The sequence below is a fragment of the Eleginops maclovinus genome, chromosome 20 (assembly GCF_036324505.1).
Source record: "Eleginops maclovinus isolate JMC-PN-2008 ecotype Puerto Natales chromosome 20, JC_Emac_rtc_rv5, whole genome shotgun sequence".
In the NCBI taxonomy this organism is placed as follows: Eukaryota; Metazoa; Chordata; class Actinopteri; order Perciformes; family Eleginopidae; genus Eleginops; species Eleginops maclovinus.
This window is the reverse complement of record NC_086368.1, coordinates 21,386,643-21,505,503: the sequence shown is the minus strand read 5'-3', so window position 1 is coordinate 21,505,503 and position 118,861 is coordinate 21,386,643. Positions and strand designations below refer to the sequence as shown.

The window sequence follows — 118,861 nt, the reverse complement described above, 5'->3', positions numbered from 1 at the left end:
TTGCCTTTCAGTTTGTGATGGTTAGATTGAAGGAAAGCTTTCTATGGTCTCCTTTACTTAACTACTTTACTTATTACTTATAGCACATCGTGTTTGATCTGCATTCAAGTTTGGAAGACCTAGGCTTTTGTGTGAGGAAGGGACAGCACAGTCCATAGTATTGACCTGACAATGTGGCAAATAACGAAACAATGTTCAAATGTTAAAAATATTCTGGAGATTTAAATTTAGTATTCCAATATATTGCTTTTAAGATAGTTGGTACACAAATTCAAGACTTAGTCATTTTAACAACTGAATATTTATATAGCATTTTCCCAAATTGGTGAAACTGGAAGGAACCTACGTTGACAACACAAAGCTTATTTCAGATAAAAACAACTTGTCAGACACAACTTTTTCCTGGCAGTCAGAAATTAAATCATGTAAACGACTGAATTCAAGTCACACAAAAGGCCTTCAGGTGCTAACGATGCAATTCACCCCACTAAAACAGAGTTGGGGGTGGGGGGCATTGACAGCAACCAGGGAACAGACTATTGACACCCCTGAGCCATTTTCCTTGCTGAGAGTCATCCCCAGCTGGCAAACACAACAGACAAACAAAAGGCCTGCCATCAAGAGAAAGCTCTTGCCAAGATAGAGAGAGAATAGTGGTCATCAGGCTTTTTCAATTCAAAGCCCCAGGCTGCATTTCTGGGTCACAGTGGGTGATGATTGCAGCGGCCAAAGCTATGCGACTGCACTAGTTTAACATAGCTAATTAGGTAAGGGAAGTTAGATTTGCTTAGCAATTGGATGTGACCGAACAAGTGCAGGATAGGTAAGGCAAGTCAGGATGGACTTTTTGTCTGGATGTGTACTTCTAGTGTGAAATCCTAAAGAGTGTCTATGTGAATAAGTCATGAACTAAGAGGCCTCTTTGTTTTTGAAAACTGGCTTCAAATGAGACAGAGGAGTCTGTATATACATGTAATCCACACAATGTGTCCTCTTAATGCAAAACAGGACAGGGCTGAATGTTGTTTTATGAGTATGCCTTTTCATTGTATGCATAGTGTACTCCAATGTATTGTATTTTGGGTTGAAATGTAATCACTGTTGCCCCCTAGAGGTCAGAAATGAAACATTTGAAGATGTTAGTGTCCAGGCTGAAAAGGGGAGGGGTCACTATCAAGCAGTCTCAGTATTGTTGTAGTGCTGGGCAGTTGTTGCCTGGCATGAGCATCAAAATGTTAGACCTGTATTACGTGTGGTGCTGCGGCTACGCTTCACTTTATTTTCATTGTTGAACTCTGCTGCTGAGATTTAAATACAGTATGTCAGATGAATGTAAAACGGTGTATTCATCTTTGGCTTTGCCTTCTTCCGTACAAAATAAAACATAAAAAACAAGCAGCATTTAATAAATGATGAAAACACAAAGACTAATGTATGTAATGCTTTAATTAAATATATTTTCTTGGAATAAAAAAAAGTGCAGGTACTTTGAATGACGTTCAATAAGGGGGGAAAAAAAATCATGGAACGTATATTCATTTAGAAGAGTGATTCGAGGCAAAATAAATCAAAAGACTTATAGAAACATAGTATAAAAATAACAGCGAGACCCTTATGAAAAATACCATAATTTTATCCTGCATGCTCAGCCTGCTGCATTACTTGAATAAAAGCCCTACATTAATTTAAGATGTATGAGTTGAATGCTAAGTGAGGTTAATAAAAGCACTTAAAGAAGCTATTTAACAACCAGATGGACCAAGTCCTGACTGAGATATTTACGAATCTGAATTTACAGCACAAACATGAAAAAAAGTAAATAGGGATTTTTAAAAAGCGTTGAACAAAAAATAAAAATCAGCATTATTGTGGCCGCTGACGTTCTGATTAAAATAGAGACCCTCATGATAAGTCATCGTTTTCTTGTGACGTGCTTTCATTTAAAACAATTGATAAAACTAAACCTCATAGATCTTTTAAAATCTTTGACACAAGAACATTTTGGAGGACACACACAAGTGCTAATTATTAGGAAATATATAAATAACCCTTAAAATCTGAAAGTCAACTTCATCATACCAAAAATATTCATAATTATCAGATCTAAATGGATTTTTATACAAAACAAAAGGATGAGTAAATTAAACAAATAAATACAAGGAAGACATACATAGGTGAGAGTTTGTAGTGTGTGTAATTGCAGTGAACATAATGTGCGCAGTGTGTGTGTGTGTGTGTGTTGTGTGTTTGTGATGGCCACAGGGCGGTGTTGTGCAAAGCTACAAGATGGCCTATGATCTGGGAAGAGAGGAGGACGATGAGAGACAGAAGAGCATTAATGTTTGCCTTCTGTCCACTTAATAAATCTTATAGCCAAGATAGAGGAACGTTTAAAACAGTCTTCATATAGATTCATTAGGATATAATTGTCATTATAACAATACCTTCATTAACAATTTTATGATATCAAGAGTAGGAACAAGAAATGACAAAATCAGCTGAGGTTTTCAATGGCAGCCTCAAATGAGGAGTCACGCGCTTCAAAGTCTGTCGAGTCTAGTAATTTTCCTTTTCTTTATGTTATAAGAGCTTGAAGCCACCAGGACCAGCCTATAACTGTATAAGTATGTGTCAAAAATGCCCAAATCCAACCCCCCCACCCCCGAATCTCTGGGAATTTCATCTCTCCTCTCCACACCTCCATCCATATTTACTCAGAGTAGCTCAGGTGCATTGCAAAAGTTTCCTCCCATTTTTCCAGGTTTTTCAGCGACTTATCTGTCCTTTGATCCGACCAAAATTGCTATCTCAGTCTCTCTCAGAGGCGAGTCTGAGCCTCAGGGACATAGATTTCGATGCTGTCCGCACTCTCTGTTGCGGAGTTCTGGCGAAACGAGGCAGCCTTTTTTGCAGCCAGTAGACGCTTGCGAGCCTCGTGTCTCTGCTTCTCTGCAGAAGCCGAAGAAGAGATGGACGCAGAGTCTGCGCTCTTCTCACGGCCCAGCGATGGTCGTCCCTTACCTGGCTTCTTTGAAGCCGGAGCGGTCTCCTTCTCCTCGTCCTGTAGTGTTGGGAGTAATGAAACACGACAGACAAAGGAGGAGAAAGAGGCAGAGAGAGAGAGAGAGCAAAGTACGAAACAAGGAGAGAAAAAGACAGTGAGTGATTGTAATGTGGAAACTGTCTTAAACAGCTTCAATTAGCCTGGGCAGGTTTGGCAGACAGGACTTTGACAAGGACAATGCTTATCTTTTTCATTAAGGCTTGAAATAAAATGCAGTGGTTTCAGGTTTCAAACAGAAAAACACAAAAGACACCTGATAAAAACAGGGAAATATCTGAGAAAAAACAGTCATTAACGTGACAATTTTTGAAGACATGAAATGGTAACATGAATTAATGGCCACATTGGATCAAACTAAAAGCACAATTAAGGGGGTCACAAGACACACAGTCAATGCACTTGCATTGCAAAACAACATAAAGCAAGAGCAACACTACGAATCCATGAACCAACACTCACATAAACATATAAAGACAATCACAGACAAGAGAGAGAGAGCGCGAGAGAGAGAGAGAGAAAGAGAAACAAGGACAGTCACACAAACACAAACCAAGACATTTAAACAGAGAAGAAGCAAAGACTGCATTCTGTCACATGAGCCAGTACATCTTAGCCATGCTCCACTGCAACCAGCATACCAGTAAGTGATGCATGCATGCTCAAAGCAGGGCTTTACATTTAAAAACACACCAACGACAGCCCTCTTTGAGATATATTTTTCCATGCATGCCTAAAGGGATCTCTCTGGCCCCTTTGTGTTATAGTGGGCGCCCTGTTAGAGTTCATCCCACGCAGGGGGTAGGAAGTAAAAAAAGAGTGGGAGAAATGGTGGTGGTGGTGGGAGGAGAGAGGCCGGTATCGGCGGCTTTCCTACCCCAGCCAGCGCACTGGGCAGCAGGGGTGGGAAGTACCTTCCGCTCAGGGGGCAACTGGGCAGCTGCAGACGGCACGGGCTGCCAGTCATTGGACTTGAGATGGTAGAGCTCATCAAACTTGAGGCTGATATCCTCGATGGAGAGCTGCAGCAGGTCCCAGAAACCTGCCAGATCCTGGGCTGTCGGCCGTGGATTGGCATTCACATTCTGTTGACACAGTCAATGTTGCAGTGGAGAATATATGTAAGAGTGTAGAGTAAACAGCATCACAGTTAATTCAAGAGCAAAACTAATCTCACACAGGCCAGTAGGTAGTGAAAACCAATGTCTCATCTTTGAAAGTGAGCTGTAAAATACTTGTCCTGTCTATTTAACTGCTTTTTTTGGGCTGCACTGTTTGCATACTGTATTGGAGTAAAAACAACATTTGACACTCAGCATATTTAATGGCTGTTTGGCCCTGAGGTACCAGAAAAACAAAACACTCTACTTTCAATGCATCCAAGGTCATCGCGAGCCGGAACAGATCAGCAACGTCATGAAAAGAGCTATCATTAAAAAACATTTTTGTTGAGAATATTTAGCTAGTAAAAACTAGGCCATATCTCCAAAAATACTTTGTCCTAGATGTGTCCATAAAGTAAGAATGGAGGCGGGGGGTGGGGTATCCATGGGGAAGCTTTTGTGGGTCACCAAAACCAACCATCCAAAATTTCTCTGATCCTGTTTTGAAAAACATCATTTTTTATCATCCATTTTGCAGCTAGGGCTATGTGAAGAGGCTAGTGCCACCACAGAAAGAGAAGCCAACACCAAGCCAACAGAGAAAAACCTAAATTAGTAACTGATTTAATCTAAAGGTAAATTAATTGCAACAAAATGTCATCCTATTACTGTACGTTATGTCTGCACTTTATCACCTACATGCTGTATATGTCATCAAGTGTTTCCCTTTGTCACCACCAGAGGAAGCTATTGCACAGCTCTTTTGTCCATGTCAGGATCAAAAAAAGGATGACAACAGAGCTGTGTCCTTTTTGGTAAAGTAAGCCTGCACTTAAAGGCAGAGTAATTATAAAGGGACATTAAGTATTTTATAATGTCAGCATAAAGAAATGCACCCAGTGTCCTGTAAAGATATAAACAGATTAAACCCCTTGTTTACGAACATCTGTTTGTAAATCGTGCAGTTTATAATGCTATTACTATTCATACTCTTTCTTATTCATGATGCTGCATTCACGGCTGTGATGTCCAGTTTTTAATTCAGAAAAACTCAAATGTACAACGTTACTATCATGCAAACAACCCTGTGAAGTTACTAAAATGGTAGAGCAATTATACATTTTATATTGCTCGTTGCAAATCAGCAAATACAATTCCATATTGACACAAGTAAAAGGAGACTGCATACTGGGCAGAAATACTCATTATATAAATATTGTTGTGTTACTAATGCTAAAGATGGTCTTGCACTATTTCATTGTTATTCTGTTATTTCTTTCACTATTTTTATTGATTTTATATTCTCTCTCTCTCTATATGAATATAAAACTCTGTACATACTGTATATTTATATATTTATGTTGCATTGTTGGAGGAGCCTATGTTTTTCATTGCCATATCTACACTGCAGCTTCTGTGCATATGACAATAAATCCTTTGAATTGAATTTGAAATAATTTCTTCGCAGTAAAACTAACAGTTATTGTTTCATGCACTGCTGGTTGGCTACAATTGGTATTAGGCCACTTCCAGTAAAACACATCACACCAGAGAAATTGCTTAGTGGCTTATTATAAGCTCCTTGTATTTTGTGCTTGTGGGGCACAATTACTTGTTCGGTGTAGGCGTCATACGTTGTGAATCACTGCTTTTCCCACACTTTGTTTTGTGTTAAAGCCTTACCGTGAATCAGGGAAAGCATTTTTAACAGAAGACATTGCGTTTGGTCAAAGAAAGGCTATATACGCACCAAGTTTTGTTCACACAGTCCCCGGAACTGCTGGAACTTCTGGGAAATAAGGAGCTGGGCACATCCTACTGCACTGCGAACCTTCCCCAGCACTGACAAGAGAACCAGAAGATACACACATTTTGATTCAGGAATTTGTGATGATTATTTATCTCCTATGGATGATACATAAACCCAGTCTTTTCAGCTGGAGTCAGGGTCAGAAATTAAGTTTTCTACACTGATTTTGCAGGTCACAGAACACTTACGTACTCTGTCTGTCAATACAGAAATCAATGCAAAAATATATGAATCGCTATATTTTTAACCATGACTAATTTTTACTCATAAATTGCTTTCAAAAAGGGTATTTCTTAATATAAGGTACACCTATATTCACCTACCTGGTAACGGATGACCTGACGTTTTTACCTGCTACACACAACATTAACGGTGGCACAAGCTAATTTATTGCCCTGGCTATAGTGGTGTACAAACAAAAAACATGTCGATATCAACAGTCCAGCAACAGCCTCAACTATTCCATCCTGCAAATGGCTGTGATGTGGTGCTAAGCAAAAGATTACTGTAGGTGTTTAGACAGTTAGATGTACCTTGGAATGTAATGCCTAACTAACTCCACAGGGTGGCAAGAAGAGGATTACAGTGTATTGGATAATGTTATCCTCTTTAAAAAGGCATCTAAGCTTCTATTTATACACTGTCTGTCAGCATTCAGCGCTTGTCTGTTCCTGTATCAAATATAGGCCAAACAGCTGCCCAGACAAAATTGGGACTCTGAACTGATCACTGGATTGTAAAGTTTTGGCTATAGGATTATACTGTGGTGAGACCCAGCTCTGCAGGACAGATTTGCATACATGTTTTAATACCGACAACTTTACGTAAAAAAAACCAAACACATATGGGCTCCCAAAGACACACAGAGCCTTTTTCCTACAGTGATGGGCCTCTGATAAGAACTGAGCATCAAAAGCCTTACTGCTGTTTATTTGTTTGTGTACATACAGTGTATATGTGCTTGTTGCTGAGGCAGAAGCACTAATCTAATCTGGAGGTTTAATCAGTTCCAGAGTAGATTTGTGTAATGCTGGGGATTACAGGCATGCTTGTGTGTGGTAACCCCAGGTATTACTGCCTCATCCCCTCCATGCTGAGTATGTCTGATAGAGTGATTGTAGGCGGAACTCAAAAAGAGAGCAGGGCTCTATAACTGAGCTCTGAACCGCATGGTGGGGTCAGACAGCTAAAGACCTCTGGAAGGAGGCTCAGGATGCAGGGTTCATTCAGAGGGTTTGACAGCATTGCTTTTCTTTTTTTTCTGGGCCAAATAACTCAACTCAATTTGGAAGATGGACTGTTGATGCCATTCATTTTTTGTACCTCTTACAGCTAATGAAACATATTATTGTAATGCGATATCAGTTATCATATTATTGAAAAATCACCCTGGCATGAGTTTTTGTTAAGGGAACAAAGAGGATTTGTTTGTGCAATTGTCCCCTTTGTGTGCAAACTGGTCAGGTGAACTTGTAAAGATGCCTATTTCATTGCACAGTCTGGAGATAGAAACTAGGAGGCAATTTAAGGTGACATTGACAATGACTGCTTTAACTTTGTCATTACAAAGTTAGTGTTGATTGAATTACGTATATGCTATAGAATAATGACACCATCAGTGTTTGATTTGTCTTCCTATAAAAGCCTTTCACAAAAAGATTCTGTCTGCTATCAGATAAAACCTCCCAGAAAAAGAAGTGCTGATGTGTGGCACAAATTTCATTTCCAAGAAAGTAGCTGGAAGCACTAGCCCTAAGACACTCAACAATAATACCATTTGGAAACGTTAGCGGGTAAAAGTAGTCTCTTTCAACCTACACTTTAAAATACCTGTGGTGTACCCTGGCAGCCTTACCCTCCTCTGAGAGCTGGTTGTCTTTGGTCTCCTGCTCCATCTGATGGCACCAGCCTTCCATGCGTCCCGTCTCGGCCTGCAGCAGCTTCAGGAACCAGTGGCCATCTCTCCGACACAGCGTTCCTGCTCCTCCGCTCTGGGGAACGCTGCTGCTACTCCCATTCCCACTCTCCAGCCAGGGGTCAGGAGGTGGTAGAGATGAGGGGTCCAGCGCTGGGTCCAGACTTTCTGAGAAGGAGGAAGAGCTACTTCGTGTGGTGGAGCGCTTGAGGATCTGTCTTGGCGGTGGAGGGGAAGAGATAGTAGTGTCTCCGTTGTCTAAATGGTCCTGTCCAGGAGGGGAGCTCATGGATTGGCTGGCACTGTTGACCATGACCTTCTTTTCAAAATATTTGGCGTTATTGATTTGGGAGATGACAGGGATGTCCTGTGTGTCTGAGTCTGTGTCTTGTTTTGAGGCCATGCTACTGGTGCGACTGAGCCTGAAACAGAGGGTGAGACAAATTGTTACAGTGCCTTTATAACAGAACAATTTCGCTAATTTCGTTTTGTTGGCTCACTGTTATGCGCATAACAGTGGACCAATGCCTCCATTACTGGAAAAACATGAAATGTTTCGACACTGAGTCACTTCTGCTGCTCCATATAGATATAAATAAATAGGATCGATCTGAGACTGGGCTTTAATAGTGCACTGTGACTGATATACACTGATCTATTATCAGAGGGAAACTAGCTTCCTAATTTCATTGCAAATGGAAGAATAAACTCAACATGAACATTATTTCCATGTCTGGTGGTGATTTAGTCAGATAATAAAATATTAGGAGTGCTTGACAATATTTATAACCAAAATCAAAGGAGGAAAAGAAGAGCTAAAGACTGGAAAATACAGCGCAAGCAGCTGAGAGTTTGTCACATAACACAAATGAGTGTACAACATCTATAAAAACACAAAGGACAAAAAAATTAAACAGAGGGACTAGGCTGGTAAAAAAACCAAAACGTTAATTTATAAAAAGCTGCTTCAATCGAAACACTAAATGCTTTCAAAGTAAGTACACATAGAAGCCAAGAAGTAAATCCTGGCTTTGTAAACAAGAGGAGCACAGAATGAAAGCTCCTACGAAATAAGCTATAAATTGATCTCAACAGTATGCAGCAAGTGCATATACAGTAAGTTCAAATAGTAACAGCTCATGCCCGGAATTTATTTTAAAGTCCACCAACACAACACACAAGGATAGTTTTCAGACAAAACACATTCACATTGCTTTCACATCCACAGAGATTCTGGAAAGGGAACAACAGAAGAACAGTGTGTGTGGCTATAATATAAATTCCTCACGTTGTTACAAGGACAGGAAGAGGACTTACTGCCACCCGTCCTCCACCTGTACTCCGATTGACTGAAATTTGGCCAGGGGTGGCGGGGTCTCCTCCTGTGGAACTTCCTGAATACAGTCGACCTGAGAGCATATAACAGTGGACCAAATAAAAGAATCAAAGAGAGTTAAAAATTAAATTAACTAAGTTTATGTCATGAATTAGTGTATAGAATCCTTAAGTGCAGTTTGGTAGAGTTTGTTTATTTTCAGGGAACAATTCAGAGGAAACCTGTATGTTTTTGCTCTTGGCTTTCAATGAAATACTGTCACAATTATACCCTGACTAAGCTCTGTTAATGTGAAGGGCCTGCAAAACAGAGAAAGAAGCTGTTACAGAACAAGAGTTATGGTAGAGGGGAACGCAAATATGCATTTTCTGCCTGCCCTAATGATAGAGGGAAGTTCATCCTAATGAGACCTTTGGTTTAAAAGCACATTTCTGGGCTTGAGTAGAAACACTCACACATAGCCATGCACAACAGTGAATGACTGTTAAAATACCTTTTCCTTGGATTCAAGCTCCACAAGCGGAAAAAGCTACACTTAGTAAAACGCTGCAAGTAAGGCTCCTTGTTGACAGTATGCCCTCATATGTGGTAACGGCACTGATTCAACTGTACCCTACAGCGTGCAGCAGACCCGTTGCCTACCTGTATACCAATGGAGGACAGTTTCCGCCTGGGTACTGGTGCCACTAGGGGCTCCTCTGCCACAAGATTCCCTCTGTTTAATCCTGATCTCAATAATTCATGCTGGACGACTGCGTCACTTGTCTCAGTGGAAGCGTTACTTCTGGTGGGGGCGATTGGATCTCTGGGGATGGCGATGGGAGTGGGGATGATGTGTGGTGGGCGGGGAATACCCCGGGCCAGGCTGTTGGCACGGGTGCTGTCGAGGCTGTCAGAGGAGTTGCTGTGAGCGTGGCTTGACTGGCTGGTGACCTCTGACCTCCGGTCCTGCTGGTCCAGGTAGTTGTCCTGGGCCGACTCTGTGCTGCTCTGCACTGTCACGGAGATGTAGGGCTTGGAGGTTGTACGGGGTGGCACTGGCGGAGGAGCGACCTTCTTACAGGTGGTGATGCATGTGGAGACTGGAGGAGAAACAAAAGGAGGGGGGTGCCAGGGCGAGAAAGAAATAACAACGAGGAGAAAGAGTGAATAAAAACACAGAGGTAAAGATGCTTTGGGAACATTTGAAGGCCATATCACGTCTAGGAAGTGAACTCAGAACAAGAAGGAACATATTACTGGAGATATATTTGGTACTGTGAACAGCTTCAAGCCTGTTTATCATCATTATATAATAAGAGTAACCATATTTTTTCAGCATATCCATGTCATACTGTACATGAATACACAGGGATATTGTTGCTTTAAAGCTGGAACATTGGGGAACTTCCCCGTGAAAGGGGAAGATCAAATCAAGTAGGACATTGAACAAACATACCATTCATCACAGGTGACTGAATAAAATCACATACCACTCTTCAAAGCCTCGATCATGAGACAGGAGATTATGTCAGTAAAGCAATTTATAGAACATCTGACTCTCAAGACTGAATATGGGTGAGAAAATGGAGGAAATGTATCTGTTCCATTCTGCACCCAAATCTGCCCTTCAGCTATAGGAAAATAAAAGAAAGGTACATTAACCATATAGATGGAGCAGGGAAAACCACTCAGACAAATCTGAATGAGATGTTCACACCCATCCTCTCAGTGGTGTAACCATTATTATCAACATTACTCCAATGAAAGGAGACGTTTTTCTGCACAAACACATCTCCAACTTCTCTCCTCAACATCTGCCTTTCTGACTTCATTATTTCACTAGTAGAGCCACTTATTCACTTATCAAATCCATCAGCTAAATCAATTGTCCATGAGGCGGTCAATGGATGCATTCAGTGAGAGCAGATATAAATGGCCCATCTGTGAGCAAGACTTCACCCAGTGACATTTAAACAGTGAATCTGAAGAGACAGAGTTTACGGGCTATTGATAATAAAAATGAAAGAAGTCTCCGTTTGTAGTTTAGGTTGATTAACAGACTTATGTAGATGGTTTCCAATTGCTTATACAAAGCAACAGACATAATTATAATGCAGTAACCCAAAAGACCGTTTTGTTGCCTTTATGGAAATTCAAAAAGTCTCCGATACCTTCAATTAAGAGACCACCGAAATCTCATGCTACATGCAGAGTCGAGGCAGAGTGTGACGCTGGACCGCCAGAACCTATAATCTAAACAGGGAATTTTTTCTTGTAACATTATGAACCCTGTGGCTACTATATGATCCTTTAAACAGACGCTTTATTTTAACACCACACTGGAAAAAACTGGATTCAAGACGCTAGACAGATGATATTTTTAGGCTAAACAGAGAGAAATAACTGTTATTTAACTAAAGCAATAAAAGCTTCTTCATCATCCATTTACTAAATATATTTAACGGCTGGCTTTGGTAGTTTTTGCTTACAAACATCAGTTTATTGTGCAAACCCAACCATACAAAATCAGGAGGACAGTTAATGCCTTTATAGCCGTATAACAATGATGAAAATGTGGCAGAAGCGCTTCTACAGACGCTGTCGAATGTGGAGTTGAACACTGGCCATATTATTGAATATTCTAAGTGAGCCAAGTTCTCTAAATATCAGCTGTTGAGGACTTAAAACTGTTGCACTCAAAGCCCTCAACAGACACAATACAACCACCAGATTTGAGGTAGTAAGATAGTAGCCAAACACTCATAAAAACTGAGATTGCCATTAATATCCACACCTTCCTGCTGTGACTTTCAAAAGGAACAACATGTCATTATTTGATGCGAGGCACGGCATGAAGCAAACTCTGTTTCTGCATTGTGTTGTGTTGCTGCACTGAATGCTGTGGTCATCAAGGATTATGAAAAACCCTTGCAGCAAACATGTGAGCTGACGAGAAAACACTCAAACAAAAGGCTTCGTTGTTCATTGTAATCCTCTTTTGAGATTTATCTCTAATGTAATGCAACCTCAACTCAAATCATAAAACTTACATGACCTCACACAACAGTTGAGGTGCCAAACTGCTGTCAGTCTGCTAGAGAATTGTATCAGCTTGGAGTAAATAAAATAACTCCAATGTCCCTCTGGTCCTCCTCTCAGAGCTTCTTTAAGAGTAACTAGAGCTTTAAAGGGTTTGCTACCCTATTATTTAAAAATGCATGCTATGGCGTTTGCAGTCTGTTATGGGCTCATATTTTACCAAAAGATCACGCAGTCTGTGTCGGCTGTCTTTAATGAAAAGTTATGGTAGCTTAGCATAGTTCAGGCTTTCCCTTTGGAAATTGTGCTTGTTTAAACAAACTATTAAAAACATCTTTATCAGCATGAATGTTGTTTTACAGCAGATCCAATTGCAGTGTGGCTCTGCTGTGTCAAATCCTCTGATATTTTTTATCTTGTCTTAACTCTTCAGCATACCTGATTTTCAATCCCCTTCCCCTGACTTATTTTCAGAATAGAGCTCTGATTAGTAAATGATGGCCCCGGTTTCAGCAAGAACACACCAGAAAACAAAAATGATGTGTAATCAACAGAAGTTACACCCAAACCACACCTAAATAAGACAATCTCTAGGCCTTACATGTGCCTTTATACCACACATATGAACATCATGAAAAGAGACCGGAAACACCCTTTAGGATGACCAGCCCTCAATATAAACAGTAGGCAGACAACACAAACACAACCTGCTCACTGTGATGCTTTGATTGTTGGAACACAGCCTCAGCTTCAACTCAGCCAAAAAGTTACCCCTAACATCCGAAAGATAGATATAGATAGATGTAACCATAGCAACATTGAGATTTCCAGAGCCGTCATCATTTACACGCAGATCTCCTACTCTTGGTATGTTGCAAGACAGAGATGCAGTATAATAAATCTTGTTTAAACCTGCATTTTAGAATCCATCCTGTCGAAACACTACACATGCCACCTGCCATGAATTTTCCAGCAGCTTCTGACCATCCTCCATGCCTGAGGGAAACCTGCTGAGACAGCTTTTCACTGTCCATGTTCCCTCTTATGACAGGGATAGATTCTAGGCAGAATAGGGTTGTCACTGTTGTGGCAGCTATGTGATGCACCGGCTCCTAGTCTGCAGGATAGCTGTCACTAACTGGGTCTAAAATGGTGTGTGTGTGTGTGTGTGTGTGTGTGTGTGTGTGTGTGTGTGTGTGTGTGTGTGTGTGTGTGTGTGTGTGTGTGTGTGTGTGTGTGTGTGTGTGTGTGTGTGTGTGTGTGTGTGTGTGTGTGTTTGGATACCTGCCCTGCAGTTCCCTGAGTGTCACATCATGTTTTCGTCATTCTGAACAGAATTTCTCCTTAATTCTTAATGCTACAGAATCTGCTTTGCCCACCAAAAACAAGCCGTAAAATCATAACTGACAGCTGCCTCTGAGATTAGAGGGGAGATAAAGTAGTAGAGCTGGATGAAATAAATAGGCCAGGCCAATATTATCGGCTGAGTTTAGCTAATGGCAAATCATGTTTATCAGTGTAATATAGTTCACAAAAAACTGCATTTCAGAAATAGTAGGTAGATCGCCTGATAGAACCCCGTGTACCAAGGCTGAGACTTACCACAGCTGCATAGGTTTGAAAAAAGGCATGAGAATAGCATTATTATAGATTCAGTTTGTCTCCCATTGCCGTCAGAGCTGCAACAATTAAATGATAACTATTTTGATAATCATCACATAAAAGTAGCAATGGTTTAAGTTGTGTTATGCACTAATTCTACCAGACAAAGCTTAACAATGGCATGCACATTAAAACCACATAGGTGACCAGACCAACAAGTTTGGAGTTTAACCACACTGCACTGTTCACACGGTATTCTGGCTGCTGCGATAGGATTTTCAATTCTCATTAGTAGAACTGGTGAGGAAAATGTGTAAAGGAATGGTAAAAAAAGAAAGAACGGACGGCTGTAAAAAAACAGCATTTTATAATGCAGCAAATTGATTACAGTGTAAGAAAACCGAAACCAGCTGAGTCCTTATAAATGCCTGTTTAAACGAGGGAATGCACCCATGGCGGAAAGTTCCCACAGACAGATGGATATTAAGTGACACAGCCCATTTCATGCGTATTTTACTCGGCCATACAAACATACCCAGCTGTGCAAGCATAAAACACATTGAATGTTAACCAGTAACTGGCACCAGAACCAGTGCTGACAAAGCCCTTCCTTGAACTAAACACTGCACTGAAGGCAGATATACAACTGGACACGAAACCAAACACTGTATCTCCTAAAAAAGCTGGATTTACGTAAAGGAGCTGCTCAGAAGAACTTACTGTTGCTCTACAGAAGGGAATTTAGCAACAGACACAAGCAGAGGCTGTGTGCCAAAGGTTTTGAGTGGAATCTGGAGTGGGCACTAAGCTCTGCCGTTTTCATGCCATCTGGACAGTGGTTCTGTTGTCCACTGTGAGCCGTGGTTCAAGATGTGATTTTCAAAGCTGGAAAACAATTAGGTGCATGAAGCTAGAGCAGCAGAAAAATGTTTCCACCAGCACCATGACTGCTTCCACCTCTCACCAGTGTAAGCAATTCACAACATACTGATAGATTATGTCTTAGCTTAATACTCCACACAAAAACCCATCAAAATAGGTATATTTGGTAAAACTGTATGTGCTACAACCCACACAGTCATTTCCTTGCTGTTAATAACAGTGTGCTGCGAACACTATAATTAACCAATCACCGTTTCCATTGTGACTCACTGAGGGTAGCACAGCATCTGTTTAGACCTTAAAATATTTGTGCCCAATTATAAGAGAATTTCTATTTGACATTGATAAGAATGTGGTGAATTATCAAACGTGGCCACAACGATGTCATCTTTGTCCATTTTATGGATTTATTTATCTATTTGTCAACAACAGAATGCATGATTTCATTGACAAACCCTGATCACATGTGCCTTTTGTCATATTTATGTAACCAAAGCTGTTCATCTGAATGAATGTATTTATTTAGACAAGGACTATGCATACAAATACAATCTGTTCTGTCTGCTGCCGTCTGGCAGACGGTACCGCAGCATCCGGACCAAGACCACCAGACTCAGAGACAGTTTCATACCACAGGCTATAAGACTACTGAACTCCTGAGCTGTGTGAATGTCTACTCACATCTGTTTATAGTACACACATATATATATATATTATACACATCTGCCATACATATCTGTTTATAGTACACATATCTATATATTATACATATCTGTTTATAGTACACATATCTATATATTATACATATCTGTTTATAGTACACATATCTATATATTATACATATCTGTTTATAGTACACATATCTATATATTATACATATCTGCCATATACATCTGTTATACATAATATATGCATCTGTCCATACCTCCTCATTCAACAGTGTAAAGTATTTAAATACTCTCAATGTATTCCACATATATATATTTCACCTCCTCAAATCTGTATTGTTGATATTGTAAATATTCTTCTCTCTTTTTGCACTATTTTATTTATCTTTTGCACCATGTATGTTGAGTTGTTGGAGGAGCACGCGACATAAGATTTTCATTGCCAACATATACGCTGTATCTGCTGTGCATATGACAAATAAAAAACCTTGAACCTTGAACCTTGAAATACAATAATCTCAGAAAAGAGAAGAGATGATTCATGCCAGATTTGAGCAAATAGCTAATCTCAGTAACTGTGGGGCATATTAGACACTTTTTCAAGTGTTTTAATGTCTGTTATTTTATTCCCCAGGAACAATATACATTTTAAGCTGATTGGTTAAGGTGGTGCTGTTATGTGGTTGGTTGGAGCCGGACAAGAACCAGGAACAATGAAAGACAAAGGGTGAATTTTGATGCTCTATTGAACAGTTTAGTATTGCTTGCCAAGTTGCCTGCTGCCTGCCAGTTGAGTTGACCCAACTGTGTTGTTTAATCAATTTAAAAAGGCACAAAGATGGACAACCTTGCCTGAACCTATCACCGCTCCTTTGTGACCCAAAGCCATTATTCCAACAAACTATCACATTAAATGCTTTCAACAACAACACAGCTACAAAACTGTAAACCCCCTATGTTTAAGGGCACCTCAAAAGGGGATCTAATCCATGATGAAGTCATGACCCCATGTGAGACCAAAGTGGGGCAGCCCTCAAATAATCCCCAGTGAAGGCCAATTTTCCATTTCAGCAACCAGAACAGAAGCAGCTTTCTAAAAATCTAGGCAGCAATAGGTCCATCTAAAACACATGGTAGGAAATACTCAATAATTAATAAAGTAAAAAGAGCTTTATACAGAGCCACTCGAAGAGTAGATTTTAAACATTTTAATAATGGAGGCAGTTATGGAGACAAACATATTCATTTTTTAGAACTGAATGAGAGTTCTCCTACTGTCCTATACATTTCTTTAGCTTTGCTTAATGATCTACATATGTACATCGTACACTTAATGAAATCTGTTAGACAAATGAGCAATTCCCGTTAAATCAAGCTTCAGCAGGGGAACAAATTAAAAACTGTTTAAACAAATGAAGTACTTTCGAGATTACTTTCGTCAATACGAGACAAGAAGAATTTACGCACCCATAAAAACCACCTGCTGAAGTTTAATAGACTGAGTAATTGTCAACATCACGCCCACACAGTGATAAAAACTTGTCTTAGAGGACATTTATGTTGGATAATGGTTCCTTGAAGAGATAAAATGACAATAAATTAACGTTAGCGAAAGCTGATTTAACCTACGATACAAGTGTTGGTTGTCACCGGTTAAATAGCGTCTATTCACCAAACAAGCCAGAATATTTGCAAAAAAAACCCACACTCAAGCAGAATAAACATTACACTGATAAAACACTTACCCTGCGGTCAGACGCAGATAAACATAAAGCACAGCGGTGATTTGAGTTCAGACTTAGATATTTTCAGTGCAGCTGCAGCCGGAGAAGACATTCGCTGTCTCTGTAAAGGCTGAATAAGAAAAGCCGGCTTGGTTTTGTTGCCTTTGTTTGTGTCTCTGAGGGAGGCGTGGTGTCGATGCCTCCAGGGGCGCCTCGGAAATTCAAACTCCACAGTTTGATTATTGCAAATAAGAGTGATTATGTTGCTTCTTATAGGCAATTGAATAACACCGTTGATACTGGTGTAGAGTTAGTTTTGGGGATGTGTTTTTCTTTATATGTGGGGGCAAAGTTTTATAACAGGTTTAAAGTAAAATGAAAAATCTCTATGTTTAATATGCTTTGATATTAAACCGCAACAACCAAATGCAGCACTAATAATGTAGCCACAACACAAAATCTGACTCACACAAAAAGTAGGACCTATGTTTTCCAGCTTTATGTTGAAAAACGTTTAATTCCCCCAAAAAGAACAGAAAGAAAAACTCCATTTAAGTTTTCTAGATTCAGTAAACAAGATGAACACAGCATGTGCTTCCAGTAGAAGACTACGGGAAATAGCGCCACACGGTGGATAAACTCTGGTAGTAATAACTCAAGCAGATGCACACATAAGTATTTTCAACTTGGGGAGCATTCAGATGACACAACCAGTACAAAGCATCTTGTAGGTCATCACACACATTCACAATTCCTCTGCTATAGCTAATTTAAACTCAAAGTAACAACCAGATCAGTTTGCTTCTTTTTTTGTGCTGGTGTGTCCATGACAACCGAAGCTCCACTGACCAAAAACGTCTCTTTTCCCCTCAGTTTTTCTTCATATTGAGTTTTTTCTTATTTTTTGAAGATCTTGAAGTGTGACATTGATAACATCGTTTTGAGGGGAGAGGAGCTGGTTTTCATTTGTTACCTTTGTGTGGTAGGATGCGTTGTCTGTCTGTCCCCAAACGCTGAAGAAAAATTGCAAGCTGTTTCTCCTTTGGGGCTTTGTCCAAGCCAGTGGCTATCAGGTAAGAGCCAAACTGTTCTTTCCATGTCTTCCACTGTGCAGAAAGGTCGTCTAGCATGGGCAAAAGAGGCTGCATTTAAGCTAATGATGCTAGTGTGTGCATGTATGATGGAAAACTAGTGTCCCAACCAGGATCAACGCTATCAGTTGCATTAGTTTATGTTATGTTATGGGAAGTACAAGTAATTAATATCTGGGTCGCTCTGCAAAAGGGGTCAAAACTGAGTAAAAATCATCAAAACAAATAACCAAAACATATATTCACTATGGGTATCATGATTGGTTTAAAGAAAGCGTTCAGATCTCAGTTTGGCAACACATAACACTGCATCTGGGTAATAACTCAGTTCATTTGCAGCAGATGTATCATTTGTGACTCACCAGTGCTGCTGCTGTAGGTGCGTACAGTAGTGTCAATTGGGGGCGGTGAGCAGCCTGAGTCCATGGATGCTGTGTCATCATCTTGTGAACAGCCAGCCTGGATGGCTCTCAGGTAGCTGTGGCTGCGGGATCGGAAGCATGTTGGCATGGGCAAGTCTAGAGGCTCTGGGTTGTCCTGAGATTGGGAACGAGAATCTCTGAATGTGGACTCGGAGCTGCGGTCCTCATAATGTTGACTCATTTCTAGGTCCCGTAGCTGGAGAGAGGAAAGGGCAAGATTAGCAGTAAGATAGAGAGGAGAGCAGTACTGCAAGAGTGGGTTCACGTTGATTAGAGAAGCAGTTCCTGGCGCTGGAGGTGACCACTAACTGCCCCAAAAGTGACTGTTTCTGTAAAGGGGATTCTTCAATAGTGAGACTCATCTGATGGGATACAATTAAATGGAACCACAAGGGTCACAAGTTTAAGTGTGTGGAAATTAGGTCCAATAGCTATAATTATTTCAAAGTAGTGCAGAGAACAGTGCTTCTTAACTTCAGTGAAACCAGTGGGACTCTGCCAGCGTTCCTTTAGGCTGGGTTTCTGGACTGGATGTAAAATGCATTCACATCTTTTTTTACATTTCTAAAATGCTCACAGCCATATCATAACGGTCAATTATAAAACACAAAAGAAATGCCAAGGCAAAAGACACTACTTTGAAAAGTTTTATACTGCATGCTCTTTCTGAGGCTTCTTTTGAAGAGTAAGGACGAGCCTTGCGGATGATGGGTTTCACATTCTGTTGATTGACACAGACAGCCTGAGTATGAGTCGAAAATGTGTTTGGAGCAAAGTTATTTTGGTGTTTCGCAGAATGGTTACTGATGCATATAAGTGGTAGAGTGTAGAAGAAGCAGTATAACTAAAACAAAATTTTTCACCTACACACATTTTGGAATTGTGTTAAATTATTTCCACTACTCTGATTAAGCTCTGAATGAATTTTGTATGGAAAATGCTCTAAATTACACATCTTGACCTCAACAAGTATACATTATAATGCAAATTAAATGCTTCAGCATGCTGGTATGGATGCAAATTAGAGTAGTGAATTCACACATTGGAGACATTTATAGTAATGTAGTGACCTGTCAAGATAGTGGGTATAAATCCTGTAGTATTAGCCTGCACTGCCTCCTTTGACTTGTTCATTGAAAAAGATCAGAACCTCTCCACGTAGTTGTTCATCTTGTCTTTGACCTTGTCAGTGGGATGTTAATAGCTCTTATGTAAGTAGATAAATTAGACTAAAAATCACCAATTTCGTTCATTTGGCTTTTAGGTTCATAACATTAATATGAGATACATTTGGAAAAGAGGGATTCTTTGTTCACAGGAAGCTCATTTTATTACTGTCATTCAAGCTGAATCTGTGAAAATTATACTACGGAAATGAGTGTTAGTAGCTCAAAGCACACAAAGGGGTCTTTGAAACTGACTGCTGATTTCAAAATAGAGAGTTTGCTTGAAGCTAAGTCATTTACATTTCCAGCAAATGTATTCTCATTAGAAATAAATATGCTAAGCTAATATGATAAGAAGAGAAACAAACAGACAAATCAGATTTACCATTTGACCTCTGATAACTCACTTTTAATACTCTCCCTGCACTGACCTGTCCCAAGCAGCTACGTCTGCCCAAGGTGCTGCAGGCCTGGCTGAAGTCATCATCATCCCAGGGGGGCAAAGAGGAGACTGTACCCCCAATGCAGTCTAAGTTGTCCAAGCTGCGATTATTGGAGAGCTCTCTGAGAGATGGAAGACAGCTGAAAAGAGCAGGAAAAAACAAGACAAAAGAGATGTGTTAAGGACATTTAAATATAAGGAGAAAAACTAAAGCCAGGAGTGCATGAGTACATTTTCAAGGAAAAGATGGGAAAAAAACGTCATTTTAATGTACGATGATAGGGAGCCAGAAGGGAAATAAGCATGATGAGCAAAACCAGGAATAGAAAGAGAGATAAAAGGAGGATAAGGTTGTTGTATTCAAGTTCCCCCTTTCATATCCACTTCAATTTATGAGCCATTTACTTCCTGACTCTCTTCCACTTTCATCTAATTTTGGCATCAGTCGTAGTAGCATCTGAGCATGCAAAGCAAATGATGTCGGGCGACACATGTACACACTGCTCCGTGTGCCATCATGGTGCCAAAGACAAAGAACTGGTTCAAGTTTAAACACAAAGCAGCTCTAAAGTCATGTTTTCACATATTCTTTGTTGGCACACAGTGATAGTAACATGACAGCAAGTTGCCATGACATGATCCATGGACACAGATGTCCCCCCATTTGAAAAGTGTCAAACTCAGCTACTTTTCACCTAAAAGCACTGGGCAGATGGTATTTACAAGCTTAAGGGAGGTTGGCAGTTGTTGGCGGCAGGGTATGAATTTGGCATTTTGAGTTGCCGCTGACTTTACAGGCGTCTGAGGTGGGCAGTGCAAAGTCATTGAATTTAAATGATCCAATCGGACAAAAGCGTTTTTGCACCACACTCCTGAGACGCAGCTAATAGACCTATCACTGACCTGCTCATTGACCTGCCCAGCTGGTGCAGAGAGGACACACTGTGGAGAGGAGACCACAGGGCATCCAGCTCCCCTTGCAACAAGGTGTAATCCAGGGTTCTGCTGCTCACGCCAATCAAGGTGGAGCAGACCGGAGGAGAGTGAGGTTGGATGGTCAGGGATTGGCAGGGGGAGTAGGGTTAGTCATTCAGGCACGCTTTAGGGAAGAACTTTCTAAACATAGACTAAAGGGATTTGAAATCTTTGTAAATGCTGAGGTGTGTATGTTGGTAAGCCTGTTGCTGTTTCTCAGGATGATCAGCCTCTTGTTTGGGTTCAATGGACACTCCGACCCTTATCCAACAGGAAGTATGTCCACAATTAAGTGTATATAGTATGCCACTTACACTGCAAAATCCATATTTTAGGACAACAACAAAAAAAGCTGTTTTACTGAAGGTGTTATCACAAGCTTCCTTTGTGAATATCAGAAGTCAATTAACACATTTGTGCTTATGAAATTTAAAATTAGTTTTGTTTGCTTGATCATAAAGATGAATCCATCAATATGATCTCCTATATTAATAATAGGTCACAAATGCCTTGAGCAAATTCCTGCAGACTATTTAAAACAACAAAGAAACATAGAAACCTTTTAGTGTTGGACAGCAAAGGCAACTACTGTCAAATCCTTTGAGCAACTTGTGGGCATTGTGATTGTTACTCTGTACGTGCAACAATTTCAGCTCTGAAAACTGACAAGACATCACCAAACAATTTTGCTTGCATAAAAATAAAAATGGGGGTGCATTTTCTGTCATTTAATGAAAAGGCACAGTCGACTCAGCTATGTCCCACTGTGCCTGCACCACATATTGTGCAATATATATGCTTCATAAAGCATGTCATCTAAAGACAAGTGAGGCACAATGCCAGCCAGTCGGAGAGATGAGGCTGATTTGTGGTCATTTACTGGTTGAGTAGAAACAAGAGTCAATGTCATATTATGTAAACTACACTAATGTTGTCTGTATCATCGTAGCTAGACAGATGCAACTGTAGGAAGGTAAATCACAGATGAGATGTGATAATAAGGCTGGCATGTGGGGGGACCACAGGGAGTCTGATACCACTGTATTCTATGTGCGAATAAGCGCAGCGTGTGTTTACTGTGCATGTTGTATGCATTCGTTTTTTCTTGTAAATGGTTATGGTGAGGCTGGGCGTGGTAGCTTTCTATATGCCCAGAAGAAAGTGCCTTTTTTTCTTTTCTTTGATTGTTGAGAGGTTGTGCCAATCAGTATTCATAACTCAGTGTCTCGGTGGGCTCTAAAAATGAAGAGTAATTGTAGCTACAGATTTTAAAGTTTCTCTTTAATCCAAGTACATTCATCTACAAGTTATAGGATATAAGCTAAACAGGACTTTACGTTATACTTAGAAACAGAGAAACTGATATAAGTAGACTTTTAAGACAATCCAGAAACAATATTAATAATTTTCTGTCTATGAATTAAAAACCTGTATCTGGCAGAAAGTATGTGGTGTTTTCATATCATCGCTGTGGGGCTACTTTGGATTACGTTTAACTCATGGTTTGTAACTTTAACTTAGGTTGTGTCCCTTGCAGTTTAATACTAATATGTACTGCGTAACAAAAGGCCCATCTCTATGTCTCAGTCATCGTCTTACTTGCGTGGGGGCAGCTGGTCGCTCAGAGACTGCTGCGTAGCCCTGAGGTAGCTCTGTCGACGAGCGGCAGATTTTGGGGACGGTTTAGGACTTCCCTCCGAGTCGTCGCTGTCTTCCATGTCTCCCATGGCCTTCACATAGCTACCGCTGCGCATCCGTCGACATGGTATTTCATTGGCACCCCCAAGGCGACCTAAAGTGCTACTCCAATCACCCTACAGACAGAAAGTGGATACAATTAGTCGTTTATTTTTTCAATTTCATCACTAATTACGTATCATAGCTCTTTCAAGTAACAATAATGTGTTTTTTAAACCTGCAGCTGGAAATCTTTTATCCAGCACTACATTCACTTTAGGCCTACTCACCCTTCGTCCAACCTGCAGGTAGTTGCAGGTCATTTCAGGTTGGCAGGATCTGGACTTGAGCATGGATCTATCCAGAGTAGCAGAGCCTTTCTGGATCACCTGTCTCGGCTGGCCCATGGTCAGAGTGGACCAGGACCCGCCTTTCATGTAGTCATTATCATTTATTGCCATTCTTCCTACTCCACCATGTCCACCTTGTCCACCACCTTGTCCACCACCTCCTCCTCCTCCTCCTCCTCCTCCTCCTCCTCCTCCTCCTCCTCCTCCTCCTCCGCCCCCAGGCCCAGAATGTGCCTGGTACTTCATGTCATTGCTGCTTTTAGAGGAGCTGATAGTGTTGTATCCACTTTGGATGTATCTGGACTGGCCCCCATGACTGTCATGTCCAGCAGGACGCCCCAGTGTCATCATGGCCATGGTGTTATGGTAGCTGCTCAAGTCACTGCTGTCCAAATCATCCGAGCTCCAATAGCCTGACATGTTGGAGCGTGGTCTACGTTTGGCCTCTGATTTTGTACCCCGATCTTTACTTTTAGCTCTTCGATTCTGCTTCCCTCCGTCTTCAGTGCTAGATGAGCCTCCACCGCTGCCAGTGGAGCGTCCATTGACATTTCCTTTCATGTTTTGGCTCTCCAGTGACTGGGACTTTGCAAAGAGCTTCTGCACTGAGTGCAGCATGTAACGGATGCGACCAGGGCTGTCTGTTTGCTGCTTGGCAGCAGCAACCGCTGACGTTCGGTGAAACTGCAACGTGCTGAACCCATCACGACCTCCAGGTAGCTGCTTATCAAACTCCATCAAACTGGATGGTGCCTGATTTTTGGTCATATGATGTGATATGGTTGCTGAACCGCTTGTAATCATAGGTGTTCGTCCACTGAGCCCTGCCATACCGATGCCCATACCCGGTCCCAATGACATAGAGGTGCCCATGGTCCCTGTGCTAATCCCCCCGATGCTGTCTCCAGGTGGGGAGAAGTCAGACTGGTCGTAGGAGTTGTAGTGAATCCTTGGGAAGGTGCTGCTGTTGGACAGCTGGTTGTTAAGGGGCAGCATGCACTCTGGTGGAAGGGAGCCTTGGTTGGCTGAAGGATAGATGTGAGGGTCCATGGTGCTGTAGTGGTCCATTGTGGGGCTCAGCAGGTAAGGGCTGCGTGGGATGGTGCAGGTCTTGTGAGAGTAGAGGGCCTCCTGGTGGCCTGAGGGAGGTTCACAGGATTCGGACAGGTGTCTGTTACGGTTGGTCCCCAACCCTTTCATAGTGGCGAGGAGGTCCGACCTTCTAAAAGACCCCCAGGCCAACTAAAGATGACTGATAACCTTGAAGGTGATTCCTAGAAATAGAGAAGCACAGGACAACAGACGGAAAAGGTTTAAAAATGGCTAGAATAGAAGTGTTCAAAACACAGACGTAACTCCACAGCTCCTATCAGCTCAGTCTAACAAGCATGCCCACTTATGTGCAAAACCAGAATGCCAACAGGCTAGCTGTGAGGGAAACACTATGCAGTGATTGAGCCAGCTTTCCACTGCCTCCCACAGAGAACATCTGTGTTAAAATGTTGGAGATGGATGAAAAAACAATGCGTGGAACAATGACAAGCTGTAGCCAGTGAGCCAGGGCATAAATTACAGGAAAAAGAACAATTCCTGGCTGTCAGTAAAATCCACACCTCCACAGTTATGTTGGACTACATGCCAGCCTTCCATAAACAAATATCTCTTTTAGGTCTGATTATATTCTAAAAAAAGAAGATTCAAATAATATGTATTCAAACAGCCCAACAATTCCACTTTTGCAGGAATCAACTCACTTAAGGTTATTGGGTGCCCTTTTTTAAGAAAAGAAAAAAAATCCAAAATCAACTTTTCTATTCTAGAATAAAGTCTAAGCATTAAACCTGCTGCCAGTCAGTACACCCCACAGGTTAGTTGTGATACAAAGCAGCCACATATTTGGGAGAACCCTTTCTATCGGAAAATATTTCTCTGCCCATTATTCCATCTGTTTTTCTCTCTTCCTCCACTCTTCATTCACTCTCCTCTCCCACCTCCAGTATGTATCCCTGGCACTGGTCACTCAGCTCCGGTCCTATGTTTGCATGGTGAGCCAAGGACGGCGGGCAGGCTGTCATAGTGAAACCAGTAAAGAGGATTTGACCAGCAGGAGGTAGGTTGCAGAAGTTGGCAGCGATACCTCTTTGTAGTACTAGTCAAGCTGTGCCAATGCCCTGCCTGGCAAGCTGCCAAGGAGGGTACTTCATGCATGGAAATGATAGAGGATGAAAGCAAAGGTGAGAGAGACTACTGTGGTATTTATACATTGACAGGTATAATTACGAGTGGCTCCTTATCCATTTTGGGATAATTAGCAACAGACAATCTCATTCGTCTCTATAAGAATGCCAGGGAGCTGCCATTTAATTATTTGTTTTGCTTTTATCATTCCTCTTGCACTCCAGGAGCCCCGTTAGTCGCATTTCCAGCTCAACAGTATTAATGTTGGTGGTGTTTAGTAAATGCCGAGTAAAAGATAACTGTTCTGCTTTTGGTCTTGTTACTACAGCATGTGGACCTCTAAGGAATAATGTAGGGCCCTTTATTGCTTTTCTTAGCACTCACCAATGTTTCTTAAATCCATTTGTCATGTAATATGGGTCTTGGCAGCAGCAACTGAATGACAAGTTTACTTTAGCTCTGATCATAACTCAAATGTCTTTTATTCAGATTCATCGCATAATTTGTTGGATATTTAATATAGTTAAACCACACTTTTCTATCGAATTACATTTCGTCAAGATTGATAAATGTGTTTGTAGTGCGTGATAGCATAAAGTAGGCCTGTATTAGATTTAGATTGGACAGGAAAGAAAGATGAATGATATATTTTGTCATTACAGTCCCTGCAGAGCTCCAGCAGATGTGAAGAAAACTAATAAAGTGGTTAAAAACTCAATCCTAGCCTCAGCACGCTACATTTCTTAGCAATTCACCAAGAGGAAGTCAGCTAGGCAGGCCAATGACATCTTAATTGTAAAGCTGTATAGCTGCTTCACCCACCTTTACTGTTTGTTTGGTGTCCTGTGGTCCTGGAGTCTAGCCAGGTATATACTACCACTGCAAAAATGAACCAAAAAGATGAATTACAGATCAACAGAAACCGCTTTTGAGGAAAAAGTGCGGTATTGCCAATTTGTTTTCCTAAATAAGGTTTTCCCTGTAGAGAAAAGTCATTTGAACTGTCAAATTTGTCGTCAATGGCTTTCAAAAAGTTTCAAGTCAAATTTAAAACTCCAGACCCCAAAGACTGTAATATCTCACCCGTGATCTAATAAAGTAAAAACAAAGTCTGGATCGTTCACCTTGAAAAGCCTTTGAATGTACAAAAAATAAATAAATACTGATTTGTTAACAGGATGGACCTTTGCTTGATATCTCAGTGCCCACCTTTAGAAAATGAGTTAATTGCACGTGTCTGTGTCCTGCCAGACAAACGATAAGTGATGTGATGTTGAAAAGCAGCTCACTTACAAGATTACACTTAATTCCCAGCATAATGAAGGTTTACTGTGATCCACTGTTTCAGAGAAGGCAGTGAAATGAAGTGTGTGGTACCTAGCCTTGACATAATGTGCACACACACATTACTTTATCACACTTCTAACAATTTACACACAAAAAAAAAACTCCATATAATTTACAAGCTTGGCTTTCATGCCACCATTATTAGCACGCTGCAGGCACAGACTCATTTAGTGTCATTAACAGAGCCTCTCTGAGTGCCATCTCTGCTGATAGGGTCAAATCCTCTAAATCCTTTTACACCACATTAGCTAACCGCCTCATATCCTGTCATGACACGCCACTCAGCTGAGCTTAGCATACCCTCCTCAATGTGTCAACCAGTACGCCTCGAATGACAGTGATAGCCGTATTATTGAGAGAGGCAGGGTGGTAAACTATACACTGCCACTCAAAAAGTTTTGAACACTTAGGATACTTGGGTTAATGCTCAATAATTGTAGATAATTACACTCTCAAAAGAGAAAAACACAAGACGCAGGTATAAAGGAAATGACAAATATGTTATGACCCACACATGGCCTGGATTTCAATCCCTCTAATTACATATTTGTAGCAGAAAATATACTTGTTCTATGTTTCTTTTCCATATCATATAAGTGCACTCTCTTTAATAAATCACTATGAACTAAATAATACGCTCTAGTCTATGTAATTTTACCAAATTACCCTAAAATCCTTATATAATGGAAAAGATGCAGCTTACTAGGTAGAGAGATATCACCTTTTTAAAGAGGTTTAGAGTAAAACATTTCTGTCTTAATAAAAATACTGATTAATGACACATCTTGAGCCTACCAGTACTGAAAATGCTTCGAAGGTGTTGCAGGTAATAGGGTTTTCATTAAGCAGGGGGAAAGAAAGTGTGAAAGTCAAGCGTGGCAGCTAACATTTATGTATCACGTCAAACCACTTATGTTGGTAGTGTGAAATACAAACAGGCTACAGTATCATTATAGAGGTCAAGAGACTTGTTGACCCTGAGAGATGAAAGGTATAATAACGGAGGTCAAGCGTTCATTAGCGACAACAGACCAGTGCACCGTCTGTGTGTACAGTATAGTGCTCAAAGTTAACAGTGCACACAAGAATGTTAATGTGTGTCTGTGTTTGTGTGTTTCTTTACACCCGGCTTGAAGCGTCTGGTGGTAGGATCTCCCTGCCTTGTGCACTGGGGAGCTGCCATCTGCTCCTTCAGTGGGTAAAAAAGGGGCGTTTGGCACCACGTCTCACTCATGACCTTACTCATTCTCACAGCCACCGCAACCTCGGAGCCGCAGGCAGTTGATGCTGCTGGACAGGAGAGGGCGATCACACTCAATATAACAGGTTTCAATCTCCGATGTTTTCATACAGCATGTCTCAATGTTGCAGGTTTTACTTGTTCAACTAAAGAGAGAATTATTTGTCAGTCACTGAGTCTGAAAGAAAGCTATTAGTGATGTTACTTCTTTGAGGATGTCAAATGTTTTGGCATTTATTAAAAGTCAAGAAAGTCCCACAGCAAAACCTTTTACATACACATAGGTTTCATTTTTATTCTAGAGGTTTTAAGGGACCCTGTGATGATAAAACAGAACAGAAAGACGAAAAACCTAAGATCTGCTCAACACATTTTTAAAAATGTGTTGTCTATCTAATGTTCACTTTTATTCATCTTAAATGTACGTCTAAAAAGTACAGGACACAGAAGGAAAAATAGCCACCAGCTACCATTGCTTATCTATCCAAAATAGTACAGTGCTTGTACAAAGGGACAAATGACATGAACATGATTGAAAGGAAAAAATAACTTTTTAAAACCCAAATAGTTTAAACCCTTATGAAGACATTCACATTTGAATGATACATTTTTTTCATTCCAGGAACGATCTTTCAGTCTTTACCCAGCTTCCCTCTATTCAATCAATTTTTAAAATCCTGTTCGTCAATATTTATAGTGATAAAAACACTAAATGAGAATTTAGTCAGCTTATATTTATTTGGTAAACACATTTCCTGCCATGAAATAGCTCCAAACACAAATGGACTCCTTACTGAAAGACAAGGTGAGAATTCGTACCAAATATTTTCCTTGACAAACGTAAGCTTTGGCCGTCCTGGAAAACACTTAAACCTACTGCTAGATAATGTCTTTGGGTTGTCTATGCCGTATCATTTGAGATGCCAGATTTTTGGTGTCCGGTTGCCAGTTTCTAGATTGGCAAATCTGTGGGCGGCCAGATTTAGATTAGAGACTGTGCAAAGGACATCATCCCTCATCTGAGCAACACTGTACAGAGAGACAGTTTGTCAGAGCACGGCTCAGTCAGTCAGCCCTGCGCCCATCTGCTCCATAAGCTTACAGCACTGCCCTCGAAGACAGGGGGCAGCTCTGTGTGTGTGTGTGTGTGTGTGTGTGTGTGTGTGTGTGTGTGTGTGTGTGTGTGTGTGTGTGTGTGTGTGTGTGTGTGTGTGTGTGTGTGTGTCTGAAGCCAGAGTTTGTTATATGTACCAAGGGAAGCGAATGCTTACAGGCTGCCGGTGAGAAGGAAGGCACAGAAGGAAGTGCGTAGGGGGGGAGAGAAAGCTGTGGAGAGAAAGGTGTGGCGTTTGACGGCAGTGAAAATGAAAGCAATCTAAAGGGACCGAGATTGTGTGAAAAATGAGTAAACCGTGTAAAAAACATATAAAGGATGAGAGACCATAAGTGGGGAGGAGTATAGTTGCGAGGAGGAAGAGTTTTTAGTTGAAGAGAGGTAATCAGATGATACTGGAGGAGGAGATGTGTGTCAGTTAGCGAATGTTCGACGCATGTGTTCATCCCAGAAAAGGTGTGAGGGTGTAAATGAGTGAGATTATGTGCGGCATATGCATGTGCAAGAAAATGATTGCCCACGACTGCTTTAAAGATTTAGAATTTTCTTAGCTTTGTTTTAAGTTATGAGGACCCATTGAAGTGAGAGGTAATTGAATACTTTGTCAGTGACTGAATGCCTCTGAGTGATTGCCAGCGGAGACACTCAAACAGCCACTTGTATGTATGTATGTGTGTCACGTAATTATTAATAAATAGTGTGTATGAGTGCGCATGCAAGCGAGTGTGTGAAGCAGGCTAACCTTGCCCTAATTACACTGTCTATTCCATCAGTGCTGTGCTCTGGCCTATTTTCACAGCTATAAATTTACCGCACTCCCCTCTGTTGTGATGGATGACCCACTCATTTTAGCCCATCTCTGAAGACTGTGAGCCAGAAAGGAAATCAGTTAAAGACAGTGGCACCACTTCACTGCTTTTGATGCCGATTTTGGTGCTTTCCATGTCCTCCTTAACTATTTCTGTGTATGAAGTTAGAACATTGAAACAAGCATGGCATAATACTGTTGCCATTTTTGTTTTTTAAGAGTAAGCAAAGCCTACAATTAAAAAACAGAGAAGTCATTTAGTAGCTGAACTTGCCACCTTAAGATGTAGAATATTTAAGATTAAACTAAGCAGTTCTTTCTGGCTGTTACAAAGTATTTTTGAATACGTAGTCCAGAATATCATAAAATGTTAATTGGTGGCTAGCGACTCAGAGGCTTTGCATTGACAAGCATCGTTGGTTTCTGTCAGAAGCACTTAAATGTAGGCCCCGTTATATATTTTATATTCTTTCACTGCTCCTATCCTCTAACTTGCCTGGAGGGAAGCAAGTGCAGAACCAAGAGAGGTCAAAAAAATGATGAGTGAGATGAGGTAGGTAGGTGTCGGTCAGCAAGCTTGCAGTTTGGAGAAACAAGCAGGAGTAAAGGAAGAAAAGCTGAACAACTACAGCTCTTGAAAAATTCAAAGACCATTGCAACATGATCAGTTTCTCTGGTTTCACTATATATATGTGTGTCTTTGAGTCAAATGAAATGTTGTGTACTTTATTCTACAAACAACTGACAAGTCTTTTGGAATTCCACAGACATGGGAATGGAAGGCTGCCATACATGTAGAGATTGAGATTTAAGAACATTGCGTGATCTCAAAATGTATTTTAGCTACCTGAAAAGATCTGGTTAAGTGTATGCTTTATTCAGTAAGTGCTTTTTCTCTGCATCCGACAGCCCATTCAACATTGAAGCGGTTATCTACGTACACTGCCCGGCCAAAAAAAAGGTCACACTCTAATATTCGTTGGACCGCCTTTAGCTTTGATTACGGCACGCATTCGCTGTGGCATCATTTCCACAAGCTTCTGCAATGTCACAACATTTATTTCTGTCCAGAGTTGCATTCATTATTTTTTTGATCTTGTATTGATGGGAGATTCGGACCACTGCACAAAGTCTTCTCCAGCACATCCCAAAGATTCTCAATCGGGTTCCCGTCTGGACTCTGTGGCGGCCAATCCATGTGTGAAAATGATGTCTCATGCTCCCTGAACCACTCTTTCACTTTCACATTTGAGCCCGATGGATCCTGGCATTGTCATCTTGGAACATGCCTGTGCCATCAGGGAAGAAAAAATCCATTGATGGAATAACCTGGTCATTCAGTATATTTAGGTAGTCAGCTGACCTCATTCTTTGGGCACATCACGTTGCTGAACCTAGACCAGACCAACTGCAGCAACCCCAGATCATAGCACTGCCCCCCAAAGGCTTGTGACCTTTTTTTTGGCCGGGCAGTGTATATTCTCTTTAAAACCACCACATCCCTTTGAAGATACTTTCACTTCACTGAACACAAGTTGTTGCTCTACCACTGCCTCCATTGATTACGTTGTTTGTCATAGTGTGAGACAGAAACTAACCCTTTAAAAACTCAAGGTCACACAATACTCATTTACAAGCTAAGCCAATAGAAGCAGAGGTAGACCAGCACGAAAAATCAAGGGTTTCTGGTGGTTTAGAAACGGGCAGCAAGGTAAAGTTCTGAATATAGTGTAGACAGATAGCCTTTTTTAGGTGTGCTTGAATTAGTTTTACTGCTGTCCCCATCCACAACATTGCCTAACTTCTGTGGCGTAACCCAGTTTTGCATATTTATATAATAATATATATTATAAAGAAAAGTTGATTCAAGATTGAATAATATCTCAATCTTATTTATTATCCACAAAGTTAACAAACACAAATGGTTTCTAAATGTTCGCAGTATGGTTCGGGCTCCAAAGTCAAGTCTGACTGCAAATCAGCAGATAATAATTAATCTGTAGAAACTGTGTGTGGATTTAAAAAAGAAAACAAGGGAAAGTGAAAACAGTTAATCCTAAAGCCATATGATGGTATACAATTGTAGCTTATTCTTTTGACCTTCACCTGTTATCCCTGTGGCATGCATTATCATGGGCCATGTTCCATCAATACCATCGACTTCGACCTCTTTGACCTTGATTTCATCGCTTTGTGAATCTGTTGTGACAATCTACCTGGAGTTGTGAAGGCTACTGTGTAAACAGCACAGAGGAAATCACGGCCACAGTGCAATTGCGTTTAGATGTCATAAATATAACGAACAACTTCCCTTCATCTCAATCAGTCACCACTTTACAATAACTACATTGTGAAATAGCTTCACAACATTAGGAATCAAACAGAAAATCTGACTTAGATTCACATGTGTTGTAGTCAAACCTAATACAATACTCAAATTCCTATAATTAGGTTTAAAGAATTATTTTCCATTCAACAATTGTTCATTAAAGTGCAGAAGAAGCTCAAATGAGGCTGCAGCAGCCTGAGACAGTCAAATGAAGTGGGTATCTTCCAATGTTTCTGTCTTCTGAGCACAAAATTCCCCCCTTTTGTGTTTCCCCACTCACAGTGTTTTCATACTGAGCCGGAGGAGAGATAGTGACACAAAGAGAGAAAAAAAATGTAATAAAAAGACTGTAACTTTGAGAGATACCCTTTTGAGTTGGCAATTTCAGACAGTTGAAAACTTCATATTAGCTTCAGCCGAACTTTGGAAGATTTTGCTGAGAATGAGAAATGGTGATTTCCTCTTTCATGTAAAAAAATAGGGTAATACCAAAAAATGTCCACATATGTATGGTATGTTAGTAATGTATTTTGATTGCCTTGGATTGAAAAGATAAGATGTAAGACATTCTTTTAATTCTAAAATATGCAGGAAGCAACCTATCTGAACCCAATTTTAAACTAGAGACACTGTGACCAGACATGGCCAATGTTACTTTATTTGAGAGTGTATTTTTAGATTGGGAATGACACAGAGATGGGCGTCTCTCGCTGGGTCTGCACACAGAGGAGCACAGTGGGAGGAGAGGGTTGTGGGCTACAGCTGTGGCCTCTGTCTCTAGATTCAGGGCAAATCAAAAGGACTAATGCAAACAGACATAGAGTGCGCACACTATGCACGCACACTCTCAGACACTTGCATATTTTTTATGGATGCACAGGCACCATCAACACTCTCTCACAAAGAGACACACACCATATCCCTCACAGAGTAAGGATCTACTTCAAAGGCTAAAATATCCCAACAATATCTATAATACTGAAGGCACTTCATGCTGTAAAACCTAAAGCATGAACCTCAGCTTTTCTTTGATATCAAATTTTCACATCATATCACAGCAGTTTCTCCAATTATGTGCTCTGGTGATCTGACAACATGGATAACGTCAATGATCATTATTATTTCATATTTAAAGCCAAAATCAGCCTTTTATTTTTAAGAGAACAAGCACTAAAGTTGACCTCCAGAGGGCAAGACGAAGTTAAAGGATCGGGTAAGAAGTGGTTTGATGTTTTTTTTTGTTTTTTTCTCAAGTTAACTTTGGTAAGACCTGAACATTTTAATGAAAGCTCTCAAATCTTACTCCTAAGCTTCAGCTCAGTGATGTCCTGTGCTGTCTGTGAGTGGAAGCATTGCATGTGTATGAGCTATGAGCAGTCACCCACAGCTATAAATCCCACCAGGATAAGCCTTAAACCTCTCCCACTTCAAAATGCCCTTGGCCTGACACACAATAGCTGGTTCAGTCCAATACATCCACACAGCCTTGAACTCCCTCTCTTCAGAGGAAACAGCAGCAGCAGCAGTGCAGTGAGGCTTCTTGCTGAGGAAGGGAAAGGTGAAAAGTCACTTCCTGTCGAGATGCGAGTGGCAATCGTGTGATGGGGGGGAGGACAGGGGTCCCCTCTGGACGCCAAGTGGGTCAACACTGCATTCACGGCTCACAATCCCCACCTGACGTCACAATAATACCCTAATGGCCGGCTTTCAACCTGTCAATGGCACAAGGATGAGACGTTGCCATGACAACAATCATAAAGCCAGCATATACGGGTTTTAAATCACACAGCGCCGTGACATTTAGGAGATGTGAACTACATCCCTCAAATGTTCCCCAAAGTCACATGGATGTATTATGCTGCAGGTGACTCCTATGAGCAGCAACGATTATCTATGGTTACTTGTAGGGCTGCGACTAATGATCATTTTCATTATAAAATAATCTGCAGATTTTCCAGAACCACCATTTGGTCTATAAACTAACAGAGCATTGTGAAAAATACCTTGAATTCTCCACATTTCAGAGGCTAAAAACCCAAATTGTTGGCCATTTTTGCAATAAAAATAACTTCAATGATTAATTGATTATCACGTGCACCAATCGAAAGTCTGCGGTCCTGCAGCATTATTCTTGTGGCTGGAGTAATCACCAAAAACGTCTGCAGGCACCATAAAATACTCTTTATGGTGTTATTCGGTTCGGAGTAATTTATGATATCAATATCATGTCAAACCTATAAAGATATCAGCCTTCTATGCTCAGGCTCAATCATTTGATATTAAAAAAGTTTTAAAGTACTTGTAACTCACTCCTCGGAAAAGCTTAATACCATTTTAATGTTTCTTTCAAATCACACAGAGCATTGGTTATTAAATCTGTAAAGCACCTGCCTGTGAAGCGAGATAAATATCGTTGAGCGTGAAGTTTTTTCCCATTGTGGGAAATAAAACTAAATCTCTCTTTCTCGATTTAGATTCTTTGCAGGTGTTTAAAAAATACTTGTAGCTCGGAAATAATGTGACAAACACAACTCCACATCCTGCTTGATGCTCACCTTACAACTTCTTTGATGGCACCCAGAGGATTGTTGACATTTTTCTGGATCTATCTTTATCTTCTTATTAATAGACACATGCATATTCCAGCATTTAGACCACATATGTTGTAAATGTATTATCTTTTTAATTTAGACACAACATCTATTGCTCTTCTGTCCGTCCTGGGAGAGGGATTCCTCCTCGGTTGCTCTCTCCAAGGTTCCTTCCATTCTCCCCAATTAACGGTGGGGTTTCTTTGGAAGTTTTCCTTGTCTGATGTGAGGGTCTAAGGACAGAGGGTGGGGTACTCATATTCTGTACAAACTGTAAAGTCCCCGGAGATAAATATAAAACCTGTGATATTGGGCTATATAAATAATCTTTGATTGATTGACTGTTATTTCTTTTTCATGTTGAAGCAGCTTCGTAAATGTAACACACTCCACCAGGGCTGACATTTTTCCCATCTCAACAATATTTGGATTTACAGCAACGTTTTGTTTTTGGCACAGCTGTAAAGAATGAAAAAAGTGGTGTTGTTCTATCGTGTGGTTCCAAAGTGTGTTTTATAAATTAGAGGCTGTTTCACTACATTTTAGGTCTTCCTAATCAACTGGCTCCCAGGAGGTTTCCATCATACCGAGGCTTAAATATCACCACTGAGACTCATTATCTTTTTAAACTGACAATAATCAGTGGATCATCTTTGCTGATGGGACTTTTGAGTCAGAGAGTATGTTAACCTTGACATAGTAACACAGAGTGACATTAATTATTTATTTTCTACAGATGATATTCACCATGTGAGTGGGCTGTGTGCTTCGTCCTGGTTTATTAGAACAAATGTTTTCTTGGCTGTGACTCATCTCTGGAAACCAAATATATACTTTGCTTTTTAAGCATCAGAAATATTTAAAAAAAGCTAGAAAGACTAGGAATGTTCACATGCAGCAAAAGTAAATAGGAGGAAGTAATTCAGTATTTAGGATACCCAGCTTATGTGCTATGTGTAGGACAGTAAGAGCACTTTGATGTCGTCTAAAAAGCACTTCCAAGCCCTCCTCTTACTGTCTGCACCCATAAGAGGCTTTTTAATAGCACAGGATGAGCACTTTGTTATGCAAGTGTGCAAAGAGACGAGACAAAAGAAGTTTTACACTGTGATTCAGGAAAACTGACACGACGAGGAAAGAGTATTGCATCAATCACAGGTCTTCTGTGCAGCTTTGCTCACCTGCCTACATTCTCATTCACAGAGTGTGCTCTGCTTTGATCGCAATGTTTCAATATTGTCGTCGTATCCTTTCTGTCTTTGCTTTTGCAAAGAGATCATTGATCTGATTATCCCCTGGCAAATGCAACGTGTCTCACTTTGACCTAAAAAGGAAAGCAGGACTTAATCCTCCGTAGAGAGATTGTTAGCGGTTACTGTACAAAGCGGGTGTCAAACGCAACCCCCAGCCCCAATTCTAACACCTCTAGCATGGCCCATTGTGAATCTTATGTCAGCTACACCCTCTCATCCTCCACCCAAGGGAGACTACCATCAGGGGCCTTGAGAGGAAGCCCGTGATTGGAGCTTCCTGTTATCTCCTAACAACAGCAACACCTCTGGCAGGCCCCCTGTTTCTGCAGAAAACTGGCAATATGTGTGAAAATGTGTGTGTCTGCTTAGGTGTACATGTGCCTGTGTGTGAATGTCAAGTGGTATATTTGTATGCAAATGCGTGTCTCAGAGTGCATGTGCTTTTCGGTGATATAGGAGGTGTGGATGCCAATATAAGAAAACACATAGACGGGTGCTGTGTGTGTGTGTGTGTGTGTGTGTGTGTGTGTGTGTGTGTGTGTGTGTGTGTGTGTGTGTGTGTGTGTGTGTGTGTGTGAGAGAATGAAGGGCAGTGGCATGACATTGAATATGTTGTTACATGTGAGTAGTGGTCATGTTTGTGTGGGTATAATCCTTAAATTGAATTTGGTGCAGCACTGTGAGTACCATTTCACATCTAATAAAGTGGCAGAATGGAGTAGAAGCCATATATAAGCACTCAAAACCAGCCACTTTCGAGAGGCAGAGCCGCATGTTTATGGCTGGGATTTGTACAGCTTGTTCTCAGTGATATTAAGTAAGACCATAACACAATGACCAAGGGTGTGTCAACTATTACCATCATGTTTCCTTTATGTTTTTATTGTTGTACTCCAATGAAGAATTACATTAGAAATCTCCATCTTCCCAAGTCATTTTATGTCCTATAAATCATAAATCCAGTGAAAAAAATCTGCCAGTGTTGGTAAAATGTTTCAACCTGTTCCCTTTGTGTACAAAACAACTCATAATCTTTAAAGCTTCACCACTCAAACATTGTATTTTAACAATGGATGGATTTAGATCAGATATTTTCCTATCAGGTTGGAAACTTTGGGAAAGTGAATACTGTACATTTTCTTTAGTTGGTTACACACTCCTGTTGACGTTGATGTGCTCTGTGATTTTATGCTTTGATTAGTGACACACCCTATCAAATACAAAAAAACATAATGTTTAAAGGTTGTGATTTCACTGTTACACTCCTGTAAAGTTGTTCCTCACATGTCAATCTTATCCACAGTGCTTCTCTGAAAGCTGCAGCTTCTTATCTTGATTGGTACCAGCAACGACCACACTTTTGGCTTTGGTTTGTAACAAAACTACACAAGCTTCTGGAAAACTCGCTGGAAAGTCTCACATCCTCATGCATTATTAATAGCGCCTTAAGCTTTTCCTTGTGCTTAGAATGACAAAACAAAAACCAGAGGTAGCAACTGTGTGGCATAATACTGAAGGGTGGATTGTGTTTGATTTGAATTTCACTAGCTTGTCATGCAGTGAGTCAGCCTTTGATGTCCCGTCAGTGTGTTTGCAGGGAATAGCAATTAGCTGCTAATAAATGGAGTCCCTGATGGTTAGTGAGGAGCACAAAGGTAAAGTTAACGGTTAGGGATCCAAGGCTACGGCTCGGTGCGTGCATGAGTGTTTGTGTACTCAATTTTAACTTTTGGTCGGTTTAATTAATTTAAAAGCAACATTACTGGTTGAGTGCTGAGGTCAGGCAAAGGACTTACATTGGCAGCTCATTTTTCAGAAGCACCGATCTGAGTAGGAGGAGGTTTCCTGAAAGAGATACGACGGAAAATGTGTCAGTGTTTATGTATGTCACTAACCACTAAAAACCATGTCATGCTTAACTTTCTTACAAGAAAACACAGACATCTTCTGGCAGAGACACACAACACACACATACACAAAGATGGGATGAGTAGGCTTTACCATGCAGCATTGCAATTGGTTTAAAATGGTCAGATTGAGAACCAGCGCTTGAGGGCAACTTATGTTCAGGCTCAGGCCAGTGAAGTATCTGTGAGCAGCTCCACCTCGTTGTCAACTTTACTATTCCTTGCCCTACTTTCTCTCTTTCTTCTTCCTCTCCCACACCTTCGAGGGTAGTACAAAAGCACCGACTCGCTTTAGCACATTTCAATGACGGCAGTCTCCCACTCATCCATATTCCAGTCGCTTTTATAACACTGCAGTGTTACAGAAACTATGACAATGTTGGATCAAGGCTCTTGTCTGCAAACACTCCCCATGAGTCCTGTCTGGTAACACTGCAGAGTCCACACTGAAGAGTTTGATCAGTGCTCGGACACAATGTTGTGTACACTAGTGTGTTTGTTGGTGTGCCTTAGGACATGTAAAGTTTTTACGTGTATGCTTGAGTTTATTACGTTATTTACTTAGGCCTCGATACTTGTTTTAAGTGAGCATCCTTATCCTGTCCATCACATTTCAAACACTGTCCCTTTTTTCTTTTTATCATATCCAAAGTCACAGAAGGAATTGAAGCTTCTCAGCACAAACTACAAAAGACCCTTACTTTGACAAGAGCCATCTTAAATCCAAAGGGGGAAAGACTCTGAGGTCATACATCAAACTGCATCCTGCTCTTATTGCATTATTGATTCCTCTCTTCCTTGGATATTCAGTAAGAAGACGCCTTTGTTCATCAGTTTCACCACCACTCAAATACACAGCCTGTAGAAAGGTATAACCCTGATATTATTATTCAAATGCAGCTGTGTTCAGTGCTTTATGGCTCTGTTTTATTCCTTTATATATATCAGACTCCCGGTATGAAAACTCTTGGGTATTCTCTTTGAGTTTGGGCATTCATCTGTTGGTAGTCTTTGATGGTGGCACACAAACAACTCACATATTCAGCAGGAAGAAAGCAACGGCATCAATGAGCCTGATTTTGAAACCACTAAATAGGCTGTCTTCTAAAATCACCCATTGCATATGTTTTAATTATTTGAATGAAGGACAAATGCTATGATCTTCTAACATATGTTGACCGTACATCCCATACCAGGTTGTAAACAGCTGGTCGTACTTAAAAGGAGCAATAATTTAAGAGACAATTTGTAGTATAGTCTTCATTACTATGGTTTATTAGCTACAGTATGTGTTTATAAGTGTATAGTCCTCTTAAGTGTGTAGTCAGCTGAAGCTAAGAATAATTTTGTTTTTGTTATCTTAGAATAAGCCTTTCATATCCTCCATCATGTTTCCAGAGTATCTCCCGACAGCCACTGCTTAAACTACATTCTTTTTAAAGTAAAGGTAAAAAAATATGTCAAAACAAAGTCTGAATATAATGACTGAGGAGTTGGAAAATATGAAAGCATGATGGACTGAAATGAAACCAGGAGACAGGTGGCAAATGTTAAGCTGTCGCTCTGGTTGGCTTTAATATCATGATACTGCAGGATGAAGCGGCTGCCCTTCAGCCAGCTTTAGAGGTCCCTTCAGCCTGATGCTGTCCCCATTGGCTGAGCGACCCCTGTACCGACCCAACATCCTGCTGGACCAATCCGGTTTACCCCTGTGTAGAAAACAAGTATGTCTAGTATGTTATTGTCTTCAAAAACACTTATGTATGAGATCTATGTTCATGTTCTGTTGTTCTCGTTGATCACGGCTAAGAATCATTACTTCCTCTGCTCTTCATTGCGCAGAATGTTTTTTTCTATTCCTTTTTATTCAGTCACACATGCAACGGTTGTTGTTGTTGTTGTGTTGTTGATTGGTGTTGTAAATACGACAAATAAATGATGTAAAAAAAGAAAGTTTGCCACCGTGGTTAGCTTTGACTTTTGGGATAGAATCAGCAAACACAGTCCTCAAAAGTGGTGTGACCTTTTGCACTAAAATGTCAAGAAAAACTGAACACACACACACACACACACACACACACACACACACACACACACACACACACACACACACACACACACACACACACACACACACACACACACACACACACACACACACACACACACACACACACACACACACACACACACACACACACACAGCTTAACAGTGTTAAAGGTCATCCCATGTTAGCTTCAAGAGGAAGAATGACAAGAACAAGAGCAGAATCCAGAATAGTTATTATTAGTAGGAATTCAATTAATTGTACACAGTGAACGAAAGCTATTTAAAAAGGAAATAGACTGCAAGTGTATTAAAAATGGGTAAACCGAATCTCCATCACTTTATCCACGTACAGCTGGAGCTACATAAGAAGGCCATTAGGTTCCTAACACTTCTGGAGAGCAGAAACATTTTAAAGCACATTCACAAAGCGCAGATGAAGTTGAGTTGAAAAAGGCAAACCAAGGACACTTTATGGAGTTTTAAGGACTGAAATGGGAACAGGAATTCAGCCAAACCACTCTTCTCCCGCTTCATCGCACATTGGAGATTGGAAGGACTAAAGTCAAACTGCACATCACGGCATCAGGTTTTTGTAGGGGCATAGTAAGATAAATTAAAAATGGGATTGGGAAACAGATTGAGGCATCAGGCCAGAGGGATCTGCTGGTTGGGCTCTTCATTTAGGAAATGCATTATAAATGTCTGTTCATTGGCTGTGGAAACTCTCTCTTGCTGATGGAAATGGGCTCCAATTGAGAAACAATTACATTTGATTAGATGTTTCGGATTTTGCAGCTGAATTGATTGCATTGACGATTGAGGATTCCTTTATACTGCAGAAAACGTCTCGGAGCCGGGCAAGCGTGGTTTAGAATAGAAAACAATACTACGCAAACCCTTCTGATTTTTGATGGATTTCTGTCTAATTAAAGCACATCCTAGAAACACTTGAAAGTCAGTAATGTCTTCCTAATCCTTTACTTTAGTTCTTCTTAACTTATCACACAGATATATTTTACAAGGACACGTTCAATATGAACTAGTGTGTTATTTCTTTTAAACACATCTGGCCGGGTCTCATGTCAATGTAACTGGATGATGATGAAAGTTATACTCAGTAACTTTGAAAACTTGTTCTGAATGTCATTTATTACTTTATCACTATCTGAGTACTAATCTGATGCCGGGTTTCTTATGTGAGATAAAACAACATATTCTTGTAATACCCTCTATCCTTTTTTGGACTTATTCCAAAATGCAGTTATGAGAGGCAGAGTTGTGTAATTATTCAGCTTTAAATCAAATAAATCTTTGTTGTCACTCCTTAACCATGAAATCCAATTACTGCAGGACCTGAAGGTCTGTATGCCTGGGTTCATCAAGCAAACATTGATCATTCAAATGATGTAACTAAAGTATGGCAATTTAACACAGTGACATAAACGTAACAAAACAAAAAAGATATCTAACTAAGGAGGTGAAGGCTGGTGAAAAAGGCCAATAGACACAAGAGTCCTTCAGAAATCTGTTGGGACATTTTGTGAAGATAAGGATGAGAACCGCTCCTACTTATGCAATTTGTAGTATTCAAGGAGCAGATGGGAGGAAACTTAAGTGCGACTGAAGATGAAGACCACAAGTGAAGCAGCGTGACAACGCTTTTGGAGAGAATCACACTTTCACCCCCAAACTATCTGCATGTTATAATTATGCTAATGACTCAGTAGCTGGCAGCGGAAATGGCAGCTGGATTAAATGTGGTCACTGCAATAATGGAAGCTGTGTGTGTGAATGTGTGAGTGTGAGTGTGTGTGTGTGTGTGTGTGTGTGTGTGTGTGTGTGTGTGTGTGTGTGTGTGTGTGTGTGTGTGTGTGTGTGTGTGTGTGTGTGTGTGTGTGTGTGTGTGTGTGTGTGTGTGTGTGTGTGTGTGTGCGCGCATTAGAGATGACAAAATGTATGACAACAAAAAATGATCATTAAAAGAACGTTGAGTTATTAATGTTGATTAAAACAATATTTTTGGAATGCCCTCGATCTTGAAATAGGAAAATGTTTTAGTTACATCAGTTTGAAACTGTGGCATCTTGTACAAAAAGTATCTTGAAACCAAGTCTGGGAAATTAAGGAATAACCCTCAAGATCAACTTTGTGTTAAATTACTTTATTTGGGAGTTAAATGTGTATGGTTTCTAGGAGCTACTAAATATGTCCGCTTTTGAAATCACAGAACACCTCAGCTCTGTAGCAGATCAGATAACATTTATTTTTATATTCGCTCTTTGAACTTCATTCCTGCTTGGAACAATAGGGTGGAGTACAGAGAGAGGGAGAGAGAAGGAGCTGTAATAATGTATCCCAAACACTGATCACTAATGTATCCCAAACTCAAGACAAAGCACTTATAAATGAATAAAATACAAATAAATGAATGCAACTGCAAAGGCGTTGATGCCTCTTTGAAACCTCTGCTAACATTATGTTCAAATAATGCTCTTACATCTATTTTAAAATATTAGTTGTTCTTTTTGTGGTTGACATTGAACAGGCCCCTTCTTCCAACTCCACTAGGTCAGCATTGCAATTGGTAAACATAAAGAGTAAACACAGAGAAAAGGTGGCAGAGTTCAACTGAAGCTCGAATTTTGAGCAAGACCATCTTAACATCTATTCCTGGATCGGGCTTGCCTTAGGTCAATGTCTCCGAGTTGCTTTAGGCAGGACTTTCAGAACTGAAACATGTTTAGAGAACATTTTGAAAGGGTCGTCTTTTGAAACATCAATTCCCCTTTGTTTCATTTCAGCAGATGCATTAATGTTCTCACCCGCAGTGTCCTCTTGAAAGGTTTGTAGAGTATAGAATATAATTGCCTCAACCTTGTGTCAAGGTTGCACTTGATACAACTCCCAGTTGAGCCAGTTCTTATCTAGCAGTTGTATTTCAAACCACGTTTTCGCTTGCTGACCAAATGCCAGAAAACAATGGTAGAACAAATTAAAATATTCTCCCTCCACAGATGAGTCAAGGAATTACTATTTGTATATTCTCAAACTTGCACTCATCACATTTTTTAAAGATTTAGTGGCATCATTTATTTATTGGCGAGTGTTTTTACCTTGATTCCACAATCCAATCCAATAAGAAATGGAGGGACGAGACCTTGTAAGAATACTATACTGAATATTCAGATTTAACTGATGAGGATCAAATTGGTTTATTAGTTGAAGGTCTAGGTTTTGACCTTGTGAAATTATTGATTGGACAATGCAGTAAAATCAACAGTAAGGGTCCATGACCTGAAAGATACAGACCGATGTACTAAAATATACAGAATGTGTCTCCAACCAGACACACTTTTTCCCCCCTGTGACTATAATTAGATGAAGAAGCATAGATATGGAGATACTATGGAGAAATAACCAAATTGTTTTTCAGCGACCAAGAAGTTGGTTTCTTTTATTTCTAGAACGTTAGAGTCAATTAGTTGTCAAAATCAATTATAGACCACTTACCAGTCCCTGGTCCTGTCTACTCAAGCTTTTCAAAACTCACTCTCAGTTCATTCAATGTGGCCGAGCCTTAAATAGTATTAAAAAGGTATACCTTGAATGGCTCAGTTCTTTATTTTAGCATAATCTGCAAACACACACAGACCAGCCGATCGATTTGCTATTCAGGATGGATCACAGTGTGTGTGTATCTGTTTGTGTTGCATTTTGAACAATCCTTTATACGTCGTATTCTGTAAAACAAAGAATGTTAAGTAGAAGACATTACATAAATGTTGCAGCATGCTGCCTTCAGCTCTACCTGTGATAAGCCAGAGAATCTGTATACGTCTTAGTCATAGACACTCGAGTGGCAGACGGTGTAAATGGAGCCCGCTGGTAAAATGCAGGCCGACGGTGAACGCAGCACGCTAACACTGTAGGACCTGGCTAAAGAGAGAGATACACTGCCTTTAGCTAATCTGCACACACACACACACACACACACACACACACACACACACACACACACACCACACACACACACACACACACACACACACACACACACACACACACACACACACACACACAAAGTTGTGAAATAAATCCTTATTTTATGTCACCAGACGCAGACATACATATTCAAAAACACTCTAGACACACTCACATTCACAAACAGATGACCAGAGTCCAAGTCGCTGCGGACACACAGTATGGATATATAAAGTGCTGTTGAAGTGAGGGAAAGATGGAAACAGTGACATAAATTACCACACATTTCTTTAGACTGCCTGTGTGTGAGTATGAAGAGGAAAAAGGGATTATTTACTGCCTAGTTGCAAATGATGCGAGTTAAGGTGGTGAGATGATAGTGATCGTTATTAAAGCCCAACTTTTTGTCCATTTGGCAACAGTATGTGGATCATCTATCCTGCGTTTACTGATTATCATCATCGAGTTTTGTGTGTCTTTTTGTGAGTGTAGTAGGCATGTGCATTTGTGTTTAATCAGGGATTTATATAAAACACTGCCAATGTTTAATGAGGATAGAATTCAGTCTATTATATGTTCATAAATCTAGCACACATTATCGAGTCTAGGTGTTCTGGCCAAATGGACCATTGGCCATATGTGATAATAGCAGGTTCCAGGTGAGGTCTCATGTAGGAGAGACACGCCAAGAATTTACAACTGGTGCTTGCTTTACTGCCAGAAATATCGCAGGAGGCTGTATGCCATTTTATACATTGTGTGTATAAGCAGGAAACAAATCCCAGCTGTGTTTCTAACTAGAAAAAACCCTGCAACATTACAATGTGTTTTTGTAAGAAGTAAAACAAAATCAAGTCAATGCACAATAACTGAAAATCAACTAGTATCAAAAGAGTTAAATACTTAGTTGTAACAAAATAAACTGAGTTTACAGCAATGCTAGCAGCTCTGCGAGGCTTTATGCAGTGCTACCTTGAGCTAAATGCTGATGTTTACCGAGTGTAATTTCTACCATATTAACCCTTTTGGATTAGCAAATGAACATATGCAAATCATCACTAAACATAAGGTGGGGCCGATGGGAATGTAGTGATTGAAACTTTGATGTAATGCTGGCACTAGATGAAAAGATCGAGGAAAGTTATGACATCTTTATCCTGTGGGTGTTATGAATGTCCAAACCAACTTCAAAGGCAATCTATCAAATAGTATGGACATTTTTATTCCATTTGACAAAACCAAAAATGTCAACCACAGGCGCTTAACGAAAAAGTCAAACGAAAAAAGGAGGAAAAGGAGATCATGATAGTTATTCTGTTTCATCTTTTGGGCACCATCGATATCTCTACCAAAATTCATCACAGTCATCTCAAAACTATGTATCAATCCAACAATAGTTTCAGATATTTCAGCCTGAATCAAAGGGTTGGATCAACAGACACACGGACCGACGTTGCCATCCATTGAGTCGCCAGCGTGGCTAATGATAAGGCACAGAGGCTGACTGCATCATAATGTCTATTATCAAACACAAAGGCAGACAGACTACTGTAGTACATTCATGACTATATGAAGGATGCAGATGCTGTATGCGTGTGCTGGGCCGACCCAGTCAGTGACTACAGTATCGCAGTGCACCAACAAGAGACAGCTTATGTTCTCATGTTCGTGAAGCTACCGGGGAACACTGTGACAATTCTGCCTCTCAGCAAGGTTGCTGAATGGCAATGTGGGACATGGTAAGCAAGCCTCAGGTTTATATTTAAGTGTCCGCATCAGGCCAACCACAAGCAGGTCCCCTGGGTCTTACAGTTAACATAATTATTCCCCATGTTGTGAGGGGACCATGTAATAAAACCATCACCATGGATTGGGATGATTTCTGATTAGCTTTATTTTCAGCTGTTTAACAAGGTGATTAGAACAAATGTAATATGACATGTTCAATTTTCAATTACGCAGTAGGTAGCAGCTGTTACGGCGCCATTACTGTTATTACAGTCTCTGCTGTCTTTATTGCAGGATGAAACTCAGGAGACACTTCCCAAGCCCCTGTGGGAGACAGATACTGTATATATGTGTAACCGAATAAGTTACATTCAATTATAGCCCCTCTGGGACCCATAGGATTACCAACGATGCAATAACCACTTTCTTGAATATGGCAGACAGTACTGCCAACAACCTGGCCATGGCAGTCATTCACAGTTTAAATCCTGGTTATTGGTTTAGAGCATATGCTGATGGCAAAAAAATGAAGCTCATTCCCTCATTTCTATTGTGATATTGTTAGGCTTGAACATAGCATCGCCAGGCCCTTTGTGAGTTACATGCTAGCTGCATGCCCATTTGAACAGAGAGAATAGAGTACAGAAGAAAGTAGGCTGGAGGGTTGAAAACCTAACTGAAACAAATGATGCGCCCGCAGCACCTGACCAGACGGCCCAGATTCATTGGAAGCAAGAGATGGATGAGTGTCGCTGAGAGTAGCTCGCACGAGAAGAGGGAATTGGATTTTATAGAGGCAAACAAGACGGATGGATGCAGACCAAGCCACCCTGTCTCTGTGGCAAAATCTGCTGTCTGATACCTCAGAAAGGAGCGCCGGCACTTCACATTTAACAGACAACAATGAAGGAGGACAGGCGTGCTGCTGAAATGTAGGACAAGAACAGGCTGGCCTACTGTAAAAGCCCATGGGATGTTCACCAATAAAAAAAGACCGCTAACACTGACAGCGGAGTGCTGCATTTACTGAGCCGCAACAATAGCCTGTTTAGACAGTCAGACAGCCAGAGAGCAGCGTGGGTGATTTTAAGCTTTTTGTTGTGGTTGTTGTTTGTTAATGTGCTATTTATATTAGCTCACAGCAATGGATTATTTACAGGTTGAGCTAAAATGAAGTATTATTTACGTGCTTCCTATTGCAATAGTCATCCAGGAGCAATGGGCTGCATGCAGGGAGGTCACAGTCATAAGATGCATACATTCAGGACCATTACAGAAACCTGACATGTCACACACTGACATTCAATTAATCTAACGCCCTCAAGGATATGACAATTCAAATCCCTCAGGACCAGAGGTGTCACAATTCGGGCTTCTTGATGATGTGACCTGGAAAAGACAGAATGGTTGCCAAGTGCTCACTTTTCTAAGTTACAATCTTCACTTTTTCTTCAACCACTAAAATAATCCAATTATATTTATCCCCGAGTTTTCATAGAGATAATGCAGAAGAATAAGCAGCTCCAGTAAACCACTTTAAGTGAAGAAGTATGGGCAGAAGGGCATGGACAGGAGGTCTTAATGTGCTATTCTTCGGAATAATAATCTCTTAATGGACCAAGCGTGCAGCCTGCTTTGTGCTTCCCCCCTCCTAACAAAGACAAGCGTGAAGCAGACATCTGGACAGTCTTCGAGCACTGGCTCAAACATATGCTGCAGATCAGCTGCAACAGGATTGTGTGTGTGTGCAACATTGCAGGTGTTCTTCGAAGAATACACACGCAGATTCTCTCATGCTGGAAATTGACATAATCACTTTATTTTTGTCAGTTGTTCAGCTGGGAAGGACAAGTGGATGATCAGTAGCTACCATTACTGAGGACAACTGGTATGATCTATGCTTTGGCACAGCTTAGTGTTGAATAAATGTGTGCAGGAAAAAATGTTGACATCTTAAGGTTTGACGAGAGATACACTATGATTAAAGAGTATATGTTTGAGATGTGAATACTGGAGAAAATTAAGAAAATGTGCATTGCATTAATGGAATTGCTGCATGAATTATTTTAATGCAATAACTGTTCTGCTTTGATTGCCCTTTCATGTTCAGTGATCACTGCAATTGGAGTCATACTTCATGAAATGACAGTTTGTGCACCAGCATACAGATATGCAGATGTCCTCATACTTTGTGTGTAATGACTGATGTAACACTTCGCCTCTCAATCAACTCTCTCTGCCTCTGGCACGTAATGTCACACCTGGCTGTGCAGCAACTTCTTCATGTTTCATCACTATTGCATTGAGACTAGCTATCCATGTAAGATGTTACGTGAATGTGTTCAAAAAGGAGTTTCAGTGAATTGACTCCGGGGTGTACCCTTGATACTAAGACACTGATTCTTACTTGACACATGATGATCATAAGCTGAAGATTGGAAAAGCTTTGATACACGGTATTGGGTGATGCATTCGTTTTAAATGATGCCATGTAACAGCAAAGCGGAAAAATATAGGGGAAGGCAAGTAGGTAATTAAGACTTAAGCCTCTGTTGTACCGCTAACCAGACTCAGACACAAACCAAAGCAGACGCAATGGATGTGTATTAGTTCTCTTTATACTTCTTGGTGGAGTTCTGTTGGAGGATGTCACGATGCCACTTCTTTACCAGGTTGTTGTAAACATGCAAGTGAACCCTCTAGATTTGCAATTAGGCATAACATGTACTGTACATGTAGGGATGGCAATGTTGGTCGGCTGCAATACCCCAACAACTATTGGACAGATAGACATTACATGTTTTTACATAAACATTGTCCCAACAGGACCCCAAAACTTCCAACTTAATGATGTTTAAATTTACAGTTTTCTTTATGGCCATCATATTAAAACATTTGTGTACCATATTGGCCAACATACTGATATTACTTTACTGCTACTTGCTGCAATTCTTCAACAAGAGAGTACCAGAGGATCACATATTCCCTACTAGTATAAGCAATTTTTACAAGTATCAGAGGCAAACAATCTGAAATCAATGGGGTAATGTGCTGCTGCTTTGTCAAGGTTGGATACTGCTCTTGTCATTTCTGCCAACCATCAGACATCGATGTGAAGCTTTTGATGTTTTAGAATCGGAGGATGAAACCCTCTTTTATTAGTCACATACATGCACACAGCAGAGCACACACAGTGAAATTAGTCCTCTGCATTTAACCCATCCTAGTACTAGGAGCAGTGGGCAGCTATCGTGCAGCGCCCGGGGAGCAATGGGGAGGGGGGATTGGAGGTGTCCGGTGCCTTGCTCAAGGGCACCACAGCAGGGCGTAGGAGGTGAACTGGGACCTCTCCAAGTAGCAGTCCACTTTCCATATTTCAAGTCTGTTGGGGACTTGAACCGGCGACCCTACGGTTCCCAGTCCAAGCCCCTACTGACTGAGCCACTGCTGGACAATGTTTTTTCAAGGCACAGGGTTATAAATTCCCTGAGCTTCACATGCCTTCGTCTGCCTATTATCACTGGGTTCTCTGGCTGCGGAACAGACAATGAGATTAATGTAATTGAAAGAAATATAGACATTTCCATTGAAATTCTGTTCAATGCTCTTTAATTACACTTAAAACAATGTTTCCTGCTTCTTTTACAGACAGTGCAAGGGCAAATCTAAAAGGGAGGTCTCTGTTTTCATGTATTCTTTTCTGGCAGCTCATACCCCTCCATTGCACCTAAGAACGGACTCACTGATGACATGTAAGTATTTATCTATTCACCAATCAAATCATTTATTGAACCTAATGAACCTAAATACAACAACTGTGGATTGACTTTCTTTGCTGAGGAGGTGGGGCCATGTGTAATGATTTTTCTCTGTTCCTACCAGGCATTGTAGTTTGAATCCTCTAAGGATTACCAACGACACAAACACTGAATGTATTCCTAACTTTCTTTTCCTAGTGATGCACATCATTAAGCCAGGCACATGTTGACTCCTGAAGACAGTTTCATGGTTTTTCTCTAGAGTGATGTTTTAGCTAAATTGGAAAGTGCCCCAGATCTCAATTTCAACATCTGTGACTCGGTCCCAGGGGAACCCTTAAAACTTCAGTGATGCACTGCAGTGACGCTAGCCACCTAAGCATTCATATTCATCACTGGTGACACACTTTCCCCCGCTCCCTACACTGCTTTAGTCCAAACTAAAACATGATGCAATACATTGTTCCCAGCAGAATGTCTCTATTCTGATATTTTCTGTTTAAGGCAAGCTAACCAATTATATTGCTGACATGTAACACAACTAAGATGTCTCCATCTTTACATATTAGAATATATCTTTGTCCAAATAAAGTTTGCTGTGTCTGCTTCATTTGCACTGAAGAAGAAGGTGTTTGTGTGGAGTGTAGTGCTTCACAGTGGCGTTAATTGCGTATATCTATTCAAATTCTCACATACAATACTGCACAGAGCCAAAGGAGCAAATTAACCATGCATCTTAAAGACTAAAACTAGGTTGCATTTATTCGACTTCTAAACACTTGATTCAATGATTAACTCAAGACTACACCATGAAAGCTTTTCACAGAAAACGGAGAAATCTTAAGAAAATCTCTCAAGGTTAGGGTGGGATAACCATTGAGATACAAAGATTATATTGAATAAGAAATTGAGTTTAGTCCAATTATTGTTTTTGGAAATATTAAGGGTTTATAGATTGAACTGGTTATGGCTGTTGTGAGTCTTCATGTCTTATCTTGCTCTTATTCTCACCTTGTGTCCTGTCTGTCTGCTAATTCCTACCTTGTTCAGTCCTTGTTTGATCCTGTGTGTGTGTGTGTGTGTGTGTGTGTGTGTGTGTGTGTGTGTGTGTGTGTGTGTAATAGATGTATTATAACATATTTGCATCATTATTATTATAATATATCTGACTTACACATACCTATTCTTGCTCTACAGAGGTTTGAAATGCACTGGCTCAACAAGTTTGTGGTCATTCTGATTGTTCCAGGTCTGACGTAACATCATCAGCCACAACAACATCCACACTGAAGCTGCACAGAGAAACCGCACACAAAAGTAGAACAACTCAGTCCTCATTCTGTTCTGAAGAGGCTCTTTTTTTTTACCAAGTATGTACATTTTGTACTGAATTGTAAATGGAGACTAATTAGAAAATCAGAAAGCCTTAATGAACTAATGGATACTGGGGTGGTCTCATTCCTACAGCCATTAGACTGTGCATTGCCTGATTTAATCTGGAATGAAACGATTAGGCAGTTTAATATTTTTCAAATACCGTTCAGGGGAAAGGATATGACAAGGATGCAAAACAAGAAAGATAACTTGACCGCTACTGAGGTGACAAAACAGTGGATTCACTTTTATTTGATATATAATTATCAGATCAAACATTCTGTTAATCCCCAAATTAAGAAATTCCAGTTTCTTTTAACGCCTCACCTCACACAACATTGATCAGCTTACATGATGAAAGCAAACAGTATTCTGTACTCCACTAAACCTCCAGCTTCAATGCAACTCCAGTCAGTTTCCCTATTCATACATATTTCCTTCTCTGGGCTAAATAAGCACAGATTCCTGTTTGTGTGATTTAAATAAAAAGGACTGCTCCTGCTTGAGGCTCTCCTTAAATTTTCCACTTCATATCCCGAGTCAAGCTGTGTTAATGTGACAAACAACCATACCAGCCTGTCACGGAACAAATGTTGCATCACCTGCAGAGAGGAAGGATCGGGACGACTGGTGTTTTCACCTGCATGCTGCCATTCACGGGCAGAGATGCTCACTTAACAACGGGAGAGTCAGCGTGAATCTTAATTTTCCTGAAGCAATTTAGGGTGTCAGTTATTCATCTGCAGGATGTGAATAGGTGACTCACTTACAGTCAGATGTGTCACAGCAGGATGTGTTCTCCCGCTGAAGTTGTGGATGATTTAGCTGATTCAAGGAGAAAACAAGATTGGGATGAGCTGGCATATTTCTCTGACCTCGGTGGCTGATTAATAACCTTCTTTGTGCATTGCATGGGAGTTTGGCTGAGGCTCACAAATCACAGATGAGAAAAATGCAATTACCATGGATGGAAGACAAATTAAGAACGGTAGCAGCAGTGATCTTTTACCTACATGACTTGTGCAGGAAAAAACCGTTGGTTATAGACCATTTGTAGCCTAAAGAGAGCTATGCCAGCTTGGTAGACTTTATTTGGTCCAGGCTTTGTGAAATAATCTCAACTAAACAGACTTGTTCTTCTGACTCGACTGGATTGCTTTCCTTCTTACTGCCCACAGTGATGTAACGCATCAAATTAAAAATGCTAAGTATAAATGCACATGTCAACCATAACTACAGAGACTTTATTAGTCTTCCTTAGTGTACATCCAAGAGGCGTTGGGAGATTCCTTTGAAGAGTGGGGACATTACTGTGACACTGCCAGAGGCTTTTAGAGGTGCTCAGGCATTGGCGAATACACGGAAATACAGCTTAGTCATCTCTTGACTCCGAGCTGAGTGTTTGCTGGTACAAGGGATGAACGACTTTCTCTTCTGTCTTCGTCCTCATTGCTGCTGTGAGTAAAGTTAGCTTAAATAAGATGTCTTTCCTCCACCTCTTTCATCTGCTCCATTCTCCAACATTAGCAGAAAAAGGTCTCTCAACTCTCTGTCGTTCTCTGGTACTCTCTATCCTCCCTTCCCCTGTCTTGCTCCCTGTGTGAGGGAGCTGAAAGCTCTTTAAAGATGCCCGAGGGCTTAACCACTTTGACGTTATTACATGAGCCTGTCTCCATCAAACCAATCCCAAGCCAATTGAGGAGCTTACGTCTTGCCACAGCAGCTTTACTGGGACGAGGCAAGCTTCTAATTCCAGTGACATGGCCAAACACCAGCTGTAGACTTCGTCACACCTGGCTGATTCAGGGATTTTTGAGGAATGTTAAACTTTTGCATGGACAGACATACAAATAAGAGAGACAGAGAGAGATGTAATATGCATCAGATGTGCCCATGTGTTTTCACCACAGGGTACATCTCTGCTGAAGAGCAGATACAGCTTCAGGGAGATCTTACATAACCCCAGAGTCAAATATTCTATATGCAATGCACATTATGTATGCTGTTGTGGATCACAGTGGTAAGACTCCAAAAATGTACTGTTTTGTAGTCAAAAAGCATTTTACATAGTTTTTTCAGAACACATGGGCTCAAGACAAGCACCTTTACTAATACAGACGTTTATGTTTGCATTCATTTGCATAAAAGCTATAGTTTGGGCTTGTAAATGCATGTTTTGAAAACATTATTTGTAAATTGCTTGGATCAGCAGTAATACATTGCTAGCTTTTAACAGTTGTTTTAAAAGTCTATTTGATAGAGAAGTTTATGAAGCTCATTCAACTTAATCACACCCTGCCTGTCCACTATCAGGAAACGATCAGTCATCACAACCATTATAGTGAATCCCAGAAACCACTTCTGCATGCACAATCTTTCGGTTACTATGCTTATTTGACCATACTCTTGTCAAATGGTGATATACAATTGAAATATCCAAGGGAAATTATTAAGTCAGCCAATGAGGGTTATGTTTTCAGTTTGGTTTGTTTGTTTGTTAGCAAGATCCCCGGAAAACCAGTATGAATCATGGGGCGCATGCACATCATTTCCACTTATGGGAACGGCCTTGGTGGAGGTCTGCTCTCTCTGAATTCCCTTCAATCATTTCAGTTTAAAAAACGTTGACTTTATATAACAAATACACACTCTAAAACATCATATCATCATGTTATTTTATGCGTTAGCTCATGTCTGCCCCACTGCACCAGTCCCAAATTTACATTACCCTATTCATTACCGCAGTGCTTCTATCCCATTTATGGATTTTGATATTAAGTGAATCAAGTCAACTATCACTCAAAAAGCGACCGGCAGCTCCGACTCATTGCAAAAGTTTTAGAATGATAAACTTCAAAATAAAAAACAACAAAGCTTTCACTGCACTGGAAGTGTCTGTTTTGTAAGTACACCGGGTTCAGTTGACCTGTCAGCTTGATTGGACTTCGCCTTTTGCTCGGTGGCCTCATGTACTGGAACAAAATGCTCTGTCGAGGCAGAGACCGAGCAGGAAATAAATGGCAGCAAAGGAGGATATAGAAACATTATAACAAACAGATCAAAAGTGATGTGAGTCGTGTTTGTGTAAGATACAGTAACACAGACGTACAAGCCCAACAAGAACAGTCACATGTCTCAGTTATCACTTGGTCTATTCTATTCTGTTCTATTCTCAAACCTGAGGTGCTAACTTTTGTGGAGTTTTAATAAAGCAAGCCTGACTCATGCTACCCTAACTGCCGCTCTTCCTCTCACATTTAATACGACTGCGTGGCTGTGACACTGAATGTGATCGCACCAGTAGCTCTGCCAAGTACATAGTGTCTCTCTGGAGGAAGGGAACTGAATGACTCTAGGATGCAGGAAACAGTCTCATCCTGGCACCCACGCTGACAAGGTCCATGTTAATCGTTGATGGGATTTGCTGAATGAAATCTATAGATTAACAGCAGTTTTGCGAGCTCTTGTCCCTTAATACATTTGACAGTGGAATAAAAAAAGCATCGGGTCTGTTTTACCTTGTCATCTCTTTGCTTTGTCAACATTGTTATATCTGGACCTAACTTTAGTTGAGGATCAGTGGATACATAAGGCAGTGAAAGTTAAGATTGGCTTTAAAAATGTCCACTGAATTCAACCCTTTAAAGCATTTAATCACATCTGTTGTTTATCCTCAGTATTCTGCCCAGTGGCCACGGACAGTACTGAAATTAATAGGACCATGTGGCGCTCAATTTCAACTGACATATAACCTAGGGCTGAGCCATATGGCTTGTAAATAATATGTAAAATATGTTTAGGCTCTGCAACGATATATAATGTACATCCTCATCTATTCTCTAAAATAACAACACTGCTTAATGGTCACTTTTAGGTAAAAACTTTGAGGAAAAAACTAACCAGTGTTTTTTGGTGTCAAATAGTGAGTTTGGTTAGCGTTAATTGAGGGAAATCTTTTTAAAATCCAATAGAGCAAACATTAGCCTTCAAGCTAACATTCAACAATGGCTAACACACAGTGGGTTATTATTGAACAGTGAATGTGCTTCATGCAAATAGGGTAAGTATAACCCCTGAAAAAAAATAACCCTGGCCTTGGATGTAACACTGGTTTAGGCTACCTAGTTAGCCAGACAAGCCTACGTTTTGCTTTTTACATCAGGGCAGAAAGACAGGTAGAGCAATTCAGCCATTAATCCACTAATCCTTGCTGTTTTGTTTTAGGGTAAAAAACAAAGCACATCGTTTATGTTATGTGGAGGAATACAAAGTTTGCCAGACTTAATGTGCCTGGTTAAGATTGTTAGGCTTTGATTGGACAAATGGACAAGCGCTGTTCTGGGATTGGATTTATCAATTGTCTTTTTAATTAAATCAAGGACACGGTTGAGGCATTCCTATTGACCTAATCACCGCAATTTCGTCTATGATTTTCAGCAAGTTCATATAGCAAACATAACAGACATGCATTATACAGTGCAATAAGGCATATAGGAGGTGTTTATTAAGCAGTGATCTCAACCCTGGTCCTCTACAACGTCAACTCACTAGAGGGTTGATAAGAGAAAGAGCATTGGTTTGTCAGAGGTTAGGCATGAGTATTAAGAGCAAGAAAGTATGTGTTTGTGTGTGAAAGCTATTTTTGCAGTTATTTTCCTCCAGGTTGGACCCCTGCCTGAGGCCTATGGTGTGCAATCAGCAGCAAACGATATGTAAGTCACAAGCTATAACTGCTGTGTGAGTGCATGCCAACGCACAGAAGGTTTATGTGCCAAAGAAGGGCTGTATGATACGTGTCATATCTGTTAACCAAATGTTTTCTGTATGCATTGTGTTGTTATTTACTTCCCAGTGTATTTGAGGAGGAAAAACAGATGTGGGCATCTTCGCAGGAGTGCAAAACAGCCCCCGTCCACTGCACGCTCTAGGCTCCAGTCATATTTTTTTGCCCGGCCAGATGCTCAACTCACATTTAAAAACACAAAATCCCACACACACACACACACACACACACACACACACACACACACACACACACACACACACACATCCACGTCAGATGTGCTCCTCCATTCCCTTGAAACCGACCACTGGAGGTCATGGTCAACTGTTGCTCAGAGAAAAACAAAAACAAACAAACAAAACACCACACATACACATTAACATAACGACATACACTCCCCCATCATTCACCATGTCATTATCATTTCCATCCATCCAACCATCTATCCCAGATTTGGAGCAGACAGCAGGTGGTTTGAAATCCTAAGCCAGACACAGTCACGCGTCACAGTCCCGGAAAGGCTCAAGCACACCATGTTAATGGGTCCACAATGACAACTGTAGCTTAATGAAGGTTGTGATGTGATGCTGCAACTGAGGTTAGTCACAAATGCAGAAAAGAGTTAATAAGGGAATTACTATAGAGGAAAAAGAGAAAGCGATTGGGGGTATATTTTAAAAGGTTAGAAAGGAAATAGGTGACTGCAAAAATGGAAAGTGACCCAATTACCTTAGTTTGGTACTGCTGAAAATCATTAGATGTGTTTGTGTGAGGAGCTCTTAGTAGGATGACCTGCACAGGAGTGTTTTATTAAAGCTTTGCACATGGCTTGACTTGTGGACATCCTTTATTGTGACGTGTTGATGATACCAAAGTGGAGTTGTGGCCAGTTGATGTGGCCTTAATCTCATCCCCTTCCCCCCTCAGGGTCTATTCACCGTTTTAGCACGTTAGCCTGGTTGCAAACCCAACCCTCAGAGCACACACTGGAATACACTGTCAACCTCTGGGCAACATGTGCTTGTTGATTACATTTGTGGATGAGTTCTTCCTCTGTGTATTCTGTGTTAATGTAGTTCAATCTTGTGCAAAACAGTCCATTATCACACTGTTAAATACGTTTATGGTACAAAACACTCCTAATTTATGAAAAGTATTGCAGAAGAGACTTGTTGATAATGCTAAAGTTAGCATTGGAGGTGGATGTGGGGGCTTAATCTTTATCCTTTCCTCCTTCAGGAGGATTAACTGTGCATCGTGTCCTAAAAAGATTGCTTTGTGCAGTTAGTCGAATTCTCAGAACGGGAGCTCCTTCATCCTCAAAGGAAGAATGAGCGAAACATTTTGTCATTAAGCCTTATGCATTGTCTGAAAAGGTGGAAACGCAGAGTACAAGGTGAGGAAATTAACATGCTGGCTTTAAATCCTTTGAAATAATCTCTGAGCTTTGGCTTTAATGAGTTCACAGGCTAGTTCAATTTTACTAGAGTTACAGTACATTTTTAACATACGGTTTCTTTAACTGGTTAGCGGTGAGTAACCCCCATGTGAGACATAAGAGCATCAAGAAAGCACTCACATACGTATTGCAAATCCGTTTTCAACAAAGACAACGTTGATTGGCACTATCTTTTCACAGTAAAGTGTATTTTTTGTTTGCAGAAAATACAGCTCAAGTTCCTACCCATGATTTCAGATAAACAAGTTAGTTACTTTACACTTGAATGAAGGAAATGATTGATGAAAAACAATCAAGAAACAAACATTTCTGCTCCACTGCGGCATCTAGTAGTTTTGTTATTTTCCATTTGGACTACAGTTTAAGAGGCAAGTGTGAGTGAACATAAACACAAAGTATTTTACAGTATGAGCCTTTCTTCCCTGTCCAACCTCCGGGTTACTGCCTCGCCATCTGACTTTTAACTGCTTTATCTTAAATCTAACTTTCTGCTGGGAGTGCTAATAAGCGCCACACCTGTTAACATATGCAGACTGCCACTTCACAGTGCTACTTACTGCTAAGTGCCAATATTCTATGCTTCGTGCCCAAAGCATAACTATAGCGTACTATATTCTCCACCTCTCAATTATCAACAAAGAACAAAGCCCATTACTTGTGCAATCCCCGTCTCCTCGTTAAAAAGAAGAAACGCCTGTAAAATCCTGCCTCCCTGAAGGGCGTTGGAGGCGAGAAGCCTGCTGCTCAGTTTCTCCGCAGTTATAACAGAGCTGAGGTTTCAGTAATACAGTACCCTATCGCAGCAAAAAATACTGATATTCATATAACCTCATCTGTTGTTAAATATCATATAGATTCTTTTCTTTCTCAACGACCTTGTTTACAGTAATGTTGCCATTTTCAGGAAAGAGGCAACACAGCCCCATTCTTCTCTGTATGTCATGCATGGTAAGCAAGTAGAACTCAAGGACATTAACATATTAATGAGCTGGAAATACCAAGGAAAAGACTTCACGGCCTTGAGGCCACGCTTATCATTCTTTTCTGTTACCAGCCTAACAATGCTTGTGTTTATAGACTAGTGGAATATACAGTACGTGCTTACAAAGACAAATCATTGATGTGAGAGATAAGTGAGGGGATAAGGGATAGGTCAGTGCCCTTAAGCAACGAAAAGTACACTATGAAGAAAAGTTATAATCAAAAACAATTTATGTAAATCATTGGTATTTATACCCTTCTCAATTGGTTTAACTATCAGAAAACTTTGGATTATTACACGGCCAAAAAGCGAAGTAATATATTCTTACCCCAGTTGGTTTTTATGAGTTTTTGCAAAAGCAATATGCCTCATCTTAAATTTTGAACATATACATAAATAAGGTTGTGTGAAACCTTCTCAATTTCTCATTTAGGCATAGAAGAAAGGCATCAGTGAGAGAACGGCAACAATAATGAACCAAATGATCTATTGTTACCAACTAACTTAAAATACAGCTTCCACTCCAACATAAACAGGAGAAAAGACAAACAAAGAAGGCAACCAGGTCTGCTCCAGATATTAACAACAGATATCCGTTTATCACACTAACATTGGCGATCTCTAAGCTGTATTTCTGGTGTGGACTCGGGAAGAAATGTGTCCTCGTTTCTGCTGAGATGGAAGAAAAGGAAAATCCAAGCAAGACGAGAAGAATTTGTCATACGACAGTTCTCCTGCAGAAATAGTCCAGAGACTATTTCAGAGAGTGTCTCATTATAAAAAGGCAAGCACTAAAGGCTGAAGAGGTTTAAAGCAGTGAATGGCTGGGGAAAGACGTGCTGTTGATGTTGCTCTATTTTTTTGTTTGAATTTATGCTAGCAGTGAAATTTAAAATGCCTGTATTATTTTACAATAAACTGGCTTGTCTTCCAAGGACACTTCCATTACCCAACAATAAATACATCTTGTATAAATCACAGCCAAAACAACAATTTTTTTAGTGTTAGTAATAGGTGTTCTCAGGAGGATTAGAAATAAAAGTGTCTAGGAAGTGTGTCTATGTTTGGTTATCTAGAAGGTCCAATTATCATATAATTGAGGCCAACCTTGTTAATTAGCACGTGAGAGAAATTGGTTTGCTGGAAAAAGAACATGCAGGTGGGAAAGAGGAGGTTGAGATATGAGTGAGAGAAAATTAAAAGAACATAATGTGACTTGAGGGGAAGAAACTATAATTGGTCGAGTAAACACACACACAAAAAAAAGGGTAAATGTTGACATCATGCTTGAATCATCACGTTGCTGTTGTGTGTCGTTTACCTGGGTAGAGAGCTTGGCCAAAGGGTGTGTGTTATGTCATGAATAAGAAGCGCTAGCTCCAGCTTAAATGTCAATTCTTCATGTTAATATGGCAGAGGACGTGTTGTGAGTGTGATGTCATAAGACTTTTGGTGAGAAATGCATGTTTTATTGCAGAGACTAGGGGGGGGCGCAGAGAGGAGGGTGAAACACATTGGCTCATAAAAAGATAACAGTTGGGTGGAGACCCCCACAAAATGCTGGCCTGGAACTGTAAAACTGCAGACTAGAATTAGACTTATTCAGGATGGTAGTAGCAAGCAGTGTCATAGGAAATGTTGCTTTCAAATAATGTTATTTAAACGTAATTAAATAATAAGAGTATAAAGAAAAAGTGGATATTCAGTTTAATCAAAACATTGCCTCCTAATGTATTGAGAGATTCTTATTCCATTCATTTCTGACTGTATTTCTGTGTATTTTTGTGATTTTTTATTGTAGGAGTAATAATCAGCATATGGTGGAAAGTGGTTGAGTGGCCGTGACAATACACAGCAGTTCTCAAATATGCCTCTAAGGACAGTGGCACATAACCTAGAAAACATCCCCTACTGCTGTAAAATCACACAGAACTCATTATGATGCTCTTACAACATCAAATCCACCACTCATGCTTCAATCATTTGCATTGACATTGATACCGTTCATGTCACAAATCACAGCTGATCTCAAACCGCTCAGCTTTGTCAGCAATCCACCTGGCAACGTTTTAATCTGACCACAGTTTAGGGCAGGGACGTTTGAACATCTGGGAGGTTTCAATATAATTGTTGTCTAGTCTGACATTGTAGGATAAAAGGGGTCACAATTGTGCATTATGTCTACATGGTGACCTCACGTCAGAGTGATTAGACCTTTTTCTGTCAGAGCAATCTTTCAAATCAAATGTGTTAAATAGTTCTTTTTTTTTTAAACCAACTATTATCACCTGAACATTTCAAATGTCCAGGTGAGCTGTCATTGTTGAGAGGAAAATGGAAAAGACAACTGCTCACGACCAGCATTAAACTTATCTCCTCCCCAATGATCCCTATCAAAATGAGCAGCTTATATCTGTCAGAGGTTCCCATTATTAATCTTTTGTCAAATGGATTCAGAGAGCAAAAGATACTGCAGACAGACAAGAGGAAGCGGACAGAGGACCAGATGGCCTTGCAGATTGGCGGGAGCAGTACAGAGCACTCGGTAGATATAAAGAAAAGAAAGAGAGGGGCAAGAATGTATGAGCGCGAGTTATGAGAAAGTGCATTTTTCGAGGATTGAAACGTCATTAAGAGAGATTCACACGGAGGCAGCAGTCAGTAAAAATGACAGGATATGGCTCCTTCTGTCACAGGCTCTTGAATGTTAAGTCGTAGTTCTTTCTTCTACAACTTGCTGTCATTACATGCACTGAAAGCTCCCAGATCAATTATGCATGTGAGTTGTCATGTAAGACACAATTAGGACAACAACAGCAACACGTTTCGGAAAAAGAAACACAGAAAAGGCCTATAGTTTATAAAACCAGCGTCATTGTGACGAATTGCATCCGATGCAGTTTTCCCTACACTGCTGAGGTTGATGTGACAAGGTGTGCTTCAAGCTTGAATTTCAATGTGAAATAAACTTGTATTTCTCCATGACTGCATTGCTCAATAGGGCTAAAAATAACAGGTAGAGCATTTGTAAGAATATCTATAAAAGTCAGCCACTGTGGCAGATAAGCCCGAGCTTATTAATAAATTACAAGAGTGAAAATAATGACCTTCACACTAGCGCTTTAGCAGCACCCTTGAAATTACTTCTACACAAAATGAGATGGTAGGAATATCAGGGTGCACATGTAATATGCAGAATGTGATGGTGCACCTTGAATCCACAGCATGAAAACACTAATATATAAACAACATGCAGTTCAGTATTCTCCCTACCGGCAAGTTTCAATTATTTTTTCATTATTAAAACTGGTGATGTACAATACAGTTGTCCTATAATAGGTCTCTGCCTTAATTTCATAAGGTATGTTCTCAGTTACCTTTATGCTACAGTAAATGATCACGTATCCTCCCTCTCTTCAAACATTATCTGGAATGAGATCACTTGTAAGAAATGAAAGCATCTGTCTCTGTCACATTAATTAGGTTACATCATGTGGAACTGAATATTGAAGACCAGCGAGTGGTCTTGAGGTTATTAAAATAGAATCCACATGGTAATAATAGGCACATTAACCCTGATATTCATTTTGTCTGAGAAACACTCTTAACAAAGATCAGACATTTCTAATAAAGAGAAAGAGAGAGGAAAGAACAGAGCATCATTTAATTTGCTCTGATCATCTGCCAAAATACTGAGCAAAAAATAGTCCTTTGTAAACGTTTATTTCTTCAAGTAATGGATGAAGGGGTGTGTGAGTACTTCCTTACACATGTAACTTTGCCCAGTAAAAGACGGGGTTATCAGGGAGAGTCACAGTCAGCTGTCCTCAATCGAGTTGGACAGAGCGATGCTTTTAGATGCTTTTTTTCTCTAGGGTTAGTCTTGCGAACTGTGGTTAGTGTAAACTGAGTGGCAGATGACAGGTGTGAGGTGTTACTCTATGTGCATTTCATTATAGATCACCAGGACAAGCCCTCTTAATTGTTTTCAATGATCAGTCAAGCTTGAAGTCTAACCATAATGTGTTTAATTTAACAAAATGAACAATTGAGACTTTAGATTAGTTTATACATCTTTCAAAATTGCTTTGTGCAGAACACCAAATAAGCCTGATTCAGTGTATTGATACTTCTGATTATAAAAGCATGAACATTTCTAAAGTATAAACTATCATCTTCGAATGGTTTACACGTACAATTCATCTAGAGCTGCCTCCATAGGGATGACAATCAATCAAGAACAGGTTCCTCTTGAGAATGGTTTCCAAGTTGTCTGATTTCTAACTCTAAACCCATGGTTAAAATCATGGGGGGCACGCACACTATTTTCTCCCTACAAATGCTAATTTTTCAAGTTTAAATGGGCTAGCTATGTGTTTGCTATGCTATGTTAGCTGTTGGCAGCAGTAACAGTTCAAAAAGGAGGCTCGATTGAAATACATATATGCTCTATGAAGTAAAAAAAACCAGTATTGGGTTATCATGATGTGCTTGAATGCAATCGTTTTGTTTTTTGTTATTTTGTATTTTGGCAGCCAGGAAGTCCAGATGTCGTTAGCTTGAGGTAATTGTATTTGTATGAAATGTCTGTGGAATATTTTTGCCATTTCACATTCAATCAATTTGAAACCCATGACTTTAATCAAATGCCAAAATATGGTTTGAGTATGACAGGGAGAAGATGTTCTGACCCATAAGCTGATTTGGAGAGTACATACAGAAGGTAGCATCAGCTTCCTTCACTGTCTGATGGAATGATAGGTAGACAGAGAGACACCGAAATAAAAAGGCAGGAGCTTTAAAAGCTTTGGAGGGATTTGGATCCCATAAGCCATGCAGAGGATTAAAGCTTGTTAATGCAATGCCTACACAAACTGGACACACAAAAAATGGACACACACACATAGTTAGGGAGAGTGAGCAATGGTGAGCCAAATGACATGAATAAGCCTGTATAGTTTTTAATATGGTGACACAACACTGTTGTTCTGATACTGCATGTACCATGATAACGTAATTTTAGGTGCTTTAACTTAAGCCACCCACAGCAACCGAATCCTTCCAAAACTGCAGGGAAACAGCAGAAGTAACACAAGAGCTGCGACTATAGATTGACTAATGGATCAATGGAAAAAATGCCAATTAATTATTTAATTGAATAAATTGTTAAAGTAATATTTCAGAAGTTCTCCTTCAAATATGTAGCTTTCCAGCTTATTTCTGTTTAATGTCCTATTGAACTGACTAACGTTTGGTTTTGGACGTGAAAAAAGGAATTGAAAGACATCACATTGGACTTTCGGATGGACACCTTTCACAGTTTTCAAATATGTTAAAGACCAAATTATTTATCGATTCATGTAAAAAACAATTGGCAGAATAATTGACAATGGAAGTAAAAGATTGTTGCACTATATTATACAATTTAACCGAACAGTGAGTTTTCAGTAGCACCAGACAGACATTATGTCTTCTTTCCCCAGTGGAGACCCACTAATGAGGCAAACGAACAACCCATAAAACTACCGTCAATATCTAATGACTCACTGTTCCAGGTATACAGGCCAGTAATCATGAGAAGAAACACATTTTACACAGAGCTTTTTGCATCAAATTTCTTCCACTAGCGTCAGCATTCTTTTGGTAGAATTAGCACTCTGGAAACATGTTTTATAAATCTATCTTGAATAAGGAGTTTATTAAAGTGAATCCAATGCCCATATGCAAATGAATAGAACAAAGTGTTTTACTGAGGGTAAACAGAGAGATAAAATCCCCTGCAGAACGGTAGCCTCGGCTTTGGCCTGGGGTACACAGCTGTGACACACAGGACTCCTAATTGACAAACCACAGTGTAATAATCAACTTAATATTAGACAATATGAGGGAATACGGAATATCAGGATATGTTGTTCCTTGTTTTTGAATTTACAGCAGATATTTTGATCCCAATCACTATTAGGACCTTAGTTCATTATGTAACACATAATGCCGGAGTTTGCACCAATCCAAATGAACTGCTTTTGTTGTGTGCTGAGGATTAAATTAGAGCAGTCTCCCTTGATATAATAAAGCAAAACTTCATAACATTGGATAAAACGCAACATTTTGGGCCTCAGGAGAGAAAATAAGAGCAAATTAATTGTGGGAAGAATGAAGGGATAATTTGATGAGTGTTTTGGGTTCAGAATGACCCTACATTTAGTGGTGAGTATCTTTCAAACTGTGAATGACCAAACAGACTATTGTTAATAAGGTGGATTATCTTGGTTGTCAGTATTATGTTCAAGTATTACTCTGAAGAAGAAAGAAATGAAGAAAATGTACATTCTGACAGCAAGGTTGGTTTAAAATCACAAATATTTGATGCACTTGTGTTTAATTTAAATAATGATATAAACACCTTATGCTCTGGCCTGTCTTACACAAACAGTGCTATATACAGACGTACACTTTATCTGAGAAAAACTGCATAATTAGCAAGCATGTATTTATGGCAATAATCATTTGAATTTCAAATGAAATGCTTTATGCATATGCTCTGCTACACTTCACATTTCACAATGTGTCGTCAACGCAACTCAAGGCCATTGTTCATTATCCACAACTTCAGAAAATACACATGATTTTTAATAGCTAATTAACACTCAATGGAACATGATGTATGATGGTGATGCATTTACATACAAATATTAACAGCAGTTAATAGGGCTGCCGGGAACATCTGGGTGATCTACTTAGGGAAATTGTAGCTCAAATCCTATGAGAGCACTAAAGGGGGAGCAGGGAGGCACTTTAAATGTGCTAATGTGTTACTAAAAGATGGTTATTGTTGTAAATTACAAGACAAAAGGCATATGTAAACTGAGTGATGGTAGGTTTTAGTAATTTAGGTAAAATACAAAAGACATCTCTTGGTTTATGTGATATTGCATAATGTCTGTGTTGTTTTTCCAATATGAAAACATAACGCGATCATTTAAAAGTTATTGCAAAGAATCTGTGATGGTTTTATAGGTTAACATTTCTACTCCTGCTCAGTGTCACAGCATGAGGTCTCCAATAACCATCGCAAACAGGAAGTAAATAGCTATATGCTCTCAGATGCTTCTCCATGTGTGATTGCTACCTACTGTGCAGTTTCATTTTAGGTAATATTGATCCAATCAATATTTGAAGAGGTCAGCATTTGTTCAAAAATGTATTGAAGAGGTTTTTTATTTTTGTATCCAGACCATACAAAGTTAAGCTTTTAAACTTTTCATGAATGGGTCGCTGTTTTGTATGGACGTCAGGCAGCTCAGTGGAGAAAAAAATCACTAATGCTACAGCTGCAGAACGGATATTGATTTGTTTCTTTGAGTACAAAAATCAAGGAGCTGTTATCAATGTCACTAGGAATATGACAATGTACTCAGTGGTAGCTCCTTCCAGCACTCATAACCTCAACAATTTCAGCATTCAATGGCTAAACTGTATGTAAAGAACACACAATTCCTTTGCAATGCTCCTCTGCTCTACAACATGACAAGCGATTTGCTCCCATGGATGGTATTGCAGAAGAGATTTGTGCTCAGAATGAAATTAATCCAGTGTGAAATCAAGAGTCCAGTGCTGTACCTCAGGGAAGCCCACAGAGGACACTCATGATGCCAAGCATCCCGGCTATCTTCCATCAGTGCTCATTGCTCTGCAGGCAACATTGTTCATGGGTCTGCATGACAAAACATGCCCTTTCATCCATGCAACAACACAACACTGGTACACTTACTGTACTGATGGTACATTCAAACTCTTTAACATCAGATACACTGACATTTGTTTCCGGATCAGTTTTTGGCCCGAGCAGAGAAAAGCCCTCAGAGTTTTATTAGTCTGCACAAAGGACAAGTTCTGCCTCCCAGAGCATCCCCCTTTTTTTTATTTGACTGCTGCCTTTAGATAAAATGGCTTGAGGATCCATCACTGTTCAATCTAGACAAGGTCGAGGCATGCTGTTTTTCTGCAGCCTATTAGCTAATTCTCCTGGCTTTTCAGTCGTTTCAATACATCCATAAACAACATCAAGCAGGCCATGGTCTCATTAGCACTGGCTCTCCAGTTCCAGTCACAACTGGGCAGAAGATGCTAATGAAGGCATTAAACGAAGACAGAATATCTACCATAGTCCTGAGGGTTGGAGAAAAAATTAAATCTAAATGTTTTGTACCTTGATGGAGGGGCTGGAGAGTCTCTTGTTGTGGTCAAAGAAGAGCAGGCTCAGAGAACAAGAAATCCTGTAACACAAACAGGTTCATCAGCATCAGTAGTCATGAACAACACAGAGTTAATGCCACAGTGTATTTTGCACATTGCTAAATAATGGTTTATGTCTGAAAAAGCTGCGTTGGTGAATCTTGGCTGATTAGTTTGATTTGCGGATATGCACATTATTTATAGCCCTTTGTTAACGGTTCCATTGTCCTCGGGGAATGCTTATTTTATCGTGACAACTATTTCATTTATTTGGAAAATCAATTAGCTTTCTGAGAGGCAAACATCTCTAGAGATAAAACATTGCAATTAGAAACCTGAGATGAGATTAGAGAAATGCTTCCTGAGGCCGTAAAACTTCAGGAACACATATCAGGAAACAAGTGGAACATTTTTCTACTTAATATGAGTTGCAAAGTTCGAAACCAGGGTACCAGAGGTGATATGCAAGGATGACACAGCAAAAGAAACAGGTGGGTTTTTTTCTGAGACACCACGTTACTGTAATTTACAAGAGGTGCAAACATAACACAGAGACTACATATCAGAGCCCAATAATATTGCACCCTCACGTCTATCATTCAATATAATATCCATTGTGTGATGCAGAGATTTTTTACAGTGACAAAGGTCTGAGTGAGAGGAGCTCCTAGTCTATTCTCCAGTATCTTTTTGTGATCATCCTAATTCAGAGTTGCTGAAAAATCCCTAATTTGTGACAATTATGAAACTGTCAGTCAAATATGTATTTGAAAATTGGTCAATCACACCGCAACTACAAGAAGACCTTTAGCATACTGTCCAAAATTTGCATGGACATCTTTTAGGTTGATTGGGTCCAATAGAATGAGACATTAGCCTTGGAAATATAGGCAGAATAATACAGAGCAATGTTTTCTTAAAGTTAAAGTATGGCAAAAGGCAAGAGAAGAAAACCCATATCAGGGCAGCCAAGTAACTTTTATTAATGACTCTCCTTCCCTGATATTTGAAACAAAAAACAAGAAAGAAATAATATCATGTCACAGTGACAGGTTTTTCATTTGCGTGAAAGAAAGGTAATAAGAGGCTGTGGCCCGGACGCTTGTTGGTTTTCATATCTTATTCCACATGGTGGGCATCAGTGATGATATCTGGATGGTTATTGGATGTGTGCCACAGAGCTGAGACTGATCAGTGACCTTAACTGACCTCAGCTCGACCTCCGCTTGATGAGAGAAGCTGGGGCTCCCCGGGGTTTTGTGTGATGATGTCTGACATCGTTCACTCTGAGCATCATTTTCAGCTCTGCCACTGGGTTCATCTTTCATTAGCCAGAGGTCAGCAGTGCATGTGTATATGCTGCAGGACACTCACTATTTGGATACAGGTGAATGAGTTCACATATCTACTTTATAATTGTATTTATTTGTGAGGGCCTGCAAGTGTGTGTGTGTAACTCAGATCTCAATATCATTACAACTCCCTCCTTTTTACGAGAAGAGCTCCCAGAAATCAAATTAAACGACCTATCTGCTGGGCCACAAAGCGAGGCCAGAAACATAATTGGCAGCCAGCAGCCATAATTGAATATGTCTGTGGTATTCATGAGATTGGAGCAGTAATGAGGCCTATTTTCCGAGAGTGATAATACAAACAGGGTAAACAAGATCAAGATGAATATCTTAGGAGGGAAGGATTTTCTTCAGCACTGGTTCCAACACACTCCTCGACACAGACTCTCATTAGAGCCGTGTGAATCCGTTGACCACTAGAGGCTCTGGGGGTTAAAACCAAAAACATATAAAAGGACAGCTAGGTGATATAAACAGAGCAAGATTTCGTTATTCATTTTCTGACTTTCTGTTTAAAGTCCTTCCAAGGTACTGTGCAACTACTAGCTAGTATCAGGAAATGTATTTACTCAATTAGATTGCACCCTTAGGGAATGTCTTAACATGTCAACACTTTCAGAATGTATACATCGTTTGCCAGGATGGATATTTTAAACTAAATAACTAATAAAAAATCCAAGATTGATGCTGCACTGATTGTTAACATGGGGACGACGACATTCTCTTCAAGGTTCAAGGGTTTTTATTGTCAGATGCACAGCAGCTACAGTGTAGCACTGAAAATCTTAAGTCCCGAGCTCCTCCAACAACGCAGCATATTATAAAAGGGCAATAATAAAAATAATAAGATAAAACTAAAAATAGTGCAAAATAAAACAGTAGTTTAAATTAGAATAAATATTGCAGGTATTTTGTTAGACCAGTCAGAAAAATAAATAAACACAAAAGCTAAAATATGAATGGAATATTGAAAGTGATCAAGTAAGGCAGGATTCTACGTACATGTAAACAGAGTTAAATATACAATCACAGAATTTAAGATTAAGATTAAATATTGTACAGTGAAGGACAATTAAATACTGTTTGTTCTGCTCATAACTATTAAGATAACAAATGATATGAATAGTGAGATGCAACCAGATAAATGTTTTGGGTTTATGGAGGCACTTTACAGAGCTCAGGTGTTTAGCAGTCTTATGGCCTGTGGGATGAGACGGTCCCTGAGTCTGCTGGTTTTAGTTCAAACGCGGTGGTACCACCTGCCAGACGGCAGCAGACCGAACAGTTTTTTGGTGGAGTGATGGGGGTCTTTTAATAATCCTTTATACGCCAATGTCACAGTCCCGCACAGCTACGTTAATGCGGGAGTGGCAAAATCTAAACTGGGTTGGAAAAAGGATACACGCTGCCAGGACACATCTGAAACAAAAGCAAAAGCACTAAACTATAGTCAACAGGAAGTCCCTGGAGCACCATGACATTTAAAAATAAAATAATTGCTAAAGCTAAATAACTAATAACAAATCCAAGATGTGTTTGTTAGGCTTTGAGAATATCTCTAACATATTTAAATCAGAAACCTAATTGAAACAAAACTGTTTCTTTACTCAATACCTCACCTTTAACTCTAAAGCAAAATGAATCTTTGTAAGTACCGCTGCAAACAATGAGGTCAATAATGCCGTCAATGCTGTATTGATCCTTTTAAAGTGCACATTGCTTTGATATTTGTTTTCCTCAATTGTGGTTCCTTGCCAACTACTAGTGCTGGTAGGTTCAACTGAGGAGAAAAAAACCCATTTCTACTGACTGAGCAGCAATTACTGACAACGCAGTCGAGTTTGACTGTAGGCCTGTCCTTGTTCATGTATGAGCTGAACCTCTTATTGTGGCTCACGCTGTTATGTTTTTCTCAGGGCAAGACTTGTGCAAACAGTAACAGTAAGTGCTAACCGGGAGGCCTGAATGCAGCATGTGCTCGCTGAGTTAACATTAGCCCGGTGCATTAGCCTAGCTCTCCTGTGACACACTTTCTGCTGTGTGAGGCAACCACTATGAGCCAGATCTAACCGCTTCACTGCAGGCCGCACAGCCTCACTGCTGCTCATCTGACGCTCACTTCTGATCTCCTGTTCTTCTCTCTTTTACAGTCAACACGCCGACGTCTTTGTTTTGCCATTAATGGTAATTCATTTCTCGTAAAACCTGTGCACCCATTGCTTTATATCCTTTTATGTTTTTGCTAACAGTCAGAGTTGATCACTTGAAATCCTGCTCCCTGATCCAACAGACCAAGCCGCTGTGTAAATAAACAACTCCCTTCCTTCCTACTCCTTTCACACTATAATTTTAGAAGAACAAACAAAACATCATATTTCTCCTTTCCTACTCTCTTACAGTATCTGCTCTCATACACAAATGTGCACAATTCTGCATCATCATCTGCATATTGTCATTTTTATTTCCTATTATAAACATAGTCAGAGTCGGGCAGTGCATCATGGGAGAGGTGCCCCAATAATCCACTTTGGATTGAGGATTTACCCACTGTGCCTCTCCTCTCCTGTCAGCGGCAGGAGTGTTGCCTCAGCAGGGGTGCTCAACGGTAACCAATCACCGAGGGCCAGGATGTAGGGTCATTGCTAGGTGAAGCCTCCAATAAAACAGCTCGGGCATCAGATGTGATACATGAGGACAGTCACCTTCTAAGTGTTTTGAAAAGCACTGTGGGAGAAGCTCGAGGGTGAACTCTTTGTGTCATCGTCTGAGTAAATTAGAGACTGGTTGAGAGGGCAGTGCCAAAGTCTGGGTCGATATTTCATATTGCCCAATGGATGTTTTATCATCCGCACTATTTACAGAGGTAGTGACAGCTACTTAGCAGCCTCAAATGATGTTCATACACACGAGCCACTTATTAGTCTTTGTACTGCAGTAGTACAGGATCCTGTTTATTCCCACTGGATGACTCCCACATAAATCACACATCAGCAAAACATATTCCCTCAAAACAGCACTCATTTCCTCTGGGGACATGGACTTAAGGTCAGACGTCACTCAGTGCTTCCTTTATAAGTGCTCATTGTTAGCCCTATTGTGGTCATTGTCACAGTGTAACTGGAGCTGAGTCCAGCGGGAAAACTGCAAGAGACTCACTTTAGTTCAGCTTTGCTCTTTTAGTGCTACTTTCTTGCTCTACTTCATGCTCTACTTCTTGTCCCCTATAAGTTATCTATGGCATACTTAACATCTTTAGCTAGTACATCATGGTTAAAAAGGTTACTGCTGTAAATATGAGGAAGAAAGATAATTGGCCCCTCACAAGATTACACCACATAATGAGAGGATTAAGCCACTACAGATATAATGTTTTGTAGATGGATACAACGTCATACTTTGGAAAGGTATACTCACTCTGGTTGGAGTGAGTATTTCAACAACTAATGATGGATTGCCATTACATTTGGTGTAAACTTGTGTGAGTCCTGATACCTTTAGTGGCCCTTACTTTTTCTTCTAGGGCACAAAAAATATGACATTTTTTGCTTTTATGGGGAAATATTATTAACACATCCATGTCCCCCTCAGGACTGACTGCTCAATTACTGGGTTTATGACCAACTACCTGCAAAAGTTAAATAGTGCAGGAGAATAAAGTTACATATATTACAATCTAAATGTATTTACATCTATATTATAAATTGTATGTTTAGAAATTACACTTATTCTTTCAATATTCTATTATGTGTTATATATATATACTATATACACTTCCCGGCCAAAAAAAAGGTCACAAGCCTTTGGGGGGCAGTGCTATGATCTGGGGTTGCTGCAGTTGGTCTGGTCTAGGTTCAGCAACGTTATGTTCCCAAAGAATGAGGTCAGCTGACTACCTGAATATACTGAATGACCAGGTTATTCCATCAATGGATCTTTTCTTCCCTGATGGCACGGGCATGTTCCAAGATGACAATGCCAGGATCCATCGGGCTCAAATTGTGAAAGAGTGGTTCAGGGAGCATGAGACATCATTTCCACACATGGATTGGCCACCACAGAGTCCAGACCTGAACCCGATTGAGAATCTTTGGTGGTGGAGAAGACTTTGAGTAGTGGTCCGAATCTCCCGTCATCAATACAAGATCAAAAAATTAATGCAAGACAGAAATAAATGTTGTGAAATTGCAGAAGCTTGTGGAAACGATGCCACAGCGAATGCGTGCCGTCATCAAAGCTAAAGGCGGTCCAACAAATATTACAGTGACCCTTTTTATTTATATAGCTGCCCAGTCTTATCAATGTGGTCCCAGACATTGAGAGGTCAATCTGTACTTCATATTTGTCCTTCACAAATTATTTTGTTTGGCCTTATAGCTACATGGTCATGGTCATCATTGTGCAGTAAAATATTTAACTTCAAATCTTTGAACCATCTTATTAGCAAGTGAACTTTTTCTCCCGACAATGATTTCTGACATTAGACCCATAAACAAGCGTGGCATATCGACTATCACTGTGGGTTCAGCGTCTCCCCTCTGCTTGCCCCCGTATACTCCTTGCTATGGTAACGACTCCTAATGACCATCATTGTGGCAACAGCTGTAGTCTTAGCAACAGTTGGCTAGTGCAGCTCTGTCACACTGAGACCAAAAACGAGAGGGCAGGAGGCTCTCTATCATCAGCCATCAGACAGAATATGCATCTGCGTCTGGTGAACCTCCTCTCAACCATCCATGTTTTGTTTTTTTTGTCCATCTGTCTCTTGCCCACTTTCCCTTCTGTATTCTCATCTGTCCCAGTATGTTATTGCCTCGTTTTCAATAGATAATTAACTGCTTAATGTTCTCCTCAAGCAAATGGATTCTCAGAGTCATAAATGTACAGATCGTTTCTATCAAGACAATTATTTCCCCCTTCTCTTGCTCTGTCTCTGCCCAGATTTACTCTCCAGCCCCTCATGCAACACTAATAGGACTACATTAACAATTATGACAAATCCAGCAGTCATCCATCTAAAAACAAAGCAGAAGAATTATGTTTTCACAACCTCCCCCCCTTCTATCAACCCAATTTTCACTCAGATCTTACCTTTTTCCCTTCCATCCATGCACACTATAATTTCCTCATATTGATTCCCCCTCTCAGTGTTTCTACCTCTCCATCTCTCACCCTATCATTTACTCCCCTATATCATACACACTCTCTCTCTCACCTATCAGTCTCTATCTTAAACCCTTCTCCCTCCTGCTCTGTCTCTCCATCAGCACCTCCCCCTGGGCCCTGAACGGCCGTTGTACCCCCATGAGCGAGAGCGCTGAGAGAGCCTTAAATATTGATGGCCCCAGTTGAAAGCCACCCCCTGCACACTCTGCAGGGGACACGGGGCCAGGGCCGCATTCAGGTAGAGTCAGAGTGGGTAAAGTTTAGCAAGAAATACGGGTATTTCTCAGCAGATGGAGGCGAGGTGGATTTTGACTGAGTGTGTGTGTGTTTCTGTGTTATCCCAGCAGCCAGCTGGCTTCTTCACAGGCATCCCCTGATTTGCTTCCAGGTGATCTGGACCTTCATGGTGTGTGTGTGTGGATGTAGTAAGTGGACGCCTCAGCTAGACATTTTCCAATACAATGTTCACAAATGTTTCTGTAAGATAGGTTTAAGACATGCATTAGGTTTGCTCTCAGCTGCATTGTTTATGCACCCCACCCCCCTTCCCACTCTTCTTTTTTTGCTTGTTTCACCATCTTCTTCCACCTCTCTTGACTCCTCTTTGCCCCCCAAAAACAAAACTCTTCATATGCTTCCTTTCTCATTATGGTCTCTTAAGTCACAATTCTTATTGTTGACTTATGTTCACATTCTTCTTTATTTGCATCCTCAATCCTCTCTGCTTGACTTGCTCTATCTGGTGAAGGTGACCTTGCCAAAGAGACCCATAAGAATCGCCATGGAGACAGCAACCAGCTAGGTTCTGCTAATGTGGGGTGAGGGGAAAAGGGGGAGGGGGCTTTAAAAAAAGAGAGTGGGAAAGAGAAAGCAATGGTGTAAAGGCAGCTTTACCAAAGATCTTATTTCAGAGGCTCTTGATTCATTGTCCAATCCCTCTGGTTTAGATTACTATAATATTGCCTTCTTCTTTACTCTCTCTCTGTCTGATTCTGCAGTGAACCGAGGGCAAACATGAAATGCTGCCCTGTTAAAAAGAATAATTAAATTGAATCAGATGTGAAGCAATGTGTCACGCTTATATTTTTCTAAAGCCCTTTTTTGTTTCAGAGGATCTGAGAGTAATTTTCACACTGATATCCGCTTCTTTTTAATTTATGGGAATTGCTGACTTGGTCAAAATAGAAATCTGTTCGCTCTACAATGTTGCAGTGAGGTTTATTAACACTGCAAGCTTATAAATAATGTCTAAACAATTCAGCAGTGTCATAAATTGCATTCAGCAGCAGTCTCTTTAGCTGGAATGTGCTGTCGCAGGGTTAGATATGTCAGTTCCCCAAGTCTGTTATGATCAAGATAAAGCTGGCAGAGCGTTTATACATCGTCTTTAATCTTAATGTGGTTAAGGAAGTCAGAGCTTCATTTTAAACCTTGTTGTGTAGTGAAGATGAGGTGGGTTTAAACCTCCTTCAAAACATGGAGATGCTGTTGCCGACTTGATTAAAAATTGATGAAGTGAGAAAAGCTGCAGATGTTCTGCAGCTCAGATATGTGCTATTTTCTTTGAGAAATTACTTTTGCTTCTCACATATCTAAGTTGGTTTGTTGAATATTGTTTTCATTAACTTCTACATTTAAATTTTCAAGGCAATTTATTGGTTTTCCATAAGAAGAATAAATAATTAACTAGACCCAGTTATCTCCTTGGATCTAAAATACAACAGGTCCAACTAATTTAGTCAGGCTCTCATTATGAGTTAATCAGTCAGCTTTGGGAAGAGTGCAACAACAACAACTGTTAAGACAAACAAAGACAATGTTTATAGCTGTTGTCATGTTGCGTTCCCAACATTGGCGTCTGCAGACAAAAAAATAGCTGAAACATTAAGCAATGTGAAGCCATTTAGATTAGCAGAACATGTGGTTTCTTTACTGTCCTCAGTTGTGGTGCTGGGGAAATGCAATCAGGCCTGCAATGCGTCACTCACACAGCCGTAGGCAGAGACATGCACAGCTGGCTATCAAAATTAGGGCATTGACTTTAAAATATGAGTAATACTTCACCCTAAAAACTCATTTGTAAAATGTTTGTATTCAATGCGAGACGACCACAGGGAGGGTTTGATCACCGTCAAAGCTCTCAGTGAAGTGAAGAGTTTCTGTCTGCTTTATCACAAACTGAAGTGCACACATCTGGATCTGGATATATCATTTACCATGGATTAGATCCCACTAAATGTCCAAGACCAGACTTGATGAGAAACCTAAGCATGAACTTTCTGTGTTTTATTCATAGTGGTGGTTCATGAGCAAAAACAACATTAATTCTCTGTGGTAAGACAAGCCTGCACCCAAAAGAGTAAAAACGAGAACAGATCTGAAAGCATGAAAAAAGCCATGTTAAATTATTTTTTAGTTAACTATTAAAGGCCCATGGCTGAGTCTTTCATTCGGTGTTCCCCTTTCAGTTCAGAAATGCGGCAGAGTAAAGAGTGTTTGCCTTGGATTCAGATTAGATCAGTTGAGTACATCTCTAAACAAACCACAATCACACAAAGTAAAGTTTCTCCCTTCCGCCAGCTGGTTGACAGAGTTAGAAATGAGTGCAAGGTTTGATGTGTTAAATAGTAAAGTAAGTAAACTATATTGTTATTTGTACAAAATAATGTGTTTGGCCACTTGAGGGGGAGAGGAATGATCAACAGTATATACAACATCACCTTTTAGGTTTATATGTGAAGCAAATAGTAACTTATTGAAGATGAAGATGAAGATTCAACTTTTATTGTCATTGCACAGAGTACAAGTACTAGGACAACGAAATGCGGTCTCTGCATTTGACCCATCCTAGTGTTAGGAGCAGTGGGCTGCCATTATGTACGGCGCCCGGGGAGCAGTGTAGGTAACCAGTGTCTTGCTCAGGGACACCACGGTGGCACTTGGTCTTTCGGGGACTTGAACTGGTGACCTTCCAGTTCCCAGGCCAAGCCCCTATGGACTTCGCCACCACCGCCCTTAGTTGAATGACCCAGCAAGAAACAAAGAAACATTGGCATCCACTTGGGGTCCACATGAACATTATACTGTATATTTCAACATCCAACATTCACAACCTTTATTTTGGGCTCCTGATGGAAATGTTTGTCTCTTTAGCAGCTAAATTATCCACTAAATTTACCAGCTAGTTGCTACCTTTGCCAGTAATGGGTCCTGTGAAGGTAGAGAACAGTGAGTTTATCATCTTGTGTATTTAAACAAAGGAGATGAGAGCGCTAACACTGAATCATTTAAAAAAGAAGTCAGTACAACCAAAATAACTCAAAGCTGCTAAAACGCTATAAATGAAGCTGAAAGGAAATGTATAGAGTGGTGATTCTTTGAAGGTTTATCATTACAAGAGACTCCTTTACACCTCATAGTATTGCATCCACAATACAAACATATTGATCAGCGCTTTTTTAAATAATACAATTTGTTGAGTATGAAAATATCTGTATAGTTTCATCATGGGCTCAAAATAAAATGTCACCTTATCTCAGGCAGCTCGGGAGAAAGTGGCTGGTTTTGTGTGCCATAATTACCTTAACTTAGTGTGTTTTGGTGAGAAAGCCAGTGTGCGCACGGTTAAAGTGTATGAGCATTTATTTGTGTCTGCTCGAGCACATGTAAGTTCTGAAAAAGGTCTGGCCTGTGTCTCCGCTGAATGAGAAATATTGTTTTCCCCCAGCTAACTGCGGAGGACTAGATGGACGATAGCAACTCTGTATCTCTGCCCCATCATTGACAAAGAGCGTTAGAGGGCACTTGATCGGAGAGAGAGTCAGAGTGAGGGACGCAGAGGGAGAAAAAAGGCTGTGAAAATGGGTAGGATGGGAAAGTAACATAAAAGGAGAACGTTTGAAAGGTAGAGGGAGAATGTAATTAAGTTTAGAACATGGCTTTTTGAAGCAAGTGATACCTTTCAACCTCACATGGTTCACAGTGATCTTTAAGCAACAACAATACCAGAAGGATGAGCTTTGTGCTAACAATGTAGCACAGATAATCAACACACGCAGCTCCACTCAAGCTGGCACATACAGTACGTTATCAAGTCCTTCAGAGCACTATAAGCAGTGCCATCTCCACACAATACAGCTTTTAGAGTAAAATCATTCAACTTACAATTCAATTGATAATGAGTTGGATTAAAATTCAGAATAGCAAAGATTGATTAATGTGACGGTGCTATGGTGTTGACCTCTGAACAGTGTGCTGTAAGGATTTGTTTATCATGAAAACAACAAATAACCGTAACCCAAAATACCCAGAACACAAATTATCAGTAGAGAGAAGTCGTATTCCTCATTTTCATTAAAAGAACATTTATACTATTGCAACAAATGAACTGTGTTTAAAAAACTACTGAATCAATCAAGCTTGCTGTAAATTCATACCCCATTACTGCGAAGATATTGTTGAACGTATAACATACAGCCCATTCATAACAGAAATATTTGAGAAAATGAAAGCTAAAAACAAATTGTTGTACACCTTAATTAATCAGCAGACAAAGTTGACAAACCTTGTTTTGACTTCAGGCACATGAATATTTTGCCATCCTTTTTATTGAGGTGTAAACTATGCAAACAGTAAGCAAACTAAATTAGCATTAAAACAGCACAAACTGGACCTGGGGCACACAACATTATAATTACATGGAGATAGCTCCACAGACTGAAACTGTTAGAAAAAGTTAACCTCAGGATAATAACAACTATGGGTACCTGAACATTGTTCAGCATGCAAAGCCCTGCCTCAGCAATCCACTTCAGCCTCCTGTCATTTCAAATGACTGCTTTGTAAAGTCATGTGGTGTTGGAACAACTGAAAATAAAACAATACTTCATTAAGCTACAGATTTGCTTTGAGAATGAAACAAAAACAGCCCAGAAGGTGGTGAAAATCTATACTACATTAAAGAGTATGTACATAATGTGTATCAGAATCGAAATCATAATCAAATAAAAATACACACATGAAGAAAACCTTCTTTGAGTAAGTACTAAGTACTAATTATTCACACATACTACTTTTCAAGGTGGAGAGGCTACCGATGTCACAGCCCTGTTCCTCAACCCTTTAAACCTCAAATATTTTCCCATAAATACACATCATGTGTCACCAAATTCAGTCGGTACTTTATGGTCTAAATTAGGTTGACTGTATAGGTATTTGGATGACCTGAATGTACCTCTGTGTGACCCTCTTTCTTGTCATCATGAATATTTTTTCGACCAGCAATGGATACAGCTGGTTGTGCATTAGCACACTAATGAGTAGACAAAGCTGGGTGAAAGAGGTCAGGCTTATCAGGCAAATGGATTTTTGGAATTTGTAGAGTACGCTAAAAGCATCCTAAAATTAAACTAGCTTTGCTATTTTTAGCCGCTCTAAAATTTTGACGAGTTTGACATTTCAAATGTTCCAGTGCAAGAGATGATAGAAACAGCTCCACAATAGTATGATGTTTATCCAGCAAACAGGGGCCGAGCCCCCTCAGAATACAGTGGCAACAACAATCACACATTTTCATCTGCCAGACCTGCGCACCAGCACTTTGCACATTCATGGTTACCATGGCTGGGATGCTTTTGTCACTGAGACAAACAGACAACACTTAAGTCTCACAGGCATTTTTGAAAGGCCAGTGGATGAAAACATCTGATATTCTGGGATTTCTGTGTGTGAATTGGATAAAATCAGGAGAATTAAACAGCCTTTTATGATGTGGTTTAACCCAAATACAATGTTAGATGACAGTTCAAGGTAAAACAAGTCTTTACAAAACATCCCTACCTGGTGGTAAAACGTTTCTGCCACACATGTTTTGTAAAGATTTCTACCTCAAGCCTGCAGTGTCAGTGCTGCAACTGAAGTGAGCCTTTATCTACCAGCATGGGCAACCCCTACAGGATTAACCGCCTATCCTTCTTAAATCTGCCCTCTGTGAAAAAAGTGTGACACAAGGTCTTGCAGAGATACGGTTTGTGCAGCACAAACATTTATAATAAACAACAGGCACTGTCAGGACCCCATCACTAGCAACGATCAACGGCCTAACTTCAACAGCTAGCGCTATCCTAGGGTTCAAATGTCAGATTGTCACAGCAATTTGCTAATCCTGTTGCAGATGTCACGCTGAGAAGTTGATCCTCTCTCTCCAGTTGTTGTGTGGAGTTGGCTTTGAGTGTGGTACTTTTCCTCTGAATAAATTATTCTTCTTGTTATCATTTTGAAAGAACAGACTTAATTGCTGTTTGAACAAAGACAAAAAAAAGAGACTTAAGTAGGTGAGCCTCAGAGAAGAATCTTCCTTTTTTCTTCCTCTTCTTATTTAACATACAAATCCCCAGCTATGGCATGTGCATGCAAGTTGAGTTTGTTCCTGATATCCTCTAGAAGAAAAACACAGAGTAAACGGTTTATTGTATGTATTCTCTCGAGCAGCTGTCTCTGGCATGATTATCCTGCCATTTCCAAATGCTAGAGCAGCAGGCCTGAAATAACTCGAAGATAAGGTGAATCATTTTCAAACTTTCGTTTTGGGGGAAATTCTTTGGAAGGAAAATTGACATAAATCAGGCCAAGAACGTGCAATATGTTCATTATACACATCCATGTTTTGGCCTTATATGAGTCAGCAATGACGAAATCCAGTCTTGTTAAACCAGACAACTCCCACATGTTTACCGCATTGCCGATGGCAGAGTGAAGCTAGTATAGAAATAAAATCTGATGGTTCCTTGTGTTGTCAGGACATGGTCCAGGTCATTATATAGGTCAAAAACAAGGACAGTGGCAGTTGCAGGAAGGGAGGGAGGGAGAAAAGGGGATGAGGGGGCAGAGAAAGGGATAGGAGAAGCAAAAAAGCAGAGAGAGTGCAGTGAAAAAAAAAGAGCAGGAATAAAGCAATAGCATTAAAAGAGACAGAAGCTGACCTCGGAGCAGCGTAGCATTAGCTTGCTCAGAACAGAGCATGGATCATCTGAGCAAATCAAAGCTTTCCACTTCAAAATGATCCACATTTGATAGCTTTCTATCAGCCAAATTGGAACATACAAGTCAAAAGCTCAACTGTCAACATATTTGCACATACTTGATGCACCCAGGCAAGGACACACACATGCAAATGTACATCCCTTCTTCTGTCCTCTCCCTCGACACATGCTTCCTGTCCATCATCAGAAGGGTACCAGTTAACCATCATGCTCTCACAGCTCTTGTCTATTCTGCCTAACCAAACCTGTCGTTCTGTCAAGGCTGCAGATTAACTGCAGAACAGTTTCCTCCTCAAGTCAATTTCACTGAGGTAGCGTTGAAATAGCCTGGCTATTTCTGGCCTCTAAGTGTATTAGTGTGCACATCCGTATGTGTGAATGCAGTGACCGGGTGTGGGAATTTCCACAGTCACAAGACAAGAGTCTGCACACCACACCTCCGTGATCGACTCATTACCTTTGTCATCCATTACTTGTCTTCTTCATCTATAAGCATAGATTTTCTCCTGTCCCCCTCGTCTCCTCATCGGAGCACCAGTCCAATTTCCACTGACAGCAGTGCTAGCAATTAGGTCATGAGTCGGCCTAAATAAAGCATGAGGAACTTGAGGCCTAGATTTGCTCTGTCATTTAAGAACATCAGAGGCGGCAATAAATTGCACATAAGCGACATGCAGAAAAAGGTTTAGACACAAAAGCATCAACATGTGCCTGATTTTAGGGGGTGTGTCAGAAGGCGTACCTTTTGGTTTATACTTTAGAGGAGTCGAGTGAGGGTTTGCATCAAATATGCATGGGCTCATGTGGCCGGGCTAACAGCCTCGGACAAGTGCAGAGTGTACTGCAGTTGTGAAGGTCGACAGCATCTTGGACACACACAGTGGGGGTCCAGATAGCTCAGCAGGATTGTGTGTGTGTGTGTGAATGCTGCTTATGACCTTGGTCACATGACATGACCTGTGAGATGTTAAATAAGTCAGTGGATTGACCAAAGCACTAACCCTAGAATAACCCTAGAGTCTGTCTTTGGTCACAGATCTTAAAACAGTAGTCATCAATTTTTCGGGACTGTGTGAAACATTACCCCATCGTTCAAACTGATGCCCCTTTACTCTTCCCTTCTATTTAAACTGTCCATGTAATAAAGGTAAAAGGGACAACATATTTCTTATATTAAAAACTAATTCAAGCAATCTTTATAGAGTTTATAATTACAAACAAATTCAGTTCAATATTAAATGTATCCAAAATATTACAACAGCATCCAATGCCTTGAGGCAGTGTGGCTGCTGAATCCAAAGACATGCTGGTCAAGATTACATGAGACTCGGTGCAGGGGAATTCACTCAAGGATAGGCACTTGTCACCACAGGAGGAGGAAGACACATGTCTGTCAATATAAAACAGCCTTAAGGCAACAATGAACATCCTGTAACAGCAACACTCTCTTGTATCAAAATTCCTCTGAGAAAAACAGGTCCTGTCATGGTGAAAACTGTTGTTGCCACTTAATCCGGCAGGAAAATATTCAGCATTTCTTTTTTTTTATCATTTCTTTTTTATTCGGTAAAAAATGCAATGTGCACAAAACGTTGTTTGTATCCAGCTAACTGGGAAACCAATGGCATATCAACCAGCCTCAGTTGAACACGATGTTGAGTACAAAATGAGCAACCTGTGGCCGTTAACATGTAAACTGAGAATGCAAAATGTTAAACATTATGTTTACAGCAGAACTCAAAGTGTCGTTTTGAGAATGTTAGCATGAAGACTTCAGAATTTAGCTCAAAGCATCAGTGTCAAAATACAGCCTCCCAAAGGCACTAGTATGGATTTAGACTTGTAGTCCTGTGACAGAAAAGAGATATAAAAACACACCCCGGTGGAAATTTGAAACATAAAACTGACACGACAACACAAATCATTGTATACACACACACTACACACATGCACACAAGACCCCCCCGCCCCCAAGGCAAAGAGCTCAGTCAATTCAAACTGTTCTTCACATTAAGTGCTGTAGTGGATGGATTCAGTGTTGTTCCCCTTCTCCAGTCAATTGATTCACCACGCTTGTGATTTAGCATCATTCCCCCAACCAATCTCTTTCTCTTTCTTTGTTGGCCTGTCACAGAAAGCGAACAATGTTAGGGGCCATTGATGGGACACGGTGCATGACTGGGAGCTCGACTGATGGAGACCACCAGTCACGCAGCAATTGCTACACCTTACATTGCAATATACCTGTCCCATTTAAAATGCATTGACATGATGTGCATTCAACATGGTGGCAGCGATTATGAGTGAAATGTGGAATGATTCAGCGGAAGCACACAACCATTTATAAAGATTACAATCCTTTTGCCCTGAGAGCATTTATCTTTGTTTTTTCATTATTTAAACCAATGCTCATGTTCACAATTTCATTATAATCTGCCCTGTAATGGCATTAAATTACTTTTTGAGCTGGCTGTATGCAGCTGGTACGCATGCAAAGCCCACACATACAATGAGCAAAGAAGAAATTAGGTCACACGCACTTAATATGGAGGTTACTTAATTCATATGAGATAGCAACAAAGAATACACTGACATAACATTAATAATATTGCAAATGCCTCGCAGTCATTGGCAGAAGGAATGAATACATTTGTATCAGAGTGGTTTATTAAGTGGACCTCTTTATCAAATGATCAATGGGGCCTGTTTAAAATTACAGCTACCATAGTGCATTATTATTGTAGTAAAATATAAAGCATAGATCATGCAGCGCTTAAAAGGTTTATGATATGCTCCGTGGTTAAATTTCTCTTCTCCCACACATGCTTTGTTATCTAGTGTGCAGCAGATTGCATGACAGCACATTTAATGGCGTGGGATTCTCAAAAGCAGGGGCAAAATGTCAACGTTGACATGTAGGGGCATGTACTCTCATTAGCTAAATTATAAGGGTTCACTTAGCTAAATGAACGCAGTTTTATTTACCCAACCTGCAATAAACTCCACCTTTATGAAGGTTATAATGTTAAGTATTTGTACGCTGTTTTAGTAAAGCTTTCATATCTGAACCCAATAACTGTTGGTATTATGATGATTAGACTCGGCAGGCAATACTTATTGTGTAGTGTTATGGTCAAGACCTTCATTTCTGTGCGTTGATCTTTTTTACAGTCCAATTAGCAACCTGAGACGTTGGATTTGGAGTTGACAGACATCGTCTTCAATCCAATTTACCTCTTTTTATGGAGCCATGCAAGGTAACATACATAACCTTACCTACATTATTAATTCTATTTTTATTATGCCCTTTTCCAAGTGCTTAATATTTCATTACATTACATCATTTAAGACATGTAATACATTGAATACTGTGGACAACAACCACAGGAGAAACTTAGTGTGAAGCATTTTTCCCAAGGACACTATGGCATGTTGACTACAGTGGGGGTCAAGGTGTGATTGAACCTGTGCTTCCCTGGTCCCTTAATCTGATGATCAGCACACTAAACCACTGCACTACAGCCGCCCCCAATGGTCAATATCAAGTAAAATAGCATCAGTATTCAATATAAACTCTAATATGGCTGTCCTGAAAGCAAATAATGAGTGGATTAAGTTGGATTTTTTTAATGCCAAGGAGAAATGGAGAATACTCTTTAAAAAATAGGGGTAGGTCATGACTTAAATCTTGGTCGGTATGACTTGTAAGGGTTGTGTTCAAGTACTCACAATGGTTGAGAATGGTATTATATGACTAATTTATTCCCCTTCCACAGTACAGAATGCAGCAGGCTGGATTTTAGCTGGCATACAGCTCTATCTTTGGCATCATTCACAGTTATACATGTTGAAGAATTCACTGTAAGGTTTGGCTGCTTCAGTGTGTGACATCTATCCTGTTGTTGTTGGTCTCTTACACTGTGAGCTTTAACCCATTTCTTTCTGGTCTACATACTTATTACATAAATACTGTAGCATCATCTCATTAACATCAGTCTTGTTTTATATTGTTAAATGAAAACATCAATTACAGTATGCACACTTAACTTCTACAGTGCAGAACAGAAAAACAGCAAGTAGTGTAATGTATTAATGTATCAAGACAAAAGTGCGTTCTGTCAAATCAATGGTTGATTGCTTCAGGACAAGAATCTAAAAATATTGAATTCAGATTACATTCATCTTCACTGCGCTCATCTGTTGTTTGTGGCTGTAAAAATATACAGGTTTAATAGGATAAATGCTCTAGTGCCGAAAGGGATTATTCTTTCCTTCACAACTTCGCCCAACGAGAGCGAGCCAGCAAGGTTAGCATGAATTAACTTTCTGGTGCTAAGCTACTGTGACGGTGCAAAAAAAAAGAGGGAGGATATGATTAGCTGCACTCTACTAAGATAAACCAAGGTTTCTTCAGGCCTTTCAATCAAGACCCGCTTATCAATTGACTTGCATACACAACCTTGTTAATCTTCTGTGACTGGATAAACACTGAGTGATGCAACTCTGAGGTTGCACACTGACAGATAACGGATGGTTGGATGACTTTCAGGTTACTGCAAAGTTATGGCTGGTGTCTTCACTAGATCTCTCTCTCCTAATAAAAAAAACTACCATATACTAGCATTTGACATATGATCACATCAGAAAGCCTAAACATCAAGTGCATGCTTTCCTCTTGTACAACAGTGTAATCGAGGGTACATTTGATCCATTTCTATTCAAATACATCAGCCAAAGTGGTCATTTTAAGTTTATTCCTGGAGATAGGCATGTGATACATGTTGATATACTGTATAGAGAAATGTATGTACACCAACGTATCGTATATGAATTATGCATCAAAAACAGCTAAAAATAAACCATGTTTGGATTTAGTACATATTTAAATGGGCATCATATTTTAACACAATAAAATGGTACTTTAGTTAGTGAGTAAAAGTGTCACTGTAAAGAGAAGAAAAGCCAACAAAGCCTTGATTGACAGTGAACGAGCACAATGACAGAGGATGAGAGCTTGACATCGATTGTGTTGGGATCTCTTTGTAGTCACAGTCCAAAGGCATAATTTATAGATCTATGGAAGTGAAAACACCACATTATGTGTATGTTTGTGTCTCCTGAGCTTTTGCACTTTCCATAGCTCTTTTGCTGTGGAGCTGGTATCTGAACATTTCGTTTTCCCACTTTTCTCCTTTCCTGTTTTTTTTTGTAACTCACTTTGATATCCTTTATGACTCACCCACAGGTCAGAGCTGCCGAGAACTCCAGTAATTACTCCAAAACAACTCATATCGAAAGCCAGGGCAGGTTTATTTATATTGTGTTCACAGAGCATAACAGTATTCGCATATGCAGAGAAGAACTCAAAAAATTCAAACCGTCAACTAGAACGCAGATGGGCTAATTATCATAATCACAATAAATAAAGAATCAAACCATAAGGCAAAGCTCTAGAAAAAAAAAAAGCAGTGAAAGCTGAGTTTTAATGTATCGACGGACTGGGAAGGCTCTTAATTGTGTCCTTCTTGGGTGCTCAATCTATATGGAGCAATCATACAAATCTAACCATACCATGATAACTTATTTTTTCAGTTGATTATTGTAGTATGCAATTTCACGGATATTGTATATTGTGAAAATAGCATTTTGATTTGTGCATGCTTTAAAAAAAGGAAAATAAGAAAGAGGAAGCCATGTATGGTGAAGATCGTTTGAATCAATTCACACAGTACAAAATAATATGCAGTGTGCATACATGTGTGCGGCCCGAGATACTGTATGTGCAGAGTCTCGCGTATAAACAAACACTTCACAAATCAATATCAAAGTGACCCTCTCCACATGCACACTGGTTATAATCATAGAGGAGACAACACTTCGCTCTCAGAGGCTGCACAAACTAATCAAATGAAGACTCAGGTCTGAACAAATTGACACTGTCATGCCTGCTCTATTAGTTACTTCTTGGTGTCCCGGCAAACAGCAGCGTGCAATCAAAGTCAGCATCATGTCAGGCAATTAGTGAGGGAAAGCAAACTCTCTCTGTATTCTCTTGCTGCCTGGTTCCTTCCGTCTCTCCAAAATCCTTAATTTGAGGCATGCTGTGTTATTTCTCCTGTGCTGAATGCCGTATCAGTTAATTCTCAATGTGTGGGGGAAAATCAGCCCGCTGTAACAATGCAATTATGCAACTTGGCTTACCCAGGCCCACACTGTATTTTTTTGTAGTAATAACGCTTGAGTTCTTTACTTTTTTTGTTGTATATGTTTTACTAATTGTTACGGGTGAAGTCTTTAGCTGTTAAATTGTTAAAATGAACAGGAAGTAATGAAATCTCTTTGCATTTGTTGGGCAATAAAACCAACCATAGAAGACCAGGGATAGAAATCAGCAAAACAAAACCCATTACATTTGATCTACTAAACCACCTGAGAAATCGTTTAGTGTAACTTTCCTGCCATTTGCACCACAGGCAACATAAACCATTTATTTTTGAGTGATTCTCTCAATATACAGATCACATGAAACTGAGAATGCAATGCCTTCCTTTTTTAACGTCAAAAACAGCAGGCTGTTAATGGGTTACTGTGAGGGAGGAAAACTATAAAAGGTATCGTAAACCAAAACATTTACCACCCACCTTTTCTAATTCAGCGAAACATATCGAGTTCATCTGTAATCACGTTTATCTGATGTGTGAACTGGGATTTTAGAGCTAACTATTGTAATAAACTGAAGTGAAGAAAAATGTCACAAGCTCACAATGTGTAATATATCAGTCAGACACCTTCTCCACCTGCATTACACAGGAAACACAAACACCATTGTTATGCAGAATTCACAGAGAATCTAAGTGAATCTATTCATCATAATATGTGTGTATGTTTGTTTGTTCCTGTTTTTTTGTTTGTGTGCGTTTGAAAAAGAGAGAGGGAGAGATGATAACAGAGCATTGTCAGTAGATTTAACAGGCAAATTGAACACAGAGCTCGGCCTCCTTTCTGCTTGTCCATGTGTCTTCTAATTTTATTATTCCACTTGCTTCTCTAGTGGGGGGTCTTGCATCTCAATGAGGCTCTGTCCAGCTTGGAAGTGGTCTCACTACTAATAAAGAACAATTCTCTCATGCTGTTAGAAAGACTGACTGGAGAAGAGGGGGCAGCAGTAGCCAAAGGTATCAGCGAAAGTGTGTGTGTTGGTTCAAAGAAGGATAAAAGAGAGAAGCTACAGCTAGGGGAAGGTTAGCTTAGATTGGCATACAGAGTGAGAGAGAGGCATGAAACAATAGAATGGATTATGTGCTAGAGTGTTTCTGTCAATCTTTATATAAGATTTAAAATGTGAATTGACATTTAATCTTAGCAGGCTATAGAACAAAACTCCGCCGAGTATTAAAGTAATCGTAGAGTTGAAAAGTAATCTAAAGGGGACAGTGGTTACTCATGTTCATCAGAGGAGACCGTCATTTCGCGGAAAAATTAGAAGTTTGCACTTAATGCAAATGGTACATAAGCAGAAGCTCACAAAGAATATGTCTGACAGCTGACGTATGCCTTGTATGTACGTACAAACTCGACTAGCACATCATATCTGAAACAGACCTGGATCCAATCACTTCATAGAAAACTGACAAACAACCACATTCATCAACAACATCTGACCTCACAAATTTCTATCACAATCTCAATTTCTGTAGGTAAAGCTAAATAAGTGGTTTGTATCTACCATTCAGCTCTCCATATTCTCGATATGCTGTGGGCCTGACAGGGACCTTTCTGTCTGTCAGGTTCCCGGGTCTACACCCCAACTGTTATGATTGAGCAGCTGACAGTTTGACCTCTTCCAACCAAGACGCATCTTCTGACTGCGGCCATTTTCTCACCATTATGTTTAGCTACGGGCCTGTGCCTGCCAGACACGGGGGGGGGGGGGGGGGGGGAGTAGTCGCTGAAGCTATCATTCATAGAACTGAGGAGGAAAGGATTAAGGCCAGTGAGAAAAAGCAGGAGAGAGAGGGGTCTGCATCTTAATGCGGGGCCTGAGTGTGGAACAGCCTTGTTATAAGGGGGCTCGGTGGAGAGGGGGGAGATGAAGTGGCTGGATGGGTTGGTAGGTGGCAGGATTAGGGTGAGGAAAAAAGGCTGATGCAGAAAACAAATTCAGGAAAAATGAGGATAAGTGGAAGAATTAAATAAAGAATGAATTCTCACTGCAAAACATAATGTACAGTAGGAACACATACTGCATAGTTACTTGTTATGTAACCCAACCACAGCTGCATTGAACAGACTCTGGCACAAAAAACAAAGTAATTTGTATTAAAACCATCGATGCCATTTTAATTTTCCTGTCTCTTCTCTTCTTTAAATAGAAACAGTTCAAATTCTAAAAGCCTTTTTTTGCCGTAGTTGTGGCATTTGGACAAGTTTGAGAAGTATATGCTACGAAAATACACAAGTCAACATTTCATAACGTATTGGTGGATATTTTGTTCCTGGTTTTTTATGAGGTCTGATATCCTCCAGAACATTAGGTCAGAGCTAAATAATTGAGTCAAATGTTTAAACAACATCAAGTGGCAAAGTTTCTCCAACCTCCAAACCAATGAAAGTGAAATCTGTATTCCTGAAAAGATCTTCTTCTTCTTTAACACTGGCTGACACGACTAGGAATTCATTACAGACACAGAGAAAAATGTCTTACACTTCAAAGGACTTCTGCATCACAATCAGACACAAACCACGGCTCACACAGACACACACCCCGGCTCACACAGACACACAAAACCAAACACAGAGACATATTCATGAGAACACACAAAGATAAACCTAACATAGATCTGTCATAACAACTTCTTACACACCATCGGCTTCATTAATATTGTTTTGCCTCACACTCTGTTAGGTAACAATTACAATCCCCTCAAAGAAAAAAATGATATTCTATCAGCCAAACAAGCTGAAAACAAAAAGTCTCTTGACAATCACTTTCCCGACAAACACAAAATAATTGCTGTTGCACACAGGATTTTAATCCAGATGCCAACGCAATAGAACATGTCGCATTCTTTGGGGTATTTGGTCTGTTAATCGCTTAAAGTTATCTGATGGATGGCACTGACACAAATAGAGTAACCACCTGACATTCACATCTTAATCCTTTTTCAATTTGCTTAATGTGTGTGTGTGTGTGTGTGTGTGTGTGTGTGTGTGTGTGTGTGTGTGTGTGTGTGTGTGTGTGTGTGTGTGTGTGTGTGTACTGTAGCTTTCATTTGGATGAAAACCTGAGAATCATTTGGATCTCTCCCAGGGCCAGGTATACATTTGTTGACCGTAGGTGGGTGTTTTGCATAATTTTAAGTGGTAGATCTTTAAAAAAGTGAATAATTATCCACACAGTTTAAGTTGACAGAATATATTAAGTGGAGAGCCAGGGAGCAAAGATTCTCCTCAGTGAATAAAATGCATTTCTAATAGGCGGCCGATAAACACTTGACAAATCAGTATGCAAACTTTGTACAATGTTTCTTTTACCATGTCTGACCAGGGCACTAATGCAGGATTGCATCAACTAAAATGTTCATGAAAATATTAGCATTACCGCACTATGCTTATCCAACCAATTCTGTCTTTCCCTAACTTACCCCTCTGTCCCTGACATATTTGCTATGCACAAACACTGCAGGAGAAATCAATCGAAAACACAGCCAGTGAATGGCACTAATAATCTGCAGTTTTTCTGAATGAATTAGTTCGACAAGTGGGTTGTAATTCCTCCCTTTTTGCAGTGCTAACAAGCGTCACGCCAACCACGGTAGTCATGTCATGTTGTGTGCAGAATTACAACAGCCTCAGTGGTAAAGCATCCCCTGTGCCAACCCTCGTGTCCCAGTCCAGACCAGCTAGCATGGCTATTAGCTGCAGGGTAAGTGAAAAGAGGGACACCCATTATTAAGCCTGCCACCTTCCGGAAAGCGAGACGTAAGGTTTAATTAGGATTCTGTTATGTTTTTGACTCGTGGAGGAGGCTTTAATTGATGTCAAAAATGTCTTACTGCATGACAGCTATCCCCAAAATACACTACTGTGACTTCAAGATGGAGAAGTGGAAGGCTGGGAGTGGGTGGGGTGCACAATCAAACCTTTGATTTTAGATAAAGATAAAGTCAGCAAATTTGTGCTCATGACAGCTGAAATGTGAAAGTCTGACAGGTGAAAAAGTAAAGTAAGCAAAACGAGGAAAGAGACTTGCAGCAGTGACACTTGCACATTTTCTAAAATGACACATTTTGTGAGCGGATGGGTGCGAAATGTGCCACGACTTAATCTGAATGACTAACATTTCTTTCATTCATTTCTGTTATTCTTGTTGGCAATCACTCAGTTTAAGGAACAAAATCCTGAAGTCTACTTTGCTTGCATCCAGTTTCCTAACAATATTCTTGAGATTTTTGCACATCAACTATAATAAGGACAGTAAGCTTGGTGTTAAATTTCCCACGGGATTTTTTTTTTTATAAGGGTGAATAACTTGTGGCAAACAGAGAGCAAAAAGGGGGTATATTCTTGACTTTTTTCAATGTGGTGGTGGGTGGTTATACCTGCCATGGAGAGCAAAGAAACAAATGTGATGTCTTTTTTAGCTCTCAAATGAAAACAGTGTGTTCTTCATCCGAAAAACAACCTGTACCAATAACTCAAATAGATGTGAAGCTGTGATCTATTTTAGAGACGCTTTATAAAAACAAGTAAAAGGACACAGAGATATGAAAGATTTGGTTTCTTCTGCACCAACACAGTTTCCAACCATGGGGGAATGACGACATCTTATCTCTCTAGTGAGGTCGTTTAAATATAGACTTCTGCTACTTTATCTGTTTCTGCAGCTTCAGTCTGTTGATACATGATCCTACACTTCATTTTATGTTTTCATCTTTGGATTTCAGCAGTGGTGACAGCAACTTTTTGTTCTAAACTTTTTCTATAAGATGCCAACATTGTAACCTATATTTTCTGCAGTAACATTAAAGCATCCACTTAAACATTAATTATGACTGCACCCACACACTCCCAACACAGTGACGTTTTATCTGCAGAAACACAAGAGCAAAATATTTTTCCCAAAATCCCCATCACGCCTTCATTCCCTTATTGATGCAATATGGTGTAATCAAGCCCCCCCTGACTGAGCGGTGGAATACACACCTCTGACTCTGCAGATATTTAATACAGGACCACTCTATACATTATAAATGGCCCTCTGCAATATAGCATCCTTCTAAAATGAAGCCACTGCGCAAGTAGAGAAAATAAAAATGACCTGCCCTTGGTATCCGGCTGGGGTTTGGGAGTTTAATTATTGTGCTCTTTCTTTCTGTCCATAATATGTCACATGACACTCAGACGTTGGTAACATATACATAAACAAACAGATAACCTTATTCTAAGGTCAAAGAGGGGTCATAATATGCTGGAAACAACAACAAGTCAAGATGAAGTGCAGAATGTCAACAATGACCCAAGAAACTAAACACAGACAGCCTAAGTGTGACACAGACATGATGCACAGAATAGGGAAGTGCAAAGACCACCGATTTGATCACATAATATCCAACATGGCTGTTAGCTGGTGTGCTTCTTTTTGTGTGCGTGTGTGACAGAGACAAGCAGAGAGGGCAGAGTGCCACTGAGAATGATGAGATGCGATGAGACACAGTTTGAGTGAGTGCATACTAGCAGGAGGAAGAGAGAGGTGAAAGAGAGTGTGTAAAAGTGGACGAGAGAGCGGGCGGGAAGATGGACATAAATGGCTGTGAGGTAACATATCCTGCTTTTTTTACTCTCATTTTTTTTGCAGCTGAAGCAAATTGAGGCCACTAACACAGCAGTTAGGGTGCTTTTCAGGTCACTCAAAAGGCTGCGCTAAAAGGGTAGCTAGACCTAAATCCATTAATTTGATGGAATGAAAGACACCGCATCATACTAACAGATCCACGCCAGTTGTAGTACATCAAGTGATTACAACTCATCTTGTGTCATCTACAACAAAGTTAATGTAATTAAACTGCGGAAAAATACTATTGATTTATCTTGATTAGTATCCTTGGCTGAGCACTGCTGGGTCTGGATCAATTAATGATGTTGCCTCCTTCAAAGTGACACAGAGAGACAGCAAATCCATCTTATTCTGCTTGTCAGTTTTTTGTCAATATCTTATTTTCGGGTATCTCTATACTCAATATGTTTGAGCTGGCCCTGCTCATCCCTGGTGTGGGAAACTGAATGACTGCTGAGTGGACGGAGCTGGACGGGTGATTCATATGAGTTTTTGGATTCACTGACCTTGTAAATACTGGAGTGGGATCCTGAGCTAAATCATCATCTCTAAAAGTAGGCCTCATGTTACAATTCACCAGTGGCCACATGGTGGCCTTCTTTCCTTTTCTGATTCCCTTGAAAGACACCCACATTTGCAGAAACTAGTCTTCCACTAAATTCAATGTCTTTCATTCCCAAAAAAACACTGATATTGTTTATCACAAATCTCTACAACAAGTACAGAAAAAGCTACTTGATTCACTCTTTTATGGGATTCATGCTTTTATTGGGTAACCAATAAAAGCATGCCTCTTGACCATTGGAGATATAACAAGTCTCTAGTTTCCTTTGGGCCACCTGACATTGGTGGAGTGTAGGCTAGAATTTTTTCTTGGAGGACAGGCTGTTTCGTATTGTATTGCAACACATTCTGTGAGAAATACACTCATTCCACACATAAAGACATTTTTGTTTTTGTGGCACAATGCACTCAGACTCATTCAATTTGACTACTTACTAATACTGTTCACACAAAAGGGAGGGAATTAACCCTTTAGTCTGAGCTAAACATCTTATTGACCCAATCTGACAATTCACAATGTCCATGCCATCAAAGACTCCAAACCTCTAGTACGCATTTCTTTAACTGCCAAAAATACAATTGCTGAGAAAACCGTGGAGGAGGAGCTGAATCATTTCAGTCACACATCACAACATCACACAGACAGATCGCCCACTGTTGTTTTGTGTAACCACATACACACCTGCAAACCCGACATCCTGCCAAATGTTCAAGAAACAGCCTGCATGTCTTTTAAACCCGCAAAGGCGCAGTTAAATACTGGCTCCAAAACAGCGTTTGGATTCAGCATGAGTCATCCAATTTGGACGAAATGTTCATTCCTCAAAGATATTTCACTAGATAAGTGAACAGATATCTATTCCGTTGGCGAAGAATGGGCTAATAAACACAAACATCGAGCATTAATTCAACAGTTTTGGAGCCGTTTTACCTTCGGGTGAGAGCTCCTCTTGAAAATTGGGGAAGACGGCTTGGCGGATTTATCCGCGTTTTGTCCGTAACTTCCCGAGCAGGGCATCTGTTTTCGAAGACGCGTAGATAGAAAAAGAAGAGGAGGAGGGAGAAGAAGTAAACACTAGTGAGCCTCACTGATGAAACAGCAGCGGCTGCGTTTTCCGTTGACAAACCGGCCGGTATGTGTCCTTTCAAGCCTTAATTGTCCGGTGAGTTTGTGTGTCTCCGGCGGGGGGAAAAACAAGAGCCGCGGTCCACAGCCGTCTCCATACCGAGCTTTACATTCACCTCAACGTAAGGATACTAAAGACAGAACAGAGAGAACTGCCTCCGTCTGTCAGGAGAGCAGACACTGAGACGCTGCTGCAACCAACCAACAAACTCCAGCGCGAGAGAGAGAGCGAGAGAGAGGGGGAGCGACGATCCCAAGTGAAAGGCTTCAGTGTATTTAGGCTACCAGTCATTCACAGCCACTTGTATGAAGACGATTTAATTTAAATGACTTTTCCAATGTTATTTCCGTGTTTTCTATTTTTGTAGGCCTTCTTTAAATAACCATTCTGATAAACATGTTTAGTTTTAGCATGCGATTGTGCACTGTTTCAGGCAGCCACTGGCCTTCATTCATTTCCAGTTATTACATCAGGTCTGCATAAAAAGGGTTAATAAAAGGTGAATATTGCAATCCGATAAAATTGAGCGAGTTACAAAAAGCATACATAAAAACAAGGATAATCAAAATTGATGTAGGCGAGTCAGCTCTGAAAATACAAAATCCGGCATTTCCCATAATGCATCATGTGTCACAATACCAACATTGTAACCTTTTAAGACCCTCCCGCATCTTTCAGACCCAACGCCGTATTTTCTGCCTGTGATGACCCTGGTGACATCGTCAGGGGTATTCTCCCATCCATGTCAACACTCTTAGAAAAACCATAAGACATTTCTTACAGCTTTCCCTCAAGCTGAGTAGTACTCATCATATTGTGAAATAAACTGCCTTTATGTGTAAAACCAGTGGAGTGCCCCTTAAATGGTGGTCTTAGTTTTATTATTATTATGGATCTGCATATGAAATGTATTACAAAATATGGTAATGATATTGGGACTTGCAGCCTTCATTACGTCACTCTGATGGATTACACAACATCAGCTTGTATCAAGAGACTGCTAATAGAGTTCACAGTAGAAATGATGGAAGCCAATGGCTATTTGTAAGTGTAGGGCATATGCATAACAATATGTGTGACAGCACAACTTGCATACAAATATGTTCAGCAGAGAAATGTATAGGATTACAGGATTTGTAGTTGAGGTAAAACAAAAAAAGAACATTAGGTGTAAGCAAACTTCCATGGGTGCATTGCTCTGGTATAGCATTAAGCTAATCGTATGTTAAGCAAATTTACAGGGGAAGAAAGAAAATGTGTTCTCAGTCAATTCTCGCACGAGGTGTTGATTGTTGTCTCACATTAGGGAAAACGGGCAACCATGCTGAATACAAAACAAGACTGTAAATCAGCCCATCTGTTATTATCAGATTGATCGTTGGATGAAGCAAATTACATTCATTTTGTCACCCTCTGCGTTAGCACTGTAAGGAGTCTCTATGTTACGCCAATAAAGCACAGACTGAGGTGAACTCAAATAGAGCCAAAGACAGAGAGATATGAAATGGATTCAGGACCACGGACAGCTCACTGCGACTAACTAGGCCAAACACTTTCCTCTTGTTATTGCTGCCACTTCTTGTATCATGTCAAACTAAATTCAGCACTGAACAGACTAAAGATATGCCGAAATGAGGGCGGTTGTACTATAATACAACTATTACTTCCACAAACTACTGGAACTGATCACACAGGATAAATGCGCTTAACATCTCAAAGACAGGAAGGAATTTGAAGTGTGAGGCGACATCAAACAAGGTTTATTCTAGCTAATGCAGCAGGCGGAGCACAGGTCTATTGCTTTATTATAGGCCTGCTTCCACCTGTCACACTTGATCGCTCCTATCCCTGGGAGGTGAAGGCCAGGGAGAAAATAAGTATTCCTTAAAAGGTCGGCATTTACCTTGATGTACTACAAAGGCACACACAGGAGCTCTTTCTCCCACGCACAGGAACGCGCACACACACAAAGTCAGAATAACCTCATTTATAATTCTTTCTGAATTACTAATTCAGAAAGAAATTCAGAAAGAAATAATTACTTTTTTAAAATATCTTTTGTATATTAAGTACATTGCTTTGAATTATGACTGTTTTAACTGATCTTTGATGTAATAACAATTTTGTCTCTGAAGTAAAATTATCCTCAGTGGGTTGGAATGTTACTAGTGCAATAGTGCGATGTGGATCTATTCTAAAGCACTGCGCTCTCTTTCTCTCCCTCTTGATGAATTTCTGCAGTCTACAGTAACCACTTTTCTCCAAAGAGGGCAAGTTGTTCATTGATTAGTCTTCCATCAGACCTCCCTTCAAGTACTTTAAGGCAAACATTTTAAACTGAACTGGTAATGAAGTGACTTCTCTGCTGCTGTACTACACTTTCTCTAGGACACAAGGATCTACTCACTCTCTCCCCAAAATCAAATCAGAGCATTGCTGAAATGTCTACAGAATGCTGCAGCGGCTGCTTGGAGCACACCAAGCTGTGGCTGTTTTGATTTTGTGGTAAATTACTGATCAGTGAACAGAGTCGTGTGGCTCCTGTGACATGTTGACCTATGTAACAAAGATTTTCTTTCCGTCAGAAACACATAAACAAGTCTCCTGGCCCCTGAAAAATGTAATTATTGCAGCAAACCACACTCTACTGAAAATGAAGGTAAGGTGAAAGAGGTGTCAAGCGTTGTGAATTTCCAATTCACATTCCTTTTTGTGCTATGCAGAGGAGTAGCTGGAGTCACTGAAGGAGACAGTCCAATAATAAAAGCCCTCAAGACTTAGGCTTGAAGCCATAATGCATGGCAGGCAGCTCTGCACATATTCTGATCATGTCTGCTGCAACATGAAACCTGCAGATAAGCATGTGAATCAAAGCAGCTCCTTACTGCTCTCCCGCTCCCTAAGCATGTCTTCCAGCAGCATTTGTGAAGAGGGAAACATGAGGGGAGGATTACCTGTGTGTCTGTGTGTGTGTGTGTGTGTGTGTGTGGTGTGTGTGTGTGTGTGTGTATGTGTGTGTGTGTGTGTGTGTGTGAGAGAGAGAGAGACAGGGTAATCACAAGTAATCAAACACCTTAATAGGCATCTATTTGAACTTCTCCACAGCTTTACAAGGTAGCAGTGTCTATTAGGCCATCAAAATATATAAAACAAACATTCATTTACACTTCAGCTTATCTAACTTAATACCACAGTGGCATAGAATGAATTTAAATTTGACATCAGTGCTAGAAGTAAATATGAATTTATTTGAAATTCATTAGTGGAGATGAAGGACAGAGCATGGCTGTGGCAGAGCAGTAAGTCATGTGATGGTCCAGCTGATGAACAGATGGTCTCTCTCTCTGTTTGACACACACACACACACGCACACGCACACGCACACGCACACGCACACACACACACCCCAATCAAAGTCTTTGAATACCTTGCCTCTTCTTCAGAGAAGATAATACATTTTCACACAATCAGGAAAGAAAATCAGGAGATTGCCGGTTAAACCTGCAGGTCAGAATAAGTGGTGACATTTTGCAGAAAGGAAGGGACCTTTTGCGCTGATGCATGCACACTGGCGTGACTGTGGCCTAGACTAATTAAGGAAATAGTCCTGTTATGCTTAATGTCTGCACCTGCTCATCAACATCCCTGACAACATTGATTATCTGCCTGCTGTGTTGGGATTTCTTGGCAGCTCATTAACGTAAGAAACAAAAGTTGAAGGGTAGTCATGAGAGCCTTCTTACAGTTCAGATCTTTGTGTCACTGATCTGAGCTTTGACTCTGAATACATTATTATTATTATCCTTGTGTGAATGAATATCTTTCCTATGCTGCGTTTCAACCCTGTTGCTGCTAAGACACCTGCATTTCAGGTCAATAAAGGTTTATCTTCTCTTATCTTAAATAAACATTGAAAGATGAATTAGCTTTTTTTTTGCTATTGAAAAGGGTTTCCCAAAACGGCTCGTCAAAAATGGTCAACAAATAAACTACTTGTGAATAAATAACTCATTGAATACAAAAAAAGGTTCTACCCTTTTCTTCAGACGTTGAAAACGCTCTCACTGTTAGCTTTAGACAAACATGACAAATCCCACATACCTTTAGGTCCCTGATTTGAATTCTGTCCTGCAGCCATTCAATAACACCTATTTTTTTTCTCTGGAATACAATCACTTTGATTAAACAAAAGCTTGCATATCAATGGAAACGCTGCGAAAACAGACAAAGGCATCCATATCTAAATTTGCATTACCTACCGCCTGAACTCTGATAATGTTATGACCAGCGGCTTTCCGGCATCTGTGCCTGCCAAACACCAATCCTCCTGTCAGGTCGCTCATTTTAATGCAGAGTATGCTGAATGCTTCATAAAAGTCAAGAGAAAGAGTGCACAACCAATTAAGAAGTCAATCACACACGCAACTGTCCGCCTCTGCTAAATGTTACCATGGGCTGTCAGCTGGTGTCAGTTGCAAGAATTTTTTTGCTCAGTGGGTAAGTAGATTTTAAATTTAGAGCTTCCTGCTATTTAACAAGGATGTGATCAAGTAATCGAGGCTCTCAGGCCAACATAGCTGGTGGTAATGAAACCAACTTTAATTTGTTTTATATTAAGGACGTAGAAGGGAATGCAACCCTGTTCATGTGTTGAGTGCAAGTACAATATCCACGATCTCCACTCATGGCAGAGTGTGTCCTGCACCGGGTAGTTGATCTGTATAACAACCAGTTCCATTGCACCATATTTACTCCTCTTTGACACCCCGAGGATCTAAAATAGTCTTCACGAAAGAATATTTCAAATTTCAGAGTATTTGTCGATGCATATAATAAGCACGCACTACCTATGATGAGCACATTATACATTTCACAGCATATTTCACATAGATACATATTTAAACTGCATGTGAGATTCCTGCTAAATGAGTTTCCTGTGCTATATATTTCCCTGTCAACACCTCGAATATGTGCTACAAATGAGTTCTAAAAATTAATTAATTTAGTATCACCTCGAGTGTTGCACTTTTAAGCAATTGTAAATTAGGCTATTCTCGGTCTGTGGTGGATACTTGATAGTGTGAGGCAGAAATACCCAGGATTTTGAGCGAACGCATGGGCTTTTCCACCGTCACAGACACTGGGCTTCAGATTGTGTCTTGTGCTAAATTAGATTTCCCCACAGAAAGTAGGTCATTTTCGTTATTCCTACTGTACCTCTACTATTAAACTTAAATGTTAATATCTGAAGACTAAACTCTAAATCCTGATTCAAACCATTCAATGCCATGCCACACAACAAAGGGTTATCATAATAGTGAATGCTAACAGTTGCTTTATGCCACTTTCTGGAAATAAATGACAATATTTAATATTACATTTTTTCCAACGTTTCACAGAATCTATCCATGATATTTCACAAGACTTAATACACTTACCCATGCTAGCAGCTATGTGACTGTAAAGTGCTTTGAGTTAATGTTAACATGCTGGTGTTTCACAGGTAATGTTTACCTTGTTAAGGGTCTGAGTTTTTGTGTAAGCAACATCTGCTAATTAGCATATAACAAAAACACAACTGAGGCTGACTAAAATGTAAATAGCTTTGGAGTAATTTGGTCAAAAACCAAATTAATCACATTGTAGTAATCGATGATGGCGCTAAAGAAATGTTAAAGGATCACAAAAGTGGTAACAGTTTATCCTGAGTGGGAAATGCCTGCAGAAAATCAACAGTCGACAACAGTCAGCCCGACATCCTGCAGCTATCCACAGAGACAAGCTGCTAGTGAAGCTAAAAACATCCTTTTAATCAACACAAGCCTCTTCTTGGCATCCTAAATCACTGTGATTAAAGACTAAACAAGGACAAGTGAAACCAGTATTGAGAGCAGCATCGTGTTTATTCAGGTGATGAGTTCTGTGTCTTTGTAACTGTGTAACCTTATGTTGCAACAATCAGAGCTGTGCAAACGGCACTGTTCATATGTACTGTTCAAATCCAGCCAGTCACATGTAGGGCAATTCTGAAAGCAAACACATGAAATACAATAATACATTCATCATTTATTATAGAACTTGTCTTACAAAGCCCAGAGCTGATACATCGCTGAGCTTTAACAGGGGGTCAGATCAGGACTGTGCAGAGCTTGATTTTGGTCTAAGCCAGGCTTCCTTACATGACCCTGGCCCTTCGGGTAGAAGCCGACTAATGAGACTTGAAGCCAGTGAGAGTAACACAGGGGAGTCTATGTGCCACTGGGAGAAGCCGACGGCTGATGAGGCCCAGTGGAGGTTACTGCCTTTGACAAAACCATGTCGGGGCTCTGAGCAATCAAATCTGCAGTATAGTGAAGGAATTTTATCTTTGTGCAATCAGGTTAATGTGCTCTGGGATTCATCGTATTACCCTCTAAAAAACTGTGTTGGATTTGCTTTAAATATACTGGTGATACAGTGCATCACTATGATAAATTGAGAATTGTATTTTGTATCACATATTGATTAAGAAGGAAATGGATTAATCTCTCTGGCTCTGTAGAGCAACCACTTTTCCTTTTGGAAACAAACAGCGGATCATTATATACACATTGTTTTTATTCAACCAAACACTAAACCAATTTTATCACCCAAGATATTAATGAAAAATACACCCCATCTTTAATGCAACTCATTTTGCTTGTGCTGAGATGTCACTTCTACCTCCCTGCTCTATTTTTTTACAGCAACATATTGCACAATTCATCTTCCAGCACTATCTGTACATCTGTAAATTACTTTCCATGCTACCATGATCAGCACATTTCCTAGTCCTTTTGAAAGGAAACCATAGACGTGTTGCACTTACAAAGACCATGTTATGATCAAATTCTGATCACAAAGCCACTTCTCATATATTCTAAACCTTTTTTACTTTCACCTTCTGCTCAGACGTACCACCTAGCCCGTGCCAACACCATCAAGTGGATTCCACCCGGCACAACCTGCTGCCTCTCTGACCTTTGCTTCATTCAGGCTGTAACAAGACGGCTCTGACAGAAAAACACAGATAATTGATCAGTGGTAGACTCCCAGAGGTCATTCCAATTACTCCCTCTGTGAAAGCTACGAAAAAGTGGACTACTGAGTCCATCATGAGCCGAGGAGCCAAACTGCTGCATTGTTTTGTTTCGTAAATGACTCTCTCCCTGTATTCTATTTTTTCTTATTCAGACTCAAAATGTCACCAGAATAAATTGAAGAAAAAATGTGCCGCCTTTCACTCAGCCAACCAAACCTGTTTAATGGTTCTCAAACTCATGGCTCTCTTTCTGTTTTCATCGAAGACACTAACCATGTCAACATCTGCCCAGTCAAATGATTTGCGACTCAAGCCCAGACAGTGACACACACATTCACTCTACAGGCAAACAACCATTCATAAACTCACAGTGCCACAGGTCTACAATTACACACGCTCACAGTGTAAGAGAGAAAAGGCTTAATAGAGGTTAACCAGACCCTGTAAAGTCTATATTTAGATAGAGAAAAAACATATGTTGAGGGCATGTCATTTGGTAATGAGTTATGTTATTTCATGTTGTTTTGACCTCAATTACTTTTCCTCTCCTTGACTTCTTTTGTCAACCACAGCATCCATCATATACTGTATGTCTCCAACTCCTTCACACTCTCACCACTCTTTTCTTAGTTAGTAAACGCTTTCAATAACCATCACAGACGTCCCTCTTTCCTAAGGAAAATTCTCTAATGCAGAGGAAACCCCATCAGGGGGGGTGCGTTCTTTAAGGTATTATTGATATGACACCAAAACACATCCAGAAAGTCCAGTTGTGGTGACAGATTTTTGGGCTTACAAAATGCCATAAAGGTTTACGATGTTCAGAGACAGAATTTTAAAGGTCGCTAAAACTGTCATTGGGGCAACTATTTCAGAATGTGCGCTTGCCTGTATCTCATTGCCAATGCATCTCTGTGCTGGATGAAGAAGCACTTCAGCTAAATATTAGCCTGGTTTATGCAGGATGTCCCTGTATTTCTGTCTAGAGTAGAGGATTTGTATACCACTTAGAATCAACAAGGTGATCCACGATGTTATTTTAGTTTGTATCCATTTGAACATATTTATAATACACTCCACAACAGTCATGCTTAAACACGCACAAAGTCAGCGGAATAGGAGCAGCGTTGCACAGAAGATAACTGAACTATTGACTGCTAAAGTGCAATGTCATTTTTTTTTTTACCATTTTAAAATGAAAGTGGCAAACATTTGTTTTTTTGCACCGTAGAATTAAAGGGATTACTGAAAATATCTTTGACCAGATGAAGACAATCTTGAATAATGGCCAATGATGAACTATGGCTGAACTATATGTTAAATATTCTGGTCAAACAGTGATTGACCTTTTCCTAAAATCAGACAAAAAATACTTGCAGTCTGCAATTAGTCAAGATTTAGAAAAAAACATTACAAAACCAAAGTATTGAGAAAGCCTCACACTTGTACTAAACAATACACAACACTTACGTCTTTGGGTCCAAAGTGGAGAAAAAACAAATGAATGTTTGATTGCAAATCATGATACTGCTGGGGAAACCCACAGCAGCTGCCAGGCTATTCTCTTAACGCGTTGCTATGTATAATAAATACATAGGCTACTATGCATCACTTCTACAATGGTGCATTAATACATTATTCAGGATCACAAGGCCCTGGAAACCCTTCGTGCATTCATGCAAAGCGTTCTAAGCCTTTGAGGAAATACTTTATTGCACACTAGTGAAGCAAATCTGTTGAATGTTGAATGTTCTTCTGCACATAACATGTAGTTAAAGATGACATAAATTAAAGCTGCAAACAGCAATGAATGAGTCCTCGCACAGACAAGTTTGTAGGGGAACTGGGATGCTGACCGGCATTGCCATGAAGAAAAATATTTCAATTACTGGTGTTAAGAGATAGTAACTGTCAACAAGATTTATAAACACACCTTTTCGTTAAAGCTAGCCGATCATTAAACAACCAAACAATGGATTCCTTGAAATGACATCGCTACAGCATTTCAAGACAGTAAAATCGATATGAAGTTCCCAAAACTGGTTTGATCTCTTACAAAACCTCAAACATCCTTTAAAAATACAGCATTACGTTAAATTAAACCGTAAACTATAAATACAAAACTGAGATCCTAACATAATCCCCCCCTTAAGGGACGGATTCCAGACGTCCCAAAAAAAGTCAACAAAACCCAGCAGGGTGGGTGGAGGGGGTCCGGAGGAGGGATTCGGGCAGACGGCCCAGGAGCAAGGCAGAGGCCATGAGGCCCCAGAGACAGGGGTGTAGGTTACGGCGAGGGAACTCTGGGGGGCGGGCAGGAGGGCGACGGAGGCCACTGCGGGGACCCTCGGGGGCCAGGCAGGAGTGCGCAAAACGCCTCTGAAGGACAGGCTGGAGGACGGCGAGACGCCTCCGGAGGACGGGCTGGAGGATGGGCTGGAGGACGGCGAGACGCCTCTGGAAACCGAGCTCGAGGACGGCTAAACATGTACTGGCGTCGGTGGGAGCGGTGAAGGAGCAGGTGTTGGAGGGACCCCCATCAGAACGGGCGACGGCGGGACCCCCAAGGGAACATGAGCAGGTGTTGGCGGGACCCCCATCGGAACAGGAGCAGGTGTTGGCGGGACCCCCATCGGAACAGGTGACGGCGGGACCCCCAACGGCGCAGGAGCAGGTGTTGGTGGGACCCCCATCGGAACAGGTGACGGTGGGACCCCCAACGGGAACGGAGCAGGTGTTGGCGGGAACCCCATCGGAACAGGTGACGGCGAGACCCCCAACGGCGCAGGAGCAGGTGTTGGTGGGACCCCCATCGGAACAGGTGACGGCGGGACCCCCAACGGCGCAGGAGCAGGTGTTGGCGGGACCCCCATCGGAACAGGTGACGGCAGGACCCCCAACGGAGCAGGACATGATGTCGGCTGGACCCCCGGCAGAACAGGTCTCCACGGGACCCCAAACAGGACAGGAGCAGGTGCGGCTGGAGTCCCCTGGACAGGCGAGGCTGGAGCCGACTGGACAGGCGGGGCTTGAGTCGGCCGGGCCGCCGACAGGGCAGGAGTGGCTGGAGTCGACCGGGCCGCCGACAGGACAGGAGTGGCTGGAGTCGACCGGGCCGCCGACAGGGCAGGAGTGGCTGGAGTCGACCGGGCCGCCGACAGGACAGGAGTGGCTGGAGTCGACCGGGCCGCCGACAGGGCAGGAGTGGCCGGAGTCGACCGGGCCGCCGACAGGGCAGGAGTGGCCGGAGTCGACCGGGCGGAGGTAGAATAGCCTCTATGGGGATCAGCTGATCTATCATGGTAGCCAGCCGCTGCATCAGGACGTGGAGGTCAGGTAGCAGAGGTACCTGGGTCGAGGTTGCCTGGTGGGCCATCAAGACCTCTTGTCCTGGGAAGGCATCCTCACATTTTTCTGCTGGGTCCATTCTCTGGTCGTGTCGTACTGTCAGGATTGGGGGAAGGACACAGACTAAATACAGAGGAGGGTAATTACAAGACAAGAAACAGCTGGGAAGGGGGAGGAGACACACAGGGGCAACAGGTGAGCACGATCAGACAATCAGACAGGAGGGAAACTAAAGACAGGAAGTAAACTAGACAAGACAGGAAGTGAACAACACAAGACATACTTCAAAATAAAACCGTAAACTATAAATACAAAACTGAGATCCTAACAAGAAGTACTTATTTGGCAAAAAGGAATAATTGAAGATTGTTTAGCTATTTGGTGGCATAACGCTTGGCTAATCCTCCATGCGGTGCCAGTTGACTTGGAAGTCGAATAAAAGAATATAAATAAATAAAAACGGGAAAAAATGGATGAGTAACTTGATGGAAGTAGAATCTTTGAGCATCATTTATCCCTCATACGATATCAGGCCTGGCAGTCTCTCTAGATGAGACCATTTCCATGCTCCACTGTCTATGCTGCTGCAGAGGACTTATGATCAGATGCTTTGACAAAGATTAACACCGTTACACTTCACAGGATATTAGCATATTGAAAGTTCCACTGACATGTGCATATGCAAATGCTGGGGTAGCAATTAGCACTGCATCTGCAGAGAAGGCTTCATGAAAGTTTTAAGCTGGCTCCCACATACAGTATGAAACTTGGTAGCTATGCTGTCTGGTGGGTGTCAACAGTATGCGTTCTACTATACTGTGCAACTAGGCTTTTTTACGGTGATGCAACAACATCCTCTTTTTGATGAATGCTAATGGGAATCAAAAACATTCAAATTGTATTCAGACACAAAACAAGACGAGCTCAACACCCCCATCTCGAGCCCACTCATACACACACACAAACACACTTTTGCTTCCAGACACATTTTTGTGTTGAACAACTATCTGAGCTCGGCAACCACACACCCACACTTTTACAGTACCTGCAGACTTCACAACCAAACTGATGTACAAACTCACTCACTGACATATAAATGTCCTTCCATGTTTCCTCCCTCCTCGTTCACTTGACCCCGAAATCGATAGAGATGTACCAATGTTGTTGAGGAGATAAGGAGGCTTTCAGAGAGGAGGGAAGTGAGGAAACATGAGTGCAGCCCGTGTAGAAGTATTATCACTACACACATCAATGCTTTTGCCCCCAGCGCTAAAGCCATATGGAAACGGCTGCTGTTTGCCACTGTGAAAGGAGGATTTATGTCCAAAAATGTTAAATGTGCATTAGTTTTAGTTTATCACCGACATCTTTTTGAGAAATGAGGAGATCCTGCTCCATTAAGAAACATGAAAGTGTGTGAAATACACATACACATTCAATTGTGATGGTTTGATTCATCAGATCACAGTCCTTAATGGCAGTGTGTGCTGTGGATCTAAAGGACACACAATGTCCAATCATTTATGGATATACAGCACATCCGCCAAATGAATATTTTGGTCATTTTTGTCCTTCTGTAAAATTGTATTACAATATCCAATACAAAAGTGCATTTGAAAAATCACCCACTGATACCATAATAATTAATTTCAGACTTTAATAACAAATACACTACCAACAAAATACATTGAATCCCTTGAATAAGAATGTATGGATTCATTTCAATAACAATCTAAACTCTAAATTGAACAGGGTCTATTGGGGATTTTCTTTTGAGTTAAATCCAGTGACAGGTGATCCAGCTGTGCACACGCCTTTAGTAAAGGACATTTCTTTGTAAAAGTCACTTGAGTGAACAAAGATATCCCAATGTCCTCACATCTCATCCTAGCATCTATTGCTCACGTCTTACACTGGCAGAGGTAAGACACAAGGAAGAAACACAAGTGAGGGAAACAAGGAGGCAAACACAGGTCACAGGATGAACTTAAACAAGCAGCAGCAGCAGCCCACCTGTGAGTTGTGATCCACTAGAGGCTGCTATTGCACCTGTATTGTTACTCCTTTGCAGGAATTCCACTTTACTGAAGTAGCATCCTCTGTCATTTACTTTAAGCCTATTTGTGGTTTCAGTGGTTTCCTCCCTCCTCAAGAAATACTTGAGCTTGATATTTTCCTAACAGGATTCCATTTAAAAAGTCCTGTTTCTGTTTCGGGTAATGGTTTTGGAGGGACACAAATACAGACAAGAAAGGTCATTCAGGGTTGCATCAAAGTGTGTGTGGGAAGACAGTGTTGTGTATGTTATGTAAGAGTGTGAATGTGTGTATTTGGTGACATTTTAGAAGTTTTGGATCAACTGTTTCTATTTGCAATGAGAGGGCTTATGTGCAATTGAGTTTTGATGCTCAATTCAAAAAGCAAAATGGAAATCAGCATATTTATATATCTTATCTAACTGACGCAACACTAACAAGCACGAGGATTTTACATTTTGGATTTAAATAGCAGGGTTTGAAAACGAGATATAAATAAGATCATTTCATTCTAAAATTATTCCCTAAGATCTTTCAGAACTTGGAGAATGATAAATAATGAACTACTTTACAAATGAGCAACTCTTTTTTAAGTGGGTTCAATTTTTTCTCAATATATCTAAGTTTAGATCAACTTCACCCACCTTTGGTTAGCATGTCCTTATCCAAATTCAGATTTTAAGGATACAAGATGTCCTATGTTGCACACATTATAAAGAAAAACTATCATTGTGAGTTTAGACTAATGAACTAAAAAGGACTTTACTTGACTTGTAGAGAAATGCTCACCGTCTGGATGCATCATACTGCATTAATAATCTGTTGTGGAACTTTAGCAGAGCACATTTGCTGGAGGGAGAGACACTGTGATATCTTCACTTAGACCTTCATGAACTCTGATAATTTGAAATGAATTTGTTTCAGTACTGCTGCAAGTACTGCTCTTGATGTGTTTGTTGTTCAGGGCTGTGGAAGATGAGTGCTGAATAAAAATGTTTTGTGGATGAGCTTTATTTATTTTCTGTCATCCTCAGACATACAAATACATTTTGTTCTGATTTGATCTCTTGTACGAGGGCTTTATCCAAATTAATTTGTAGACGGTATCAATTAAAGCATGTTATTCCGGATAAGCTTGTTTTTGTTAGCGCTTTTGTACGTGTTCAGCATCAGGACATCCGACTGAATCATTACCCAGCTCTCCATACACAGCAGATATTATCCTCAACTGTGGCACAAAGCACAGCAGGAGTGTCTCGATTGATTGAGCCTGTGGCGAAGCTTTTAATAACATCCAATACGGAGTCGAAGTTGAACTCCTCACAAGCCCAAATATCTCTCATGAGACGTTTCCAAAGGTTAGGCTGAGGGTTTGCAGGCATGTTTAACCATCCTGAGGCTATTTTATTTTCAGCTATGATGCAGTATATGGTAGTATAATGTAAAACTCAATTTGATAATATGGTTTTCACTGTACAAAACAGTAAATTCTTCTGTAAAGTAAGATTCATTTTTCATCCATACAGGACATAAAAGTATTTCTGCCTCAAACCACATGCCGGTTCCGATGTATGCCCCATCGTTGACAGGAAGAAATGAGTCATATTTGCCAAAAATACCCATCTTTGAAGTCAATTAGCCTAAGGACAAGTAGTATTCCTGCAAAGAAGTGTAGTCATGTGTGGGGTAGTGCACACTGCATATCTCATCAATAAGATCTGAAAAGGCAACACAAACAAATCCTGAATTCCTAATGTTTCGCTTTGGTCTCAGACCTGCAGCTGCTACAGCAGATCAAAACCCGACTCATTAAGGTTACTTTTTGTGTTACACACTGTTTAAGGAATCGGCATCCTTACTTTCAGCGCTGCATTTCAAGTGCCTTCATTAGTAGCTTTGCTGGAAATAAGTGAATGCCTGAAGCAAGTTCTTCCACAACTGCAGCAAAAGGTAACATGAGTAAATGTAGCTGTGACCACAGAATTGTCAGATTAACTGTGAAAAACAACAAACTGCCTGCCACTATATCTAACACTCTGAAACCTGCTATAATTCAACACGTAGCATATCAAATCTACAATGTGCTTGTTTATGTGGAGCTGCCACTTGTTGTTGTTGTAATGAAAACAATGCTAAATTTGAAAAACTTAATTATGATGAAGATTTGTACGTGTTCTATTGCATGATGATTTGCATTTAACTTATATGAGGGCTCACATGTTTTACAATACTTTTTGGTTCCCATACTATAACAAGCAAGTATGCTCTTTTTGTGAATGCAGCTATAATAAAACCATTTACAGTATTAGACATGTTTTGCTCACTGTGGCAGCTCTGTGTTGATGATCGGGGTTGTGGGCCATCACTGAACCACTGACAATAATTAAAGTCCTATTAGATCAGACTTAAACTGGCATACATCTGTGCATGAAGAGCACAGCAGGGAGCGGGGGATAACATCCTCTCTATACAAAGAGGCGCAGCCATGCTGTGACAGTCTTGGAAGTGGAAGGCACTGCATGCTGTACAGTGTGTTCAGTGATCTGTACAGTAGAATACATGAAGCAGCATCAGAATCAGAACACCTCTAATAGTCCCACGGATGGGAAATTTGCATTGTTAAAGCAGAAAGAGCCAAAGACAGCTTAATATTACAACCAAGATACTAAAACTATATACAGTGGGGCAAAAAAGTATTTAGTCAGCCACCAATTGTGCAAGTTCTCCCATTTAAAAAGATGAGAATGCCTGTAATTTTCATCATAGGTACACTTCAAAGACCAGAGAGCTGTCAAAGGAGACCAGAGACAAAATTGTAGACCTGCACCAGGCTGGGAAAACTGAATCTGCAATAGGTAAGCAGCTTGGTGTGAAGAAATCAACTGTGGGAGCAATTATTAGAAAATGGAAGACATACAAGACCACTGCTAATCTCCCTCGATCTGGGGCTCCACGCAAGATCTCACCCCGTGGGGTCAAAATGATCACAAGAACGGTGAGCAAAAATCCCAGAACCACACAGGGGGACCTAGTGAATGACCTGCAGAGAGCTGGGACCAAAGTAACAGAGGCTACCATCAGTAACACACTACGCCGCCAGGGACTTAAATCCTGCAGTTCCAGACGTGCTTAAGCCAGTACATGTCCAGGCCCGTCTGAAGTTTGCTAGAGGGCATTTGGATGATCCAGAAGAGGATTGGGAGAATGTCATATGGTCAGATGAAACCAAAATAGAACTTTTTGGTGAAAACTCAACTCGTCGTGTTTGGAGGAGAAAGAATGCAGAGTTGCATCCAAAGAACACCATACCTACTGTGAAGCATGGGGGTGGAAACATCATGCTTTGGGGCTGTTGTTCTGCAAAGGGACCAGGACGACTGATCCGTGTAAAGGAAAGAATGAATGGGGCCATGTATCGTGAGATTTGGAGTGAAAACCTCCTTCCATCAGCAAGGGCACTGAAGATGAAGCGTGGCTGGGTCTTTCAGCATGACAATGATCCCAAACACACCGCCAGGGCAACGAAGGAGTGGCTTCGTAAGAAGCATTTCAAGGTCCTGGAGTGGCCTAGCCAGTCTCCAGATCTCAACCCCATAGAAAATCTTTGGAGGGAGTTGAAAGTCTGTGTTGCCCAGCGACAGCCCCAAAACATCACTGCTTTAGAGGAGATCTGCATGGAGGAATGGGCCAAAATACCAGCAACAGTGTGTGGAAACCTTTTGAAGACTTACAGAAAACGTTTGACCTCTGTCATTGCCAACAAAGGGTATATAACAAAGTATTGAGATGAACTTTTGTTATTGACCAAATACTTATTTTCCACAATCATTTGAAAATAAATTCTTTAAAATCCTACAATGTGATTCTGGATTTCTTTTCTCATTTTGTCTCTCATAGTTGAGGTATACCTAAGATAAAAAATTACAGGCCTCTCTCATCTTTTTAAAAGGGAGAACTTGCACAATTGGTGGCTGACTAAATACTTTTTTGCCCCACTGTACCTACAAGAATCAGTCAGTGAATATACATTCCTCACAGCATTAAAACAGGCAAACTGTCTCTGTTTTCACAAATCCTATGTGGTAGCACGGTACCATTTGAAATAAACTTAGAATTAAACTTACTACATAACAAATACATTATGTTCATCCATGATGACACATGGTGATTTAGCTAATCTAAATTTTACGATTTTATTGGGTATCTTGTTTATTGATTTAGTAAGTAAATGTCATGTCAGTCTCACCCAGATTTGGAGACACATGACAGGGAAGCTATTGAAAAAAAAAAACGACTTTTCTTTACAAAAATGCAGAATTCTGAAAAAAAACAAAACTGTAATGCAATTAATTGGGTTTGTCCTACTATACTTAGCTTAGTATAAAGACACTGCATTGATTTTGAGTCACTTGGTCAGATAACAGGGAAGCTATTCAAAAATAAATACAAATGATTGCTCTATAAAATGAATATAATATTTACATATCACGATGTGAAGGCCAATATTTGTTTTAATTTCAGAGTTGACTAAGTTCAGGAAAATAAAATACTGCTTTGATTGGCTTCACCTTGGTATCGGTAAGAAGTGTTTTCAGCATTGGAAAACAATTATAGACGAACAATCCATGTTGAACCAAAGTATACAACAGCTGTGAGGTTATGGTTATTAAATCAGGTGTGCATATACTGTATGGGGTAAAAAGAAAGCCTGTAATTAAGATAAGGTTGCAGAACACACACTATTATCCATGCAATGATGCTGCGGTCTGAACAGCTCCTGGGGGTTGCTTGACCCAAATTTAAGCTCCATTTGTGTGACAGCGGGATGGAAGCAGGCACACTGGGCACAGCGAGAACAGGGTCAGGGCTGTGCATGAGATAGTACACAGCTATATTTATTCAGAAAAGGTTACCTCCAGCAACCTCTATCACCAGCTGATCCACTGTGAAGGGGAGTGTGATCTCTGGGGACTCTTCAACAAGGGCAGAGTTCATTTCTTCTAATGTAACACACAGATTAAAGTAAGTGTTCACATTGTTCTTTATTTGTTCATCCAGAGAGGCCTTTTAAAGTCTGTTTTATAATCAAATTGTGGATTTCAACATTTTTAGGGGCACTAACCTACCTAAGTTACCTTCTGCAGTGCACAGATAGACACACAGATTGAGAGCCTATGAATAAATGGGTCTTGAAAACTTGCTGAAGCATGAACACAGGTTCTCGCCAAAACAGGCCTGTGTGTAGCCTCCACCCCAAACACACCCCAGCCCTCCTCCTTTCTATGCCTCCACCCTTCCTCCAAGGCTACACCTGTTGTATTGGATATGGCATGTTGTCACAGCTTGCCCTCTAATGTTCGGTCCCAAAGATGAGCTGATTATACACAGCACAAGGATGTTTCTCCTCTGAAAGCAGTAAGATTAAGGCGGAAAACTGGGTGGCAAAACAAGGTATGTAATCAATTCTTCTTCAACTCTGTTTTGAAATTCCAATAAAGCTTTTAGGACATTGTTAAATTCGTTTTTTCAGTAGTTAAGATCAACGGGGAGAATTATAAATGGGCCTCCAAGTGTGTAAAGGCATCAGTGTGGGAGATTATGATTATGTGCTTTTGGTTCTGAGGAATGATTAGTATTTTAAACACATCTTAGCAGTGAGGAGTCACAATAAATCATGTCGCATTCAGGAAACGTAGCAGTTTCTATGATAAAGAAGCCTTAACACTGGCACATCAATGCAATAAAAGGCAACAGCTAGACATCAAATAGCTTCAACATGAACTACACTCATCTAGGTTTTCTTATACTAGATCTTGTTTCAAAAAATGTGATTATTTGCTCTTTTGAGTTTTAATTAGTCAGTGAATTTCAGTACATGTAGTTCATTTCTGCGTGACTGCAACATTGTTATATTATTGATGTTCACATAATGTAAAAATAACGCTTCACAACTGGTATTATCATGATTTGGCTGCTGAAATTAATTGGGACAAACACAACTGTAATTGAAAAGCTGTTGCCAATTTGCCACCAATACAATGCGGTGTCTTTATCCAGTGGGGAGGCCAATTACAGCAATATTTCTGGTTCCAGTTAAAGCATGAACTGTGACAGAAACGCTCTTTCCAAGGCTATGCTTTGAAGCAGTCGTCGCAGTGTGCAGGTCTCAGATCTTCTTTAGCATCCTATAGAGGAATCACATCATGCAGGTTTTTCTTTTTACTTATCTTTTTTTAAATATGTGTGTGTGGGTGTGTGCGTGTTGGGATGTTTGATAGTCCAGAACAAGTTTCACAACCTCCAAGAAAAACAGACATATGTTATTAAAAGCTTCAAAATATTGTGTCAGAAATAATGGGGTAGAAAGGTGATAGGAGCCTTTTAGAAGCCTGGCTTTAAAATGCAACACAAGGCTGTTTCTGTTTGACGTTTACACAAAAGGCAACTGGATAAAGTAGGTCAACTTATTCCTCCAGGTGGTAAAGGCTGTTCATTTGATCCTGGAGGTCACATTTCCTACCTTCAGGTCTGTCAACCTACCGGTACACAAAGACGTTTTTTATTGATTTTTCGGTTCAAGAAATCTGACTTCCGTCAAGGAATCCCACTTGTTGGCCACATTCATTGATGTGTGTGAGTGTGTGTTGTTTTCTTTCTAGACTTGTGGGATATGTTGAGTCACGGAGATCAAAGGTCACAACCTTTTAATAGTGTCCTATGGCATGTCAAAGGTTCAGCTGCCTCTCTCACACATAAAGCTGCCTGGTTCTTTATTTTAGTGCTTTTTTTAATGAGCTGAGCTGTTATTAGGCTTTTACAACTAGAGCTTTACAACCCATCTATTGAGTGTTCATAAACTATGAACATTGCTGCCACTCTGTAATTAAGCTTTCAATCCTTTAGTCCCCTGAATTATTGTTTTTTAAACTTGACAAAGATTTGAGAGAACAGATATGTCTTTATTTGTACTGAGAAGTGACATTTTTTGACATCAGGTTATTTATGGGACAAATCAGAACCTCATTATTTCTGACACAATATACTTATTATTCTAGCCAAAACAACAAGAATCCGGATATACAAATCCTAGAGCTTCTTCAGTTCCATGGGACAAGATGAGCAGCTTCAGTGTGTTTTTGAGGCAGCGGTTATATTAATCCTAGATCCTTTTTTTTTTTTAATGCACCATCACTATTCGCACAAAAAAGCTTTCACAGTTTCCTACAACGGAAAGCCGTCCAATCCAGAGCAAACACAGGCACAGACAGCCAGGTGTGTTGGTTAACCCTTCACCAAAGAACACACACGCAAACACAAAGAGTTGTATGAAACTAGTTCTTTGTTCTTTTCTTAACATTTCCCACTTGAACAATTAGAAAAGGTTGATGAAAATGGTTAAATAATAGTTTGTGGTGACAAGTAATTCAAACGTACTTCCAGTAGAGATATAAAAAGCTTGCTTGGTGGAATAATTCACTGAGGGGTTACACCTTACTCATCCCGCGCCTATTTTTTTCTTGGTCTGTTCTTGACATTTTCAGAATTAAACTTTCAATTATTATGTTAAAAGGTTAGAAATAATGTACATGCTTGTTGACTTCAGACTTGTTTTGCGTCATTCTGTGTGCCCCATTAAGAGCACATCCTTTGTGTGTGTGTGTCGTAGGTCTAGGTAAACAGTGTTTAAAGACTAGGCTCTATGCTACTAATGTCCCTGTCAGGTTGATTGCTTAAACAGCTGCACACTTGAGTCACTGTACAAACACAAGCGCTCTCTCTCTCTCTGCCTGTCTGTCTCGCACGCACGCACTCGCCCGCACACACACACGGTTGGTTTTGCACACAATGCTTCAGACATAACCTTTGTTGGAAAACTTGTGTATCACTTCTCTTTGCAACAATGCTATCAATATGTCACGCTGAGTCACAGTTTGTTACATCACGCTACGTTGGAGCAAATCCAGATTTAAAACCAGACACTGTCTTATCAAACAAGGAGAATCTCATCTTGCAGATGCGAAAACCATGTACAATGTTTAATGTTTAATGTGTGTGTGTGTCTGTCTAGCTCTCTGTGTGTCTGTCTGAGTGTTTGTGTGTGTGTGTGTTTCAACCCTGCATCACATGGCTCTGCCAGCCTGATGTTTTCTGGTCCAGGGATAATAATACCTTACAAGGAGGCAGGTGAAGAAAGGGTCATAATGCTCACCAGTCCACAAGCCATCTGTTTCAATTTATTCTGCCAGTGGAAATGACTTTGGTTCAGTCTATTTTCAGTGGATAATCTTGTCCTTTTAAGGAAAGCTCTGCTTCGGCACATGAACTAAATGTTGGAATTTATTTTATGTATAAGATGCTTTGAAGTCCATAGATGATACGCAGATGTTAAACAGAGTGCTGATAGCATATACAGCTTCTTTTTTTTCTGTGGTCGTGACATCTTCTCAAATTACAGTCACATCACGGTTGATGAAACATGACACCTAGTGGTCTAACATTTAAACTGCAAGTTCAGTAAAGGAAGCCCATGTAAGGCAGGGACGCATGCCAAATTATGTTGAGTGTGACTGACTAGGATGTAGCGGTATGTTTTCAGAAATTGTAGTTTTAATGTGTAGGCTATTTGTCAAATTGCTTCATCATTTATCACTCTCACCTAAAAAATCTGAAAATTGATAAGTGGGTCAGAACTTAATGTTTCCCTTTATACATCAATGAAGCCCTCGCCTAGGATATTCATTTTTATCTTAAAACACTTATCTGAAACAAAACAAAGAGCAACGCCCTCACCAAAATCACAAATCCCAATATAAAGTTTGATATTTTCATGAAACAGTTAATGTATGTGTAGCGCCCGTAGTCTGATCAGCAACAACCTTATGACACTTACACTCTTGCTAGGTTCGGATAGTTGGGAGTAGTTAGTCTAATGCGAGAACATGAGGTTAGAGTCAATTTTCTTCACAGTGTATGGAAAATAAATGATACAAAAACATAGAGCTCTCTTAGAAAAAAACTAAATTAAAGTGTCCCTTCTTCTTCACTAGAAGTCAGAGTTCAAGTCTCAGGGTGTATGCAATCTTAATCAGGGTCCTGGCTCGCCACCGAACCAAAGGTTCGGAAATCTGAATCCGTTCCTAATCTGAAGTCCAAAAAAACCCAGTCTACACATAAAGTGCAGAAAAATAACCATTACGCTCTATCACATGACATCATTCAACTTCCATTTTTCACTCTAAATATCCATAAATATACCCAGATGCAGGATATACAGTGTTCAACCATTGTAAATGAGTCTGCATACATTTACAGTACAGTACAAGTATTTTTACCATGACTGTTATTTATCATGAACTTGTATTTTGACATAGGCTTATTTATCTCTATAAGCAGTATTTATATTTTTTTAACAGTTGTATTTATCACTATTTATCTTTTTAACCGTTAATGAACAGCATTAAATCACTTTTTAAACCAACATGAGTATCTAAATGATCTCAATGAAATAATCACATTATGTTCACATTAAAGTATATCAGAACAATATTATTACAACCTGACATCATATTCCACCTCGGTCTCCTGTCTGATTAAATATGGTGGTGGCATAGTAGTTTAGCCAGCTACACATTAGCTATATTGAACACCAAAGTATTTACTCATCGCTAGCTTAGCGGTGCCACCCGCGATTAGCGTTAGCGTCGTAGCTAGCGATCTTTCTAAAGTCGTTTTTTCAGATATCACCATGGTGCAATAGTACCACGGTGGGTTACAACATTGGATAACATCTCTGGAACTCCGACTGGTTTTATGAAAGTATCTCAGTAAGCAGCATGTTCATTATGATCTAACATCAACAAGCTGACAACGAGGCCTAGCCTCTTAGCATGTAGCAACGCTCCTACCGGACTCTAACAGAGCGCTTACACGGTTGAAGCAGCTCCTCTCTCTCAATAACTCACGAGGCTCTCTCCTAAATCATTAATTTATGAGGTTTACATAACGTTTCATACCCAAATTCGTCAGCTCCCTCAACGAACGGCACTCACAGTCAACGTCTCGGTTGAGTCTCAGGACGAGCATGCGCTGCGTGGTCGTGACCATGAATACAGGGCTGGTGCGCCCCTTGTGGTGGGGCATAGTAACTCTTATATTACGTAAATGGGTTTCATACTCATGTGGGTTACTTATGCCACCAATATATTTATTAATAAGACCCTGATACAACGACCAAACTGGGGTGCAGCTTCATGAATGTGAAAGTTTTCTCTCTCACAAAATATGGCACCAACAGCTTTACTAAGAAAGTAAAATATAAATGTATGTATGTAACTCTCATAAATAAAAAAGCTCATAGAGGCCGTCGTGTAGCCCAGTGGGTAGAGCTGGCGGCCATATACTGATGTTTGATCCCCATGCGGTGGAACCAGGTTTGAATTTGGCATGAGACCCTTTACCCTTACCCTTTTTTAAAAAAGCTCCTAGACTATGCCTTCAGCAAAAAGGAAACAATTATCAAAGCATGATTCTAATCCCCTTCCCACTAGTTTGCGTACAATCCCTTACCATAGTCTCTTTTCCCCTGATCTCTATACAAAGAGAGTCAATCTTGCTCCTGTGGCTAACTGGGTTGGACCTATGAACTGTTAACCAACAGCCAAAAGATCTGCTGCATCTACAACCACAACCCGAAAAAAAAGGAATGGACCCAGGCACAGCTGGCACTTAAAGAAACCGAAAACAACAACTGGAAACACGGCTTACGTAGACACGCCTCAACAAAATAATATCAAAGAAGATATGAGGAAGGAAAAATGGAAAGATTGTGATTGTCCGACCCAGGGAAAACAAAATGATTTGGGGTGTTTCCAAGTACAAAGACAGCAGAAATGACAAAAATGAGGCCAGTCACAAAGTAATAAATCTGACAGTTAGCTCCTCTCAGAGGGCCACAACCTCCCAACAGCTGCATCTGAACTGCTTACTGTAAAAGGAGGGAGGAGAATAGGGTTAGAAAGACCAAAGAGCTGAAAAAAAAGTGGGTTGTGGAGTGTGAGGATAAAGAGTGACAGGAAGACTTAACGAAAGAAGACAAGACTTGTTTAGGGGAAGAAGGAAATAGCTGACACAGAAGAGCGCTGAGAGATCTGTGTCAGGGAAGGTAAAGCAGTTAGAGGCAGTCAGAGGGAAACGATCCCAGGAGACGCTGAGGAGACAGAAGATGAGACAGATGGGGTGGGGAAAGTCGACAGATCAGATTTACACAGACTTGTGGTGACTCAGTGGTATTTTAATAAAGCTCACATATTACTGTCTTATTGTCTTGGGCTTTCCCAACAAAATTACCACTCCTGTTTACCCGTACATCAAGCTCTGTGAAAAACACCATAAATCTGTGGCGATATTAGGGTCTTTAAATTCCACTTCATCTGGAGAGAGGCCTTTCAAATACAGTTTCTGCTCGTCTGTTTTTTTTCTTTTTATTAGTGGATCTAGTCTGCTTTTAAATAGTCATGTGTTATGAAAGGAAGGAGAATAATTTAGGCATCTCAAGCAAGCCACACACACACACACACACACACACACACACACACACACACACACACACACACACACACACACACACACACACACACACACACACACACACACACACACACACACACACACACACACACACACACACACACACACACACACACACACACACACACACACACACACACACACACACACACACACACACACACACACACACACACACACACACACACACACACACACACACCTACACCTGTTGTCCTCCGTTTCACCTGAAACAACATTGTGTGTGTGCTGCTGCAGCCTGTATCCAACTCAGCGGCATGTTTTGGTCTCCTTGTTTCCCATGGCCCGGCAGCAGGCGTTGTTTTCATACAACACTTTCCCAAAACACCATTGTGTCGACAGCTTTGCTTACACAAACGAGTAGAGAGAAAGGTTAACCATTAAATACTGTCTTGCTGCAGTCTTCCCCGGTGTCCTAATGACTGTTTCAGTCCGGTGGCGTACATTAAAAGTTTGATTTTGTAAAGGTGACAAACATTACTATTCTTAGTAACATCACAAAGTTGCTTAACACAACCACAAATAAATATAAACGACTACAAAGATGGGCAAAACCGCCACAGGGACTCGAAATGACCAAAAAAGAAAAATTATTACAAAAAACACACAAGGACACTACAAGGAAAGGGGAAACGACCCAAAAGGACTACAACGATACGCAAAGAAACAAATAAAGACAATTCCTCAAATCACCCCTAGATCGACGCAAATCCACTAAAATATGAATAACAGCTAAGCGAATTAGCAACAACAAAAAGATGCAAAACTACCATTGGTATAGAATATAATGACTGATTGATTACATGGGATATGTTATAAGAATGTCATGTTTTCTAGGCGATGAAGCTTAATTACTTGGTGCCGCCCTGACTACGAACACAAAAAGATAAAATATTTAGTGCCACCGATACAGTATGTGGTGAATATATGTTCATGCCGTTAAGACTGCAGCTTCCTGGTTGTAATACAGTATGAGGAATTCTGTATCAGCTTTTACTTTAAATGTGTTGATGGTATAGCTTTTACTGTTGATAACCATCTTGTGAACATCGGGAATAATATCTTTGCAGACATTGTGTGAATGCAGCAATAGTCTGGTGAATTTCCGGTAGGAGTGGTAATGAAGAGCTGGGCCTGACACAATGACTCTGAGATTTCTAAAATAGCATTTAATGGCTTTTCTTTGGGTAACACCCTCAGGTGAAATTGACATTTTTACTGCCTCACTGGTGGGAAAAATCTAGGATGAGTGAAGACAATCTACTGAAGCGCGTCAGACTTGTGCGTAATGAGCATTACATCCTCACGAGGCCGCTAGCGGTGCTCCAGACTGTCATTCTTGTTTTATTTTTGAGTAACTTGTTAG

General features: G+C 40.4%; 1 protein-coding gene across 2 annotated transcripts; it reads right to left on the bottom strand.

Moving 5' to 3' along the window:
* Nucleotides 1-1,428: 1,428 nt before the first annotated feature.
* dlgap4b (discs, large (Drosophila) homolog-associated protein 4b) lies at nucleotides 1,429-93,564 on the bottom strand. Of its 2 annotated transcripts, none has more exons than XM_063910726.1 (13): nucleotides 93,249-93,564; nucleotides 66,337-66,403; nucleotides 37,902-37,950; nucleotides 23,186-24,519; nucleotides 22,818-23,032; nucleotides 20,233-20,383; nucleotides 18,576-18,831; nucleotides 9,868-10,307; nucleotides 9,207-9,298; nucleotides 7,830-8,311; nucleotides 5,915-6,006; nucleotides 3,939-4,146; nucleotides 1,429-3,061 (listed from the first exon to the last, which is right to left on the bottom strand). In XM_063910726.1, exons 4-13 carry the CDS (start codon nucleotides 24,443-24,445, stop codon nucleotides 3,018-3,020), a joined length of 3,240 nt encoding a protein of 1,079 aa, XP_063766796.1. In that variant the 5' UTR covers nucleotides 24,446-24,519; nucleotides 37,902-37,950; nucleotides 66,337-66,403; nucleotides 93,249-93,564; the 3' UTR covers nucleotides 1,429-3,017. The 2 variants fall into 2 exon arrangements, with proteins under 2 accessions (XP_063766796.1, XP_063766795.1); XM_063910725.1 differs by having other exon boundaries at nucleotides 3,976-4,146.
* Nucleotides 93,565-118,861: the final 25,297 nt, after the last annotated feature.

Excerpts from the sequence above, each read along its gene's own strand:
- dlgap4b (XM_063910725.1), bottom strand. The coding sequence starts at position 24,445 with ATGAAAGGGTTGGGGACCAACCGTAACAGACACCTGTCCGAATCCTGT. Across the intron at positions 18,832-20,232 it reads GACGTAGCTGCTTGGGACAG|CTACGGGACCTAGAAATGAG; the intron begins GTCAGTGCAGGG and ends TCCTCTCTCCAG. Across the intron at positions 6,007-7,829 it reads CAACCAGCTCTCAGAGGAGG|TGCTGGGGAAGGTTCGCAGT; the intron begins GTAAGGCTGCCA and ends TTCTCTTGTCAG.